The 144,179-nt window shown below is 38.0% G+C and overlaps 11 protein-coding genes across 18 annotated transcripts in view; 5 read left to right on the top strand and 6 right to left on the bottom strand.

Annotated features, from left to right (window-relative positions):
* Positions 1-16,908, bottom strand: part of wnt9a (wingless-type MMTV integration site family, member 9A) — a gene marked incomplete at both ends in the record, with an annotated part of 23,350 nt that extends 6,442 nt beyond the window's left edge. The window contains 3 exon segments of the mRNA XM_079451636.1: positions 16,704-16,852; positions 16,856-16,882; positions 16,885-16,908. Coding sequence (XP_079307762.1) covers positions 16,704-16,852; positions 16,856-16,882; positions 16,885-16,908 — 200 coding nt within the window.
* A 15,332-nt stretch (positions 16,909-32,240) lies between these two features.
* On the top strand, positions 32,241-46,144 carry wnt3a (wingless-type MMTV integration site family, member 3A; the record flags this gene model as incomplete). The annotated part of the gene is made up of 4 exons (XM_079453738.1): positions 32,241-32,314; positions 38,334-38,575; positions 45,313-45,578; positions 45,665-46,144. 4 exons carry the CDS (start codon positions 32,241-32,243, stop codon positions 46,142-46,144), a joined length of 1,062 nt encoding a protein of 353 aa, XP_079309864.1.
* A 16,075-nt stretch (positions 46,145-62,219) lies between these two features.
* On the top strand, positions 62,220-65,772 carry arf1 (ADP-ribosylation factor 1). Its single transcript, XM_079452391.1, has 5 exons — positions 62,220-62,379; positions 63,655-63,826; positions 63,898-64,008; positions 64,335-64,459; positions 64,544-65,772. Exons 2-5 carry the CDS (start codon positions 63,682-63,684, stop codon positions 64,703-64,705), a joined length of 543 nt encoding a protein of 180 aa, XP_079308517.1. The 5' UTR covers positions 62,220-62,379; positions 63,655-63,681; the 3' UTR covers positions 64,706-65,772.
* A 572-nt stretch (positions 65,773-66,344) lies between these two features.
* cUnh1orf35 (chromosome Un C1orf35 homolog) lies at positions 66,345-71,938 on the bottom strand. Of its 5 annotated transcripts, none has more exons than XM_079452925.1 (9): positions 71,497-71,938; positions 71,237-71,373; positions 70,017-70,167; positions 69,886-69,931; positions 69,711-69,790; positions 69,512-69,584; positions 69,323-69,396; positions 69,057-69,179; positions 66,345-68,066 (listed from the first exon to the last, which is right to left on the bottom strand). In XM_079452925.1, exons 2-9 carry the CDS (start codon positions 71,331-71,333, stop codon positions 67,823-67,825), a joined length of 888 nt encoding a protein of 295 aa, XP_079309051.1. In that variant the 5' UTR covers positions 71,334-71,373; positions 71,497-71,938; the 3' UTR covers positions 66,345-67,822. The 5 variants fall into 5 exon arrangements, with proteins under 5 accessions (XP_079309051.1, XP_079309054.1, XP_079309050.1 ...); XM_079452928.1 differs by having other exon boundaries at positions 66,346-68,066; positions 71,237-71,364; XM_079452924.1 differs by having other exon boundaries at positions 66,346-68,066; positions 71,237-71,450; positions 71,529-71,938.
* On the top strand, positions 70,546-77,636 carry guk1a (guanylate kinase 1a). 3 transcript variants are annotated; one of them, XM_079452930.1, is made up of 8 exons: positions 70,546-70,809; positions 74,504-74,617; positions 74,859-74,900; positions 75,238-75,334; positions 75,454-75,592; positions 76,196-76,280; positions 76,380-76,465; positions 76,549-77,636. In XM_079452930.1, the coding sequence occupies exons 1-8, from the start codon at positions 70,788-70,790 to the stop codon at positions 76,582-76,584; spliced, it is 621 nt and encodes a 206-aa protein (XP_079309056.1). In that variant the 5' UTR covers positions 70,546-70,787; the 3' UTR covers positions 76,585-77,636. The 3 variants fall into 3 exon arrangements, with proteins under 3 accessions (XP_079309056.1, XP_079309055.1, XP_079309057.1); XM_079452929.1 differs by lacking the exon at positions 70,546-70,809 and adding an exon at positions 71,696-71,853; XM_079452931.1 differs by lacking the exon at positions 70,546-70,809 and adding an exon at positions 73,747-73,812.
* A 1,352-nt stretch (positions 77,637-78,988) lies between these two features.
* On the bottom strand, positions 78,989-83,552 carry ipp (intracisternal A particle-promoted polypeptide). The gene is made up of 10 exons (XM_079451917.1): positions 83,443-83,552; positions 82,549-82,928; positions 82,164-82,375; positions 81,829-82,048; positions 81,171-81,326; positions 80,918-81,085; positions 80,708-80,845; positions 80,513-80,635; positions 80,015-80,235; positions 78,989-79,922 (listed from the first exon to the last, which is right to left on the bottom strand). The coding sequence occupies exons 2-10, from the start codon at positions 82,883-82,885 to the stop codon at positions 79,698-79,700; spliced, it is 1,800 nt and encodes a 599-aa protein (XP_079308043.1). The 5' UTR covers positions 82,886-82,928; positions 83,443-83,552; the 3' UTR covers positions 78,989-79,697.
* Positions 83,553-83,984: 432 nt separating this feature from the next.
* LOC306891897 (NACHT, LRR and PYD domains-containing protein 12-like) lies at positions 83,985-89,041 on the bottom strand. The gene is made up of 5 exons (XM_079452519.1): positions 87,291-89,041; positions 86,909-87,082; positions 85,148-85,321; positions 84,988-85,034; positions 83,985-84,912 (listed from the first exon to the last, which is right to left on the bottom strand). The coding sequence occupies exons 1-5, from the start codon at positions 89,021-89,023 to the stop codon at positions 84,620-84,622; spliced, it is 2,421 nt and encodes an 806-aa protein (XP_079308645.1). The 5' UTR covers positions 89,024-89,041; the 3' UTR covers positions 83,985-84,619.
* A 5,719-nt stretch (positions 89,042-94,760) lies between these two features.
* On the bottom strand, positions 94,761-99,951 carry pik3r3a (phosphoinositide-3-kinase, regulatory subunit 3a (gamma)). Of its 2 annotated transcripts, XR_013786436.1 has the most exons (9): positions 99,539-99,951; positions 98,275-98,377; positions 98,002-98,100; positions 97,718-97,898; positions 97,509-97,631; positions 97,301-97,422; positions 96,395-96,571; positions 95,148-95,940; positions 94,837-95,052 (listed from the first exon to the last, which is right to left on the bottom strand). XR_013786436.1 is itself a non-coding variant. In XM_079452989.1 (8 exons), the coding sequence occupies exons 1-8, from the start codon at positions 99,600-99,602 to the stop codon at positions 95,739-95,741; spliced, it is 1,071 nt and encodes a 356-aa protein (XP_079309115.1). In that variant the 5' UTR covers positions 99,603-99,951; the 3' UTR covers positions 94,761-95,738. The 2 variants fall into 2 exon arrangements, 1 of the variants encoding a protein (XP_079309115.1); XM_079452989.1 differs by having other exon boundaries at positions 94,761-95,940.
* An 8,152-nt stretch (positions 99,952-108,103) lies between these two features.
* On the bottom strand, positions 108,104-117,017 carry prmt5 (protein arginine methyltransferase 5). Its single transcript, XM_079453838.1, has 16 exons — positions 116,696-117,017; positions 115,975-116,093; positions 115,405-115,490; positions 113,678-113,812; positions 113,202-113,314; positions 112,965-113,014; positions 112,390-112,553; positions 111,752-111,913; positions 111,581-111,658; positions 111,408-111,466; positions 110,652-110,774; positions 110,385-110,560; positions 110,101-110,304; positions 109,325-109,435; positions 109,156-109,220; positions 108,104-108,887 (listed from the first exon to the last, which is right to left on the bottom strand). Exons 1-16 carry the CDS (start codon positions 116,791-116,793, stop codon positions 108,735-108,737), a joined length of 1,896 nt encoding a protein of 631 aa, XP_079309964.1. The 5' UTR covers positions 116,794-117,017; the 3' UTR covers positions 108,104-108,734.
* A 1,187-nt stretch (positions 117,018-118,204) lies between these two features.
* psmb11a (proteasome 20S subunit beta 11a) lies at positions 118,205-119,367 on the top strand (the record flags this gene model as incomplete). The annotated part of the gene is given in 2 exon segments (XM_079453675.1): positions 118,205-119,242; positions 119,245-119,367. Coding segments are annotated over 2 exon segments (1,161 nt in total).
* Positions 119,368-120,042: 675 nt separating this feature from the next.
* Positions 120,043-130,929, top strand: psmb5 (proteasome 20S subunit beta 5). Its single transcript, XM_079451915.1, has 3 exons — positions 120,043-120,314; positions 124,594-124,900; positions 129,782-130,929. The coding sequence occupies exons 1-3, from the start codon at positions 120,099-120,101 to the stop codon at positions 130,066-130,068; spliced, it is 810 nt and encodes a 269-aa protein (XP_079308041.1). The 5' UTR covers positions 120,043-120,098; the 3' UTR covers positions 130,069-130,929.
* The last annotated feature ends 13,250 nt before the right edge of the window (positions 130,930-144,179 follow it).

Raw genomic sequence — 144,179 nt, 5'->3', positions numbered from 1 at the left:
GTCTGCCACATAGCTGGCGTACATCTAACCAGCATTCTGTGGGTTGTGATGAGGAGGGACGAGTGTTACATTCATAGCATGTACAGAGGACGGGACTGTCAGCTAATGACCATATTGGTCACACCAATTGACAGGATTGGCAGGGTAGTAGCTCATTATGGGTAATTTCTGGGTTCCTTTTACACGTCCAATGAGAGGCAAAGGAATAAATGGATTTATAAAACTCACAAACTCACAGATCCTACACCGCGTGTGTTATTACAGCAAAGTTTGTGCCTTTAAATCTGCCACTTTTGTCTTCGAATATAGGTGCTGGATATTATTAACTACAACCTCGGGGTTTCCCAGACAACATATATCAACAGAGCAGCAGATGTCGACATTAATGACAGCTCTAGAGGTTTCCAGAAGTATTCTGCACTGATCACTGTAATATAATTTTACCATACCGAGAGTATTTGGCACTGGATGTTGAATCTTGTCACGCTGCTACATTTCCAAACGTTCATGCAATATATCCAGAGGTTGAAAAAGAGCCACCTCATAAGGAAATCATGACACATGAAAATCTGATGTTTATTCAGTTGCTCGTGCAAAAACATAAAGGGGTCCACTTGTGCTTTGCCTCAGTTCTCCCTGTGAGATCTGCTTGACAAAATAGGGGATTTCTGGAAAAGGAGAAGGTTCGGGTTTTATTCCTGCTAATGAATTCTTCGAGTGAATCAGTTCTTTAGAATGACCCCAAGGTTCCCAACAGGTCAGAAGGAACGGTCATTGTAGCTTACTAACACAGCACACTTATGTGGTCACATTCCACCGGACAAGTCACCCAATATAACTTAAACATTTTAATTGCTAAAGTTAATTGTTACTTCAGAGGCACATGCCTAAACGCTGTCATTCTTCGTCATCTCCTGAAAAACCAAAGGGTTCTGGTTGTTTGAATAATTTGTTGTCAAGAGGCCATACGTGCATAATCCAATTACGACATTAGACACGCGTGTGGCTACACTGTGATCCTGTGATATCTTGGCACGCAGAAAGACCTTTCTCAAAATGTACCACAGTCTGGGGTTCTCTGGAAATGGCAAAAGGAATGCACAATTCCTCAGTGAAGTTTATCTTTCCATTCTACCTACATCTGTATTTTACTTCCAATTTATTTTACAAGTTATGGATACAACCAGGGGTGATTCTAAGATTTCAGTCTTGGAGTGGGAAGGGTGCACAGACCACAAATATGACCTAATGTGACTCAGAGGAATATTTCTTACCTTAACAAATGAAAATCACATTCGTTTGGCTGTATATAAATTATTAGGTAGTATATAATAGTTTTGTGCTTTTCAAGTCATAATATCATAATATGGTCATGAAAATACAGCTTTTATTATAATAATGTTGAAAATCCTTAATCTCTATTGGTAAAGACTGTTTAAAAATAATTATTAATATATTTAATATAAGTATTAAAAAGTATCCTTCTATATCGTTGCTGTTCTACTGACACGGTTCTCCATATTTCAAGATTTTTTTGCCATAAATCATTGTTATTAATCACCCTATATGTTTGTCATTGGGTTCTGCAAATATTTTACCAGCAAAAAAGTATTTAAAAGTGTTTGTCAACTTCGACAACAAAGATTCTAATCTTTTAAAACGTACAGGGTTTTTGCATTTCCTGAAAATCAGCAAATTTGGACATCCGAGGATTCGGAAGGACAGCAATGATATGGATATTTCTAAGAGATCTTGATTCATTCCTCACTGAATGTCTCCATATTTAGCATTGCAATGCCTTTATCGAAAAAGAGTCTGTGACTACAACACTCCATTTGTATTTCTTACTTCTCTCATATTTCTCATATTTCTCTGCAAACGTGAAGACAGATCACATAACAGATTTAAAGGGATAATTCGCCCTGAAATCACAATTCTGCTTATGGATACAGCGCTGAGTGAAAATAAAACCTGAGTGAAGCTAACGAGTGTTCCGACACTTTCTTGACTAAATAAAACCGGATGACGCAAATGGCTAAAAATACCGTCAGCAAGTTTCATTCCATGTTCTAAATGGGAATTCTGAAGACATAACATAGATTTAAACAGGTGGCTGTGAATGTCTGCGAGACATTTCCCCGGGGAGCCCCCACAAGGCATGAGTTCATGCGACTAGTCAGCATGTTTAAAAGAACAAAAGCAAAATCTTTGTAAGCCGATGCTATGTGTAAAGAATCTGTTTGCTGCAGTAATTTGACATCTATTGACAAACTGTGAAACAGAAACTAGGCAAGCAAAGACTTGTAGGAACGTCTTTACAACGCCCATGTCTAGAGCTTATTTTATTTTGAGAGTTTAATCCTCTGCAACACAGCCGTGTTTAACAACACAAATTCAGTTAATAAGGAATTTTGCTTAAACAACCGTAGATTAAATACATGATTGAAACGTCATGCAACCACAAGTCACATTCTGGAATTGACCTAAACATAAAAACAACACAACAACAGAGACACAAAGTTAACAAGATATTTTTCAACTGTATATCCTGAACACTCTACACCTCCTAGAAGAAAGGAATGAAATGCATTGTACACACCTGCACATTAAAATGCAAATTGCAATCACCGCATTCCAAAGTGTGTCAAAACGGCATTCGTGCAACCCTAGCACAAATTTTACCCTAAACAATCCACTAGGAGCAAATATTACTGTAAACTGTCTTATTCTACTATGTTCAATTAACTAACAAAGAATTAAGTATGTTTCTGAACAAAACATTTTGCCAAGTTGTCTTGTTTCTCGCTTCCAAACCCTTAGCAAAAAATAAACAGCATTCACTCCTCGATCCCTAAAACCCTCAAGAATCATTATCAGCCTATAACATCCAGACCAGAGACATGTTGGGCTGTAAAAACTTGAGGCACCAAAGACAAACACACAGGTCTCACAGAAACAAAAGAAATTTCATGCCATGCCTCTGAGAAGACTTTGAGACGCGCTTCTATCTGCTACACAAAAGCTACTATGGAATTGGAGAGCTGCCAGAGACATTGAGCTCCACTAATCCCTGGGCTACTGGTGATGGCTTACAGCCCAGTATTTTAGCCTTTTACCCAGAGTGCTCGAGGCCAAGCCTGAATGTGTGAGAATGGAGAGCAGTCAGAAATTCTGGCTTTTGAGAGGTGAAGTCACCACGGCATGTGTGAGCTTATGTGAGCCCTTTTTCCCAAACTGTATAGATTTGACAGACAACCCTATCACTTAAGAGTGTATACATCAATGGAGACAAGCAATAAGTCTTCCAGTCACGTTTCTTTATCTGGAAACACCTTTTTTCACAAAAAGAAAAAAATCCCTGCTATCTTGTCTGTTTTATAAACATCACTACATTGACCCAGCCCAGGTTTACTTGTGCACTGTTGAACGCGATTACATTTGTAAAGCCATTTTGCATCTTCATATGATGTATTTCCAGAATGGGAAAATTTACAATGGGATGTTTTATTCATCAGAAATGAACTGGATAGGAAATAATTAGATTTTATTCCAAAATGTGAACTGATGGATTGGGCATAGTAAAGGCACTTTCACACCAAACATGAGAACTATAAAGATAAACTGCCCAAAAGTGCACAAACCAACAGATTATAACATTATCCTGTTAAGTTTTATTGGATTTTGATCAGTTGTTAATGTTTCATCATTGATCAGCAATACAATGAAGTTAAACAAAATGTATTAAAAGTCCAGTGTATGAAATTTAGTTTCATCTAGCGATGAGCTTGCGAATTGCAACCAACGGCTCACTGCCCCCTCCCTTTGAAGCACTACATCAACTGAGACAGTACAAACATGTCGTCAGGTTGTCACTTCTTTGCCAAAGGAGATAACGTATTAACAAAACGTGCTTAGTAGAGCAATTTGTCCGTTTAGGGCTACTGTACTGTATGTAGATAGAAATAGCTCATTCTAACATAACGCTTTATTCTGTAAGGTCTTTATACACCTCTGAAGAGCGATATGCATATTATATTGCATTTCTGTCTATAGATCCTCCAAAAAATTACACATTAAACCATTAAGTCAAATCCCTAAAGTCCATCATTGCTGTCAAAGCTGATTTCACTCAACATTACTTGTGCTCAGGGGTTGCATTAGGGACTTGTCATCAGAATAGGTGAAGTATATCTAAGAGCTGAGGCACTGAAAGATGAGCTGGCAGTACATTTTTAGTATGACAACAATAGGAAGGCTCTCATGTTCTTTCAAATCAGCAGTGCTCAATACCGCTATCGGTGATATACCTTTGCTCGCAGTTGAGTTCCAACACAACATTGATTGATTGGTGTTGGAACTGAACACTGCAGGAAAGTAAGGTTGTGTCCAGAGAGTTAACCTTGTTCTGCAAAACTCGATTCGACAATGCCAAGGTAAGGATTACAGGTGGATTTTAGATAAATAAACACTATATATATATATATATATATATAACTGAACAAACTATATGACCCTGCAACACAAAACCAGCCATAGGTAGCCATATTTGTAGCAATAACCAACAATACACTGTGTGGGTCAAAATTATTGATTTTTCTTTTATACCCAAATCATTAGGATATTAGGTAAAGATCATGTTCCATGAAGATATTTTCTAAATTTCCTACCGCAAATGTGTCAAAACGTTATTCTTGTGACTTTGTGAGTAGATTTAGCAAAATCAACAAACAAAAATGGCCAGAAGCACAGCTACAATCTTCGCTCACTGCTGCCTGCTCTTTAGGAACCACCCACTCAAGTTTGGTATCTATGTAAAGCTTAGAATTTCAGCTTTCGGGTTCATCTCCTCTCCGCAATGTCATTACAGCGGTAAGCCAGCAGAGAGCATTAAAAAAACGTATTTCTTCTTAGCGACGGCCTGCTATAGCGCCTCTGATGGACAACTTTAAAGGTGAATTTCACAATATTTTCATTTTTTTGCACCCTCAGATTCCCGGTTTTCAAATAGTTGTACCTCGGCTAAATATTGATCAATCAAAACAACACATACATCAATGGAAAGCTTATTTGTTTAGCTTTCATATGATAAATCTTAATTTAATAAATTTACCCTTATCACTGGTTTTGTGGTCCAGGGTCATACATGTCAAAGACAGATTTCATTTAAAAGTAAGTATTAGGATGTCATACAGTGTCCTACAGACTTAGATATACTTAAGGATGTCATACAGTGTCCTCTAGACTTAAATTGCCAATTAACCTGATATATAAACAATTCTGGTTTTCCTACTCTTTCATCCTGGACGCATACAGTATAACTATCATACAGTATAATATCTATTATACTATAACAATATAACCATTTATAGAATCAAAACTATTTTAATTGTCTGGTTTTTATGGGAAGACAAGGACAAGCCTTGCTCTTTGTGAACAGTCACAAATCTCATTTCTGACCAGAAGACCCTGGCAAATCCCACAAATCCCACCTTAAAAGATCTCAACAACATCTCAAACTGTGCTCGGGTTTTTCCAAAATAACAAAGTCTATAGTCTTTGATAAATGAGAAACTGTCAAGCAGTGCATTTCACCTCATGAGCAAACAAAGAACAAAAACACGTTTTATCTGTATATATTTGTTATTCTACCAGTCCGGCATCATTCACAGTTTTTGTTTCAGGTGTTCACATGCAGCAGGAGATTTTTACAGTATTGTTGTGTAATCTGTTGGGTTGTGTGGTTCCTACCACGTTTTCCATCACACTTTCTTTGCAAGTATCCTCACAAGAGTCTTTATACAGCGCTCTAACTCTGCGCTCTGGTGCTTGTTTGCCCCTTTTTTATTACTGTCAGCACTTCATATTACCCGTGACATTACCATCATATGCATTTTCCGTGGTGAGGGCTGAACTAAAATGGTCCATTACACACTCTGGAGGTTCCCGCCAGGTTCCTTATAGTTGTTGTTTATTCAAAAGTCTGTTGTCTGTCCCTGCCTGCAGCTTATATGGGTAGCTTAGTTTTGGCCTCATGGTAAATTGCTAATTACTTTTGAAATGTCATTAGAGCATATGATGTTATAGATGAGCAACCACACTAGACTGAATATGAAAGCCAAAAACACATAAATGTACTTCTTTTTGATGATGAACTTGTGACAAATGTGTCACATTCACAGGCTCAAGGTCATGACCTTTCTGTCAAACGATTTTTTACATGCACCGTGACGGCAAGTGTTGCATTCAAGAACTGAAATTGTTTGGCTCGTGAACAATATGAAGTCAGAAGAGGAGAGATCACTTGGAAAAATAATGATCCTGTAGAAGAGGAAAGGTCAGAGGATAACATTTAAACCTGATGTTGCTCTCAGTTTGGGAGAGAGATTATAGAAAGCAGATGTGAAGAGATACAGGATCACGAATCACACTCCAATACTCCCACTTTTACACAACATCATCTACAGCACTAGACACTTAAAGTTAGGGGTTGCACGCTATACATTCACAATGATTTTGTAGGCGATATAGATGAAAGCAACATCATGATGAATTTATCGTCTTTTCTTGGCCATAACGTTGATTATTTCTTGTAATAAGTGACTGAAAGGTCCAGTGTATGACATTTAGTGGCTCCTCTCCCTTCCCGTCCGTACAGCAGTTTGTTTGTTTACTGTAGAAACAACGCTGTGAATTTACAGTATATGAATAGATGGATTAAATTAGACATTTTAAAGCAAAAACATACAGATAAATGAAGATCTAAAATAAAAAGTGATATATATTGAATATCATCAAATGGGTTTTTTCCTTTTAAATATATAATCTATACCTACATAAATTGTTCATTGTTAAATATTTATTTATTTTTGTGAGGCTTTTGTAAAGGCTAAACAATGGCACACAATACTGTACATCACTGCTCCGGTCACATCACAAAAACAAGCAATTCTCTGTAAGCGACACATACACGTGCTGAGCTAAAGTATCGAACGCGGTTAACACTTCTGAACCCAGACTAAGTGATGTCGCATCCAATACATTTGGGCTTGCTGGTTGTGTGGTCTGTCGGCTGGCAGGTCAGGGTCCCCAACAGGGCAATTACTCCAAACGCATGCCAATCATTCCCCCCAGCTGTTGACCCCAAACAAAGCCTTTTCTCAGACAAAAACCCCCAGCTGTCTACCGAAGTAACCCAAAACAAAGACAGATGTGGGGGAACGTGTGAGTTACTCGCGCCGGCCAAACAAAAACCATTGAGGAGCCTATTCGTGTTTCTGTCTTGGCTTGGAATGCACCTCTTCAATTCTCTGGACAAAAACATGGCAATCGAAGTCAATTCGCAGCAGATGTATCAGCAACACGGATTTAACAATGATAGTTCCAAGATGCTTCACTGACATTTCGCACACCAGAATGAATTTGACCCACGTATGTTAAAGATATTGTTAAAGATAGCAAGCTAATCTTGAACGTTCAAGGCCTGCACAGTGTCAGCCTAACATACGGGCTGCTCTGACCCTGACCCGAGCATACCGCTCCTCTAACTGCTCAGTTTAAAACATTCCCTTCAAGGGGCAGAACTCCTTGGGGGGAACACCTCCATTAGAGCAGAAAAAACCTGTTTCCGAAAGAACACTTCTTCTTCCATGGATCTGGATGAACTTCAGGAGTCCCCTCTAAGGTTTGGCGGTCCTGGCCCAGCTGCAATGCAGGAGCGGTAAACCCAGCTAAGCATCACTGGCAGGCTGTTTTACATATTTCCGCCTCCATCGCCAAATAATCCTAATGGCGCCCTTCATAATAATCACGAGCTAATGTTTACCTGTGGGTCGGGTGCGGTTAGAATGGCAGGTTAGTGATTACAGCTTATAGAGTTAAGACTTGCTGGATGTATTTATTTGTTTACGAGTTTGCGAATTGACAGTGGTTGTGAAGGAGCCACTATTAAACGGGTAATTGTGTGAGCGTAACTTATTAGGTCAAGAGAGCGGTGACCACTTTATGTGTCTATATAGCAAAATGCCAAACGTAAATTGTAATTTATTTTTGGGCCATTTAGGAGAGCATTTATCTACTTTATGTGCTGCAGTTATAAAATTTGTGAAACTCAAAGTCTTTGGTCACCCAAAAGTTCCCACAAGTATCTCCTAATGCCTTCACTTCAGTAAAACTACAACAATGAAACTGTCAAAGAATATGCCGTAGAATGGATAGTAAATATTCTGTCATCATTTATTCACCTTCATTTCATTTAAAACTTGAAACTCTTTCATCTGTGTAAAACAAACTAAGATTTTTTGAGAAAGGCATCAGTGGTTGTGTGTCCAGACAAAGGAAGTCTATGAAGGTCAGTGTTGTTTGGTTACTGTATGGCAACATTCTGCAAAACCATCAGTTTAACCAACATTTTTCTGTCTCTGGAGGTCTAAAACACATGGAAAACTGATTATGGGTTAAAATAAGTCAACTTTAAAATACTTTAAGATCAGCTAGACACATCTGAGAAAGCTTTAGTACCACCAAATCACTCATGACCTCCATCCATTCAACTTTCGCAAACATGCCTGACACAAATGTAACAAAAATAGACATTGAATGAAATCCCAGAAATGATTCTTTTCAAATCTGTCATGACATGGCAATGCAACATTGTTCCATATGCTGAATACTGGCAAATGACGGACAGTATCCACCCTGCACACAGTTTTGCAAACCCCCTACAGTTTTGCCCAAACCTCTAAAACAATCTGCGAGTTCACCAGCAAACGGTCTGTCTGCCTCAAATGAACAAAGCACTCCCAAATAGCAAGATGATGACGGATTGTCTGCCATTGACAAACTCTTACACAGCTCGGAAGGGAAGAATCACATGACGGCAACGGTTGAGTGACACACACAGGATGTGAACGAGTTGCTGTGACCTATAGAGTCACGATGGACTGTGGCTCTGTCTAATGGGACGTGTTCTCTGGATAACATCAGTCAACTGGCTCAGTGACAGGGAGGTTGAGAAATATCACGTTGAAAATTGACTGGTCCGTTCACGTCCTGTCCAGGCAAACCTGGACTGAGAAACTGAAGTCACACAGGACAGATAAAATCAATCGGCTACAGATAGACATTCCAGAATGTAAAAAAAACATTTCACAGTTAAAAGCGTCATTCATGCCAGATGTATTGATCATTCACTTGGCACTAATATTTTGTTTGGCAAGGTCACATGGGACTCTGCCTAAAATCATTAACAGAGTAGGTGAGCCATATGTCTGTCTGCAGTACCCAGTCCACTAAAGCTGTTACCACATGTAATATCCAGAGAAACAGTTAATGAACAACACCCATTAGGTCCTAAAAGGAAACAGTATTGTTATACTCATAAATACATTTTAAATCAACTTGTAAATCAATATGTTACTGGCCCACAGATGATATACTGGTCCTATTTTCTATGGCACAAATGGCTCAAATGAGGTAATCTGTGTGTAGTATTTAGAGTGGGCTTTGTCTAAATCATTAACCATAACTATAATCAAAAGTAAAGGGCTTCTTCACACAAAGACAATAACTATAACGTTAAATACAGCTATCTAAGCGTCCACAGCAATGGACGATACCAATAATGTTAGGTTAATTCGATAAGCTCGCACACTGTTGTGGTGCAGTCATGTAGATGGATGTAGATGACCTGCCATTGCCGTTCCCAAAGAAACAAAAAGAAGAACAGTCACTTTTGGCTACATGAAATTAAGTAACATGAAATTGGTTACAATTAGGGAATGGAAAATCAGAAAGAGTTAAAGAACATTCCGGTACTGCTTCAGCACCAGAGAACTGTATGGAAGTATGTTTTATAGTTCATGTTAGAAGTATAGCAGTACTTTGCTATTGTACTGCATTTCGAATGATTTTTAGAAGCTTTACATTTATTGTCAATAGTGTCAACACCCCTGAAGACTGAACACTGATGCTTGGCTGATGCTCACAATAATATAGTTGACACAAAACTGCATGAGTTATATATGGCTAAAATTTTAAACATTAACTAAAAAACCCTGAAAAAAGGAAACTTCAAGTGTTAATGTATTTTCATTGTAATCATAAGAAGCAACTGAGATACAAGACATCTCGCACTGTATGTCACTTTTTGCTCGTGGACCGGTTTTATAATACCTCAGAAAGAAATAGCATAACTATGTAGTGCGAGTAGTTCTCATAGAGGACACACACTCATAGAGGTTGGTGCGTACAGTACCGTCTGTGTGTGGTTAGCGTTAATAAGAGGTTTAACCGCAGGGCTCGGTGTGGGTCAGCTGCTCAGGGATGGTGACTGTGTGACTGGCACAGCGTGGGTGCACCATGGAAATCCACATGACTCTACCTATCGACCTCACACCATGGCACTGAGAACCCCAGCAGCCAGTGACAGGTACGAGAGCCGTGTGCTCAACTCTCCTCCAGGCTGCAAGTCAAAGCCCTTATGAAAAACATGCAAACATAGACCTTAATGATGTGTTTGTCCTGACCATACAGGCATAAAAATGGGCCGGAGAAGATGGAAGTTCTCTAACACGTTTTGATTGCAGGGGTCAGTAACATAGCATTTATGGTTTGCATGCTAGCAGCATGACAACATAATGACATAGCATCCATGAGTCTGATTCTATGGGTATGCTGATACATCGATCGTTTTCATCTCAATTTTGGCAACTCACAAGAAAATAAATTGAAAGGCAACGCGCCTTTACGCAATTTCAAAAGACAAGCAGCTACGTCAGGCAGTTGGTGCTGAAGGAAATAACAATTTTCCTGCAGGTTCATATGTTCTTTCACAGCACTATAAGGCGATTTGTTGAATCTCATATGTGCTTTTCAGTCCTTGAAAGGAAAATAAAGCTAGTAAAGCAGTCACAAACTTTACAAAGGACAAAAGCTGAATGAATGGATATTAACAAGAAAACAAAACATTGCTCCATTTTTCATAAAAGCAAGGTAAGTTACCTAAAAATGTATTTAACTGAAACACAAAATGACACACTGACCAAACATCAGCCTCTAAGAACAGTCAAATCTTTGCTGTGCCTTAAAGTTTGTTTAAAAAAAGAGCAGCTGTTTGGTGGCCACATTATTTTCTCACAACAACCGTTGAGCACTCACCCAGTTCAGTTTTAAAGACTGGTGAGTGAGTAGATCAATGCACGTAATCCACCCAAATCAAAACCAGGCATTGAGACATTCAATTCTTCAAGCATTAATAATAACAAGATTTTCAGACAAAAGGGTCCACATCTTTGTTACAGAAACTTTTTGCTGCATGACTGATGACAGACACCTCTCAAAGTACGGCAGGATCTGTGTGTGTGCTTGTGTATTAATGTATGCAGTCCAGACCTCACATCTTCAATTAATTTCTAAAAATGGGGGAATTAACTCATATCAAAAGTCCTGAGAGGGAACCTTGTTTCTAAAACATTGGTTATTTGTCTTACAGGCTACAATATGTCATATAAATAAAGGCCAGTAATAATATACAACATGTATGATGAGTTTGTAAATACTCTATTTGCATACACGTGCAGTGAGTGAAAGTACCTGTTTATCCCAGGGATGCAGATGGGCACTAAATGCGTTAATGCACTATCATTTAAACGCGCACTTGCTTTCGTGGTATCAGATGCAACGGTCTTGTACTCCGAGTGAGTTTGCTTTAAACTGTGCACTTCATTGTAGGTTTTCACCTCAAGCAAAGTGGGGCGAGCATTATCCATTCATGTTTTGGAAGTCCAGCTCTGCGTCACGCTCTCGAGCTGGTATGCGGGGATTGACCGCTGTTTTTGAGGTCATGAGCGGCATCGGGCCATTTTCTGTAATGAAGTACTGTCATTGATTTTGAACGCGAATAGAGGCTCGCTTACACAACACAACAGAACAGACGCGACGTGAAGTTATTTGTGTGTTAAAATAACATCTTTAAAACGTCCACAACCTTTAACATCGTCACGCAGCAGTTCAAGCTTATGCGAGAAAATGTAAAGTGCATTGAAACGAATGCATTCTATTAAAGTCCTGCTAGGTTTGCTGTTTCTGTAATAAGGGCTACTGTTTGAGATTTGTTATGCTTCAACGCACATGAACAACTCCCAGTCCATGTAATAAATGCACATGCATGGTTCATAGCTCAGGGTACAGTCGTCTTGTGCTTTTTCTGTCATCTAATCTTGGCTGTAGCCACTGATAATTTGGTACCACAGTCCACCCAAAGCCCTTTGTAGAGGAAAACAGCCTGTGGTGGGAAACGGAAAGCACAGAACATGGTAATGCCACTAATTAAGATCATCTCATCAATCCTTGACCACCAAAAAACATCCAGATTCCATATTGGCTTTCCGGTTTGCCTGGTTCCATCTGCGTTGCCCATCAGGGCTTTCCCAACAACGACCTGCATATCTATGAAACGCACAGCTGATTGGGTCGTTCTAGAAGCAGAGCCGCCTTGTCTTAAAAAATCCAGGCATACCTCCAAACTGTGGTTAAAGCCATGCTACCAGAATATTGAGCCCTCTGGATGCTAGTGTGCCAAACACATTTAAAGACATTCCCCAGAGCAATAATACCATATAATCAGGACGGGGTTGGGATGAGTCCTGCGGGAGAAATCATTCTTACAGCTTGTCGAGAAAGCCATTGAGGAAAAACAATCCGGTTCAAATGAAGAGCCGTAGATCTCGTTTTTTTTAAGCGGTAACTTAAAATCTTAGTAAAGCCATAGGCATGTCCATAATCTTAAAGCTTCACATAAAAATAAAATAACTTACTCACCATCACGTCATTCAAAACCCGACCTTCTTCTGCGGAACATAAAAGGAGATCATTTAATGAATATCCAGATGAGAGATTCAATACAATGGCAGTAAAAAACAACAGTATGGGATGCTTTTTTACCAAAACTAATCACAGCACTTATGTGGATGTAGTCATAAGGTGCTGCCATTGTATTGAATTCACCCAGCTGGATATCTCTCTATAGAAGAAAGTCATAGGCTTAAATGGACATTATAGTGAGTACACGATGAACTGCTCAACTAATCCTTTACGTGTGTTTACAGAAGAAAGGCTAAGCTGTCAAATTTTTTGTTTACTGTTATCCATTTACAAATGACTTTAGTGTCCTTCATGAAATGTTAACTTGCATTTATAGTTTAATGTCCAGAATGATGCGGTGTGGACGCACTGAGCCGCTGACGAAAGGGGTGGAATGCTGAAATGGATGGAAATCTTCAGTAGACACTGCTATTCTCTGACACTGAAAGGCGATCCACCACAGCTCAGACAGCAGCTCTCATCAACATTCCCAAGCATAAGTCTAGTCCAGAGATTAAATCTGAACGTCCCCAACAGCAATCTGCTTCTGTACAGGGGTTTTCCTGCAATCTGCAGCCAAAAATGCTGCCAGATCAAACAAAGACCACAACTACCTTTGAATAAAACTGCTGCTCTTTTATCTTCACCACACTGCTTTCTGATCTGTTTTTGCCACTAAATTCCCACTGTCCTAAGGTTTCATAAAACAGCAAAGTCTGATTGACCAGCAGAAAATTTTGAAGTAGTGTCTACACCCCCTGGTGGAGGCATTGGGCACTGCAGCAATGAAAATCAGGGAAGGTGATCAGTGACTTGCATTTTGTGTAAAAACCCAGGGAAGTGGTCTCATTTTTATAACAGCTTAAACACATTAATGCAAATATGTATGTACAATGTTTTACCCAACAGTTTCTATACTATGGCGGTTTTAGGAGGGGTTGACACACCTGTTTTGTTGAACTTTATCTTTACAATATAAGCTGCTTGTGTTAGAGACACTGCTAAGCCATCATTTACTGGCAACATGTCTGACACTTTAATCTTATTAACTGAAAGATGAATTCAACAGTCCCTTGTTAACAGATGTTTGTAAATATAAATCATATAGGAAAGAAGCCAACAAGGTGTGAGACAAAAACGGCAAAACATTTTTCTTTTCACTTACAAATGAAACATTGCAGAAAGGATTTACAGTTATACTGAGAAGTTATGTGGAAATAACCAAAATCTCTCACAAAATTCATAAATCTCTACTCCATTTTCTAATTCAGGTCTACTCTTAGGGGAGTAATGCAGAGCAGATCCCCAGGTTTGACCCCAGGCTGGCCTCCACAGGAGATCTGCATGAACTTGTCAGAGCCAGGCACAAAAGAATCTCATTCCGTGGATATTCGGGACTTATTTTCCCCATGTTTTCCCAGCATGTTCCTTCTTCCCCTTCAGGCTGTTTGAGGTAAGCCGAACACCTAGTCAAGAAACGTGCAACCCCCGCATTTATTCCCCGGAACATTTCAGTGGTCCACCAACACTTTTCTCCGCCCATCCTGCAGCTCAGTTGTTGGTTCAATTACCATATATTTACTAATAACAAATGTAAACCTTCAATGCACTCCTGGGAAAAATGCACTAATGTCGATTTAAACCAAATGAACATGGGACACCTGCCACAATGGGCTGGAGGCGACAGGGTGGTAAAATATGAGGGCTTGCATTCTTGTGGCCAGGATGACAGAGGCTCAGCTAAGCAAGGAATCCCACCCAACCCTCAGAGACGTGGGCAAACGGAGACTGTGTTTAGGTTTCACATATGCTCCAGCACACTGGGGAAATTGAGTATGCAACATTGACCCTCTATTTTAAGTAAATCAGTACCCAGAGGATGCGGCATGAGCCTCATGGAAGGTATTTATTTGCACATGCAAGTTTGACAACATGTCAGAGGGCAACGGTTTCATATTGTCTCTGGTTGGTATGATTTGTGATTGTGTCTGACCAGGTATGAACCGTGACTCATATTTTCCATGTCCACATCGAAACACGCTATCCCCCCAGAACAAGCACTTCACCTTCACAATTAAAGAGCTGACCACCTCATTGACTAAAGATCAACAGACATGTTCAAGCTATCTGGAAAATGACAACTCAGATTAGCTTGACAAAATGAACGCTCATTGTGAGAGATAAGAAAAACCACACATGATGCCAAAATGAAATATATCACTAATGAGTTTCCTATAGTTTATTTCATGACCCGATAACATGGAAGTACAAGCAATTTCCGTCGGAAAAGACAGAGTGCTGAAACTGGCAAACATTGCATACTTGAAACAATAGCTAGTTGCTGTAACGTAAGAATGACAAATTGAATGTAAAAACTATCAAGACATTAATTACGCGCAGTCTCTAGACGCAGTAAATTTACTCATGATCACACATTGCAGTTGATCTTTTTCCACTGAATGTGCCAGACACAAAAGGAAAACTATTCTTAAGAGGCTATTGCATCTGATAGCGATCTTTGAGATCAAATATCGGAGACTATAAATCTTCATAAAACGTGTTCTCCCACCCATGACAATGCAGGCCAGCATTTCTGAAATTTATTGACTTCCTAAGAGGGGGGTAAAAGAAAAAGTGTAAGCCCTAATCTACAAGCACCCAGGCCCAACAAACCGGTTTACTGCTTCATAATGTTCAATGGGGCCTTAGGGAGCCACTCCTACCTTGTCCCTTGATTTGCCTTAACAATATCCTCTCCTTACAGAACCTTTCTAGATATAATCTTCAATCAAAGCTTATCACCAGACAAAATAAATAATGTTACAGTGTCATGAAGTATGTTTTGTACCTTAAATCAATGAACGGGAATATCTAATGTCTACCCGTGCACTTATTGTGTCCAAGAATGATATGTATTTGCTCATATATGCCACTTATACGTTTGCAAGTTTACAAAGCTCAGTCTGCTTGTTGAAACAAGTGACAATGTGTTGTCACTTGTTTATTATGATAATGTTAAGGTGAAGGTTAACAGGCGCAAAATGGCAAAATATCAACGCGTCACTGAGGAATGAAATCCCAAGGCGTTCCCGCGGTATCACATCTCTAGTGTCCACAATTACCTCAATTAAAATGATGAGAGTGTTTACAGGGGGAGTCAGGGAAACTGTAAATTCAACACACATTCTTGAAGACGCGCTTATTAACCTAGGCAGAGAGCGCGAGCGAAGCCAAAACGAGTGTTTATGCTGGATGAAGAAATATTATCTGCGATCTGAACCAGGTTAGAGATCTTCGCGGATTTATTGTAACCAGCTGTTGAGAGCGGCTCATGTTTATTCCCAATCCTGTACGAGCGTACTGTATATAAAAGGCCGGCGTGTGTCATTCAAAACACACGGTTATGCGTGAGATAATTGTAACATTTCTTATTTATAAAAATATGCAAATATCCCGACATCAACATCTCCGTATTTTTAATGACCCAATGCTCACCTGTTCGCGCTAAATGCGCTTACTTTTCAACGTTATGCATTTTTAGTGAAGAACAGGTAAAGAAAAAGCAGGTGGCACCTTTGTCTAAGTTACTTAACCAAAGATCATTAATAGCCTAGTGCGACCATCACTCACATTAGCGCCGGATCGCAACTCCACAGGTTGTTACAGAGAGGCGTACTGTAGCGCCTACAGGTTACGTGAGGTTCCGCGTACATTTAATATTATTAATCCGCCGATTTTTTTATTTATGATATAAACACATTTAACCATTCACCTCACTCTTTGTCTCACACAAAAAAAACGATTCATCATGAAAGTCCCATATAGAGAACTGTTCTTCTACATACCCAAAGTAAGCAGTGCTTGGTCCAGGCAAGCAGATTAGATGCACTATTATAGTGAATGATAACCATCCCAGGAGTAGGTGTCCATCCAGCATTTTGTAGCGGCTCTGGGGCAGCTCATTTCGTTCGTCCTGAGTTGGTTTGTAAAATCCCTAGTTGTGAAAACGGCACTTCTTATACACCCCGAGGATTTCTGTGCCCCTCCCATTGACTTAGAGAAGGAGAGTGAGTGAGAGCGAGAGAGAGAGAGAGACTGCCAACTGACTGAGCAGCTGGATTTTTAAAAGCTTGACTGCTTAATTATTTACGTTTGCTAAAATAGGCAGGCAAGGAATTATTATGTCATATATGAATACAGCAATATATAACTTAAAGATTCCCAAGAGGCTTAATACATTGCACTCATTAACATCACACTGTGCCTTTTTATGTAGCCTGCCAGTGAATAGTTTGAATTTGTTATGAATGTATAATAGTCAGGCTCATGTTGATAAACAAAAACAAGTGGCAATATAATTTACATTTTTATGTGGACGAGTTGGAATATAGGAAGGAAATAGAGTCTGCGCGGGAACTAGTGGTGTAGACTTTCTCTTAATTATGAATATAATTAAATCATGAAAACACGGTAATTTGTTTGAACAAATAAAGAGCAATTGTTTATTTCTAGCATTATAAAATAAGATTAAAAAAATAGTTTTACCCTGAATGTTAATAGCTGTTCTATCATTTCACTACACAACGATTAGTCAGGCTTTCATTAACCAGCATCACATATTATTTTAATATTGTATACGACAATGCAAAGCATTTCCCGAAGAAAATGGTTTTGTCTGTGCAAAATTTGCTGACACAATGTTAAGCTGTTGATTATTTATTGGCCCACCTTCAAGTTTCAATAACAGTGTCTATGGGGATTTTGCCCAGTTCATCTTCCACCAAGTGAAACTTATTGTGTGATGCAGTACTAATGCATCTCTCTCCCATCTTTCCTCTTTGAGGTATCACTTGTAGCACAAACCGTGATATTCTGCACCAAAAACCATCACCCCACAGAATAAGCAATAGGAATGGTGCCTGTCTCAGCAAGCATCATCTATTTGACTACAGAAATTGAAATATTGAACCATCCGCAACACTCACCCCAAAATCCTCAATCGCATCTGGGTAATGGCAATAATAATCCTATTCAAATCCACTCTGATGGGACTCAAACCAACAAGCACGATAAAAGCCACAGCCTTTAGCATCTGTCGCCATGCAGAGCACCTCTCAAGATCGGGGACTGAGGTTACGCACTGCACTACTTTTTCTTTACTAGCTGGCTTTCATTACACATGTTTGTACAGCATATGCATATTTTTCCCATTATTCATGTTCTTTCCGGTTAACGATTGCCTAGTAGGGTGAAAGATCGACTCATTTCTTTCTTACCTTTCTGAGAGGTCATAGTGACAGTTAAGGGTGAGTGAACAATTACAGGCCATTATTTTCTTCAATCGTTATATGTCGCAAGATATGTGAAACATTTTAATTAGCAACCAAATGGATTTATCAGAAGTCATGATGAGAGATTTGTTTTGGCAAGAACAGAGAAACTGTCTATTCTTGTCTGTATATTTTTTTTTTATGAAAAAAGAAGACTACAGTACATAGAAGAGCTAATCTCTGCATTCCAGGAGATGGCAGTTATAGGCACAAGGAATTATACAGTACGTAATTAGCATAATGTAGGCATACATGTATACAGCAACAGAAATAACCCCAAACTCACAAGTCAAGCACAAATCACAACATCGTTGTTATCCGCTACTTACACATCTTTGTTTTGGCAGCAAATGGTTAGAGAGATTGGGATCTTGGGCCAGTTCCAGCTCACTCTCGGGTACACCTGGAAGGAGCCTATGCCAGGATCAGGGATGAAGTCTATTCATTCCCTCCAGAACGTCGCAACAATATGGACCTTTTCATCGCAAGGATCACAGTAGCAACAACAGGTGGGCTAATGAAAGCCTTTGCCAAGTTTCTGTTTGCTAAGCAACCTGTTCTGTTCCAAGGTAAAACTGCATTACGGAGGGTCTACCTGAGCAGCCGTGAAGCGATGACGTTTGCTTTGTTGACACCAGGTGATGAAGTAAAGAGAAGGATTTAAGGCCATTGGTTTTCATGATTCCATGATTTTTTCAAGTTTGAAGGCCTTAAAGTCAATATGAAATCTGGCTGTGTTTGTTTTCTTAATGCACATTCCTGGTCTTATTGTGCACAATTCATCTGTGAACATTACTGCAAATACAGAAAATGTTTATAGTCTTGCTCCATCTCTGAAACAACTTTCCGGCTGTCTTATCAACCCGTCAACTCCAACCACCTGCTATTTAATAGCAATGCTCATAATAAATCGGTAATGCTTTAGATTACGGCCCGCAATGTACCGCATAATTAAACAGAATTTACAGCTTAACTAATTGTAACAATAATATACCTCTACGGTACATATTTGTAAATAAGGGGAAAAGTATATGCAAAGTTTGGGGAATGTGAAAAAAATTATACTGTAAGTATTTTAAAACTAAGGGGGAACTATTTATTATAACGTGGTATGAATGACCTGCAGTATGCTATACAACAATCTTAGCGTGAGCATGCACTACATTTTTGTGTACACAATGTACCCATAAATATATCCGGATATTAATTAAGTACAGGGTTCTTATTTTATTATTATAGCAAACATGAAATAAGGGAAAATCAATCAATGTTGATCTTTGAGACTAAATAATAAGTATTTCAAGAGCAGTTTGAGTTTGTTTCTATGGCATGCAGCACCCTCGTAAATATATATTTTTAATTGTCCTTACCCCTTTATTCCCCAAACTTAAAATATTGTTCCTGTGTATGTACTGTAAAACGTACATTATTAATACAATAAGTTACACTGTTAATTCTGTTTAATTGTGCGTTAAATTGCGGGTCCATAATCTAAAGCATTACCAATAAGTCTTTAAAGGGACAGTTCACCCCCAAAACAATTCTGTTATAATTTAGTACAAAATCTGTATGAATCTCTTGGAAGAGATATTTGAAAGAATGCTTGTAGCCAAAGAGTTCTTGGTCACCATTGACTACCAAAGTAGGAAAAATTACAAAGGTGTTCAAAAGTGGCCCAGAACTGTTCGCTTTCCTATATTCTTTAAAATATCTTCTTTTGTGTTCAACAGAACAAGGACATTTATACAGGGTTAACTTGAGGGTGAGTACATTTTTATAAAACAAAAAAGATTTTTTTTTTGGGTGAACTGTGCCTTTAATAATACATTTGAATAAAGTTCAAAGACATACATATTCCAAAGTTCACGTCACCTTTGGCCACTTCTGTATACCTGCATAAAAGAATAACTTGTGTGTTTGATTTGATACAAGTAGGTCAGTAGTTTTAAACTAAAATGCCTGGGGGTTTAATCATACGTTGTTTCATTCGGTGAAACATTCTCCACTTTCTCCGAAAATTCTCAGATCTTCCACAGCTGGAACACAGGTGGAATTACAATTGGATGCAAGGCATTTCACTTCTGCTAGCTATTTTGAAGAAGTTTGGCTCCAAATTTGGATTTCACAGTTGAAGTGCTTGTAAGCGAAGTAACACATTTGTCAATGTTTTTGGAAATCAGGCATCAGTGATTTGTAAGAGCATCGCTGTAGGCATGGCCTGTTGCAAAATGACGAATGAAGCAAGGTAATGGCAACAGCTGTCACTGTTTTTTATATAATTTATTTGACAGCACATGGCACAGGGAATACACTGGTTCCATCACCTTTAAAGAATGTGGGTATATGACTAAATAAAGTGAAAAACAAAAACGATAAAAACATTCTATAGAGGACATTTTTAGGGACTGTCCTAAAATGAGACAGTAGTACCTTATTTATCATTTTGAATGCAGTATTTTAATTATGTATCTTATTATCTTCATTCTAAAATTATCAACAGATTGACAAGTCACAAATACACAAACAAAATTTTTTTGACTCTTAGGTCATAAAAACAGTGTTTGTGTATTTGTGACTTGTTTTTAATGTAAAGCCATTTGAGAATAAAGGCCTTTTATCTTTTACTACATTTTTGAGTTCATCGGTATTATGAGTTTTTAGATGTCATAAAAACATAAATATCTGTTTGGCTTTGACTGTGATTAAAATAATCAAACAGGAATTGGAGTTACAAAAAGGTTCATATGGCATTTAAATTTGAATAACTTCGTAACAAAGACTATTTTTATGAACTGGCACATGGTCTTACCCTCCCTTAGACCAAAATGTCTAGTTTGTTGTTTATAAGGTGTTTGGGTTTTGGTCATTTCCCTCGACAGTGTGTGGATTTAAATGACTTACTGTAATTAATGCCAGAAATGTGGGGCGTTTTCAGGTACTTGGCTTCACTTCTGCCTAATTATTTTGTAAATAGCTTTTAAAACATTCAAAAACATTCTTCTCATCATAAATACCAGGTTTTTTTCCAAACAAGTCTATCTGGTTGCGTCTTTTCAGAGTTCAAACTTGCTTATGTTGTTTTAGTGAGCACGCATTTGAGGATATTCATCAAACAGCCATCTTTGATTATGCACAATGTAACCGTTGACATACATTGCACAACGCATGTCAAAAGCACTGGATTGACACATACATTAATTCTTTTTCGATCAGTTTATGCACCTTGTTCTTGAATTCCACCTGTTTTAATATTCGGTACAGATTAAAAAATATTAATTATTATCTCAAACAAGCCATCTCTGAAAAATCTTATCCTCAAAGTCATCAGGGAAATGCACACAACAAGTACAAACAATATACAGAATTCATATACAGTAAATGCAAACTAGTCTTTAAATGTATATGAGGTCATAAAAGCTGCATGCATTATAGGTCTAGATAGAACATCACAATGCAAATGATTTACTTTGTGACATCTATGAAATATTTTCACAAGTCATGACATCATTTCAAATGACCAGTGTAGAAGTGGTATGCAATGAAAAGAATCAGCACAGGTACCCTCGTGCATGTTTATGCTTCTGTTATGTATGCATGGAGATTTTCAGAACGTTGACAGATGAAGATGATTTACAGGCCATTTGCACTGATGTAAAGCTATGTCATGGTTGACGCCAAATCGTGGTTGTTGCCTTATAGGCCTTTATAGTTAGGTGTGTAAGACAAACTCAGGCCCACGCACACATTATGTCTATTGATTTATACTTTGTGTGTTATTCCAGACATGCCCAAACACAAACCTGTAAATTATCTGAAAGGCCGCTGTTGTGGGCATGATCACGAGAGTTACAAATGTATTAAATGCCATTTATTTCTTTCTGCTGATGTAACAATCACTGCAATATGAGCAATATTCTACAATGAGATTTTTTTTATAAATGTATGCATTAGGGAGATGCTTTGATCTAAAGCAATTTACAATGCATAGATGACGTAACGTTTCTGGTGTGTGTGTTCTGTGGGATTGAACCCATGACCGAATGGAGCGACAGGAACATGTTACAATGTGTTTTTTAGTTGTCTAGCTACCTAAGTTACAAAACCATCCATATAAAGGCAAAGGCTCTTAAAGGTCTAATCTACTGCCCCCCTGAGAAATTACTGTAGTTCATAGCTTTTTAGACTATTGTAGCTTCTTGCTAGAAAACACTCAAAAATTAAGTGCTAAATTCATGCAGTGACCAGGTTTTGGGTCCGTGTGAACAACATACACGTCCCATCCGTTCAATCCTAACACGTCACAGCCGGGCTCTCCTGCCCACCTTTTCTTGGGGCGCTGTGGTATTTTCAGGATGCTTAGGCATCATTAGTGGTTTGGGATGTGGAGGCTGACGCTGCATCTGTGGAGCAGTGCTGTCTCAGTTCTCGCACCTCAGACGACTGCGGAGTCACTCTCTGGTGTTCAGTGCTGATTCTCTCTGAATCATCTTAATCACAAACAGCCCTCAGGCTTGCATTAGTCAAGTACAACGTAATGACTTCCAACCATGTGCTTTAAGTAAATATGCAAATTGCCTTTCTTGCATGTTAGCACACGTTTATCTTTGAGAATGATTCAATTCCATTCCAAAAATCTTTAACAAAAAAACATCCAACTCTATTCCTTAAGCAGCCACGACCACTTACTTTCCCTTTAAGATTTGGCAAAATCTCTTGTTAGGCTACCCAGGTGACAAAAATGCATTATAATACACTTAATGTGCATGAAGTGCGGTATTTTGATGCAGTAGTTTTGTACTTATTTTACAAAATAAAACCTTAAAGGAATTGTTCACTTTCAACATACACTGTTGTCATCACAAGATGTTCATGCATTTTTTTTCTTTAGTCGAAAAGAAATTAAGGTTTTTGATGAAAACATTCCAGGATTCATCTCCATATGGTGGACTTCAATGGTTGAATGTCAAAACTACAGTTTCAGTGCAGCTTCAAAGGGCTTTAAACGATACCAGATGATGAATAAGGGTCTTATCTAGTGAAACGATCGGTCATTTTCTAAAAAAGAAATCTAAATGTATATGCTTTATAAACACAAATGATCGTCTTGCTCTGTTCTGTGAAGTGCGATCAAAACTTCACGTATTACGAAATTATGTAGAAAAGGTCAAGCTTAGACAAAAGTATACTTAGACAAAAGTAATTATCTTACAAAAGTGAACAATTCCTTTCAGACACATTTAAAGAGGTCTAAGTGTACTTAACTTACTTTTTTATTCTATAGCACTATGTGCTTTGAGACCATGTATAGAAAATACAAAAAACTGTACTTTTTTAATATTATGTACAAAATTAATTAATACATTAAATACATTATGGAAGTGTGCTTAAATAAAGTGTACTTAGTTTTGCCTGGGAAACTATTACATTTAAGTCCCCGCAGAATTCGCTGATGACTCTTAAAGGTCCAATGAGTAATTTGTGGAGGAACTATTGACAGAAATGCAATATAATATACAAGCATGATGTTTTTCTTACCTGAGAATGAGTTATTTCTATCTACATACAGCACCGCCTGCTTGCATGGAATCTTGTTGCCATGTCGCCATGTTGTTTCTACATTATCCCTAACCTGACAAACTGCTCTACAGAATGAATTTTGTACATACGTTTTTCATTTGGGAAAGAAGCAAAGATGTGACAACATCTTTGTCCTCACTCACAATATATACAACTAGTATCTGAGTTAAACATTATAAAGGAAAAATATTCAAGAGGCCTCCTGGCCTGAGGGAAACACAATACCCACATGCAACCCCAACATCATGAGAAAAGAACCTGATTGCTCTCATTGTAACAGTGTTGAAGAGTGTTATATGAAAAGGTCAAGTTCTATGAAAATAGGAGTAGTAGTATATTGAAATATTTAAACCCTAAAAACCATGTAAATAACATGTTTCTATTGTAAATCAATTAAAAAGAGTCTTATATTTTAGGACTGTTAGGACTAGTTTTGACATTGCGATTTCTTTCTTCCTTTTTTTGCAGAGCTGCAATCTCTCCCTCAACAAGTTCGCTTAAAGAAACTGTTAAAATATTTTTCTTTGTGGCCACTAAGGGCTCAGTCTTTGTAAATAATAAGCTCATGTCTCATTCATTTTTATCCAAAAAAGTCACGACTAGCACAACAGAACAACTAATGCTTTCTGCCAAATCCCCCCAACTGTTTTGACAACTTCATGCATATACAGTACTTTATCATTTCAATTAAGAAAACTTATATACTAGAATAAAATTTTTTGCTCAAATGTTGTTCACTTTTACCTCAATATAGAGAACAATATTTCACTGAATACAGATAGCAGTAAATACGTGAATAGTCAGAGCGACTGGTTTTCATCGAGGTTCTGTCTTGCCATGAACCTTAGTAAAAATGATTCTAAGTGCTCTGACTTACTTTTTTCAAGCCTGATAGCTTGATAAACCATTTAAATAAGGCAAATGCCCTTTCCTTCCCTACACTGACACACTATAGCAGTGACTCTTCCAAGTTCTTTATCTCTTTAGACTCAGGGACTGACAATATGACAGTAGTGGGCAGAGTTTCCAGGGGAGAGTCCAGTTGTCAAAGGCCGGGGTAAGATAAGCAGGTCAACAATGGGAGGAATGAGGTGTCCAACATGACCCGACTGACTTACGATCACTGTAGAATGATGGGAGGGTATAGGGGAGAGAGCCATGGGATGTATTGATACTGATGGTAGTGAGACACAATCGGATAGAGCCATGTTTCACCTCCCGTTTCAAAAGGTGTCAATGAACAAACACCTGACACAAGATAATTTACCAATGCCCGCCCTGAAGAACAACAAGATGAATGGGAACACTGAGATGATAGACACATGCTTAGGAAAGATGTAACAACAAAACAATTATTATTCCTACAGGTAACAAAACTTGGCATTATCCTGGCATTTCTGGGATTTAGCCTACTTTGAACTATTTTCCATGGACTTTCTGTTTCATGAAATATCTCTGCTGTTGTTTCACATCAGAATTTAGATAGATCAATTGGACAGATTGACAGGAGGATTGTCTCAGGCCAGTGCAGATGCTCTGGAATATACAACATGTATTTTTTCATGTTTTTAAAATCAAGTAGAATATATGAGAGGAAATAACTCACATGTCCAACAAATCCCATGGAGATCCAGGTGGAAACTGTGTCTGCAGAAAGATTAGTACCACAAGTCATATTGTACTACGAGTTCACAAGTTCACATAAACTATGCATGCAAGTGATAGAAGAAAACAATGTTGACTGTATAGTTTTTCTTCATGGAGATCTGGTCGATTAGTGGTTTTATTCACTGCAAGCATCACAGTTGCACTCTTGTGTCTAAATCCATGACACCAAGTCTTAAACCTCACCAAAGTTGATACTTTAGACAGCAATGATATCTTGAAGAAATGGGTGCTATTATTTTTTAAGCAACAGCACACCAGAAGGAGAATAAGAGGGACCAATAAGAGAGACCAATTCCTTAGAATCCACTCAGAAGTTTACGCCGGTAAGATTTTGTGTTGCACGAGCAAACACCACTGTTGTCTTAAATATGTGTTTTGAGCATTGGTCAATGTATTTAACTTTAAACAGAGTCACTGTTAAAAGTACAAAAACAGTCTTCTCCAGCCTGTTGTATTTCTTCTTTCGCATTTTTCCAACAGTAACATGCACTGTTTTTATACTAGCTTGAGATCTGTGACAGGGGAGTGGCAAAGGAGACCTAGATCAAACATCTGAGAGAGACTGTTACAGGTATTTCATTGTTTTCTATTCTGACATTCTCATCTGGCATTGGAAAGCTCTCATAGATTTAGTTCAACAATAGATGACGAAGGTGCCTGTCAGTAAGTCGAGATAAATAGAGATTTGAAAACTTGTTTGCAAAAGTACGCTTTTTAATACTGCACAAGTACACGGGACAACTAAATACACAAACTTTCAGTTTCAGAAAAAAAATCAAAACTATGTGGGGAATCTCGTCTTCCAAGAATTGGAAAAAATGTTTACAGAATCTTTTAAATGTCAATGTGGCTTTATGCTGCTGGTACGCTGGAAAATGATTTATTACTTGTTTGTGTTTAGAAATATAGAATCCATTAGATTGGGTGCATACATATAACAAATAGCTAAAGTTTGTAATGCCTATGCCACTATTGTTACTCATGAGTTTCAAAAATAATTATATATTCAATATATCATATCGATATATAGTATTCAACGTTGCCGCCAAGAAGGCCAAGTCAACCTTATAAACACATACAATTCTTTAAAGATTAAAAGCACTGTAACTGAATTACATGTTTCACAAGCATGAATCTTTATGAAGTTACTGGAGACTGGATGTTTTTGTAGTCTGTGTATATCATAAACTATTGAAAATCTGTAAAAATGTAAATGCTCTTGTGCTTTCAATCCCGAAAAAAGCAGCTTCTTCGTTTACTTGGCTTGGCCTCCCAATATGGCAAAGCCATTAAAACATGGTTGGGTTGTGTTTAGGGTATCAACCAACAAATGGTACTAATAGCTGTTTTTACATTTTGAGCTTGAAAGAATACAGTATCTTAGGTACTAAGTCACAATAAAGCTTTCAGATGATTAAAACATTATAAAACAGAATTCAATGGTATTCTTTCAAACAATACTGACATCTAGTGGTTCTGAATAACTTTCCTAAGAAATAACCTTACTGCTCAAAAAACTAGTCTGCATGGACACACACTGACCTGTTCTGAAGCCACATATTTTAAAGGAAAACTGCTAAACCGTACAACAAAATTCTTCCACCGCTATAACCTTGAGCAGCTAAATCATTTTCTTAATGCCTTTGCCTGCTTGCAACATTTCATTTCTTCATGTACACTATACCACAGACACGGCCCCTTGAGATGGATCCAAACTGATGTGTTTTCTCTCAAGCCACACAGATGTTCCAGGTGGTGAGTCAGCACCTTATGAAACGGGTATATGAAATATACTGCACAGCCATCCGCCTGCTGTGAGGGAGAGAAAGACTGAGTGGATTGATGGACCGCCCGTCTGAGAGGTGGGTGAAATAAGACAGGAAGAGTCCATCTTTCTGCATTTAAGTCCTTTCAGACTTGGACCTCTGGCTCTTGCTCATCTGCCCTTGGAAAGGAAAGGAATTTTATACCTGCTGTTTATGAAGCGACAACACTAAAATGTATTCATGTATTTAGCTATGGGAAATTATTAGTTCAACATTGTGAGTCATGCATGGAATACAGGTATCTACACATTTTGGGGTCTACCACAACCATTATACAATACTTAGAAGTCATTAGACAGTTTTGTATCAGTATCAGTTATGTCTGGCAAACATGTCAATGTTAAATATTTAGGGTTATGTATAAAAGGATACCTTTTTCCATAGAAGCAGAATTTTGAGAAGGTGGTGAAATGCTACTTGGCTAGAGTTGAATGGACGGCGAAATGACGTGCAGCTGATGTGGAGGTCTGGCCCACCCAGTACACTTACTCTACTGGATACCACCTAAATTTTGCATTTCTTTAAGTGACATCATGGTCTCAGTGAGGTCAGAATAAGCGCATGGAAGCAACAGGATGTTGATACAAGGTCCCTCTATTGCCCACGAAGGGAAAATTTTAAAGATGTGCAGAAAAAGGTCCAATGGTGAAAGATGGTGTTATTAAAAGCCTTGAAAATGAGAGGAATTATTATATTCCTAATTTAGTGCTGCTCACAGGTCCTAATGTATATTTAACTATTCGAATTTTTGCCTTTTAAACTTTTAGAAATTACACTTGTCACCTTCCCTCTGGTTTATGTCATTAACAACGTCCAACTCGTAAAGCTCATAAATATAATTATCCAGCACAACTAAATGAATACCTCATTTTGGATCATATCAATAAAATTTGCAAATACAGCCGCAGAAGAAATTAAGAGACCGCCCCCCAACTTTACATTTCAAATCAGCATTTCTAGGTATATATTATGGCCATTCGGGTTCAGTGTTTGTTTAATTTTAACAAAATTACATAGTAATTACAAAGTCAACCAAAACCAAATATAAAAGACTGACAGAAGGACAAGACACGTGACACTGTGGTAATAATCGTGGTCATCAAACAAATGTTTCATTTTATTTGTCCCAAATAAATGTAGAAATATGATTGTTGTATTGCTTAAAAGTGAATCAGGAATTAGTTTTCTTTGCAGTATTTAAGGTCTGAATAAACACAGAGTATCTTTTCTGTGTTTTAACTTGTTTTCCAAATGGAAATAGAAACCATATTTTTATTTGGAATTCGGGAGAAATATTGTTAGTAGTTCATAGAATTAAAAAATTTAACCTAAACATATACCTATAAATATTACATTTTAAAATCTGAAAAGCGGTCTTTTATATTTTCCTGGGCTGAATGTACTCAACAAACCTCACACTGTATTCTCCCAGCACTTTGGCGATTCCACGTGGCCAAGCAATGAACTGCACAGATTTTCCCATTGTGTCCCCATGCAACGAATTAATCACTCCGAAGGAATCATTAAATAATGATTTTTTCCTACAGGATATAACACTATAGCTAGCTGAAGAGCAAATGAACCAGCACAAGTCTTTGCAACGGGTGGCTATGAACTGAAAGAATTCAAGGCTACTGGGGGTAATAAACTACACGTTTAAACATCAACCATTTGTAAATGCACTTAAAAATGAATTATTCCGTAACAAAATGTGTAGGCCTTTTATTTGATGTGACGTTTACATTATCACACTGGCATTCTGTTCTGTGCGGGTGCATTTTACTATACAATTCCTCTTGGCGTCGCCATAATCACAACATGGAGTTCTCACTAATCGGTGTCCTGTAAAAAAGGTCTAAAATAAAGAGGGCATTTGTTTTTCAATAACATTGTTATTAGTTTCTCAAACATTTGTTTATTTGTTTTCCCCGGTGTACCCATTTTAAATCTTCTTACTAAAGACCACTAACTGAGCTTTGCTTAAAAAGTATGTAGGCCTATACAACAAGTGCAAATTGTTTGGAAGAACAGTAACACCCGCTGTCTTGACACGAATATGGTGGATTGAATGTGATTTACTAATAGGGTTAGTAAGCAATTCTACCACACTAGTCTTATGGTGGCACATATTTTCTTAAGCTTGAAGCTTGAGTGTTGAATAAAAGTGTCCATAGTGGAGGTAGCTCTCAGGTAGGCCTGTTTCTCTGTTAATATTCGCCTTACACCATGTTACATTGTGGTTTAACATTAACTCAGGTAATGTGCTGAAGTATGTTTCGGTAGCTAAATAGCAAAGAATTCCTGTTTAACTGCAGCTTATGTAAATGACCCAAATGTCAAGAAAAGGGGAAGTTTAAGAGAAACTTTGTCAGCATCATCTGCTAGTCACGCTGGATAACGAGGAAAAAGTGTGAAGGTTCATTGAGTTCTTACACACCTGGGGGCAACATTAATCATATTGCATTCTCATGGATGGAATAATACTGTTGACAATCTCCCCGTGTACCAAAACCCGTGGCTAAATAGCATCTCACCCTCTTCAAGCTCTGTTAACTGGACTCTGAAGCAGAACATCAATATTTTTTTCAATGACATTGTTCATGTCATTTGAGGATGTTTGGAGTGCTTCTTGTCTATGATGTCACGATTACAACGAGTGGAAAAAATGCCTGGGCTCACACCTCTACTTTCTCTTCTCCAGCTAAATAAAAACCCCGGAATCAAACCCTTATACTGTGCACAGATGTTATTTTCATCTGGCACAACACCTCCCGTCAACCCATTATAAATAGCCTTTCTGCAGTTGAATCGAGTATGTTTTAAGTATGACAAAAATACAGCTTGTCAAGGCGCATTCATAGTGTAGGCCCACAGTTGTATGAAACGCAGCTTTCAGTTAAACTGTAATCGGTTTTCTCAACATAAAGAATCTAAGAGGAAATTTACTTATATGGCACTGAAAGGGTGAATTATACCTAGCTGTATTTAAATAAACTGTTTAAAATAAATCGCTTTCTTCATTCAAGAAATTCCCACATCAAGTCAAACACGTTTGGTTTGTGGTGATGTTTGTCTGTGGTAATGTTGGCTTGCCACTAGAGGGCAGCACTAAATAGTTGCAAGTCAAGTCGCTGCTAACGAGAAATGAACAGCTCAAAGCTTTCTAGCTTTCTAGCTTTGAGCCTATAGACCCGTTCACTGAATAACTAGCAGGCCTGTAGAACGTTTTTGTTTTTCATTTTTGTCTAATTATCTCGAAATTGTCTGGACCTTTTGGGAGCTGTGGAGCAGCTGTCACTTGGTTAATTTATCGATATTTTAAATAAAATGACATTTTAAAAATGCACTAGCAAGTCTGCTTGTATAAAGTGAGATTGTGTTTGCCGTACTTTGCTCAGAGCCACTAGATGGCGAAATACGCAACGAAAATGTGTTATTTTCAAACACTGACTCTTGTATACAGTTATTCTTTAGAGAGAAAATAAATGCATTAGCGAGCGAGCGAGATAATTAATGCAAATATTATTCATCAAGCAATATTATAGCTTTATCTGTTCATAAATTATAACATACAATTATGTATGATGATACGTAGTAACTGTAGATTAAGATTTATTGTGCAAATGTAACAAATATGCATATATTAAACAATGTCATGGTGGAGTTTGACGCCGCATTTCTGTCAATTCAAGTTTATGGCCTTTTTTAAAATACATGTATGGATTGTATTTGCTTCGTTATTTTACGAAAAGTATGCCGTCTTAACATGTTCAGTTTTATGTAATGTTTGGTCAGTAATTATTTATTAGTTAATAGTCGGAAAGAATTCTCCGATATGATCTCAAGTTAGCCATTGAATATTAGATCTTTATTATGCAACTACATAAAATACTCTCTAAGTGTATTACTCGACTTAATAACCTCTGCTTGTCTCTGTGAAGCACCTGTTCCACAACCCGCTTCTGATCAGGTGTTTGTCGAAGATCAATGAATATCAATGCACAGGCTGAATACACTTTCAATCGGAAACACAGCACGTGCTTTGATGGAATTTACTCTGAAACTGGCAGAAATGTTGCAACAGTTTTTCATTGGGAATTTTGACTTAAACGCAGAACAGTTATATATTATTTCTTCTTATTGTTAGTTTTCTTCTTATTCACATTAGTATTATTCATAGAAAAACACGATTAAATTTTTCATGATCTTTGCATGGGGCGAATTTAAATGTGAATTATTTGTGCTTTGATAATAAGTAGATCTACATTATTGCAGTGAATATTACCATTTTAAATATATATATATATATGTATATGTTTTTATTTTGTTTTAAGATTAAAAAAATATTTGGACATTTATGTTTAGCTAATAGTAGTAAACGTAACATGATAAACGAAACGCGTTTTAAATGTTTCTAATGTTTATTTGCTTTTTTTGTTTAATTCTACGTGTTAAACAAAGTGCCTATTAAGCCAGCGAAACGAGAATTAGTAAAGAAAAACTAACACAAGGCAAGCAAGCAATTCACACGTTTTCATTTTTGCATATGAGGGGCTTCAAACCGGGGGGTGAAATCCGGACAGGTTGTTATAGCTACCCAATCCACAGGGGTCCCCCCCACCCAGCCTCAAACAACCTTATATATATAACACACACAACCCTTGCATGTCCCAAATAACTATTAAAACAGTGTCTTGAGCATTGCCGTTCAGCCTGACTGACTGACTGACTGGGTGACTGTATCATCAGAATTTCCCCCGTGGCAAAAGCCTCTGATTGGGTCCGAATGCAAAGGTGCTCTGAACTTTAATATTTGCCTCATGAACGCGCACAGGAGACGGCAGTAGGATTATCGGAGAGTAATATCGCTCATCATCACTTTGTTTTTTCTCATTGACAAACGCGGGCGAGTATGTGTGCGTGAGTGTATGTGTGTGTGTGCGTGCGAGTGTGTGTCTGTTTAAGCCAAACTTTTTTAAGGATGATATATCTTGGATATTTCCTGTTTCTTTTTTGTGGGCTCACGCGTGTCATGGCAAGTTACCCGATATGGTGGTAAGTTTTGTGTCTTTTTTAACCTTTCTCTGTGAAATATAACGTGTAAAGTAGGCTTGAAAACGAACATGAAAAGTTTGCGAACTTGAGGATTTTTTATGTCTATGACGTCAGCTGTCACTAATACCGGTAGGCTATTGATTATATTATCAGTGACGCGTTTGAGGATAAATTTGATTGTAATCATCAGGGTCATAACGCAGAACTTGACGTAAACATGCACCTGTTAATTCGTGTAGCCCCTTAATAATATATGATTAATCTTAACATTTTTAGAAACATGTTTTGTATAACACCTACGGCCAATTTATTTTAACATATTCTATAAATAGTGCTAAAACATTCAGATTCATTGTTAGTTTGTGGTACGGTTGAGCCTGTAATACGGATTTATCTTTAAAATAATTAATAAAACCATGATATATATATATATATATATATATATATATATATATATATTAACAATGTCATTTATCAGCCTGGTTCAAAAACGACTTTTATCTTAACTCGTTTAAAGTATTGCATAAAAATAGAAGAATAGGCCTACTTGTATAATGGTATTTTCATTCACATTACTATTAATTGTATTTTAAATAAAACAATTGTAAAATACAATATGCAACTTTAGTATAAAGAAATAACAAATGTATGTTAAATAGGTTGACCAATTATATTGTGATTTCAGACAAAGAAATGACTGGCGTATTACAAAGTGTATTTTATTACAATTAAAATATTAGGCTTTTCCAAGGTACAGTGCTGGTCTGAAAAACAATCAAGAAGTTCTCAGGCACTTCTTCACTAATTTCACTCACATACTTTAAAGATCATTGTTTCGGGGAGCCAAGACAATAAAGCAGAGTTTTCTCAGTGGTTGTAAAAGCTGTAATTGAGTAGGTCATTAGTCACAGTCCAGGCCACTCTTTTTTGTTAATTGTTGTCTGTCTGACCCTCTTGAGATTTCAAAAGCTGTGCTTTTCTTCTCCTTCACAAGGCCAGTTTAGTTGAAACTAAGAAGAGCATCCGGAAGTTTCTTTTGCCTGTTCTGGTATTGCCAACTCAGGTGTATGCGTGGCGAGCAGGACACAAATGCTAGAGAAAAGTGATTAAATAAAATTCCATTTAGCTTTTGATATTCATTTCCCATAGTATATGATTATGGTTTCCAGCTGGGATAATTTGTCTGGGTTGCAGCAGATAAATAAAGCGAGGCGCTAGAGCATATCATGGGGAACTGGCAAAATGTTTACTTTGAATACACATTCCATTGCTTTGGATTAAACCTGTATGTCAGATATGTGATATGAAACATTTATTGAAGATAAACAAATCATTTTGGATATTCCCAAAAGCCAGAAGTATTAGTTTCCCATTACAGAGATGACACGCGTCACAACATATTAACATCACAGGGCAATTTAACTCACAAGGGGTGGGCTGGGGTTCTCCGGCTGGGAGAGTTACGTGATAAGTGCACAGTCACCACAGCTCCAGCACAGCTGCGGGTTATCATAAGGGTGATAGAGGCCATGAAAAAGAAAGCCCTAAGAGCTGTTTTGCTGTAACAGAAACTATGAGTCAAATAGTATGTGTGTACATGATGTGACTGAACACATGCTTACCCACAATCTAATGTTGCATTATTCTTTGTGTAAGACCATAGTGGATAGATGTGATGGGCATTGGGCAGGTATAGAGTGCAGGTTCATGGCTTCCTGGATCTCCTCATGACATGGTGTTGCCTGGCTGCACCCTACAACCCCCTTCCCGCCCCAGCACTCCACCTTAAAAGATAAATACCTGGAGGTGAAAGCTTGCCACACATTCCTTCTCCCAAACACTTCTTTCTTGATGTCAAAGTCGGCTCTGTGGCCCCGGGGCCTACAAGTAAAGTGGTAATTCAGAGGCGCGCTTGCTTGGGCTTGCTTAAATATGCATTAAAACCTAGACTGGATACACTTCAGATGAGAAGTGAGCAAATATATATAGCTGAGACTTCTGAGCAAAGGGATTGTTCATTTTGGTCCTTTTGTCTTTTAATTACCCGGGTTTAAGAGATTTGAGGGAAGTAAAGACGGTACTGTTCTGCCAGGGTGGAGGGTGGATGTCAAATTGGCCATCCGTTTAGTTGGGATATCACAAAATATGACAACTTGGCACAGGAGTAGAGTTCAAAGATGAGGAATTACGTAAGTTCAACATGCCCGATGCAAATGAAAAACCTTCGATGTTATTACATGTCTGAGAAGCACTGTTCTATCCAACCTGATCGCATTTTAGTGATACTGTAACATCAGCGACAGTAGTGTGACTTTTGTTTGTTTTGATCCAACATGTTGGGTTCAACTTGTCAGATATCCGCTGTGTTGTTTTTGGAAGGCCTGGTTTCTCTTTTCTTATTAAATGATGAGCTCAATTTCATGAGCGGGCCAGACACACGCCCAAGACAGCTGAGCATGAGGACTGTCATTGAACCACCTGTTCACCTCACTCAGCGCTGGTGACGTCTCAAATTCATCAGCTTCTGGCAGAGCACAATACCAAAGTATGAGGTGGTGATTTTAGCCGTCAGCAGAGCCTATTAATTATCACTTTACTGTGACTGCAGTGTACCTGAGAGCTGTCCACGCTTGAAGAAAGTTTCACCCACAAACCGTTTGCCGACTATGAAAACAGTGAAACGGATAGTTTAACTCGTAAAATGTCATTGGATGAGCCAAAATGAAAGCTGTCACACGTGTAAACCACACAACTGAATACTACATCAATGAAAGTTATAATGATTAACTTTATAACACTTTATATTTTACCACCCTTTATATGGTTGTACCCATAAGAATGAAAAAAAATATTTAATTATTAATCATTTCAGATTGAATGAAACCTTGGCTTAAAGGGATAGTTCACCCAAACAGAAAAAAATTCTATCATCGTTTACTCCCCCTCCGAGTTGTTCCAAATCTTTATAAATGTCTTTGTTTCTGATGACAACAGAGGAAGATATTAAGAAAAATTATTGTAACCAAAGAGTTCTTGGCCCCCATTGACTACCATAGTAAGAAAAATTACAATGGTAAAGCACCCCAACTGTTGGCTTTCCAACATTTTTCAAAATATCTTATTTTGTATTCAACGGAACAAGAAAGAAATCTACAAGTCAATGGTGGCAAAGAACTGTTTGGTTACAAGCATTCTTACATTTACTGTGTGTTCATCAGAACAAATACATTTTTGACCGATTTGGAACAACTTAAAGTGAAGGAAATGAAAACCGAATTTCATTTTGGGGTAAACTGGACCTTTAAGTCACCTTTGTCTCACATATTTCTTCTGAAAAACACCCATAGGTCTAACAAATGTCTCCATTGGTTTCAGAAGAGATTTAAATAATTAATTTTTCCTGAGCCATTTAGGAGAAATATCTGAGACTAAGTTGATAAGTAAATGGAACACAACAGAGAACTCTTCTGAGCTATGAAATCGCAATTTATTTTATTTTTTATGTATTTATTTTTTGTAATTCTGGATGAATCATTTCATTGGATTCCCCCCCCCGATTCATGTGAAATCAGGATGTGTTTGAGTGTGTGTATTTGCACGCATTCAAGTGTGTGAGACAGACGGCGTGGGCGAGGGGGACGTAAACGTCCTGTTCCATTGGTTTGAGAGGCTACTCAGGCCCTGAGGCGAAAGACTGACAAAGGCTAAGAAAAGGTCAAATTGTAATAGGAGTTACTTAGTGAACAAATCCTCATAGTTTTGCTACACCCTGCTAGAGGGTTTGGAGCTCCTCTCGGGCCAGTATCATTCAAGTTCCCTCTTGTTGCTTTCTCTCTCACAGTCCTTAAAGTGAAATTCAGATTAGGTTCATCACAGAGAAAAATGTAAAGGGCTGACTCGTGGCTAAATTACGTCGGTCGAGATCAACTTTATGTGTGTGCTTCATAACATGTTGATGTCAGTTTAGACAAGAGCGCGGTCATACAACTGATATCAAAGTGTATGCAGCCAAGGATGTTTTTAGCTACCTAGAAAGTGACAAGTTTGCACTCGTTCTCACTGTTTGTAAATGAATATGTTCTCTTTCAATTGATATACCACATTGAAACCCAGTCAAATGATGATTGGCTTTCTCTAGGCCAACAAGATTGATCTGTGGCATCCTCCATTTCCTTTACAACCAGAGATCCATAGCTTTCATACCATAACAATGGCAGAGAGGAAGTGTGGTGGAATGTAGCAGGTAGAGGAGATCAGCTGATGAGGGAGTGTCATAGTCTTTGTTATTGAGAAGGCCCTTCAGGTCTAATCACTGGTCAGGGGTCAGCCAGAGGCCTGCATGTTGTGATTACTAATCAGTCCATAACACAGGTCAACACAACCGCTGCTAATTGAGACTGTTTACACCTTGATAGACACTTCTCTGCGAGCTGTAACGCAGCAATAACCTGAAAAAAAGCTTTATGAGATTTTATTTTATGCACAATCTTTACATAAGCATTTTTTGAAGATGAATTCCCATAGAATGTTTTCAAAGCAACAACATAAACATTACAGCGCACTTTTTGTGGTCCAAACGTACACATCTGCACAGAATATAATCCCTGTAGAATATTTCTGAAAACAAGCAAAATAAATAACAAGTAAATTACATTAGCTAGCAGTTACATTATGTCTAGCCAGTATTATTTCGGGTTACCAGTGAAAGAACCGTTACTTGGCTAAACTTAACTGCGACATTTAATACAAATAGTATACAAAACAATATGAATATGCAATAATTTAATATGAATATAAATTAAATAAAATATAAATTGTTGTATTTTTAGCCACTAGCCAGACCGATCAGAAAACAGATCGGAATTTCGGAACATTTCTAGATTAATTGAAATCATCAGGTGTTCAAATAAATCTCTTGTTAGTGCCCAATCAAAAGTTACAGAATATGAAAAAGCTAAAGTCTGGTGTTAAATTCACATAGTTATGTTTGCAGTCTTTATTTGTTAGCCAGAATGTTTTCTTTTAATTCATTCAAGTTTACCAATATAGTCATATAGAATATAAGCAGCTGATAAAAAATGTGCTTATAGTTATCCGAATGCTAACATTGGTGACATAACAGTCTGAAAAACAGTAGTGCCAACTTGCTACCGACAGTTTACAAACTTTCCACAACTTACCAACAGAAACTCCAAATTATAAGTGAGGAGCGTGTCGACACACGCAACATCTAAACCTTGTGTCATCAAAGCACAGCCGAGTTCAAACCAACGTTAGCCAAGCATCCTCTGATGCTCAGCCAGACCGGCACACTGTGTCATTACGTGAAGCCACAGACCTATTTCACTTTTGGACAGTTTAAGGATGTCGGTGGCCTTTAATGACAAGGTAGCTGTCCCGCACCGTGAACCCTTGATCTGTGCACTGCTCCGTCTCACCTGGGTCTTTCATGTTTGTTTACCACTTAGCAACATGTGTTATGACTTTATCTGAGCTCCTCCCACAAGGCAAAAGATCTTCAATGCCTACGACAGGTTCTGACAACAAACAAAAGCACAGCAGTCCTTACTGGTGTGTACAGGTTTTGATTTGGTGTGGTACAACTGTTGGATTGATCTCTTTATTTTGGGACCTTGAGTCAATCTGATGAGGAGTTTACATGGTACACTTTGATCCTATAATTGTTCAAATTATACCATTGTGGCTGTTTCGGTAATCACTTCAGATGAACCAGCTGCTTTAATACTCTCCGTATGAACATTTAGTCAAGGGAAATCTATTTTGAGCTCATCTGAAATGTACATTTTTAATTTACATATTTAAATGGTCATTCAGCACAACACTTTTATCCAAAGCTACTTACAAAATGTGAAATGTATCTATTAAAAATGAATAGTTCATTTGAAAAGATTTGTTGGTTATAGATAAGTATATTGACTAACACATTGTTTACAGGACAGTAAACTGAAAATAAATAATGTGCATCTATCTTCCCTCACCTCCATGTTTTTCACGGCAGGTCTCTAGCAGTGGGCCACCAGTATTCCTCACTGGCTTCCCAGCCCATCCTCTGCAGCTCCATCCCTGGCCTGGTCCCCAAACAGCTCCGCTTCTGCCGCAACTACGTGGAAATAATGCCCAGTGTGGCGGAGGGGGTGAAAATCGGCATCCAGGAGTGCCAGCACCAGTTCCGTGGTCGCAGATGGAACTGCACTACTATCAATGATAACCTGGCCATCTTCGGACCAGTGCTGGACAAAGGTAGGACTTCTTGTACAGTGAGAGACTAAATGGGAATGAACAGGAATTCGTAATAGAGAGAACGGAGAGTAGAGCATTCAGAACAGAAAATGTCACTGGTGTGTACCATAATCTATTATATTCAGGAAATTACAATAGTGATCAACCAGTTAGTTTTTTGTGTTGAAACTAATGTGGATGTTTATTGGCCATTCACTACTTGGTGATATTATTATGTATGGCTCTGATCCTGGATGCTGATTCAACATTCCAGCCGTGCTAAAATACATGAAATACCTGTTCATCCAGCTACTGTGTATAATTTTTGTCATCATTTATTCACTCTCATGTTGTTCAAAACCTGTATATGACTCGTTCCTCTGTGGAACCTAAAAGAAGATATTTTAAGAAATGTCTCAGTGGTTTGGTGTCCATACAATGAAAGGCAACGGGGGCCGGTGTTGTTTGGTTACTAACCTTCTTCAAATATATTCTTTTGAGTACTGTAGAAGAAAGGAAGTCATACAGGTTTGGAATGACACGAGGAAGAGTAAATGATGACAGAATGGAAATTTTGAGTGAACGTGACTTTAAATGTGACTGATTTTCTAATATAACTATTTAAAATACACATTTATAGATCAAATATTTAACAAATATTCTTATGGGTATTATAATCGATCCCATTTTTGGAAGTAAAAAAGCAGGAGACGTGCCTTTTCTGCCTGCACTTTGACGAGGAGTGAACACTACTTCACTCCAGTGCATCTTTGTATTCAGTGGCAGTGTAACCTTACGGTTTCTTAATGACAACAAAACTCCCTGTTTGCTGAGATTACGCTGTTGTTCAGCGCACGTTATTTATTCGCTGTTCTCAAATCCCGCTCTCAATGGGCATTAGTCAGGAGCACTGGACTATGACAGTTCGTGCTCATGTAGCGAATGCGCGCGTGCAAAGTGGGTGGGGCGCGTTTTGTTTGTTTCCAGCAAAGGGAATCCCCACATTTCTCAATGTTTGTGACTGAAAAGCTAATGCATCTCACAGCAGAAACCCACCGACGTCCCTTTAAGGCATTTAAGGAATATCTCTCTATGTGCACAGCAGACATACTTCACACACTCGAACGGATTACTTTGCCCACTGGTGTGTTTATATAAGGTGAAGTTATGAATGTGTTGTTTTCGTCTGTAATCAGCTTGGATTCTTGTCTAAAGTACAAGTCGGTACATAAGACAGCAGAGTTTAGGGTGATGTTGATTTAAACAGCATTCTGAATAAAAACACGGCTTAATTTGACTGTAGTAGATTGCTTCAGTATAGACGTCTTGAGTTTGCTTAAGCAAGCATCAGTTTGACTGTTTGACAATCGATTAACTCTAAAATTTAACTTCATCACATACTTCATGTACTACATGAATGGGTCAAATAAGTATGCCTTGTTTGGATTGCTTTGATACCATTTAAATTGAAGTCATGTTAATTAGTAAATCCTATGGACAAACATTTTTATGGACCAGAATATGGTAAATATTATGGGGGTACTTTACACAATAGGCAACTTCCTTAAATCCGCCTAGCAACGTAGCAATTGTGTGAAAAAGGATCACCTTGATATAGTATTTTTCAATTAGATTTGACCTTTATTAATTATAAAGTCTCTGGTGATACAAGCCCTGCTGGAAAATCCAGATAGAACCAGATCCGTAGCTAGGTTTATCACTGGCACAGGCTGGTCCACGATCTAAGTGGATGCTGGTGGGGACTAAAAGGAATGAGAGTTGGTGAGAGTTGTTAGATAACCTTGGAAAAGCAACAAAACAGCTCTTATTAAAAAAAAACAATTGACCACCTTAAACTAGTATGATATTTTTAAATTGGGAGTAGTATGCCAGTATGTAGGCTGTTCTAAAATACGACTTTTTAGTAATTAGCTACTTTTCCAACCATTAGCTTTTAAAAGTGTGATTCATAGTGAATTGGCTATATTATATAATATATAATTATGTAGTGCAAAAGTTACAAACATCACTGCATGGCCATTTTGAACTTTTTTTTAATACGAAAGTGGGGGAAAAAATTATTAGTATTGTACTACAAAATGTTGACACACTAATTTAATACAATTTTAAACATTGCATAGTTATAATGTTATCTTTTTATTGCTAAATGTTTGGTGTGGTAATGCTTTCCACAAGACGGGGAAAAGGGTGTAGGATTCAAATTTTTTGTGTAAACTTCCAAAAACATTGGGTTTAATATTGACCCTCATTGCTTTCCTGCCAAAATTATTATTATTTTATTATAGTAAAAAATAGAAATGATATCAAATGATATCATTAGTTATATAACATATTTAGAAGACTCATAAACTGTATTAAAATCTTTAATCTGTTGAACACAAAAGAAGATATTCTGAAGAATTAGTGTGAAAGTAAACAGTTCTGTGGCACAACTAACTACCATAGAAGTTTTGCCCCCCACTAGGGAAGTTAATAGTGCCTAGGCATGTGCCGAATACCGGTTCCAAGGTATACCGAGGTTTAAAAGTTTAAAAACCACGAAATTGTTTGTGATACCATTTCTAAGGTATGAGCTGTGTTTACAGAAAAATAAATAACTCAATCATGTAATTAATATATATGACAAAAAGAATGCTTTTGAAAGAATATAGTAATTTTAAGGCTTTATTTTTACCTGACACACCTGTTATATGTTGGTTCAAAATGTAATGTATTGTTTCCAGTTGAAAAGTAGTTTTTTGTACACACAGACATTTGGAAAAAACACTTTTTAGTGTTGTAATAGCAAAACTGCCATACCGTGAAACCGTGGTATTTTTATTAGGGTTATTAAACCGTTATATAAAACTCATACCGGCCCATGCAGACCGGTTCGTTTACAAACATTCTTCCAAATAACATTCTTCGTGTTCAGCAGAATAACAAAATGAACATAGGTTTGGAACTTGACGGTAAGTAAATGATCACATGCTTTTTATTTTTGGGTGAACTGTCCCTTTAAGTACCTTTGAATGTAAATGGATGCTTTTTGTAGGTAGCATGTACCGTAGGAAGCTACTTTTTCAAAAGGGTGTTTGTGTTAGTTCCCTCAGAGATGCTAAAAATCTGATCCACCTTCAAAATGTATTATTTATAAAAATTGTAAACATGCAGAAAGGTTTCTGTGAGAGATTGGTTCAGAAGTCTGTCTAGGCATAAGGGGTAAAATATACAGTTTGTACAGTATAAAACTCATAATGTCTATGGAAAGACGCAGTGTTGTATAAAAACAGAGCTTGTGACAGTCGTAGACTTAAGTGTACTTCAACACTGATTAGTCTGGTGTAACCGTGCTATAAAGAATGTCATCAGATACTACCTATTGCTCCGGTTTGTTCTGGTTTTAAGTAGATATGTTTTTAAAAAGCTTTTGGCTTTGTGTTGCTGCTTTTATTCCAGTGTCATATTGTAAAAATGCACCATCAGAGCTGTTGTATCAGTTCAGTTCCCCCACAGTGTCCGGGCTTTGTAACCACATCAGGAAGGATAGGAGGCTGAGGAGAAATGAGGGGTCATGCTACGAGGGGCCGGAGACCGCCAAGGGTGGAGTGAATACCGATAGCCAGCTACGGCGGGAGGCGGTGCGAGTCGAGCCAATTGCTTTTAATAAACTCTCGAGCAATTGTTACATTGATGGAGAGGGCTTGAGCCCAAGCGGGCCACTGATTATGGGAGGACTCGTCAGTTCTTCTCCATTGTAGTGTAAATAGCCCCTCTATATCCCCTGCAGTTCCCCTCCTCCAGTCTAAATTGAAGGGGAGATTGGTCAGGACAGGGGTGATGGGGGGTTTCAACCAGGTCAGTCTTCGGGGTCCAGGGGTGGCTTTAGTAAATCATTTTGATTGGATTAAAGCTTCTGAAGCTCTTAATAATGTGAGAGGTCAAAGCGGGCAGATTAAGTGCTTTGTCGGAGGCGGTTTAAGGGCCGCGTCGAAGCTCAGAAGCTTTTCATATAGCACCTCTCACTTTCACTCCTTTGTGAGCGACGCCGTCACTTTTGAGGAGCCGGTGTCGGTGTCTGCCGTGCAGACGGATGCATGTCGGTTTCCTCTTCTGCTTTGTGCTGGACTGAATGGAACGGCAGACTTTAGTAGCTCTTCAGTGGCTTGTTAATGACAATCAAACAGCGTAGATCTCCTCCAGCTCTGTCAGCAGATCTGGATGATGCAACCACACTTATAAATGACACACTTAACATTTCAAGATCTTTGTTTTTTAAATGATGCCTATTGCTTTGTCATACGTGTGTGGTGTGTATGTGGTAGACCGCCTCCAGTATCGCATTGTTTTGCGAAGGCAAACTGCCTCCACATTCTATTTCACAGGGCCGCCTCAGGGTACATCTGCGTCAGTACTCATTAATTTACATTAACCAAAGTGTCAAAACACAGCCTGGTGGAATCCGCTCGCGATGAAAGGAGAGTCGGCACAGGTGTTCGCTAAACACACCTTTAGCGGATAACGTTGCTGGTCGCATGCGAGCTGTAATAGGACACCAGAATTAACTTGTTCCTACTGTCACTCATGCTTTTTGTTGGTATTTGAATCAGACGATTAAACTGAAAAGCAGCGACTTACGTCTTGACAGATGAGACTTAAGTAACTTCTGGTCTAGTGACGGATGTTTATCACATTGTTGTTATGGAAATGGAAAGCACTTTATAAGAATGGGCCTGTCAGGGATTTATTCATGGGAACATTTATTGTGGATATATTTAGATAAATAAATAAAACATAGCCTTTCCTCGCAATTTCCTCAGACGTTTAACAAGCAATAAAATTACATTTTGGTGTCAATAAAAGCTATCCTCTCTGTTCATTGGCATTCCTCAGGGGCAGCAACCGCATTCGCCAGCGCCACAAAATGAGGTAAAGGAATCCCATGACTCTTACCGCTAACACCCTCATCTAAACCAACTTTGCATGAGGTCAGGCTACCCGGGTTACGACCTCTGCCCTCAGGAGGAGAAACTGTTACAATTTAGGATGTACCGAGAGCTCCGTGCCTTTCATCAAATGCATGTTTAACTGTGCCGGGGGAGGTCTGCTCATCGGTATATCATTAACTCTGGCCAGGAAAAAAGAATGGGGCGTGTCCAACAGAGTTGATGGTGGGACCTTAGCCCCGCCTCCTGCTGAGCCCAACTCACCACACAATATCTGGGCGACCATAAGATTAACCCAGAGAGAAAGCTCCTTTCACAATTCACACGCCCTTTAGATTGTTTTATTAAACCATTTCAATGGGGATTTCCCCGTCTGCCGACAAGTGGGGTCCAGCCAATGCATAGTTCTCTGTTGCTATGACTTAACTTTGTCCCCACTAATCACTGGCAAGGGCAAATTTCATATAAAATATCGGCGGCCTTTTGTGCAAGTAATGCACCGTGACAGTGGCAGCACAATGGGGGATTCAGGGTCCCAGCAGGTAACAGGGACCACTTGCCATGTGAGGGTCCGGCAAAGTTAGCCAGAAGGTGGGCAGCGGGGGGCAACCATTGTCACAAATGATCCGTCTGATCAAGCTTCACCTGTCTTGCTTTCTCACAGGTAAAAAGACCCCCTACCACTACAAAGCCTCCGTATATGTCTTTCATAAATTTTCTGTCATTTTTAGCCATTCATGCTCTGGATATTATTCTCTTCCGCTACTCTCCGTCCTGCTTCTTTATTCTTCTGACTAGACCGCCGGTTCATTGTCGGCCTTCGTTGACTTTATTGGCTTCCTGATCATAAAACATGGGCCACTCACAGTGGGTTTTAAATTGTAATTGAATGGCCCATTCAAACCAGACAATTCATACCTTAAACCACCACGCGATTGAGTTCACGGGTAGAAAACAGAAGTTTGACCCAGACAAAGCAAAGACCAGCTATTGTTCCAATGACCAAAACCAAATTAATTTTTATGGTTGTTTTGGAAATTGTTAAAACAAAGAGGCATTATAGCTGATGTTTAAAAGGCGCTTTTAGGCACCAAATCTCTTTGTCATATGAATTGGCATTGTGGCGGCCAATTTTGCAACATCATTATCCCCACCTTGATTTTTCTAACCAGTTGAAACGTGCAACAAAGGAAGACTTGATTCATATTGTCTCCGCAGCAGTTTCCTCTCTCCTCCAAGTGCAAGACAGCACAAGACCACAGAGTATTTATCAAAATGTACCGACCTCATTTGTTGCCTGTTGAATGTGCTTCTAAGTTCACACTTGGCCCTCGGGAGCACGGATCGCCACAAAATCCCCGGTTAGACAGAAAGTTGGAACATCTGAGGTTACAATCAACTGATATGTGTATTATTCATTTTTTAAATGCGTTCTAGTAGCACGTTGGGTCTTGCAAAGACCATTCGACAGAGAGTCTTAGCCATGAATAATATAGGTCTGTTTTCCCACCTCAGAGTTGCTTAATTGAGTCTTTTCTAATTATAGACCTGTCATCCTTGTACTTATCTCTTATCTGGAAGGATATGCCTGGTCTTCCCTGACTCATGCCTCAGTAATGCCACATCATATTCACAATGAGACCTGGGTGAACTGCCTTTATCTACAAAGTCAACCCTGTACTTTTTAATATGTTAATCTGTATGATGATGTACTCGTACAAAAGGACAAAATGAAATATTAATGTCAATATCAATGTTATATTGTTATATTAAATTCTCAATTTTATAACACGATCATCTGTTTTTTCACAGCTACTAGAGAATCAGCATTTGTCCATGCAATTGCCTCAGCGGGAGTGGCGTTCGCTGTCACGCGTGCCTGCGCCGAGGGCTCAGCCACCATCTGTGGCTGTGACACACGGAGAAAAGGACCGCCGGGCGAGGGCTGGAAGTGGGGCGGCTGCAGTGAGGACGTGGAGTTTGGAAGCATGGTGTCACGTGAGTTCGCAGATGCTCGTGAGAACCGGCCAGACGCCCGCTCCGCTATGAACCGCCACAACAACGAAGCTGGACGAGGGGTGAGCTTGTTTTCTTTGTAACTACAGTTATAATTTATGTGCCATTTATGCTAACATTAATATTCTGTTTTTCATTTTCCCCTCAGTCAATCACTGACCACATGTACCTGAAATGTAAGTGTCACGGCCTCTCAGGCAGCTGTGAGGTGAAAACCTGCTGGTGGTCACAACCTGACTTTCGTGTGATAGGTGACTACATGAAGGACAAGTACGACAGTGCATCGGAAATGGTGGTGGAGAAACATCGAGAGTCAAGAGGCTGGGTCGAGACCTTACGACCAAAGTACACCTTTTTTAAGCCCCCGACCGAAACTGATCTTGTTTACTACGAAAGCTCACCCAACTTCTGCGAACCCAATCCGGAGACTGGCTCATTTGGTACCCGCGATCGCGCCTGCAACCTGACGTCACACGGTATCGACGGATGCGACCTACTGTGCTGTGGTCGAGGCCACAACACCCGAACTGAGAAGCGCAAGGAGAAATGTCACTGCATTTTCCACTGGTGCTGCTACGTCAGCTGCCAGGAGTGTACACGAATTTATGACGTCCACACCTGCAAGTAAGTTTCTGCGGACACCCATACCAAAACGAAACCGGACGTTTGGGGATGTGAACACCCGAGAGCCTTGAAAAGAGTTTGTGGTTTTCAAAAGAAGAAACCCTCAGAAATGAGATGTGGACAGTGAAGTGATCCTAGAAAGTTATTTTCAGACAAAAAGAACCCCATAACGGCTCGGTCCTCAACGTGACCATTGTTGGGACCCGACGTGCTGCGCCAGGACACTCTAGCTCAGATCTGAGGATGTCTGAAGTTGGAGAGGGATAAAGGGGTGGATCAGATTCTTGGAGTCTCAGGCCCTTGGGACCAATTGTTAATCCAAGAATAAAACAAAAAAACTTTGAAAGGGAAAGGTGTTGTCGGCATGTGGCAGTAAGCTGTTCTCAGACAACAAATGTGACAGGTGCCCGGGGTTTGCCCACAAGTCCCTTTGAAATATGGTAATTATAACATTATTAGCAATAGCCTTATTACTAACACCATTAAAGAAGCTATGTGTACCATGCAAAGTGCATTCCAGCAAACCTGAATACCAGCAAAACGACTGCTTAACAACTTCCTTTACATCACATATTACCCTTCCTGTTGTTTCTGTATGTACGACCAAACATACCGTATGAACTAATGTATTAGGTTGAGTTTATTGTTACTAACACTGGGTTATGAATGCACTTGATGCTCTTGAGTGAATGTCCATACGTTGGATACCTGTATAGGTTAGTGTTTTCCTCCTTAGATTTTTTCGACACTTTCGAACCTGAATGAATGAACCGGAATATAAAGTAAATAGATAAACTCCGAACACATCAGGTATTTAGAATACGATTGAGAACAATTATCTATTTATGCTAAAACGAACAAGCATTAGACAGTTGTTACGAAACTAAAGATGTCAGCACTTCTGTCTTGAAATGGCGCATGAAATTAATATGCGTTATTTGTGTGTGGCAGTATTATTCATATTTTTGAGACATTGAAGTCTGTGACATTTCAACATGAACATACAGGTATGTTTTGCTGTATTCAGTATCTGAAACACTTCACACAGGATCCAAAATGAACATTAACAATTGGCTTTTTTAATAAACAAAACATGATGTTGACTGCAACATTTTAACATTTTTAGTTGAAAATCCAATGTAAGAATGCTGACTCCAACTGTTACCTAGAAAACGTTTATTTTTTGTAATAACTTGTAATAACTTTACATAGTGACATGGGTTGTGCAGGCTACGCTGTTTACTACATGTATAGCTACAAATGAAAAAGAGGTACAGATATATAAATATCTTCATTGTGTTCATGTGTTTTATTTTTAAGTTTTTTTAAATCTATCACCCATCCCACCCATTATCTGTGAATCCATGACCAAAATTAATGTCTTTATTTTAACTTTTCTTTCTCGGTTGTACATGAAAGTCAGCAGCAAGTAATGACACTGAACTACCCTCATTTATATGCTGCTAACTAATAACACGTTTGTCGTTATATTTATGTGTGATTGTATGCTTGTGCATTTGTGTTACCCTATTCGTCCTCTACATATGTCTCAATGTTTGTATATAGTGTGTCTATATATGTGCTCTTTGTTTTCTTCTTTCTGTGAAAGACACTGTGTAAACATAGCTAAGAACTAAAATGTGAAGTTTTCTACTAATGGACTTTTGATAGAGTTTGTATTCTTTAACCAAATAGAGATATTGTAACACTTTTGTGAATCCTGTTCAATGATGGCTTATAAATGCATTTGTGTGAAATGTATGAAAATGGATCTTGAGATATATTGAATGTGGCTTTATTAAATGCCACACTGTATTTGGAAAAATCGTTCTGCATTGAAATATGCACCAACTTTCTGATGGATAAGTAGGGGAAAATGACTACAATGACTAGCTGACTATGCATTATCCTGTTACATGCCTAATAAGTCAATAGACATTGAATATCCATTCAAGTCATTCATATATCATAGGAAAAATGACCAAGGAGATCCAGCTATTCTAGAGAGGCATGTTTGATAATAGTAAAACCCAAACGGTACGGAACAGCTATTATGATCTCAAACACATTTGTATCTAGCTAACATTAGCAAAAAGTAAAATAAGTCAGTGTAATATCTCATCCCAAGGAGAAAGGCCAGCTTGTAAAATTCTTTGGCAGACGTTCTTTTTGTAGATATTTCCATCAAAGAAATGAATTCAAGTTTTCTCTTGCCCTGAGAATCTCACACTGATTTAATCTCTCATCAATCAGGGATCATTTCAAAGCACATGCCCCATTGAGCATTCCACAAAGCCCTGTTTATTTAACATAATGATCCTCCGCTAACTACAGAACCAATACCTTTTGTTTTTCGACATACTTCAGTGCATCTACGCAACAAACTTTCAGCCGTTTTCTTCCACAGCACGGTTCGATCTTAAATTCCAAAGTTTTGTACAGACTAGTTCAGCGTGTTTATGGATTTCTAAAGTCTGAGGATTTTTCTATGATTATTTATTTTACTGTAATGTATATATTAGTAAGAGTATATATTTGCTGACAAAAGATTATTACTCGTGAGGAAAATGTTGATGTTTTGTAACAGTTTTACCTCTGTGTCTGTTGTTGCTGTTTTTTCACTGACCACACGGGATGCACTGTATGTCCTGCTTTCTGTTCATAGGATGCTAGCTGTTAATTTTTTATAACCGAATTAAAGAAAATACAAACACTCGTTCTCGTTTCTGACGTTTTACTTTTGATTGTAACTTGGGTTTTTAGTATTTAGCATGCTTTAAGTGTATGTGTTATAGTCAAAAAGCAGTGTGAGGTGAAAGTGTGTCAAATCTGCATTTTTCAATCACACCAGTCTTACCCAAAACTCAATGTTTGACCTGACACATCAGTTGAACCTTCATTTATTTTAAATGGCTGGAATAAAAAAGCTTGATTTGGGACAGTGTTAAAACAACCTTTTAAACAAGACTCCAGTTATAGTTGAAGTGTTTCATACCTGATCACCAGTGTTGATAAGTTTTTTAGGTTTAATGTATTCAGGATATGACCCTACTGTAACCCTGCTTTATATATAGCACACAGAATAAGTGGCAATTTGCCCATGATATATGCAGTGTTTATTCAGACATTGAAGTCAGTTTAAATTTATGACAGCTATCAAAACAGTGTATTATGGCACATCTGCCAACATGTTGACACTCATAAGCAGTTTCATCTTTGTCTTCAGGTTTCTCCAAAAAACAACACATGCTTACTGATTTAGGATGCCAAATATACACAGAATCATAGCATTCCTCAGATATTTGCTTGAGGTATGTTAGCACTAAATTGCTTGTTGAGCAGGTTGTTTTATGTTTTATATTTATTTGTTCAAATCTTTAACCACTTACTAATAGTAAAAAAATGCATGCTACTAAGTCATATGCTGGTGCACCGTCCATTAACCTTTAGTTTAAACATTCAAAATTTACTGGGAACCAAATATTTTGATGACTCATCTTACATGCTGTGATATATCCAAAAGTTTTCCTATGGAATTCTTTCTAGAAAGAGAACCTAATGTCTTATCACATCTGGCATGCTGTCAATTACCACAGACAATAATTTTGACTCGTTCCTTCATGTGTAAAAACAAACAGGACGTGTTTACAGTAAACACACTTATACGTCTACCAGGCAGACAGTCAGCACCTCAAATAATGTTTAAAATATGCAATTATATCTTTCAGATTTTTTATACAATAGCTTTCCAGGAATGTTGGGGAGTGGTTGCGTAGAAAATGTTCACCTTACGTTTACAGAGATTTCTGATCGCCAAACAACAACTGACATTACTTTGGTTTAGTATCCACGTATACTAGTGTTTTGACAAAAATATGAGCTCCGCATTTTTTCCTTAAATGCTTGCCGGCTACGCTTTCATTATAGGTGCATTTCCTTTAAACATATACCTACCCCATTCGCTTACACACGTGTCAAAATTGTTATGTTTGGTAATCGACAACATGCCACACATACATCCTTTGCGCAACTGCATCTCATATTGCATATTTTATTTTGAAACCAAAGACCCTAAAATACTAGGAATGTCCTCTCAAACTGTGATGTTAAGAAGCGCTTGGATTACCTGTGAACAAATCACAGTGAAAGGCAATAGCATTATTGTCACAGCAGGCTATCTTTAACTAACATTGAATATATTAAGACCATGTACAGGCCTTTAAAGAGCTTAGAGGTCATTATAGCATCAGAATCTGTCCCCTAGTGATTCAGCATCTCACAAAGAAAAGCAAACCATCCAATAAATAGACCAGATTAAAACTTGGGCTAGTTGTCAGTCTTGTCTTCAATTAAAAGCTGGGAATGATCCACACGGAACACAATAGCATCATTCTTTCTTGATTTGGGTGCGAGCAAAAAGGAAAGGAGAAAAAAATCCTTAATAATAATTTGATTCTTTTGAGATCGCTCAGGAGCCAGCTTAGTTCTTCCGGAGACAATAAGGGCCAAAATTCTCTGTGGTAATAAAACTGCAGCACTGATCGGCCCCTAGTGCAGATTATAGGCCAAAGTGAATAGGGCCCACCAATACCAGGGGCTAAGCAAGGACCCCTGATAACTCATTCTTCCTGTCACAATGTCCCTGCCAGAAGCTAGGTCTCATTATCGCCTTTCCCCACCATTCGAAAAAATATTGACACACGGCCCCCTCGTGAGCAAATGGTGGGTAGCGGTCATTCAGGGTCTTGTCATTGAGGTCTCATAAACATCCCATCCTATTCCCTCGCTTGTCAATCAAATGACCTCCTTACCTACAAAAGTATATTAATCCAAAGACCCTGAGTCATTAAGTCCTAATGTTCTTAAAATCACCAAGGAGACTGTATGCCAATCACAGAGGGTTATCATTCCTAGAAAATATCACTGAGTCTCCCAGGTGACTAAATTTCGACACCTCTTTCGCTAAAATCAGTATAATTTCTGATATCTGGCATGGGTTCAGAAGGAATGCATAGGCCTATACTTTGCAATATATGCTTTACTGCCCAGATAGTGTGTAAAACACATTGCAACATTATAGTCACATAACAAAGATAGACCAGGATATACAGCTGTGGAAAAACTTAAGAGACCATTTCATATGTTCATTTAATCAGCATTTCTAAATGTATTGTGGCCATTCCAGTCAAGTGAATTTTAACAAAATCAAACCCCAGGAGTGACAGTCCAACTGCAATGCAAAGAACTTAAAGCATGACAAGACGCATGAACAAATCTCAATGATCAATATTGAGGCTGAAAGGAGCGGTCCCTTTTACGGAAATGAAGCAAACTCTCTTTTTAAAACCGGCATCAGCTTTTAATTAATTCAAGGTTACTCCAAAAAAATCTGTTTAAATATCTTGAAAATGTCTGTTTCAAAATAATTGTAGAATTTCTGTAAAAATGTCTTTTCAGTTGATTGGACTCAGTTAACCCATGTATGTGCCGTTTGTTAGCCAATGGTTCGTGGGACTAAATAATTTTACAGATGAATTTATATAAAAATGCTTTACAGGAAAATTACAAACAACACAGACAACATAGGGTTAGAGTGTGTTTGGTAAATCAGCTTTTTTTAATGTGATGAAAAAAATCTAGGAAGGTTGGAGGAAAACAAATAGACTAATGACATATTTTTTGTAAACACTGAAAACAGGTCCGACAGACTCAAGCCACAAACAAGGGTTAAGAAAGAGAAATTCATAGCTGATGTTACTTCTGCTTCATTTATCACACTAGACATTGATGGTCAAATAAGTGATTTGCATCATGGTATCAATGTGCTTTGATGTTGTACGCCATGTTTTAAAATATACCAGTGTATTTCTACAGTCTAGCATGGTTGTTTATGTCAGAATAATAGGTAGTATTCATTCACAAACACACATAAAATATTCTGAAGAACATAATGATATTAATAAAAGTAGGAATGTGTGGATGGTTTATGCATTTACTTCCTTACGTCTTGCTAGGCCTTTGTTTCCGTCTCCCACCACAGACAGAAAGAAACCAGAAAAAGGGGCAGATTCGCGAACGAGCCGGAAATGCCGGTAGCCAAGCGGCTCACCCTCAGGCGTAGGGAAATTGTCTGCTTTCACAGAGCAAAAACCCACCTAACAAGCTTGTCACCAAGGTGAGAGCAACCTAGTTAGCAGGTAATTGCCTGTAGAAGACTTGTCAGCTCTACTCGAAGAGTGTGAGAACTTTGACACAGTTGAAAAGGTACCGCCCAATAACCATATAAATAGGAGACAATGGACCTAATTGCAATCAGTGACCTCCACCTCTACTGTCTTTATGCTCCTACTTTTCGTTCTGAAGACCCGAGCTTCGGCAGACTTTTACAACTCAATCTCAATGCATCTGAATGCAGGGGATCTTGTCTGCATCAGAGGAGGCACACAAGGTGGACGGACAGACACCCTCTTGGGCGAACGTTAAGAGATAGAGTTAGGTGGAGCTGGAGGAGATACAAAAGTCACACCTCTGTTCAAACAGTCCTTGTTTTCGCACGTGACTGTCTTTTGATGTCTGAAGATTCCAGAGGTATACGGGGTAATACTGCAGTTAACAGCGTGATGGGTTTCAGCTGGACTCTTGAAGGACAACAAAATGTGCACAAGGAGGTGCCAGTGATATGTGAGAGGTCAATAATGTGGTACAGTTAAAGGGAGTGTAGTTTAGCGCCTCCCTGGGTAGCATTTTAATGATATTAAATAAATGTAGTAACATTTTGTATAGTACAAAAATTTATATTAAGAAACATCTATTCATTAATGGATCGAATTCACAAAATCTGTCAAGAATAATGAATCCCTGATGATATTCATACTTAAATATAAAAGCCCTTAGTTTTGCAGCATTAAAGGGATACTCATCTCACCTTGGAGTTGTTCCAAATCTGTATAAATGTCTTTGTTCTGATAACACAAAGAAAGATATTTGGAAATAGGCTTATAACCAAAGAGATGGCCCCCATTGACTCGCATAGTAGGGAAAATTACGTATAATTTTTTTGTATAATCATCCAATAACAAACCATAAACAGAATCATAATGTAAATAAGCAAGAAAACAGAACATAGAAAGAAACAAGGCCACACAATGGACTAAATAAATCAGGCACAAACAATCGAGAAGAGACACAAAAATAGAAATACAAAAGAGTTAACATACGCAAACGACTAAAAGTTTTCATTAGATTCACCTTTCTTATGACAATATTTGGCCGAGATACAATTTAGATTCTGTTTATTTAATGTACTGAATATAAATAAATAAAATGCATTATTTGAGGTATCTTAAAGTTATCTTTAATTTTCACCAAAGCAATTTTCCTCAAAGGGATGGGGGGAACATTCTATGTTCTAAGCCTTGAACCAAATCAATGAGTTTTGGAATTAATCAGAATATGATCACAGAATTGTTTAAAAGAAAAGGTTTTTCATGACCAATGTTATATTTGTCCCGGAAAGCATTAAGAATGATAATACAATTTAAAATACTGTATAAAACTAAGCACAATATGTAAAAGTCTAAATTATTGAAGACTTTTTTTTCAAATTTTCATTCTTAATAAGTGATATTTTAGGGGTGTTGTGGGAGGTTTCAGCTACTGTGGTGTTGGATGAATGACTATGAACAGCATCTCATGATTATGTTGGACGCAAACAAGTTTTTTTCAATAACGTGTCATGTTTTGACTGCCTGATCCATTTGGAATTAGTCTAAAGAAGCTTGAGGTTCAAACCTCTGAATGTATCATCATTAACAATAGTTGTCTGCTTTGTGCATTGTTGTTATTGCACTTCTTACTGTGGCCACTAGAGATGCGTGTGAAAAAAACTGCAGAGGTTCTGATCAGCTCCAACAGAATCTTTGTAACACACCACATTTTTATTTGAAATATTGCCACTAATAGAGATAAACAACAAATGATACATGACATTTTAGGATGAATGCCTGCATGAATCTAAAAATGTGATCTCAATATTTAGTATTTACAAGTTTACAAGAAGACTTGTAAACAAATTGTACAAGTTTAAACTGTATATACGATTATTATAAGTTACATGACTCAGTTCTGATGAATATAGATTGGGATTCATGAGCACATTCATAGAAGTGATGTTATTTCATTCACTTTTCAGCACAAATCCATTGCATGGAGCCCTACAGTGAAGTGTGCTTATATCAGCATAAGTATATCAATGACAAGGTGACCGCAGGGAGGGAGGGATAGGGTGGAGGAGAGGGGTTATCATTAGTGAAGCCCGCTGCTGCTGTCCACGGCTAGTTCCAGTAATTAACGCACAAAGGCCGCTGCTCGCCGTCCCACTGTTTTTCCCACACAGGGCAAGCACAGAATTCCAAGTGGCCTCAGACTTGCAATCTCCTTGCTTTAACCCGGGCAAATTGCTAAGCTTGGCCATTTTTCAGAGCACTGTAATTGCATTTTAGTGCTGTTTTTATTGGTGCCGGCTTGCCCAGCACCCCCTCAACCCCCCACGCTGACCACCGAGCACTAAAGAGCTGCCATGGAGCGCAGGGTAAATAGACAGTAAATAATTTGTGTATTGGGAGGTCCAAATTAGGGGTTAAATTGGGATTAATAAAGAATAAAATTGCATATTTGTTCTTATTGCACAATCATGTTTCAACGAGTTTAATTTAATAAATCCATTTTTGTACAATAACATAATTAAGACCACAATTTTTTCTGGGGGTTGAGTTACAACATCTCATATTATTATTATTTTATACCACTCACATGCAACATCCTGAAGAGTTTTGTTGCTCCATCCAAATGTGAATGCTTAATTCCAATTCATTAAAAGACTCAAAGAGATCTAATTTTGTTTTTGGCTCCGTCAGCTGTTCTTCTTTCTTAAGTGTCTGTGCTTCTCATGGACGGCACAGATACATTCCAGAGCTGGACTACCAAACAAGTGCTGTTTGCATTGAATAGAAACAACAGCAGAAAACTGAAATGGCCGCAGGATTAAAGGATCTGAACAGGATAAAAGGATAAAAGATTCTTGGTGTTATCCATTTTAGCTTAAAAAATGGAGAGTCTTAACCAGGATTTGAGACCTCACAATGCTTTGAGTCTTTACTTCAGCCAGACAGCTTTCTTTAGAACATGGCCGCGCAATTTGTAATGATCTAAAAATGTTGTGTTATGTTCTGTCAATGGGTAAATGAAGTAGAAGAATAAAAAGTGCAAATGTCAGTTTTTAAATGTGTAATCTATGGGATTTACTCTTGTTTCAAACTTGAACTGTATTTTCCCTTGGAGAACAACTAAGTTAAATTCAGTTCTTGTGTTCGACAAAGCTTTGTCTGCAATTCTGCAAAGTTCAACAGTCAGTTAGGACAGATAGGTTAAAAGTATAGTGTATAGTTGTTGCCTGAAGTTCAGGACTTTAAGATTTTGATCTTGAGTATTTTTGTTGTTAGTTTGCTTAAAAAAATCTTACATGCAGTATGCAACAAAATTGAGATTAAAAAAGAAACTAGTTTGTCGGAGATCCAGCCCCAGATGCGGCAGTGTATTCCAGAGGAACAAGTTAAAACTGAGGATTAATTTCAGGTTACCGTGTGCAAAGACACAATTTTGAATCCGTTGCGGCATGCATAAAAATTCCTGTGAACCTCCAAATGATTTTGCTGCTTCCTAACATCACTGATGGTGCATTTCATGCAGATTTGAGTGCATATATATACAGTATATATCTTTAAACCACTGCCTGGACTTACATTCCACCAGTTCAAACACACACACACACACACACACACACATATAAGAAGTCCCTCAAAAGGCCTTTAATGGTGGAAGCAGCCCTTGTAATTATGTTGCTCAGTCTCTGCTGTAATCTGTGCGCTCAATAGTATAGCACTTCTCATTCATACTGGTCTGACACCTTTGACCCCACACACAGTGTGTCAAATTGCCTTTTAGAGGGGCTTAATAAAGCGAAATGACGAGTCTCCTGAGACGTTACCGCACTGCCGTGTCAGACGGCAATGAGGGGTTGTTGCCGCCTGCCAGGTACTGAGGTATTTTATTTAGCCCTGAGGAGGACAGGTGCGCTCTGCAGCAGCACGAGAGAGAGAATGCCAAAGGTCTTCTGCTTGGAAGCTACCACAGGTGTTGGCGTGCAGACAAGACATCGCATTAACACAAATATGAATCGTTCCATTATCACAGAGCATTTTCACACGTCCTCATTCATTTGCGCTCTGTTTTGATTTAGATAAAAACAACAGGAGGCTTTACAGTAAGACTCTTTGTGGGACAGGCGAAACTCGTACGATTGCGTTACCATGTTCCTGAGCTGTCAAAAGTGACGCATGCTTCACAATCAATAGGCTAACTCTGCCACAAACCTAGGATTAAATATAATTAAAGAAATTATGCCCATCAAGGAGAAAATCCTCTCTCTAGGGATTTGATCATATCAAAAGAGACACTGGTGTAATGTGAAATGCAATGAGGAGACACGCCTGGACCACCTTAGAGCGATCTGACGCTTTGAGAGGTTCTTTAGATGGTTAAACTCCCTTTAACCCCATTAGGGGAATTCGGCTGCCGTGTCTGAGTCTTCGTTCTGAGCGGACGCAAACCTGTGAGGCAATAGTGACTTACAGTTCAGTACAATGAGAGATATGAGAGATGGGCATGATGGCACTGATTCATATATTTGACTCTTCACCTACTACTATTAAATAAGGTAAAGTAACCGCAGTGTTTCTTAAAAATACATCCTTTCACGATAAGATACAATAGACAATATTTAAATGGTATCATAAACTTTTTTCATTAGTTACTATATAGTTACCCCTAAAGTCAAACATTTTTTGTACACACACATTTTTTTTAAATGTACATGGTTTTGGCTACTGTAGACTCTTAATAATAATAATACAAAACCTTTTTTGCTACAAGAACCTTGTATGCAATGAAAAGTTTCTGTGCATGGTAAAGTTTCTTTTTAGAGCCATACAGGTTTCTATAGTTTTAAGGTTATATGTGACCCAACACAAGAAACCCAATCACAAGGGTAAATTTTTTTAATTGAGATTTATACATCATCTGAAAGCTATTAATAATTGAATATGCTTTCCATTGATGTTTGGCTTGTTAGGATAAGACAATATTTTGCCGACATACAACTATTTGGAAATCTGGAATCTGGGGTGCAAAAAATTCAAATAGAGAAAATCTTTAGGGTTGTCCATCAAGAAAGAGGTTTGTTTTAACTCTCTTCTATTCGCTTACCACTGTAATGATGTTGTGGAGAGTAGAAGAACCAGAAAGAAGAAATTCAAACTTTACATAGACACCAAACATGACAACATCCACTCACAAAAAGAAAGTTTTTATATATTTACAGTAGGAAATTTACAATATATCTTCATGGAGCATGATCTTTTTCTAATATTCTAATAATTTTAGGTATAAAACATAAAGGAATCGACAATTTGGACCCATGTATTGTTAACTATTGCTACAAATATTCCTGCAACTTTTTGTTTTGTGGTCCAGGGTCATAGACGTAAATTTTGAAATGATTAGAAACACTGGTTGAGGGTTTGCTGTTGGGCCTGATATAGCAGAATTTATGTACATGACATCATAACCATTGAAGGGAAAGTTCTCCCACAAGTGACTTTAATTCTTCTACATAACACAAAAGATGTTTTGAAGTATGTAGGAAACCAAACAACACTGGCACCCATTGACTTCCATTTTATGGACACAAAACCTCAAAATATATTTCTCAAAATATCACCTTTTGTGTTTCCCAGGAGACAGAGGTACATACAGGTTTAAAATGACATAAGGGTAAAAAAATTATGACATAATTGTAATCTATTAGAACTGAGGTATCCATCTTGCTTCTCACCAAGGTACTACCTTAGTTTCAAGAAATTTAATTTTTTATTGATTTTACACTTATTTCAAAATATTGAGCTGATATTAGTTTTTTTTCCCACCTTACGTTTCAAAAACCACGACTTGTTATGCAGTACACCCGTAAAGGTTTGGAGTCGTGAGAGAAACCTCAGCATCCGTTGACATGGAAGAAACATTACGAAGGCCGCGCACGTTTCCTGACTGCGGAAGTGGCGCAAAATGTGATGTAAATCCCCTTAACGACCTTTCAGGCTATCAGTAATCACCACACAAAGGTGATTGGCAGGCGACACTAAAAGGCGCATTTATACTCGCCATACCCAGCCCCTCTCTCAACGTTGACCCCTACTGTGCGAGGCGTGGGGTAGAGTGCCCATCGACTCCTGCTGCCAACACGGGAAGCCAGCGAGGCGAGTGGGGGCGTGGTCATCACGTTGTTTGTTTCCTAACCTGCGGCCCTTAAAAATCTTTTGGAGCACCAACTCTGAAACCAGAGGGGGGCTTGCTTGTCTGGGGTTGTTTGTCGGAAAGCTACACGCTAATACTCTGCCCATTATGCGATTAGGCGATTTTCGCCGTTCCTGCCCCTCGTCAGTGCTTTACAATGGAAACAAACGCTGATGTACGTTTGCTATTGTCATCATTCACATTATTATTATGACAGAGCGCACCAGGCGGTGAGTTGCTGCACCAAGGTTTTCAATTAACAAAGCCAGCGAGGCTCGCATTCTGCACCCAGAGCTGGTGTCAATACATACAAATTCTCCCACAATCCTGGCGAAGCACAGACTGTTCTCACACTGTGCAATATTCTGCTCTTCAGGCCTCGTCTCAGAGGGGAACGTGGTTGTATCCTACTGAGCTGCAAGCCCCATTTCCTACTGAGAGGCCCGTTTTGTCCCTTGGCGGTCTTCCTCCATTGAGGCAGCGCTCTATGCTACCGACACACAAATCTAAGGGGATTATCTTCTTTTTTTGTGGTGAATGACCCTATAAATAAAACCTGCGGCACAGATTTATGAGCCTGTCCAGAACTGTTTGCCATTCTACATATTTATCCTTTATCTTTAGTCATTGTTGGTCCCTAACACTAATTAATCTATTCAAATGAAATGGCAAATGGGATTGTGTTATGTATTCATCTCGCCAAAAAGTGGCTCGAATTTTCTGAATTCAGTGAACTCTTTCAATAAATTTCCTAAAGAGGAAGATAATCACAAGACATTTATGAGATTAAATGGGAGCAAATCTCATGTGTCTTAATCTGAGGAGCAATATGCAGTAGGGTGATATTTTGTGCTGTGATTATAAAAAAGTATGAAACCTCTGTCAATAAAATATGACAGTTGATACCAGTACTGACAAGATTGTTTTATGTTTATTTTGCAACAATTTTGTAGATGTTTTTTTGTGTTCACTTTGATTGCAAAGTTATGTTTGGTACCTGCGAAGGTTCTTTGTGGATAATACACAAATGTGCTTCAACACACAATTATGACGACACGTAAATGTCTTACATACTGTTACCATAACAGTGAATACTGTGGCTTTAGTTTTCTTTGTTGCTAAAGAAGCAGCAATGCGACTTCAGTGTGGATTTGACACATCGCCATGAAGGTGTTTTGCTGAAAGTAAACCTGTCAAGATCTCACCTCATCTGCTGCTGTTGAAGTGTGGGAGGTGGATGCAGATCCTATTGTCACTTATTCCAGTCCGTTCCATTCCTCTTTCACAGGACTTTGTTGCTGTTGGATCCGGTTCGCTTGATCCTGTTAAGTGCTTTTATTAATATGGCTCCAGGATATTGGCTTGGTTTAACTACACCGTCTGTTTTCATGACATTACATCACAAATATTTGTCTAGTAAAATGGATCTAATTTTACCACTGAAGGGTCCTGACATTATTTATTGTTTTATTGATGGTTTACTTATTACACTTTCTAGAAAGGCAATATTTTTGTACATGTTGTTATTATCAATACATATATAAAGCTATGCGTCTTTTGCATTTTAATATTTAAAGATCGGGTTTATTCTATATCATGCATTCTGACTTCTTTACACTGTTAAACGTGCTGGCTTCTCATGCTTAACATGGTCAATTTGCTAAAAAACGAGTTGGACGTAGTGTTTCTGTACTTGATAAACTCCCCCAGCACTCCAACTTGTTTCGGAAATCTTTTTACAATTCTGGATTCCTGTGTCGTCACAGGGATCCTATTACTTCTTTTGATAACTCTCCCGGAAAAGCACAGCAAGCGAAAGAAAGAGCCCGCCCACGAGCCAACCGACAAGCAGACCCGCTTACCCTCAGGATTATCTGCGCTGCGTCAAGATGTGCTTCGCTGCAGCTCGTAACTCTTGCGATAGTTAAGTTTAGGTGTGTCTGTTTGTTCATCGCATTTCAGTGATGGATGTTATATAAACAGTGGATATAACGCTGGATTTGGAGATCGTTTGAAACTGATAGATGGCGCGGTCCCAGTGCTAAAAGATGTCGGACATAAAACTAAGTCATGCGTCTTGGTTTAGTTGGCAATCGGCATGTACGGGCATAATAATAAAAAACACCAAGGGATTAATGTGATGGTGTTGCTTGCTCGTGCTGTAGTTCCATCCCACTCTCCCCAGTAGTCCCACCTCCAGCAGTTCGTGTTTTTCCGGAAATAATAGTACAGCTGTATCTCTTTTTTATAAATTACTCTACGATGATACAACATAAACAAAACTACTGTATAGGCACTCAAGATTAATATGAGATTGGCCTGTGATAGGCAATCTTTAAAATACCTGACATGCACAAACTTGATCTTGAAAAAGCATTTATTCGGTGCATGAACGCAAAATTGTACTCTTAACTTAATAATTTTAGTGGAAACCCAATTGTTTAAGATGCACTCAAACTCATGTCAAAATTTAGGTAAATAACTACAATTACATAATTTAAAATGAAGATGAATGTTGGCCATGTTAAGTTTTAAAGAATAATTTAAAAACGGTCAAATACATAAATGTTATATATGAAAACCATACACTTTTAAAACCTTGAATGGGGCTACTCACTGTACTTACTATTGCAGATGTCACCTCCTTATGTTCATTTCTGCATTATTTTCATCCAGCACCTGTCGTGATCTCGCTATGCTGCCCCCTCTGGTGGACTGATTCATTTACTGCTCCATACACACCCCCTCCAACACAGATGCATTTGGTTGAAATGATCTTGAAATAAGTAAGACGACAAAAATGCCTTTTTTAGAAATAGACATGAGGTACTCGTGTACTAACTTTCACCATAATTATATGTTTACATTGTTGCATTGTTTAAAAACAATAAGCTAATTCAATTCATTTTGTATACTCTTTAATTATGCCCTTTTGTGACAGCAAAATGTATATATTGGGCTTAAATTTGTCATTATTAAAAACTGCCACAAAAACTAAGAATAACGACTTTATATTTGCATTGGGAGACTCTTTCTGGACTTATCTAAACAAGGCAATCATTCTTAAAGAAATGTATAGGTTGCATTTTCAACATCAGTCAAGAGCTAATGACCCAGAACTAGAAGGTTTGATCTAAAGTTCTAGTTCCATGTTCTTGCAGCAGTCTTCAGCATCTGCGTGCACCTGCCATCAGCACATACACAGGATGCATTGTGCTTCTTCATTGCAGTGTTAATATTTCCGTGCCAGCCTGGAGGAGAGTAAAAGCTGAGGTCTCAAACCTCCACCCCCAGAGGTGTAACAGCTGCTAACCCGGCTCTGAGAAACACCTCATGAAAAGACAAGTGTCTGCTTTTAACATACTCTGATGCTACTCTAAGCAAATGAATATGTGTCTTTGTGTCCATAAGATGCAAGGAGTGAAATATCATGTGCTTGCTTACAACATCTGGTGGACAAGAATTTATTTGAGCTAATGATGAGTTGAAACACCCACCCTGATAATACCACGCAAGGTGTTTAAGATGGCAGGATACGTCTAAACCTTGATGACTGTATTCTTTTTCCAACTGTATGCTCGGAATTGCCGGCATAAACACAATTGTGTCATTTAATCAAAAAGAAAAACGTGCGCACACTGATATAAATTCCGTAGTCAAAATACAGTTAAGGCATTCAAACCGTGTAATACCGAACCTGACATACAGAGTCATCTACTACCTTTCGCGCTATCTGGCGGAAGTGACGCGATACGCACTGACGTGGCCGCCCGGAAATCCGCCATCTTGAGGAAGGAGACGCCTTGTAGTTGAAGAGGAAACTTATAGACTGTAAGTATATAAAAAACTTGTTTAACTTCTACATGAATGTATGTCTTTTAAGTGTTATCGCAAGTATGACAAGCGTTTATACACTCGTTAATAACACGTCCCTCGAGATAAAGATTCGCCCGAGATTGTCGGAGTGAAGTTAAATTTAAGCTCTTAAGCTAACGTTATTTGTGTCTGTGTGACAAAGGAAACAGCAGCAATTTAGTGGCTTCAATCAACTTTATCGTTTGTTATCTTTCTACATTATTTACGTTTCAATGCTGGTTATTTTTTAATAAGGGCTTTATCTATTTAAATAGTGCCAGTGTGTAATTCACATGGAGAATTTGGCCAATATATTGACTCATTAGTTAAAGGGATTGTTCACCCAAAACATTAAATCCTGTCATCTTTTACTCACCACCTTGTCGTTTTAAACCTATATGACTTTCTTCCGCAGAACACAAAATAAGACATTTTTAATAAAGTTGGTAAACAAACAGCGCTGGCACCAATTCACTTCTATTGTATGGACCCCAAACCAATGCAAGTGAACTGTTTGTGCTGTGCTTTATTTTATTTATTTTCTATTCTAAACTATAAATCTTATTTTATTTTCTTAACTGGTTAAATTTTATTTTTCTAATTTCATCACTGTTTTATCAAATGGATATTTTTAATTTCTTCTATGTAAAGCACTTTGAATTACCATTGTGTATGAAATGTGCTATATAAATAAACTTGCCTTGCCTTGAATGGGTGCCAGTTAACAACAGTCTTCAAAATATTTTTATTTCTGTTCTGCGGAAAAAAGAAAGGCATACAGGTTACATTTTTGGGTGAACTGTCACTTTAAAGCAACACTGTAGAACTTTTGCTGACGTCTCCCCCGTGTGGTTGATAAGCGCAATTGTCTCTTACAAGTGTCCTGAATAATGTCGCTATATAAGCTTCCCTGTGGGCAGCGCAACACACATTAATTTTTAGTCTTATCTGATGAAACCTGCGAATGCGGAAACATGGTTTGGAAACCGTTTCACACTCTTCCGCAGGGAAGGGGATGGGCTGTGTGTACCAGCCCGAACACAGAGCTTTCAGAGTGGGGTTGTAGCTGCTTTGAGACTGCTCAGGTAGTAGTGGGAATAGAATTCTTGCAGTTAAGAGTTGTTCTACCACTGAAATAATTTTAGAGACAATACATCGAGGTCAAAAACTACAAAGTGTTGCTTTAACTAGTTTGCGCTTTTAAGTGTTTAGTAGAAAATGGCTTTTGATTTCTGTATTTTTACTGGTCAGTTTCAGCAGTGAGAACATCCGTCAAACATGGGCAATATATTTTCAAACCTCTTCAAAGTCTTTGGGAAGAAAGAGATGAGAATTCTCATGGTGGGTCTTGATGCTGCTGGAAAGACGACGATTCTTTACAAGCTGAAGTTGGGGGAAATAGTAACCACAATCCCAACCATCGGTAGGTGATTAAAAATATTTTTGTTGAAAGAGGAATGCAAGTGAATATTTAATCATATTTTTCTTTTTAAGGATTCAATGTTGAAACTGTGGAGTACAAGAACATCAGTTTCACTGTTTGGGATGTTGGCGGTCAAGATAAAATTAGACCATTGTGGCGTCATTACTTCCAGAACACGCAAGGTAAGATTTTACTAAATTTACAGTAAGATAATTCCAAGCGGATAGCTTGTTTTAGTGCAAAGTGTTGCCAGAAGGCTCGGGATAAACCTTTTTAACATAAATTTAAGTTATATTGCTGTTATTACGGTTTCTCATAAGATGTATAAATGAGAGTATGCTTTAGTTCCATGTTGAAGAACCGTCACTATAATGATTTTAAAAATCAATAGCCTAGATCAGTTATCAACCATTAACCATAAGATCAGATTAAACAGTTTATAGTATAATTTAAATTCAATGGTAAACAATTTTTAATACTTATTCTGGTCCATTATATCTCGTTCTAGGTCTGATCTTTGTGGTTGACAGCAATGACAGAGAGCGTGTGAATGAGGGACGAGAGGAACTCATGAGAATGTTGGCCGAAGATGAGCTCAGGGAAGCAGTCCTGCTAGTGTTTGCCAACAAACAGGTAACGGCAGCTTTTACACGGTCGTCCTTAGACATCATTTTAGTTGAATGTTCTTCCAGATTTTACAAAAATTGTATCCAACAGGATCTCCCGAATGCCATGAATGCCGCAGAAATCACGGATAAGCTGGGACTGCACTCACTCCGGCACAGGAACTGGTACATTCAAGCCACGTGTGCCACCAGCGGCGATGGCCTCTATGAAGGACTTGACTGGTTGTCCAACCAACTGAAAAACCAGAAATAATCGCCTCACTGTACTTGCTTAGATCTTCTCAACACTTGCTTTAATCTTACGTTTTTAAACAGACGTTGCTGGAAGCTGCACTCGTTTCTGATGTATACATCTGATATATGCAGAAGCCCTTTGGGGGAACACCGACAAGACAGACACGTCACTCGTGTTTTTTGTACATAGTTGTGTTCTTGCTATGAGGCAGCTGTCTGAGCACCATTATGCAATGTAGATTTAGACTTTTGTCTCTTTTCGTTTCTTTTTTCTTATTGTTTGAGTCATTGGCCTAGGGAAGTTTAAGAAAACCGGTCAGATCTCATTTGAATCTTGCACATGTATTATGTTATTGTGCTTATATCATATCTTACTTGTACTGTAAACAAAACTATTTTGTTTTGTCTCAAACTGTTTCAATGTACAGGAAATCAAACTGTATGGACACTACCTGTAACATTATTGTACCATTTAGGGGAAGAGAAGCCAAAAACAATACACTGTTTTTACTTCGACAAACGTTGACATGAACCATTAATCTAACCACCACAAATAAACAACAACAACCTCGTTTAAGCAGCTAATAACTTGATGTCTAACAAAATCAGTTGTGAATTTTGATGGAATCTTTTTATTACCTCTGAAAATGTAAACTCCTGTTATTCATAAGTGTTTGTGCTTCTGAACAACTTTGAGTGTCTCATGAGACTGTAGCATGTTAAGAAAAATATGAGATTTCTGTTTCTGGTTCATCTGATTTGCCCCTGGTGCCTTTATGGTCTACAGAGACATCCGTTTAAGTTCTTGTAAACAACTGTCATATCCACTCACATGGTCATTATTGAAGCAATGTTAGAGTTGATGTACTATTATTTATCTTTATTTTCTCTTTATTCTGATTAACCTCTAATTTGAAAGACACTGATTGCTTGGGGTCAAAAACTGTATGTGAATCTCTTAGCGAAATATGTCTGATAGTGTGATTCTTAACATAAATGTATTTTTTAATTTGACAGAAATGCACTGTAATTAAAGATATTAGTGTACAACTAATGCTAGTAGTGGACTTTCAATTATTGTTTTTTAACAAATCATTCTTGACAGTGAAAGGTATTTAGAATTGAGGTGTGATTCATGGATTTATATATTAAGAATAACGGTGTCATTGATACATTTTTTGATGGAGAAATAAGCCAGTGGATCATTAGAAAATAGGTAAATTAAATATTCTGTATTTCAGAATGTTTGTAAAAACACATCAGTATGCACTTTCTTTTTATAGGGGATTTTTATAGATACTTGGATCATTTCTTTTTTAGTAGTGATACATTTTTATGTTATTTAAAGCATCTGAAATGTACACAATTTTTAGAAATGTATATTTATTGAAAACTTAATATGAACAATTACCAGTTCTGTCTTAAAACGGATAAAATGGTGTTTCTGTAAAGATGCCAATCTGCTTATACAATCTCTAAATTGCTAAAAATAAGGTTGATTTATCAGTGTGTCACTAGGTATAAATACTAGTTTTTATCGATTGCTCTCAAAACTCAAAAGTTTTTCAAACACCCATACTTGACAATGTAAAACTAGTTTATTTTAAAGTTTATATGCATGTTATAAACTATGTTATAAAGCGCCATGCAACATCAGTTCTCAATATGAAAATATTTTTTTATTTGAGTTTAAAAAAAAGTTTAAAAGCATGTACATTTTAAGGAAAACTAGTTAGATCACAATTCCGGGCGAACTGCATACTTTTCTCGAACAGTTCCATTTTGTAATCTAAACCTTTTTATAAAAATAATGCACACCAATAGCCTGGGTTCATGTAAAATAAAGAATTCAACTCTTGGGTGCAGATGAGTGAACTTCAATATAAAACATGGACAAACTGAAAGCCTCTTTGATAGATGATGTTTAGCTGAGAGGTGGGCAGACTGTAAGTGTGCCTGGTGTAAGTGTGTTCTCTACTGTCTCGCTGTCATTAATCTCCACCGAAACGCCCTCCGGCTCTCCAAACACCTCCTACGCCTTCTCAGCAGAAGCACTTTAATAAGTGACAAATAGGATCTGCCGGGCCTGTGCGGTCAGCGGGCTGGAATCAGGCACCGGGGCGATCTGGCCAATGAGGGGGAGGGAAAGCAATCTAGGACAACGTTCCTTTGGCCCGATTAGGCTGCCATGGATAATGCAGCCAAGCCATAATACATGGTAGGGAAGGCATGATGGTGGGAAAAGGAGGGGTGCCGCTCTCCAATGCTCCATCTCATTGGCTCTCTTACAGGGTGGCTTTTGTTCAGCCCACTCCTGCTGCTCCAGCGGCTTGGGGTTTGTGTGTGGCACTCGGGCCATCCCCAGGCCTGGATTTTTGCACTTGTCTTTTGTCTGCGCCTTGCTCTTTTCTCGCACGGCCCCAGGTGCCAACCAACAGAATGCCGCCTTTCACTGCAACTCAATGCAAATACAAACACTCGGCTCTATTATAGCGGCAGGAGCACATTCCAGCAGTCAGGAAGCAGAGCTCAAAATAAGGACAAAATAGATTGAGGAGTTTAGAGTTGAGTGTAGCCGCAGCGACATGCCAGGCCAGGTCGCCTTGCTCTACGTGAAATCAAGCCATGTATGTGTTGTAAAAACGGTTTATTTTACATAAATATACATAGTACTGTCTGGAATAACCTGCGGTTGCACCTGCTCATTAAAATCATCCTCCCAGAATCAATTTTATTATTATATTTTATTTCTATTAATGCAACATTTGGGAATTTTCATTGGCTCAACACTAATTCTACGCCATTTTTTCACTAAACCGCAATACAAATTTAATTTTTTCAGACAGTAATCAAAATGTTGAAAATAATGACAAATGTCTTATTCTGTTTTGATTTTAGGGTAGACAACATGTTTTGCTACTGTATATAGTATCCAAGCGAAATGCAGTCAAATTGTCCAAAATCATGATGATATACACGCTACAAGCCACAAGACACAACACGTCTTTGAAGTTACCCAAAAACACAGAGTGCTACATTTATAACTGTGCTCTGCCAGGCCTTGTTGCCTTAGTTGACCTGAGTTTCACAAAGGGGCTGCCCATATCCTTAAAGGGGAAAAGGGGGCTCAAGGGCATCAGTCGTCTGAGTCGCTGTCGTGGCGCCGCCGGTGGCTTTGTGCTATGGATCCTTGTCCGGCACGGTGGCCACCAGCGGACGAGTCCATGTCGTGCCGATGGCGGCGATGCTGGCGGGTGGGGGTCGGTGTCCTGCGGGCGGCCTTTGGCCCCCCTCCTGAATGGCTGTCATGGACTCCGGCTCCACTCTGACTGCTTCTTGATGGATTAGGACCGCGGTGGTCTCTGGGATCTTTTCTCCGCCTGGGGAGGACAAAACACACCTAGACAATCATTTATTCTAGGGCGAGTCTGGGAAGTTTGGTTGTGCTATAGAGGACGATAACCCATATACAATATGAGGAAAATACATTCTCCGTCTAATGTCACAACTGCAGATCTATATGCATATTTTGTATGTATTTTACTTAAACCCAATTAGTTATCTTAAGTCTTAGTTTATCTTTAAAAAGTCAACTATTACTTTTACCATTAAAAATGCTCATTTTGAAATTGTGCTCACTAAACTAGCAAACTTCAGTTCTGTAGCTGATAACTAATGCTGCTATGTAAGTAGCATTCATAGGCATCATTTCTGGGGCACTCCATTGCACTGAAGGTAATGCTAAAATGAAACAGGACAATAAGGAGTTTTAAATGATTGCGACTTATTTACATAAAAAATGCTGGCCAATTATTCACTATTTTGAACAATATTTGTAACTATTTTATACAATAATATTCAAGTAAGCAATGTATGGCATGCAACATTAGACTATTGCAGCATTAGCCTTTTAAGTGTGCCAAGTTATAAATACATCACTTATAAGTTTGCATTGTAGTTCAGATGCTAAAGACAGCGGCTTATAAGACTAACTATACAAGTAGTAGACAAAAGGCCAGCTCACTACATTTACATTACATTTAGGCATTTGGCAGACGCTTTTATCCAAAGCAACATACATTGCATTATCCTATACATTTTAGATAGGTCTCTGCAACCCACAACCTTGCATTGTTAACCACTGAACTACAGGAAAGCACTAGATTCTGAAAAAGTTATATTATTTACTTCAAACCCAACAAGGTTTTAACATGACACTGACTTGAGAACATTGGCCTTTTTCATCTGTTGCCCACAACAAGAAAAAACGGAGATGTCATTGAGAGAAGTGCGTTACAACATCAATGATTATTTGGCGCCCTCTTGTGATTCGAGCGTGCCATTTTCCTATAACAAAAAAGGCCAAATACCTTTTACTATCGCTTTCAGAGTCTGAGGACGAGTCCCTTCTGTGATGCTTCTTCTTCTCTTTTTTCATCTTTTTCTCCTTCTTACTCTTCTTTTCCTTTTTGCTTTTCTTGCTGCTCTCAGATCTATAATTAATGTCAGGATTGGAAAGAAATTCAAATGTCACTGTTCCTGTAATAGTTTTTTTATTAAACGTTGTTTGAAAAATAGCTTCTTAGTTTCATTAAGAATTTTCTAACAAAGTCAAGAATATCTGTATGTATTATACCTCTTATCTCCATCACGTCTGGTCTCATCTGGCATCTTACTCGCAGATTCTGGCAGTCCAGCAGCTTTGTGATGCTGAAAAAACAATTTACTCATTTACTGTAATTAAATGAGTTTCGAGATATCATTATAATGACACATTAACATTATAAAAACTATATTATCTGTAAACTGCCTAATGCCTACATACCGTAAAAACTGGTAAACCCAATTTTTGAGCTTCCTTTTCTTGCTTGGATAGCAGCATCCCTTTTTGCCCGAAGCTAATGAACATCAACAACGAGGTCTCATCATTAAACTGTGTAACCTCCAAAGCAATGTAATGTTACAGAATATTGCTGTTTCCTAAACTGTCACAGTAAACATAACATACAGCGCTGAGGGTTTACCTGGAGCTGCCGAGTCCAGATACCCTGTCCACGTCACGCTCTTCTCCTTCACCTTCTCTCCTGCACACATCTGCTAGATCCTGCCGACAATCACATCAGGAAAAACATACATCACAGTATGTTATAAGCTACAAATGATTGAAATGCCAATGCTTGGATGATAATAAACACAAACCTCCTTTGTAAGACCAGTTGGCTGTCGTTTGATTGTTTTATGGCCCCTAAAACAGAGAAGACAGGAATATTAAGAAATGTCTAATTATCTTACTTTACAATCCACTGATCAGTCGATCAAACACCACTTACAGTGCTGCCATCATGGCCTCGTGTTCGGCATCCCGTACCGCTGCCATCTCTTGCTCTTTAGTCAAGGATGTCCCACCTTTTTTATCCCTGGAATACCATGACAGATCTTTCCCTTTCTGCCAGCGACCAACGGGTGCCATGAGGGAATTTCCTTTAAAAAAAGAACACGAGACATTGAACCGAAAATATCACATTTTTTCTATATTATTGATGGCAAGGTAAGTTAGGATTTTGTCATGTGTTAGTATTGCTCTTGTAGCATCAACATTTATATTTGAACTTATGTTTTACACATATGTACAAACTTCCACACACAACGATGAGTGTATGGAAAAAGATGAGCAAGCAACATTGTAGGTGAACCAAAGGGAAGTAAGATGTCCTGCTACCGTAAGTGAGCTTTTTAATCATCATACTATTGCAAAGGCCGATCCAAAAATATTCAACTGATGTCACGTTTGTCCCGCTTAATAAACACTTCTGGAACAACGGTCCTCTAGTATAAATAATATTACCAATATTAGTTACCACGTGACGCCACGCATGCGCCGTAGCATGCCACCTGTTGGCCGCTAGAACGAAAGTTGCCAGGCAACGTCAGAACGACCTGCTTAATATTCACGAGGAAGACCTTTGCCATAGTAGGAAATAATCGACGAGCTGCGTGGGTGTCCCGTGCGAGTCTTCCCTGATACTTTAACTGGAAAGTTCATCACGCCACACAAAAATCACAGCTGTGTTCAAAAATTCAAAGCCTTAACAGCCGATGCAATGAGAGATTACACAAAAGACGGTAAGAAGACTTTTCGAATGTTATAAAACAGGATTTATAATAACGAAACGTGGTGGAAAGGTCAATCTGACATGGCACATAGAATAGTAAACAAACTATAGCAATACTAGCATTGCACATGAGTTTGCAATAACCTTAAGAAATGCATTCACACACTCTTTATAATTTTGCTTGAATAGCCAAAGGGTTATTTTGTCTATATGCTTTCAAAACATGTTGCCAAGTCTGTTAGCCTGTATGAAGCTAACGTTACACGACGGACAAGGCAGTAAACTGATCACTAATCAGCAAGTGTTAACTAATGCAAGAATAAAAAGGGCAAATAAGATCGCCTCCATAACTAAAACAAAACAGAATTTGCAGCAACAGAGTTGACTCGGTGCCTAGAAAAGGCTAACGTTACAGCCGATGCTAGTCGGGAACTCACCCAAATAATTTTCCCGGTGTTTGTCCACTTTAACATCGTCCCAGTTGAATTGGTCCTGGCCGCCTCTCACCCCTCCAGACCTCGATGAGCCGAACATAATTGTTGCTCACTGAGACACACACCGTGCCCTAAAAGTGCTAAGATGTATTTACACGTGTGTTGTAACTTAGAAGAGTCAGGCCTGGGTGCACTTTAACATCCGGGCAACTGCCTGCTTTAAAACTGAAAGTTAGTTTAATTTGGAAACAAATCATACATACCTTATCAACGTTGAAAAATATCAACAGCCAACCTTTTTCAGTACGCGACGACAAACAATTGTTCTTTTCGACATTTGTGTGGTGGTTTCGTTAAGAATATAGATTTCCAAATCATTTGCATTGTATTGTTTTGCGCTTTCGCATTACAGCGGAAACCCGGATGTTCTAAAGATATGTACTACGCGCGCCTGTAATTCGCGTCGCCGTCTGATGACGCCACATAGGCGTTGGTAATGGCTCTCATGCGAAAACAATTTACCTTAGATAGTTAGTTAAGGGGAAGGGAGAGAGATATCATCCCATTTTACTCTACTCGGTTTCCGATGTATGTGAGGTTTATGTCCAGACTTTTTTCAGGTGAGTTTGAATGAGCCGACGCTTAAAATAATAGAAGATGTTCGCGTAGCATGTCGCGGCTGTCGTCACTTCAGTCACTTGCATCATTTGCGTCATCCTAATTTAGTCATTTAAATGTGTTAGTAGTTAAAATGTAAAAAGCGATTGCTTTTCATGATGTTCATGTTAGCTATTTATTTATTACATGCTTTTTCTGCTAGACGGCGAGCCTGCAGATTTTTGACAATAAATGGGATGCATGTAATGCACGTATATAAGTGTGTTATGTATTACATTTAAAATAATAATGTTTTAGGGAATGCATTTCTGGATTTTATAAAACATTTAGCGTGTGTGGATGTTCAGTGGGTTACAAATCTGAGATCAGAATTGGAAAAAATGCTTTTATGGTACAGTCTTCTGATCTAGTGTTAGATTACATTTACGTTACAGAAAGAGAGAAAATAATACGGTTTTTATAATGATTATGAATTTAACGTGTTCCTGTTAAGTAGGGTGCACGATAATCATTTCGATGGTATCTGTTTCCTCCAATATAAAAATGTATACTGGAAAAATGTAGTATGTAGATTCACATTTTAGTAGATTTTATGAAAATTAATTATTAAAATAAACGTAATATAATTATGTTCCTGTTTTTAACGAAAACATTTAGCAAAAATAACTAAAGATTGAAATCTGCTAATTTGGGTTAAGATTTTAATAATGTTTCAAATTATTAAGTAAATCCAATTCAATTTTATTATGTTTAACCCATTTAAATTGGTCAAATTAGGTTCAATTATTTATTTTGTGTTGGGACTACTTGTTGTACTTGAATTATAGCAGCAAATATTACTTAAAAAATGTTTGTGCAAATTGTTACAAGTAAATTCTACAAGTATTTATTTTCATTGTAAGCCGATTCAATAAAAATTCCACTGATAAGTGTTCACAGAGTTTGTGAGATCGATAATTCGATAACCCTTGTATGCTCTTGAAGTTATTGCATTGGCCTAATTAGACCTTGTGAAGTCAATAGGGAACGTAACAGGAATATTAGACACTCATAGTAGTGATCGTATGTCAATAGGAAGCACTGTATGACTTGCCTAAAAATGTCACAGACTACATGTGATGCATCGCGATTTAATGTGGTGATTCAATTACATACATGTCTTGTGACAGTAAACTGTTTCAAAACACTGACTCTTGATACACGTGATTTGATAAGCAGATGAGAAACCTGTTCTTGGAAACTGTTTCATATTCATAAGTCTCCAGGAATTTCATCACGTGGAAAGGAAGTCGTTTAACCCGAGTGATCAACATGTAGAAGAACTGGCTTGAATTCTGTTTGTGTGTTATTTTATGAAGCACAGAGAGTTGTGTTTTTTTACACTCAGAAGCCTCCAGAATTCCCAATGCCATTACCTTCAAGAGCCTTATGCCGTTGACAGCTGTGTTCGCTTGGAAACATCACTTTAGTTCTAGTTCTAGAATAGCTATTTTCAAATCGTAAATACTATTTGAGGATCTTTTCCAGTGTTGTCATTGGATGTCCTGCATTGTGATGTCATTTTTAAAGGTACATGCTAAGTACAGAGATCCAGTGTGTAACTGTACATTTTCATTCGATTTTGACACAAATTCCCTTATTGTCGATAACATTATTTAGCATAGATTTTAAAATTAAATATATAAAATAAATCTTTAATTGGAAATGGCATAAATGGCTCTTTTTGGGTCATCGCATGCATTTTTTTTAATGCTGAGTTTGTATGTTTGTCTCTATGTTTTTATGTCATGGCAGTGACTTGTACAAAGAGGGCGGGGTTGTTGAACCTGTTCGGTGAAGCTGATTGGTGCAGCATATTATCAACACAATACACACACACACATTTAGATCAGACCGAACCCTGCGCTTGTTTATAGCTTTCTCTGGTGCACACCCAAGTGACACATTAATACTTGAGCAAGGTAAGCAACACACCAATTGTGTGCTTTTAGAATTTATTAGAATTACATTTGAAATATTGTGTAAGTCTGCAGGCTAATATTTGATATCAAAGAAGCTTCAGCATCAATCTTCCAAAGGACTGTAACATGTTGTCGGCTTTAATGCTTAATTGAAACCAGTGACAGGGTTATATTTCGGTTATTTGACATGTATTATATGGCTTGTTTAAATGTTGTGATGGTGGCAGTGCTGCAGGATGCGGCTATTTCCGCACATTCGTGGGTTGTTGTATTAAACAACCCTCAGGGAATTTTCTTTAACTGGAGCATGAATCAGTAGTTGGAGCGAACAAACTATACTGCTGTTAAAGTCTTGTTGACACATGGCAAGATTATCTCACTACTTTAATGCTTAGGTCCTGTTTCTATATTAATATGATGAACTTATTGGAGAACATCCTTGGTATCAGGAGGACATGCAAAGGAAGCAAACAAATACTGTGTTTTGCGTGTTACATATTTGTTCTTATCTGAAATGTAAACAAGTTAGATGTTTCTACAGAGATTTACATCACCTTAAAAACAGATGATTGAGTTGTACTTCAATTGACTGTATTATTGAATTCAGCTTCAATGTGAAAGTAAAAGTGAGTGCTATCAATAAACTGTCTAACGCACACTTTCTGTTTCTGTCTGTCTCTTGTGACCGCAGCGATGGCTGGACCGAGGCCTGTGGTGATGACCGGGCCCTCTGGGGCCGGGAAAAGCACTCTGCTTAAAAAACTTCTCAAGGAGTTCGATGGCGTGTTTGGCTTCAGCGTTTCTCGTAAGTCACATTTGTGATATTGCACAGCAACACCTCTGTGCTGGAAGCTGTTTGGGAATACATTTTAGTACAGAATATGAGCAGTGTAGTATCGCAAACCGAACATTGTCATTTTTAGTCCAGTTAAAATCTTGAGTCTTATCAAGAGTAAGATTGTATTAGTCAATGAAAACAAGAGAAAAACTGAAAACCTTAACCTAAGGTAATAGTATATGGAAACCTAGATCTGTCTTTTTACCAGATACAACACGAAACCCCCGTCCAGGAGAGGAGAATGGGAAAGGTACGGTTTCGATTTTTTGTTGAAAATGATTTAAATTGCTTTCCTGGGTTGGATCCCAGGGGATAGCATATACCTATGTATGAATGTGTAGGATAATGCTATGTAAGTCGCTTTGGATAAACGCGTCTGCCAAATTCCTAAATGTAAATTGTATGTTTTTAATTAATAAATATAAACAGCCTTGTGGCTAGTCGAACTCAAATGCAATTTACAACACATTCAATTTTATTTATTTATGGTGGCTAATGATATTGTAATGAATTAATGGTTATTTTATGTAGATCTGTTTAGATACTAGCACTTACATACTTTATATTCGGAAATCTGATATTTACAGATTACCATTACGTAACCAGGGCAGAAATGCAGAAGAGCATAGCAAATGGCGAGTTTATTGAAAGTGCAGAATTTTCAGGGAACATGTATGGAACAAGGTACATTCAACCTCTTCAGTGAATCATAGTACTAATATTGTGTTTTTATAGGATTTTGTTGTCATTGAAACTGAAAATTTCAGTGTTTTACTGTAATATCATCTTTGTTTCTGTTATAGTAAAGCAGCTGTTCAAGCTGTTCAGGGTCGAAATTTGATTTGCGTTTTGGACGTAGATATGCAGGGTGTGAAGAGCATCAAGCGAACTGATCTCAATCCCTTATATGTGTCTGTACAGCCCCCGTCAATGGATGTCCTGGTAAGAAATGCTTTGAAGCAGCCTTAAAGTGATAGTTTACCCAAAAATGTGAATAAAAAACTTTTGGCTTGAAACCTGTATAACTTTCTTCCTTACGCAGAACACACAAAAGAAGATAGTTTGAAGAAAGTTGGTAACCGAACAGCACTGGCCCTATTCAACTCTATTGTATGATCACAAAACCAATGCAAGTGAATGGGGGCCAGTTAACAGCATTCTTCAAAATATAATTTTTGTGTGTTCTGCGGAAGAATGGAAGTCATACAGGTTTGAATTGCCAAGAGGCTCAATAAATTATGAAAGAATTTTTATTTTTGGGTGAAGTTATGCCTATTCTTTATTCATATAATTAAATTCATTAAATAAATTAATGGTAAAATATGGTGTGGAAGAACGTCAAATGGAAATATGGGAATTACGTAGTTTTCCAAACATTTATTTGTACTGTCTACAAAACTGAATTTAATCTTATAAACCCTTAGAGAAATGATTTTTAAAATTGTAATGTAAATTCAGTTTCTGGTATCCCTTAGCTACTATTATGTTTACATGTTTTCATGTCATTTGATGATTAATGAACTTTGTTGTATTTTTTTTCCTCAGGAAAAACGATTAAGGGACAGAAAAACTGAATCTGAGGAGAGTCTACAAAAACGTTTACATGCAGCAAAGGTTGACATGGAGAAAAGTAAGTATTAATTGCCATTCCAATCTTTTTTAATTAAATGCTCTTATAAAGTTTTTTCTGTCTCTTGTACTAGCAGTAACAGCTCTATCCATATTTCAGGCAAAGAGCCGGGATTATTTCATGTGGTCATCATCAATGACGATGTTGATGTAGCATATGAGAAATTAAAAGATGCTCTTCTTCCGGTAATTTGTTTTCAGTTTTAATGTTTTTACTTTGTTTATTTCTGTTTATTTATTTAAATTCCACCTGGTTTCTTTTCAAACAGGAAATCCAAAAGGTCAATGTGTCGAACAAGGCTTAAATGAGAACACGACGGGTAGCCACGGTGCCCTGTATTTATGACCTTACTCCCATCATAAGGATAGTTTTCAGATCAGAACATTCCATTCAAGATTATTTTTTGGGACGTTTATTTAATACTCTAACAGCAGCTGAACATAAACGACATTCACATATTAAAAGGTGCAGATTATTATTTAATATTAAGTAGATGGTGAAACTACTATGTTATTTAGAGACTTTATTTCCTATGTAAAAAACGTCAAAGATTCAACCAGGATACACTCAGAACAATCAAGTCCTTTGTTTTTTAAAAATTTGTTTTGATATGCTTCATATTTTTTAATAAAGGAAAACAAAACACAATGCAATGTTGAAATGGCAGACTTGACATGTATGTTCACATGTTTGTTTTTTATGCTGATGATCTCTTATGATAACTCCTGTAAAAACGTCTACACACAGGTACAGATGAGCAGTTGTCATTTCTAATGTTTTTCAAAATGACTGCAGATACACGGTGTTGTCATCTGGACATAGTGTGTTACAATGTAAATCTGAACAAACGTTGTTTTTTACTAATGTAGAAGAGGCATTCTGCTAGTTTTCTCAATTCCATAATCGTGTACAGGTGTATATTACCTGAAAATTGTAATGTTTACCAGCTCTGAAAGTTTTACGAGGGTGTTAAAGCCAATGTTGGCATATTCTAAACACAGCCATCAGTCGTATCACATCATAATAGTGAATTTGCTTCATTGTTCATCCATTGAAAAAGCCTTTAGTCTTACAGCTTTCTTAGGAGAACCATGTTGATACCTGTTGTTTTTTAATGTGTTTATAATTTCTTATATTTTTATAAAGTCTTATTTGCTTGTTTTTGTTTTTCTTTATTGCAGTTATTTTCATTGATTATTCTCACAGTTCATCAAAGGCACTATAACACATAAAAAATTACTTTAACTTTCATTTTTTAGAACTTAAGTTTGTTTTACGATAATACGAATATTTGAGGGTGAAATGTTATGTTCCCGACGGGTGTTTTGTTTCAGTTTAATAAAAAAGTAAAATAGAGTCATATGGACAGATTCATTTTATGTACTTTTTTTTGTTTACACACTTGTTTTTATTCGCAAATAAATGTATTGTCTAATAGTGCCTCGTACCAAAAAACATGTGTCTAATTGGTGTTTGGTTAATGTAATGTGAGGATGTAATAGCTCAGTTTTAAAATGTCTTCTGTTTGTGTCTTTCTATTGAGCACATACACTTGCTGTTGAGCAGAAGTGTGTCCGGGCCCTATGAACTGAACTGTAGTGAAGTACTGTATGTTGTCTCTCTATTGCATTAGAGGTAACAATTGAACAAAGATTTTCATAAAATAGCACACTTATTTTAAAAAACGATTAAACCCGTTTTTAATTTCCACAATAAGCAGATCATATGTAATGGAACAGCTTGCAATAATTTTGAAAATAAATGTATAGGTGTCCACAGAAACAATCGTCTGTCTTTTCTAGAGTTTATGTGTACCTCTGAGCTTCATTCCTTTTAGCATCATTTAATTCTTTCAAATATTTATGTGATTTATGTAAAATCTGTCTGAGAAATTCATTTACTGTCTACATTTATAAACCAAATGTCTCTTATTCTAAAACAATTTACAAGTGTTAAAATACTACACCCCTACAACAAAGTTTGATATGGTCTGATTATTCCTCAGTGGGATTTACATTGTTACATATTTTGTTGATGCAACAATTACAGCAGGATGGGAAAGATGTTGAACATGTGTGCTAAAGAATGCTTTAAAAGCTAACTGAAATAAAAAATAAGATTTTGGTCAGAATTTAATATTTCAAATCATTCAGATAAACTTGCATAAAGACAAAAAAGATTACAAATGTATGTCTACAGTCTTTGGTATTCAGTCCATTAAAAAATTATTAATTTCAATCTTAGCATTTATGGTGTAATGTTGATCGACACAAAATCCATCACAAGAAATATTAAAATACATGATTTAGTGTGATTACATTCTTTAACCAAAATTATTTGTCTACGTTTAAATTCAATATTAAGCTGCATTACTTTGTCATGGCAATAAAGTTCCTATTTTACACGTACTGTATAAGCTATTTCGTCTCTGTCAAAAATGCATAACCTTAGAGTGATTTAAAGATTCATTTTTGGCAAAGGTTATTTTTGTCAAATGTTTTCTGAATATGTATTCAAAACATGTTCATTGATTAAAATGATTTAAAATCAATTTCCCCTGGTGCAAAATTTTGCCTCAAATTGAACAAAATCCTTATTTTGTTGTACAGCAAATCCTCAAGACTTAATCCAAAGTATTAAAGAGAGCATTTACAAGTATGTCAGTCTGCTACTTCAAATAAAATATTGGATTAAATACACATTTCAGCTGCTAGAATTTCCATTTATTAAAATATTTTACAAACAGCTTTACACAATTTTTAGATTATGAAAAACCAAAGACAAAAAAGTTATAATACAAAGAAGTGCAACATGTAACAAATGAACATTTTTTAAATGAGAGGCAAATGTGAAACTGCATATCTATTTAGGGCAAACTATTTTCAAAGTACAGAATAAGCGGAAATGTATTGCTAGATTATTTGCACATCGTAAACGTTTTCCTTGACAACAGTACAGAAATGAGATGATAACACCACAAACAAACACACACAAACATTTTGACATAACAGAGCACCGTGGTACTGCGTGACCTTTCAAATCAACTAGAGCACCTGTACGGAGGATCCTTATATTTCAGAATCATTTACAACATTTCAGATCCTTTACAGGTCGTACATTTAAGTTAAACTTTAAGCGTTACGAAGAGCTGGTATATTAAAGTGTGGTTTGCCAGTGGCCTTGCAGTGACAAATAAAGACATACTGTAGAAGTGGTGTTAAAAAGTCTCTTGATAAAAAAAGTCTCAAACTCCACCCTTTGTCTCAGTTTATCACATCTGATTTTACCCGGTGTCTGTATTCACTTACACTAAAAGTGATAAATTAGACACTGTATTATGTGATATACGAGATGAGTTGAGCAGTAAGTGCCGGGTCAGAGAGTTTACATTAAATGTCATCGGCCAGAAGCAGCCAATCAGAGCACAGCCGCGCCCCCATCACAACGACTGGTGATCATGTTACCGATCTCCGTCCAAGTGTCCAGGTGAGGGTCGTAGATTTCGACCGAGTCCACGGTTACTGGTGCCGAAAAGTCTCGACTGGAAGTCCGACCGCCCACCGCGTACAACAAGCCGTTGACTGCCGTGACTGTGACGCCAGCCCGGGGGACCGCCATTGATGCCACCTCCACCCACTTCTCCTGTAACATCATACAGTCATAAGCCACACTTTAATCAAAGCATTTGCATTGAATGCATTTGCTAATATGCATAAAACTAAATCTAGTCTTACCTCCTCCAGACAGTATTTTTCCACAGTGTCCAGTGACCCCAGAGCTTCATTCCAGCCTCCTACAGCATAGATGCAGTTATTTAGACTAGCCACACCCACATAAGCCCGTCGAGTCACCATGACAGGAAGGGCACTCCAGCGGCAGGATATAGGGTCATAGACCTCAGCCGAACGCAACTCTGTACCCTCATCACTGATGCCGCCAATCACATAGATGAAACCTGAAACGTTCACACACACAACATCTCAATTCACACACTTATGATGTCTATTTAGAGTACAGTTCATTATAAAGCATCTTATGATGTCTATTTAGAGTACAGTTCATTATATAGCATCTTGATTTAAAATTCCAAAATTAAACATTTTAAATGAAGTTATGACTCAAACCGTTTGGCTTTGTATACCCATTAATAAACCTTGTAAAATGTGGGTTTGATAAACTTTTTCAAGTCATTGACAGTAAATGTTTAACATTACTTATTTGCATGGTTGTACCTTGCAGTTCACAGCAACCAAAGTAATATCGAGGTACGGCCATGCTTCCAATAACCTCCCACTTATTATCAGTTGGGTCATATCGCTCCATGGTCTTCCCAATCTCTGAGCCAATCCAGCCCCCTGAAACAGTACACAATATGATAATACAACATAACAATCCTGAATCAACACAAAGTATCTGAATTTTCTTACCAAGTGCATACAGAGCTCCATGACACGAACAAACCCCCACCCCACAGCGAGGGTAGTTCAGAGATGCCACTGCTGCCCACTGTTTAGTCACTGGATCATATCGCTCCGTACAGTCGAAGATCATGGAGTCTTTTTCTCCTTTTGAAACAAAAAGATATGATTCCAAAATCAACGTACATAGTAATGGATGATGTTACAAAAAACCCTCACCCCCAACCACATAGATCATGCCCTCCAGAACTGCAACCCCGAGACCACTGCGGGCCTGATGCAGTGAAGACACGGTGGTCCAGTACTGACTGAACGAATCGAAGCGTTCCACACAGCTCAGAGCCCGACTGTCACTCCAGCGGCCACCCTGAAGACGAGTGTAACCACCTAATGACAAAAAACTTATTTGAGACCAAAGCAGAATTAAAGCCAGCTTTTAATTTTCACATCTGACCGAATGTAGTTCACGCACCAATGGCGTAGAGGTACTTGCGGGCTTTTCTCCTGGGCCGGGTTTTAGTCATTTGCAAGATATTGAGTGATTTGCTCTCTTTAGGGGACTTGTTGACTTCCGTGTACTCTCTCAGCAGCGTCTGTAACGCCACTCGCAAACTGAAGTCAGAAATACCTGTCAGGGAAGTTTTTACGTCACCACCATGAAGTGAATACAACAGATATAGACTAGACCAGAGCTTCCCAAAAAAAACATACCGAAAGCCCCCATAGGTTTGTCTTGGTAGTAAAACAAAATAAATATACAGAGAATACAGATATTCATTAATTACCAGTTCATAAGGGTTTCTGGTTTTAATTTTGTGATTTTAAACTTGTGATGCAAAAATTTGTAAATCATATTCTGGTGAAGGTAAGTAATATATTTTAAAACCACAAATGCTAGTCAGTTCATGAGTCTATTACAATAAAATTCATTTTAAGTGAATGTTTTATGATTTGAATTGGCTGTATTACACAACTCCATCATGCAATATCTCCATGCCCCACTAGGGGGCACTAGCCCAAGTTTGGGAAGCACTGAACCAGACCTCTACATTCTTACATTTTGTCTGATCAGACAATTTGAATACATGAATCCGTGTTTGTTCTCAGTTGCTGAGAACGCAGTCACTCACCCTCTATGAACTTGTAGAGTCTCTGTGGAGACAGCAGAGGGAAGCGCACAGGTTCCAGGACCTCCACCACGTGCTTCTTCCTGTGTGGGACATCATGGAGGAGCCAGTCCATAGCAGCGGTCAACACCTGATACTCGTCTTCAATCCTGAGCTCCTCGCTACGCAGCAGCTTCACCAGCTGATCTTTAGACAAGCTGGAGAACTCCTCTGAAGAGCGAACCTGATGAAACGTAGATCATATCCGAATAAAGTCACCACTGTTATGAATCAGAATGCTTTGCTAACTGAGCTACAGGAACGAAGAGGGATGAACATTAACGTGAGTCTAAACTGACCTCTAGAAAATGAACGTGGATGTAGTCTTCAGTGAACTGTAACAGCTCCATACAGCCGATCTGCTCCAGGAACCGATAGACCCCCACACAGTTGGAGGGGTCCATGTGAGCCCGGAGGAAATCTCCACATATATCCACCACATCACTCAACTGCAGCATGTCTGCGGCCACCATCACCTCCTGTACAATGTCTACTGTCACATGAATACAGCCTGTGAGAAAGAAATGAATTGTTGTGTTTACTTTTAGTAGTTTAACGCTTACAGTAAACTAATACTAGTTCTTGCGTCACACTTTTGAACCAACAAAGCCCACATCTTTACCTACTTTAAATTTCAAGTTCTTAAAGTGACAGACAAACACATACAGTGTAACATCAGCATACCAGTGTAAATAAATTCCAGGAGCATTTCAAAGACATCCGCTTCCACTCCCGCGATTCGAACCTCCTCCTCACGGGCTTCGCTCATGGCACCTGAGAACAGAGCAGTGAAGTAAGGGCCGCTGGCAGCCAGCACCAGCCTGTGGACCCCGAAAACTCTGTCCCCCACCAGCAACTTCACGTCGCAGAAGTCAGAGCGTAGACGCATCTTGTTCATATGAGCGAGCATGAGACCAGCGTGTCTCTCTGAGGAGTGAATCCCACGTTCACACGCCACCCTGGCTTCATCTCCTGCCGCAGGATGTAGTGGGGAAAAGAGTGATGGACCCGTATAGGACATGATGTTTCCAAATGGACAGATCAAATGGACACTGGTCTTTTACCTAACAACACACAAACACATATAATGGAGAATCTTTCAGCTGACACTTATACAAAGTGATAGTGTTGGGTTTCCAATTGAACAGTTATCATTAATTGTCTCAACTTATTTTCCTGCGGAATGAATGATGTTATGGATCAGAATCAAGGATTGTCGTGTTATAACAAACAATGTAGTTGAAATGTTGGGGTTTTGCATGAAATGACACTATAGGCTATTTATGTTACCAGAACTCTATATCATCCATTCACAACAGCTTGACAGTCACTCCAAGACGAAACTATGAAGCATATCTGTGAGAATGAAGGGATCAGGCACCGCACCAGACAACAGAAATATAATTAAAGTTTTTGTGGACACCTATTTTCATCTGGTTATAATAGAATTGCGACAATATATTGGACATCATTGATATCACTTAAGCTCAAACTGAAACGCGACGATCATCGAGTTCATCATGCAAAATAGTGAGGTGGGCAACAGACATCTTCTCCGGTCAACAGAATTAGACTTACATATTTTTCGATTATTTTCTCCCCCGCATTTTTTCGTATGAAAAAAAGACAGGACACACTTCCGCGAACTCATCGACTTTTCCGCCATCGTCATTTCCACCTGTCAGACCAAACTAATCGACGTCGGATTATTGGAGCTTTGTGCAACAATTGGTGTGCAACGTTACATGTGAATACATTTTTGCTCGAGGAAACACTTATGCTAAAAAAAATTGTTGTTTTGTGTAGAATTGTGTAGTTTTTTTAATCATGTCATGTGTTTATCGTCATATGTTACAAAATCAATTAAACCTGTTGTAAATATTTCGGTTAACATTCTGATAGATTAAAATCTTGTTAGGATATATAGATGTCTTCAAACATGCCACATTTCCAACTACACACAACAGCAATCACTTAAGACATAGCATTATCGTCGTCATAATAATAATACATCTCATAAGCAGGTGTCAAGAATAGGACCTGTTCCATATTCATACAAAGCACTTGAGAAGCTTGAGAACAAGTTATGAGACAAAATTTACGACAGAAAAAAGCTACTAAATGTAACAGTCTTTTTTTAATCAGTTGAATCAAATTGTTAAATTGCAGATCAATTATTAAGTTCTTTATTACTCATAATTTTCCCAGTATATGACATCCATTTTCATCAGTAAGGATCACATACCACGTGGTTATGATCTTCCGTCTTTCTTGTATCTTAAATCATCATACTTACATAATTCATGTTTCATGTGAACTCACCGATTATTGTGACTTTGTATGTACTCAATGCAGTATATATGCTTACTGCGTGAAAGCGGGGCTAAAAAAGAATTACTGTAACTGCATTGCTTAATAGAACCACACAGATTTAAATGCGTCATGATGATTAGAAGGAGATCCAAAAATCAACCCCTTCAGCCCTTCGGGCTTATTCTTTCAGTAAGTTGTGCGTGTGCTTTCTTCTCACAAATGACACAGAGATACTTCGGATTCAAAAATACTAAATCCAGCATAGAGGGGTTCGGTGAAGGTAGAGTAATATGTGTGTAAGTGAGTGACCGTGTGTGTGTCAGAAACGTTGTAGAAGGACAAAGTCCCGGCCGGCCTGTCCAGATACACTCCGATTGTGTTGGAGTGAGCTTCAGGGCCAGGTATTTCTGTGGGAGTGCTATTGTGCCAAGCAGTTAGTATCTTACCCGTACAGAAAAGACTCCACGACTTTTCCCAAACTACAGTGGCTCTCTCCTTTCCTGCTGATTCCTTTATATGTCACTGATATATGAACAAACTTCCCACTCCATTCAGCCTCCCAGTAATGACGGCCAGTCAGACTCTCTTTACACAAAACCTGCTCAAAGTGCTCAAATCTATCTGGATGATTAGGATACGACTGTCTCTCATTTACATGTGTGACTTTTTTGTTCTCATTAGACTGAATGAGATGACTGTGTGTTGTGTTTAGATCCAGCGTGAGATCACAGGCATCTGTACACAAGAACACAGAACATGTATAAGTCAACAACACATCAATAATGGCTAAAGGTTTGTCTGTAGACCTACATTTACGCAGTGTTTGTCTGATCCTGGCGGGTCCTCCCTGATCCACACTACAAGACACAAAAATATTAAAACTAGCAACAAATGCTATTCGTTGAGCTTAATTCGTTTTGAGCCCAGAACATGTCTTTCCCCTATCACAAATTAGGTCTACCCCTCGTACTTGAGTTTCTCCAGTTTACAGCAAGGATCCTTCAGGAAATCAGACAGCAGCTTTACTCCCCAATCTCCTGGATGATTGTAGCTCAGATCCAGTTCTGTCAGGTGTGAAAGATTTGATTTCAAAGCTGAAGCCAGATCGTAACAGCCTTGTTTTGTCACCATACAGCCTGATAACCTATAGTTTAAGGAAAGCAAACAAAATCTAAACTAAAAGAGATGGGGTAGATAAGGCTCAGTCTACATTATAATGAGACCTTTTCAATCAAATCACCACCATAAATGTTAAAGGGATCGTTCACTCAAAAATATAATTTCTGTCATCATTTACTCACCCTCAGATTGTTTCAAATGATGTTTAAATGTCATGAGATCTGAGATCTGTTTGGTTACTGACATTCTTCCAAATATCGTCCTTTCTGTTAAGCAGAACAAATACATTTATACAGGTTTGGAACAACCTCAGTGGGTGTAAATGGTGACAGAATTAAAATTTTGGGGAAAGCTGGGCTGCAAAAGGGAGCCTTCAACTGAATATTGACCGGGGGTTCACCTCCCGGTTCAACGATATAGCAGTGTAGGGTTCACTTGATAAATGTAGTAGGTTGTAGTTCTTAAGTGACTAAGTTTCACCAAATGCCAAATAGGGAAAAGTGAGAGCCCCCTATTAAGCCACTATGTTCTGCTGCCACTGCAGTAAACAAACCTTGCCTGTGGATGGAAAACCACCTTTCGAACATCTAAAAGTGATTGTTCACCCGAAAATGAAAATGCTGTCATCATTTAGAAATTAAATGGTAGTCAAAAGGCACCCAGAACTGTTTGTTTTCTTAAATTCTTCAAAATATCTCATATACAATATTATTTTCTTACTATGGAAGTAGATTATGTTTCAGAACTGAAAATTGCTAACCTTCTTTAAAAATATCTTTCTGTTCAACCGAGGAAAAGACATTAATTTAGATTTGAACCTAAGGTGAGTAAATGATGACAGAATTTTAATTTTTGAGTAAACTGTCCCTTTAAAAGTAGAGATGCACCGATTGACCGGCTGGTAATCGGAATCGGCCGGTTTTTCTCATGATCGGTCTGACCGGTGACCGTCACAGCCAAGCGCACACTCAATGTAGACGACGCAAAGCTCGCAATTTGTAATGTCTGTCCAAAATACTAAGGTGTAACCACCACAAAAACCTTCGGCACAACAAACCCAATAAGAAACTTAAAATCGCATCACACAGCTGAATATGCGCAGTTTGAACAAGTGAAAGCGGCTAACGCTAATGCTAACTCTATGCCAACCACAAGTCAGCAGCCTCTTCTTTCATTGGTATGAGCAGTGAAAAGACTAAAGATATTACGAAGACAATTATGGAATTCATGGCCCTTGATGACCAGCTATTATATACAGGAATTTATTTTCAGATGTTCAACTGTTATTTCTACCTTTTTCAAGTCACACAGCCCTTTATTTTGTTAAGGTGAAAAAATCCTGTTATTTAAATATTTAATTTTTTTCATTAAAGTAAAGTACATTTTTGTTTGCATGTGCTTTCAATTATAGTTCTTAAAATGGAATCGGCAAAAATCGGAATCAGCAGGTCACATTTAAAACAAAAACTGAATCGGTCAAGAAAAATGCAATCGGTGCATCTCCACCTAAAAATTATTTCTTTTTGCAGTGTGCAATTCTCAAAATATGGAATCCTGTAAAATGTAATGCAACAATAAAACCATCTTGTCAAACTGGCCTGTTGTTACACACCTTAGTATCTCCAGTTTACAGTTTGGATTCTTCAGTCCAGCCGAGAGCAGTTTCACTCCTGAATCCTGTAGGTCATTGTTACTGATATCCAGCTCTATCAGGGCAGAAACGGGTGATTGAAGAGCTGAGGCTAGAATTTCACAACACTGATCAGTAAGTGTGCAGCAGTTAAGCCTGAAAGAAAGTTTCACACACAGTATGTTCAGCATTTATAAGCATTTACAAATTAAACACACGAAACACAATTTCAGTAATCAATAACTAATTAATAATCAATACTGTCATTTGACTACAATGTTGAACATGATTTTGGGCGACTGCACCATGAACAGTGATGTGTAGAAAAAGACATTGAATTGATATGAAAGTTGAAAATACACACAGAGCTCTTCTGTAGTTTATCACAGTCGGTAACAGTCTCCTTCTGCCCTCCCATGATGTGTTGTATTTCTTTAGGTCGAGCACATCCATCGCCTTCTCTGACATCTGAAGCATGTAGGCCGTTGCTGAGCAGTGAGAAGGAGAGAGTTCGTTCTCTGAGTGTTTCTCTGACGTCAGAAACTCTTGAATCTCTCTACTGAGGGTCTGATCGTTCAATTCAAGCAGACAGAGGAACAGATTGATGGATCTGCCAACACTAAGACCTTTATCGTCTTTAATCTTGTCTTTAATGCAAGTGATCGTTTTCTTTATGCTTTCTGCACTTTTCTCTGTGTTCGTCAGCAGATCCTGTAGGAGTCTCTGATTGTTCTCCAGCGAGATTCCCAGCAGGAACCGGAGGAAAAGATCCAGGTGGCCATTCTCACTGTCAAGAGCTTCGTCCACGACTCTTTTATGCAAATTATGCAGCGAATCGAAAGCTTCTTCAGTGCGTATCAAGTGACAATAAAACACATAGAAAGCTGCCAGAAACTCCTGAAAGCTCAGATGTATGAAGCTGTAGATCTTCCTTTGATGATTCACAGATTCCTCCTTAAATACTTCTGTGCAAACGCCAAAATACACAGAGGCTTCGTTAACATTTATGCCACACTCTCTCAAATCCTCTTTATAGAACATCACATTGCCTTTCATCAGCTGTTTGAAAGCCAGTTTAGTAAGTTTCAAGATCACTTCTCTATTTTTCTGCTGGAGTTTTTCAACATCAACCTTGTCATACTTCTGATTCCTCACATTAATGTGAATGAGCAGAAAGTGTGCGTACATTTCAGTCAGGGTTTCAGGAATTTCTGCACTGTGATCTTGCTTCAGGATGTTTTGAAGAACAGTGGCTGAGATCCAGCAGAAGACTGGTATGTGGCACATGATGTAAAGGCTTCTGGATTTTTTAATGTGTGAGATGATTGTGCTTGCCTGTCCGTCATCACGGATTCTCTTCCTGAAAAATTCCTCCTGAGGGTCAGAGAATCCCTGGATTTCTGTCACACGGTTGATGTATTCAGTTGGGATCTGACTGGCTGCCGCCGGTCTGGAGGTTATCCAGATGAGAGCAGAGGGAAGCAGTTCTCCTTTGATGAGGTTTGACAATAACAAACCCACTGATGATGTCTCGGTCACATCAGAAACTTTCTGGCTGCTCGGCAACATCATTTTAATTCTGCTTTCATCCAGACCATCAAAGATGAACACAACTTTACATTCATCATAAATCTGTGAGTCCAGATCTTTCAGTTCAGGATGCAGGTCAAGTAGAAGTTGGTGAAGACTGCAATGGTCATCTTTAATCAAGTTCAGCTCTCGAAATGAAAGCACGAACATGAAATCTACATCTTGATTGGCTTTTCTTTCAGCCCAATCCAAAATGAACTTCTGCACAGAGAGTGTTTTTCCAATTCCAGCAATGCCTTTAGTAAGAACAGTCTTTAATATTTTCTTTCTTTTCTTTTCCCTCCCCTCATATCCTGGTTCAATTAATGGATAAAAAATGTCATTGCAATTGATTGGAGTGTGTTGAAAGGTCTTGTAAATGTTCTCCATCTGTACAACCTCATGTTCTTCATTCACACCTTTGCTCTCACCCTCTAGAATGTATAGTTGTGTATAAACCTGCCTCAGGAGGGTTTGATTCTCTTCTAATATGATGACCTCAAATATGCTCTCATACTTGTTTTTCATGCTGGTTTTGAATCTCTCTTTGACCAAATCAACAATACCGGCAGAACCAGACCCTGCTGTAACTTTACGTAGGCTTAGAACAGGACTTGGTCTAGATTTCTTCTTGTAATAGGCACAGTCAAAGTCTCCTGAATGACCTGATTGGCAAAACAAGCTATTGCACATTGTGTGTCCACAGCTGACAGAGACCAGGGGCCTCATTTATAAAGCTTGCGTACGCACAAAACGGGGCTGAAAACATGCGTACGCCAGTTCCTGCGCAAAAGGTGGGATTTATAAAGAAAAACTTGACGTGAAAATATACGCACATCCACGCAAACTGTGACCCATGCGTACGCACATTTTGAAGACTAAGCAGTTTGGCGACACTGATGGTGAGCTGAGGGATTGACGGTAGATTAATGAAATTAAACACATTGAACTTGAAAAGTTGCGCATATAGACCTATCCATATAACCATAAACATACTAATCACTTTCAACCCTCATTATGCGTCCTAATCATAAAACATGCATGTCCACAATACCAATTTATATAAATAAATGGTAATAATCTATCAAATAAAAGTGCATCAATTTAATTTATTTTACTTTCATTTGCTAATGATCTAAGGGTGGGCGTATGGGTTTACCACTCATTGTCTGATTGCTATGACAGGTGTAAAGGCTTGAATGTGATCGCTGTAAACATAAATACTACGGTGAAACCCCATCTACGACATGATGGATGCGCTGGCATTGCTGGAGGACTATGCCAATGGCAGATTTAGGAGGGAAAGGGTGTTTAGAGACCGCGAAGATTTTCCAGCCCACGATGATGACTGACTAATAAGCCGATTTAGATTCCCTAGAGCCATGCTTTTGAATCTGTGTGCTGAATTGGGGCCAACATTACAAAGGCAAACTACACGAAACCGCGCCATCCCGGTACCATCACAAGTCCTGTCAGTTTTAGGATTTTTGGCAACCGGGATTTTTTTCATGCGCAAAGCTTGATTTGGAAATTTATAATTCTGTTAATTTGACATAAGTCTGGGATTTCACAGCCATCACTGAGCTCCTTATGCCTGCTGTTTTGAAAGGGATTATTAAAATGACAAATCGATACATAAAGTTTCCTTACACTATTCGGGAACAGGCCAATATCAAAAGGCCATTTGCAGCAATGTCCGGATTCCCAAATGTAATCGGTGCAATTGACTGCACTCATATTGCTATAAGATCTCCACATGAGAACGAGTACATTTATGTGAATCGAAACGTGCATTACATAAATGTGCAAGTTGTTCGTGACGCCAATACTATGGCTACCAAACAAAATAAATTTCCTTTCCTCCACCTCAGTCACAAGAACCTCTCTGTTTCTGTGTCTGTGAAATTTCTCTTTTTCCCCTTAGTTTCCATTGCTGCTATTATCACGCATACAGAACCTCTTGCTCATTAAGATGCACGGCCATTCATGAGGTGATTTGCATGTGCTATATATGGTTGAAAAGGGGCGGGTTGAGGGCGGGATGTCGATTTTTTTCACGTGCGCAAATTATCAGGTAGGCTGTGATTTATAAAGTGAAAATTGCGTGCAGGTGTGCGTACGGACGGTTTTATAAATCTGATTTGTTTTTTGCGTACGCCATTTTTGGCTTTTGTGCGTACGTACACTTTTAGGAAGGTTCCTACGCACAGTTTTATAAATGAGGCCCCTGACGCAAAAAAAATCATTTACCGCCCTTTCTCCGCCCACATTCAACCATATATAGACAATGCAAATTACCTCATTAGCCATGCATATATTAAAGGAGCAAGGAAATTTGTGTTTTTAAAAAAAAATCATGGCAGCAATGGAGAGCAAGGGCAAGAAGCGAAATTATATATACATATAATTTGCACATTTATTGAATGCACATGTTTGCGATTCACATAAATGAATTCATCTACATATGGAGCCCTTTACATATGGAGCAATATGAGTGCAGTCGATTGCGCCGATTACATTTGGGAAACCGGACATTGCTGCAAATTGCCTTTTGATATTGGCCTGTCCTCCAACAGTGTAAGGAAACTTTATGTATCGATTGGTCATTTGAATAATCCCTTTCAAAACTGCAGGCATTAATGAGTTTAGGGATGGCTGTGAAATCCCAGACCTATGACAAAGTAATAGGAATGGTAAAATCAATAAGGTTTTGCTTAAAAAAAGGTACACTTAGTTACCTGTCGCCTATTTCCTGCTGATATGTCCCGGTTGCCAAAAATCCTAAAACTGAAAGTACTTGGGTTGGTACCGGGATGGCGCGGTTCCGTGTTGTTGGTCTTTGTAATGCTGGGCCAAGTTCAGCACACAGATCCAAGATCATGGCTCTAGGAAATCTAAAGCGGCTTATTAGCCACTCATCATCATGGGCTAGGAAATCCTCACGGCCCCTGAATACTCTTTCCCTCCGAAGTCTGCCATTGGCATAGTCTTCCAGCAGTGCCAGCGCATCCATCATACAATATGCACTTAAATGTTGCTGCAGTAGGCAATTTATGTTTTCAGCGATCAGATTTAATCATTTACACATTATCACATTAATCACATAATGAGTGATGAGGCCTACATCCATTTAAGAATGGAAGTGAAAGAAATAAAATTTACGTACTTTTAGCATATAGTTCCTTTTATGTCTTTAAACTAAACATACATGTATGTATCTTTAGGACCCATAATGGTGATTTAATGTTATTAAGTTGGCTTGAGAAAGCCAACTTACTGAAATCCTATGTAAACTTCTTCTTCTTCTTCTTTTTCTTATTCTTCTGACCCAAAATTTTTCAACTGTAACTCCTCCTAGAGCTTTAACTCTACAAACTCCGAACTCGGGTCAGACCTTCAGACTGTTCTGACTTGGTGTGCTATATCTTTTCAAACTGATTTGATTAAAAATTAATATTAAAAATCATAAAAATCCCATAGACTTACATTGCAGAGTGCTCAAATTGAGCCAAAACTACGGTGGGCCATTAGTGTACAAGCCAAAAACTAAAATCTAAAAACTCCCTGAAGCCCTAGACTCAATTAAACTACCATTCTAAATATCTATCTATCTATCTATCTATCTATCTATCTATCTATCTATCTATCTATCTATCTATCTATCTATCTATCTATCTATCTATCTATCTATCTATCTATCTATCTATCTATCTATCTATCTATCTATCTATCTATCTATCTATCTATCTATCTATCTATCTATCTATCTATCTATCTATCTATCTATCTATCTATCTATCTATCTATCTATCTATCTATCTATCTATCTATCTATCTATCTATCTATCATCTTTCAAACTAACTTATCTTTCTTTCTTACTAATCTATCTATCTTTCTATCTTTCTATCTTTCTAACTAACTAACTAACTAACTAACTAACTAATCTATCTTTCTTTCTTTCTTACTAATCCATCTATCTATCAAACTTTAACCTACTTTAAACATCAAACTACTTTAAACTTCTTCAAACTCTCTTGTCCGGCTTTCTCAAGCCAACTTAAAGTTTGTCTCAACAAACTTTTTTTCTAGTTTGTATTTTCTGTTGTAACCGGGACCTATGAGCAACTTGTAAATATTGTAAATATAGAAATATGTCAAACTTAATTTTGCCATTTTGCAAAGGGTTAATTCCCTTTATCCACAGTCAGTTCCTCAACTCACCATCAGTGTCGCCAAACTGCTTTGTCTTCAAAAAGTGCGTACGCATGGGTCAGAGTTTGCGTGGAGGTGCGCATATTTTCACGTCAAGTTTTTCTTTATAAATCCCACCTTTTGCGCAGGAACAGGCGTACGCATGTTTTCAGCCCCGTTTTGTGCGTACGCAAGCTTTATAAATGAGGCCCCAGATCTTTCAGAACTTGCTTACAAACTCCACATTTGGAGTGAACCTGGATCAGGTCATCCCTCTTCACACTGTAGAGACAAATTAGAAACAAATAATAAGAATATAATAATTCTGTATAATAAGAAACAAAAGATGCAAATGATAAAATTTAAAAATGTAAAAAACAAAAATATAACATAAAATGAGCATAGTAGCTTATACTGCCAAGTCTAGCAGAATGTCCTTATTGACCTGGATTCTGGGATCACTGTTCCATTATTAAACCATAGAGGGGTCCACATGGAGTTATTTGACTTCATAGACACACAGCTGAGTTCTCGAAATTTTGCTCTCTCTGTGAAATCCTCAGCACTCTCCTTCTGTCCTTCCATGGCTTTTTAGAAGCTGTGGCATTCACATACAAATGAGTCAATGTCCAATTCAATGTCATGTACAAGCTCAGAACAATTATCATTGTTGGTTTTACCACAAGGTCTCATCTTTAAAGATACAAGTACAACTATCTCAGCCTCAGATGTCATGCCCACAGACCGTTTGATGCATAAGGCACTTTTCTGGAAACACTTCAGCATGTTCAAAGTCATCAACTGATTGGTTAGATTTTACAGGATTTCAAGGAGACACGCATGTCTCATTCTTTAACGGTATGCCTGAAAACAACACTGATCGAAGAAGGAGGCTGTCGTGTTTACGTCGGTTGCAAAGAACAATTATGTAATTTTAGGCATTATTAATGGTGTCATTTTAAACTGTTTCATAGTGTGGAACACAAAAGTTTGGAAATCTTTATACAGCTCTATTTCATAAAATGCTTATAGTGACTTGCTATTTGTGTTTAGATTTGATTGTTTAATTAAATATCTGTATGTGTAAAATGTAGCACAAAACATCCTCTAAAAGTCATTGTCTCAACACACTTCACACCACAATATTCCGTTATACTTTCAAGCGTACATAATAACAAAGTCCAGTTATCAAAATTTAAAATATTACCTCTTAAAATGAAATTTTGTACTTTCTTCCTTTGCCTTTCTGTCCTTTTAGCCCATCATTTTTACCTGTGTTCGTTTTGTCTTCTGTCCGTTGGCCTGTGGCACTTGATCTTGTGATCAGTAGCCTTTCTAGTGCCTTGATTTTGCTTTCTCTTCCCCTTTTTTACACATCATTTCAGTTTGTTTACCCTTGTGTTTGGCAATATAGAATTTGGTCATATCAGAATATTTGGGGGACTTGTCCCCATCTGTGTATCTGGTAGTTACGGCATGAAATTATAGCCATATGGTAGATAGTTTGCTTTTTGCTTTTGGTCAGTTACGGTTACGGTATATCGTGTATTTTGGCAAAACGTACTTCGTTAAATAAATAGCTGGCAGGCAGTACAAACAGCTTTCACAACACCATACAGTAAGGACTATCAAATTTTTTCAATAAAAGGAATTGTATCATACTAAATGATTATGTATTTAAATAAAATGAAATACCGTGTATATGGTGTTGATTAAACCGGTCTAAAATGTACTAGTTATGTGATTTAGTCTATATTTGCTATATATATATATATGTATATATATATATATATATATATATATGTATGTGTGTGTGTGTGTGACCTAGGACCACAAAACCAGTCTTAAGTAGCACGGGAACATTTTTAGTAAAAGCCAAAAATTTGAACAATTATGCATCAAGTAGATGTTCTCACAGCAACACTGTAATTACAGTGAATTAAAATTGGTTTTATAATAATATCCGTGTAATGCCATATTTTTTTAAAGCATGTCATTTTAAATTTAAGTTGTAATAGTTAAAACTGTCTCATACTCAAACAACAGAATGCACAATTGAACTAAATGATTTTCCATTTTTAAATTTCAGATTACAGTTTCATGAGAACTTTAAAAATGTACAAAATCAATTAAGCACAGGCTCTTAACTGGTTTTCAAACATTTTTATTTTCTTAAAGCATGCAAGGTTAAACTTTGTAGCAAAAAATAAAAATCATTTAAAAGTGTTTTTGCTCATTTTAAGGATGAGCGGTTTGGCATCGTGTCATTAACCATAGACTCACTTGTTTGTTAAACTCAAAGCATTCATGAAGTCTATAAAGTAGGCTGTTCAGCCCATAAGGCAACTCAACTGTCCTGGCTTTCCTAAAAAGCATAGTAAAAATAGTAAACATTACAAATATGCCACAAAATTAAATTCAACAAGTATGTCTTGTGATGGTTTTTTAACAGATGCTTACTGGGCTTCAAATATTCAAGTTTCTTCTTTCAAGCTGCACTGTTAAAAACAGTTTTTGAAAACAGTAACTGGAACAAATATATACCTGCGTCAACTTAAAATCCCTACATGGGTGCGTATTCATAGAAAACTGAACTGCACATACTGCATCTTGCATCAGAAATAAAGCAAGATTTAAAGGTTGCCTTTCAATAAATGCAATGCAATAACTGCAACCTCAATATGCTACATTCACATAATACATTTTAAATGTTTTCAATAATGATTGAATCTTAGAATAGTTAAATGCATTCCTCCCCGTGAAAACTGGCACTTACAAATCCTGTCTTTTATATTGTTAGTGTTGTAAACATGTCTACGGGCTCATCAAATATTGTTCAAGTACTGGTGTATCATTATGACCTTGTGGAATGCTTTTTCCTTTAGAAAGTGCAATATATATATATATTCAACAGCCTTCACAGCTGGTTCCATCCTTCGCACATTGTACGTTGTTCACATTGTAATGCAAACCCACGTGCCAACTACAGCGAAGTCTTAGTGCACTTAGTGATCTTCATCGAGAAGTCCTCTGCGGTCAGGGCGAGCGGGCTCAGCTGTGAACGGCAGGAGCAGAAGAATTGTGGACTGGATACACAAGCCGTACATCCAGCGCCTGGTTGTGCTGTGCCAATGACGTGTGATGATAGTGCATAACTAAGTCCGTCAAAGACTTGTGCAGATTGAACGGTTCAACAAACCCGTAGCCGTGCTCGGTCTGGCGAATAACACAGTGCCTCACTTGGTTGCCGACCCTGTGGATAAAGAGATTATGAGCATGGTTTGGACATTTCAAACACATTGCTAGTACCAATAAAAAATACTAAGACAACGTTTTTTTCTAATGGGATAATTTCACAATGCCACCATGAAAGCTACAAAGCTATTTGGTACGCCTCATTCTGCTGAAAATGTTTGTCTAAGGAGATTACGAAACTGTAAGCTTGAGCTTATGCACCTGTTAATAAGAAATACAGCTGAAAAGGCCAAACCCGATAATTAGAAGGGGTGGCCACATACTTTGGCCATGTAGTGTATGTCAGTCACAGTGGCTCTTTTGTTCTTAAAATATCGATCAGACTTTGTGAACCACAATATTAGCTACAACATGCGTATATTAGGTTTTAAGAAATATTTTCATCATAAGCTGTTAGGAACCGCATAAGTGTATATTCCAACTTGTAGTGGAATTATCATAAATGTACTTACATTACAGAGCAGGCATAGCAATCCTTCGAGCTGCTGTTGCGGATAAGGAAAGCACCAGACGGTTTGCCGTAAAGCAGCTCCTCTGCCTCACTTCGACTTAGATCTCCCACAAACCAGCTGGCTTCTTCCAACAGTTCTGCACTCCTTTCTTGATCCTCTTTCGCCTCACATAGACACCTGAGAAAGCAGAGACTCTTTAATTCAAAAGCTTACATCATCTGTTTATAAAACTCTTGGTTGGATCTATCCATGATAATTCTGTTACACATCAGCATCATAATGTGACCATTAGGAGGTCAGTATCCCAGCTGTTCCTCTAAATGACCAGCCATTGTCCCTTTGTCTCAGACAGACCTTACAGAGCTATTGCATCAGACAAAGCAGTCAGACGCATCCACACTTGCTGCCTTTGAGTTGGCTATCAGTAAGAAATTCAATTGTTTTGGGTTGCTGTTTTAAGATTGGGTTTACAATAACTATTTACCATTCTATGTTAAATATACCATAATAAAATGTGCCTTCATACTGGAGAATAGGTTGAAGGAGGAAACCTCAGCTATATCTAGGGGTTCGAATATCATACAGGCTCATGTTCTTTTAAATTGGACAAGAAATCAATCAGAACACCATAGAAACCAAGCAGAGCACAACAGCAACCATCTAGCAACTGGAAGGAAGCATGCTAAAAATGTTCAGGACACCCTAGCAACCACATAGCAATGCCTTCACAATAACCCCTAGCATCCAAGCAAAGAATTTCTTCAGGAAACAAAGATCTCCTTTTTATAATACTATATATTTAATACAGTGTCTATTAATAGTGCTTATGCTTTCAAATACGAAGTGTATTCTATTCCTATGTATGTAGAAAAAACATTCAGGAACTGCAGCAGATCTAAAACTCACTCATTTGAATCACCGTAGATTCCCTCTTCAAAGTTCTTGCATGTGTCTTCTCCCAAATGACACTGTTCTTCTGACACGTCTGATATATTAAGGGTCTCAACAGCATTTCTCCTTTGCATTTCCTGTGTAGCAACAGGAAAAGTCTTTAAAGAATTTGTACCAAAAACATTTCTCTTTTGAGTTCTTTGTCCAATATTTCATGGCTTACCTGTAACAGTGTGGCGTAGGCATCGTACAGATGATCATACTCTGTCGCTTTTTGAAATAGCCTTAAATATTCCTGTAGTTTTTCTCTGGAAGCACCTGAACACTCATCCTTCACAGGTTTGTCCTAAAAACAAAGAAGTTTAATGAATAAAAATGTCCATGGGAAAAAAAACATATTTTAACCATTGCAGTCATTGAGGAGATACTAACCGGACTATGGTGGCACACTGGATAAGCCAACATGACATCCAGGGCAGTGTTATAGTGGGCTAAGGTTCTGTGCCTGTAGTAAGATATCAGCTCTGGCACTGAGGTGAAGGTAAGAGGCTCAGAGAATCCATACTTCCCATCCCGATGATAGATCCTAATGAGTTTGTTGGATGAATTTTTCCTATGGAGATTTTGAAATGATTAGTCGGTCACTTGTTAATACAGTACACATGACGGTTCGGTTTTCAATAAAACAAGACTCTTAAAACTGCTACTGTCCTTACCTTACTGTTAACGTATATTCTCCCTGAACCTTGGAGGAGGCATTTCGGACCAGGAAAGCACCATCCGGCATGCCGTAGAGTATTTCATTCACTTGCTCTCTAATAGTCAAACACCAGAAGTTGCAAGTTATATAAATGTTTATATTTTTTTAAAACCTTCTCGAAACCAAATGTAGTAAGTCATCCAAAATAGGAAGACTTTAATCTGTTTGAGATTGCAAATATACAAAATGATATAGAAGTTAAAAGATTAAATGGTTGTAATATTCTTACCGTGATATGTCACCCCAGTACCACTCTGCCTCCTGTAATAAAGTGTTTGGTTCCATCTCCTCCAGCAGATGCTCATCCAGCAGATGATCCTCATTACTGATGTCTGATTGAAGAAACACATAACACAAGTTATTATTACGCTAAAATCCCATTTGACACATATTTCAGCATATGGAAGTGGTTGCAAATGATGTCATATGATACATATATCGTGTATCAGTCAAACTAGATCAGCTTAAATGTTTGTCTAAATAGTAAAAAATGAATTTTATAAATCTACCAATTACAATTAAATAAATATGAAATATAATTAACATTTAAAATTCATAACATAACATTTTAGGTAGTGATATTCTATAACATACACCCATTCACCTAAGACTAATTGTATGTCTCATTCATAATCTCAAAACACTTGTTTGTTTGATAAAAATCAAATACAGCTAAAAGAACCCATACATCAAGCGAATATTAGTATTTTAGTAATCTTCTTGAGGAAAAAAGTATATAAACGCGTATGTAACATTAGAAGGAAATGAATGGAGCGCGAGTCGCCGCCATTCCTGTAACGAAAAGCAGATGGCCAAGCAGCAACAGAAACTTCAATTCCCAACATTTCAACTATTCACTTCACAAGCCAACATTGGTGCTGAACATGATATGTTTCTATAAAGACGTCTGTCTAGAGCTATTAGCAGACGGTCTAAAGTGACAGCTGTAGACTGAAGAACGCTCAGGATTTCCCCGGTATTCCCGCTTGCGCTTTTGCGAATCCTACTATAGAAAAGACCTCGCTCATAAATAATACTCCTGTACCATGACGTTCCGACAGCAGTTACAGCTGATTGGCCGGAAGGCAGACGTTGCGTAGACAATGCATACTAATGCGGTTGCGCGACTGGACGCTGAACGACTGTTACCAAGCGACGTCACGATTTCCTATTTAATATTCATGAACCCTGTCTCCCCATAGTAGGATCGACTATTTTGTGGCCCGCACTGCTGACCCCAGTGAACTCGGCGATGACATGTTGAGACATGCTGAACTCAACGAATAAAAAAAAGTCCCAGACTGTGTCAGCTAACTTTCGCAAATGATACCGTCACCGAATGTTGAATTAATGTCGATTCGTAACCCAGTTTAACTGGAAGTGTGACACAAACACAGGTTTCGAAGCAGAACAAAGACAGAGCGACTAAAACCGAAGACAAGCCTAACGTAAATGTCAAAGGAGGAGAGCTTTACGAAATAAAGTTACGTTACCTGTGCCGGTCGTGCTGACCCGACTCATTTCGATGTAGGAAAATGGTTCTGCGGACGATGTCATCCTTTCTTCAACAATGGATTGTGTTGCAGAAGTGAATTAAGCCCTTTAAGTGCTGTAGATCTAAACGTAAAACAACGATAGACGAACCCACGAAATATTTCCGTAAGGAACGCGCAAAACAATGGCAGGACGACGTTCAAAACGTAAAATCTCCTTGTGTTTCGTCTTAACGCAAATGTCCAGTATTAAAAAAATCGTAAGACAGTCGCTAAAAATACAACTTGGAGCTAAAGTTAAAGATCGGGCGTAAGAAGAACATACATGTTCACTTGTTGATAGTTCAACCTCCTTAAACTGCGTTGCGTTAATCTACACGTCCATATTGAACAATGTTGTGATGAATGTATCAAACTCTTACAAGGCTTGGGACGTTATAAGTGTCTTTGGACGATACCATAAACATATGTAGGGGATACTCTAAAAGCTGGAAATTCGGTTGTTGTTGTTTTTAGAAAACTCTACAATTATTGTAGTTTTTATATAGGTTTTTGGCCTTGCCTTTATTCTCATGTATATCGAAAACGTTTCAGAGCTTTGTATTAATCACATGCAGTTTATATAAAGGACTTTGGAGCGTTGCTGTAAATAATGTCACCCTCTCTCCCCCCGAAATGATGGTACGGTCTATTTCTTGTCCTGCACTAATGCGTTGTGCTATTTCTTAGATTACTTTAACATCATGTAAGTTGTATGCCCAAAACTCGCATTTAACATGCACAACGAATGGTGTATTTTTATATGTATGTAATTGAATAAAAAGGGAATAAAATCTCGTGGTGCATGTCGTGCTAGCTGCACAAAGGGGGTGTTCCTCCAGTCAGGGAACATTGTGTACTGATACCATTGTCTACCTTTTGACATAGTGAAAATTCTACTTTTTAATACTGTTCAACTGCCTGATGGGTTGGGCTTGGAAATCAGCATGCTTTTTTTAATACTTAAATAAGTAGCAATAAAGAACGGATGAGTTTATGACACTTTAAATTGTTTTACATTGACATTTATTCATTTAGCAGAAAGCATTGGATCAAGCCATTTAGGAATTTTACACCCCATAACCGTATATTGCTCTACACCTCTTACCTTATTAAAACTTACATATAGAAACTGCGTTATGTCTTTCACTTTCCACTCAATAAAACATTTGGAAGAAAGATATAAATTGTAGTACGGCATCTGGACTTGTTTCAACTTTTTACCCAAGGAATACAGCCTTGATCAGCCTATGATAAGAATAATAGAAGCAGACATGATTTTTCATGCTGTAGTGTAGCCAGTTTCAGAGTACCTGAATAAGAAGAGTGCTAGGTTACAAGTGTAAGTGCAGAAAAAAGAAAAACAATTCTTAAGTTTTTTATTCTTCCTTAACTAAGGCTAAATAAAGATAAATTAAATAAGCCTATCAAACAGTACTAGATGTTTTAAATATTCATAAATTAATTATGTTAAGTAAAAAAATCAAGCCTTCACTCACTTTTCATTAGTAATTGATTTACTTACTACCCAATATAATAAAGATTTGCCATGGTTGCCGAAAATATGAGGCACATCTGGATGTAGCTTCCTTAAGCAGAATTTATAAACTCCAAAACTATGAATTAATTTAATGGGGCAAAAGTTTAATTGTACAGCAGAAAATAACAATTTAGAAAAAGCAGAATCAATATTCTTTAAAGATCGGCCTGCTGTATTCCATGGAGGAGAAATCCCTTTATCCAAAGTTAAATAAACCAGCACCAGTCACGATAACTTTAATGAAAAGCATATGGCTGGCTGACTTTCCACAGTTCGCCTATTCCCTTGTGAAACGTCATTAGTGCTTAACATGATGATACAATATGTTTGAAATTCAGTTTCTTTATTTAAAGAATCCACTTGTTTTACATATTGAAAATTAAATCTGACAATCTCCGTTTATGAAACTACAAGAAATCCAGGCACTAGTGGTACTGTACATTGTATAAAAAAGTGATTTCTCAAACTCTCACCTTTTTGTATGTTTTAATAGTGACAAACAATGTTTTGATGTATTTGGGAAATGTATATTAGATTTGCTTGTATACTTGATTTTTTACATTCTACATAATCTGGTCTACATATCACCATTTCTCATATTACTTTCCAAAATATGCAAGCGTGTTGAAATTTCCATTGCAAACCGTGAAATCTCATGATCTATAACACAAAACATCCACTTATAATGGAACAAAATATCATTTAATGTCATTTGTTTTGGCCAGGTTCTCATCGCAATGCACTTTTCCAAAAACACAAAAGTGATACAGTGTCTATTTTTGGTACTTGACATCAGAAAACCTATGCCACGCTGAAAGACGTGCGTATACAAAGCCATGGCCATAGTGTTTCTGCCTCTCTTCACTGTTACCAGACAAATGAAGATTAGAAAATTTGAAAAGTGTTTATGAGGTAACCTTTGGTTTACACCATGTTTTGACTATTTTACCATACACAGAGTTAGACAGTGAAGTTCAGTGAAGATCATACAAATTGTTATTTAAGAATTTTTTTATTATTTAGTCTTGCGCATACATATTTACATAGAAAAGTGTTTCTTGTACATGTTCCTGTGAAAAGATGACGCTTTCAGCATTATGAGAGCCAGATTAGTTAAAATTTTCTGGAACTAACCAAATTCAAAATTTGCTCCCTGGAAAGCAATAATGCCTTCTCTTCTCTTTTTTTCAGTTGAAGCAATCTTTCTCTGACAAACCAGGAGTAACCTGTAGAACAAGTATAATCAAAACCAGCTGTGCCACTTTTGATGATTCACTTCAGTACATCTGCAATAGATTTATATTGTTGTGGTTACAACACTGAGAATCGGTATGCTTCATTTTAAATATAAGAAAATCTACACGATGAGCTTCACTGTTTGCTAACACCATTCCAAGCAAGTTTTTGTTACAAAAACATGCCACAACAGAATACATATTTTATAAAGCCTTATGTTTTATATGAGTGCATACAGAAAGAACGCCCTCAACTGGACAGGTAATGTTATTAAGCTCAGCTATCTGGTTGTGGTCTGATAGGATATAAACTGCTTTTGTACTTCGGTTTATGGTAATGTTATAAGAAACAACTTTATTTTTCCAGTTATTTTGACCATATCAACTATTTTTAACTCTTTAATTTACATACTGTTTACTTACAGATCAAAATGTCGTTAATATTTACAGAGGAAGGTACTGTGAAAACTTTGAAATGGAAAATAGACTTATAAAATGACAGAGACTGATCACTTCACTTTTTGGACAAATGCTAATTGTTCTGCCAGTCCAAGTGGATTAAGTAAACTGTGTAAAACTTTGATTACAATTAATTGAAAGTAATTAATACAATTGCAATGAAATAAAGTAGCCAGAATAAAATGTTTTATATTATATAAACACATACATCTGGCTTACGTTTATTTGACGTTTGCATTTACATCTGCAAGACATCTACAATACATCGTTTGCTCATCTGCAATACGTCTCGGAGATGTCTGCTGTCAGACCTCATATTGACATCCATAAGATGTCTGTAAGATGTGTATGATTTAGAATGGATGTAAAGCTGCTCTTTCTAAGATGTTTAGCAGATGTTTTCACGTAGCAGATGTTTTCTAGATCGCCAGATCTTTAGCAGACGTATTACAGACGTTCTGATGTCACCGAGAAGTTTTGCAGATGAGCAAACTGTATTGCAAATGTCTTGCAGCTGTAAATGCAGATGTCAAATAGACGTAAACCAGATGGATTGTGCTATCTGGGTTCCTTTGTAAATAATAAAATAAACATGATCTTTAAAAGAAATTTAAATTTGATCCATACGTCAGTAAACAGTAAGTAAAACATTTTGTTTGGAATACGTAATTTCATTGCATGACATTGCAATCATTTCATTATTTATTTTCAATTAATTTTATTTAAACTTTTTACACAGCTTACTTTATCCATTTGAACTGGCACAAAAAATGTCATTTATCGAAAAGGAAACAACATGTTAAAAATGCAAGCAAGTCTCCTCATGTTTGTGCTTCACACTTAAAGTTCACACAAAATTATTGTCATTTATAAAACAAGTGTTATGAAGAATCAAATTAATTCTATAGTAGAGTTGCATTCTGTTGATCAATTTTCTTTTCATGCTTTACTGACATTACATTTTTGTGTGTCAAGAGGTCAGGGTTTCCCAAAACTTCACAGATATTTGCACAATGGAAAGGCTTGCGTTTTTGTAGGCTAACCCAGAAGTAAGATCGCTGGTTTCCTCGACCGAAAAGCCTATGCATTTTCCCCATAGACTTTTGGAAGATCGCAAAAAAAGGAAGATCTCTGATTAACAAAACCAAGTAAATTTTTACAGATTAACGCAATATTTGCTATTTTTGAAGCCTTAATTCGATTGGCAGAAGTAAAAAGCTCACGCGATGCTATAAACTGACTATACACATGGTCGGGTTGATATCAACGTCACAATCTCTGACAACTTTCTCAAACTTTATTAAAAATGTGTTCCCCGGTAAATATGACTAAATGTAAATAATTACTCCGTGAATGAAACCCCATCAATGATTTTAGACATTTGTGCCCATGTTGCATTCTTTTTTTATTTATTCTCCTGAAAGAGCTCTTTTTTTGGCCTTTTTGCACCTTATATGGACAGGACAGTGGAGAGTGAGACAGGAAATAATGGGATGAGAGAGAGGAAATCTGAAGCCGGGAAAGGACTAAAAGAAAGTAGTCACTTTAAGCAAATGGTTAGCAACCAACGTTTTAAAGAGATAATAAAGGTTTAAAAAAATCACAAGTCGGTTAAAACTGACGTGTTTTATGTCATAGATTAAAACGTGAAAATATTTACAGGTTTTTTTTTTAGACAGACCCATTAAAAAAACTCATAGACTTTGGTGCGATGGAACTTAATATGCTAACATATGCCCCATTAGCTATAGAAAACTGTAATACTACAATCTGAGATGGAATATGACATTGTGGTGGTATTCTGCAGCAAAGAAACATATCTCGCACATACCAAGTAGTCTGAAAATGAGAACATGGTATTCCAATACAAACAATGTTCATATAATAACTGTATGGAAGACTTATGTTTGTTTGTGGTTCTTACTGACGCAAGTTGAGACTTCTGAGGTCTTTTGTTAGGAAACCATGTGACTGTCTCACTGCTGATAATTACTCAAGGATCTTAAACACACCTTGAACTGAGCTCTCAGACTGTACCAAAATATATTCGTAAACTCAAGACAAACTTATTTTGGCAGCATTTAAGCACTTCAAGCACTGCTGCGTTTGATTGATCAATTGTGGTTCTGAAATTTTATACACAGTATTTGCCCCACACAATTTTATTTTGGTGTGGAAGAGGTTTATAGCATTTTCATTTTGGAAGTCTTTAAGCTACGCAGAGTCAGTTATTTCGCCACTTTTACGGTCCCTCTGTGAAACCAGAAACAAAGTACTGTTTGTGAGCATTACTTTAATCAATATAGAAACAAAAGATGACTGGTTAGAAATAGCAGCATTCATAATCAATGCCATGCATCAACATATAGCTCTAATTATTCATTCAAAATAACTACATATATGATATAAGTAACAGGTAAACTTTGCTAAGGGTCAAAACAATACAAATTCAAATTACATTCATAAGATTCGTGATAACCATTGAAATTCTCCCCCTCTTTTATGAAAGCTTGGCCCAGTCTGAATTGTATCTCAATGATGTACTACACCTAAAATGCACTCCATATTCAGCTCTAAACATACTATTTCTAAAAAATTAAGCAAATATTTAGCTGCTTAAATGTGCACTACACACATTTAACTCTTGCTTAAATGCCATGTCATTGTGTAAACACAATGTGTTGTGTTGCGTTGGTGATGATGGAGTGCTATCAACAGCTAACTGGCAAAACAGGTCCATTAATGGGCCTACCCGTCACATGCATAATTGTATTTCTTTATCATCCTTATTTTCTTGAGGATGATTGCCAGAAGGCTTTAACCTTTCAGTGAAAAACTTCAAGTACATACACAAAACTGTAGCCCATAACACAATATAACACTTCCTAAAAGGTCACTGTTTTGCGTCATACTAAATTTTTGTATACAAGCCAGGGGCGTCGCTAGACCCCTTTAATGGGGCACGTGACCCAGTTTAAATCTGCTGTACCCCAGTATATATTTCAAGTTTAAGCTTGAACAATTTACTTTAATTGTCAGTGTAATAATTTATATGTATAACAGCGGCAAAATGGATCTATATACAACGTAGTAGCCTAATAGACTCAGTCGCGTGCGTTTCCTCGCAAGTCGCAACAACTGCAGCAGCACGCATGCGCGCAAAGGTGACGACACGCGACTGATGAAGGTTATGAAAACATTACGAAACTAAAGTAAGTTTCTTAATAATATCCATAATCTTATTATGACTCGATCATTAATGGCCCCTATAGATGGACATCAGAATTTGTTTGTGCAAACAAGGAGATGATGAGTTTGAGGGACTTGATAAACACACTACTGCACATCCCCAGCCAGTCTAGTCTCAGACATTAGAGGAAAATGTCTCAGAAAAACCTTTGTCAAATCTGTAGAATAGCATTGTTGCCTAGAAAAACATTTTGTGTCCTGTACTTGCAGAAAGGAAATTAATATGTAATTTACTATAGTTTAGGACATTACATAAAAAGTTGCCAGTAAATATGGCTGAGATAACTGTGCTATTATAGGCAGTACAGTTTAATGCAATACAGTTGGTTAAAAAAAGAACCAACTTTGTTTGGACTTGGCTGTGAAACCAGAAAATGTTGTGGTTTTTATTAGATCAAATACGATCTTTGGAGCCATAAAATGACAGTTTTTTTAAATACTGTAAATTCTTGCAAAGATGTAATAATCGATTGTTATCATTTTGTAATGAATGCAGATTATTTATTGATAGGATGTTAAAGATACTTTAAAAATGTTAAATACATAATGTTAACCTTCCACGGTATTGTTGCACTGGATGAATAGTGGTTTAAGCAAGAGAAGTTTGTATAGTGCATTGTGTTGCATACTTCTTGAAAAAGGTGATGGTGGCCTGTGCCCCAGTAGAGCTTTAGGTCGAGCAACGCCCCTGTATACAGCCTAGTATTAAGAACTAAAATCAAGTCAATAGAACACACAGTCAGAGTCTCCTCTTCACATGTCTACTCAAATAGAAAATAAAAAGTCAAAACGTGTAAAAAAGTTCAAATCTTCTTGTTCACATCATAAGAGCAATAAACAAATCCTTGGTTAGGTTGACATTCACACATGATAAAAACTCATTAATTAATTATATTAATTAAATGGATTATGCCTTTGGGTAGTTTTTATTTCTAAATGTTGACTTTATAGCATTGTTTTTCATGTCTGTTCTGAATCACACCTCAGCACACTTCCTCGCCCAACACACATGGGGGCGCTCCCGGACAGGACTGAGAACATTACACTTATAGAAAAGAAAATATTGGTACTTTGAGAATGTGAATTCTTAAATTCTTCTAAACCAAGCACCAAATATCGCCTGTCTTATTGTATTTGTCCAATAGGCTTATACAGCAGAATAACGAGTTCCGACCACCTCACCAGACCTGACTTCCCTCCAGATAAGAGAGGCGCGCATGTGTTTGTTTACGGTATACACTTTTCGTTACGTAACGTGCTTTCTCCTCCAGAAATGTATTAAATGATCAAACAAAAGTAGCAAGATGCTTGGTTTTAGCTAGGTTCAGTTCTTGGCTGGTAAGGCCAGCTTCAACAACACAGACCAACTGAGTATTAACTGACGCAATGTGGGTAAACATGTAGGCTACATACACGAGTCTTTTTCAATCGTTGTAAAGACTTTTAATGAAATTGCGTCAAATACCATACCTAAATAAATTTCCAGGATGTTTGTAGACTTAAAATGATAGTTCACCAAAACATAAGAACCATACACCCCTCCCACTTTTAACCTGTATGGTTTTCTTTCTTCTACAAAAAAATCGATGTTTTAAAATGTCAACTGGCCCCAGTTCACTTGCACCATAAAATTAAACAATTAACTTTTGTAGGAGCATTGATCGTTTTCTCCGCTTAAAATGCCTTCGCTTTAAATGAGCTCTGTGTCTTTTTAATGCATTCGACCATGTAACGGTTTCAAAAAGTTGCTTTGAAATCTGGTGGCATAGTAGCGCCACCTACAAGTCGAATAGACGTTCGAGAGGAAAATAAATCAGTTTTTAAAGTTAACTTTGTATATATGACTGCTGCATATGTTGAATAAATCTAATTTCAAAAGCCTAAGCATCTTGTCAAAAGTAGATGCATTTGATAAAATATAAAACACATTTCCAACTGATCTTATAGGCATGCTGAAAATTAAATCTCATCCCATTATGTTTTACTCCTGCCATTTTCGTTCTTTGTTACTTTCCAGCATTGTTACATTTTATTCTATTGATACGCATTAAACACAGTTTGTTTACGAAACAACTTCAATTAAAGACAACAAAACATACATCAGTCAAAAATGTCTTTCTAAAAATAACCACCTCAAACTTTATTTAAACTTTATTTTTATTCAGGTTATGACAATACACAATCAGGAAACCGTACAAAAGTATGGAACGTGTTTCTAAACCAGGCCTTTGGAAATCATACTACATATAGCTGATCTAACCGTGTTGCATTTCAGGATACTGGTGGGCAATAGGGAAGTACATGCATGTCTCATCTCACTTAATAGGTTCTATGAAATCAGAGTCTTCAAGAACTCACAGCTTTAGCATTATTATAGGCCAAAATAAAAACAGGCTTTATGGTTTTGAAAAACGTTTCGGAACAGAGAAAGTGCACCAGGACATCTCACGCTGCTTTAAAGGGGTACCTTGTATGTGAGCTTTTAATTGATCCTTCTGACCATGATACAAAATGTACACATTTGTAAAGTAACCAAAGATCTCTGAAACAAAGCATGACATATTTTAACATAGCTCTGAGATCAATAAAGGATTGGCCATGGAAACAGGGTTATTAAGCCTGCTGCTCGACTGGAGAAAGAAAAAGCATAGACCTATATTCTATACGAGTATCCCTACAGGCCAATGGTGTATGAGCGTCCGGCCGGGTTGTGAATAGCAGAGCATATAGGTTCAGTCACCGCCCATTCATACCAGACCTTCTTGCCATTGTTACACCTCCAGAACCTCACGCTCACATTATCGCCGGACGACAGCGGAATCGGCTGCTGCGAGGAGGGAAGAGATAGGGGGCGTGTTAAGACGCTCCTGATGTGAGTGCATGCTTCAATGCTTAAATTCCAACACTTTGAGAGTGCTTAGCTGCTTTCTTTTGTGCCAAAGGGGCTAACATCAAAGCAGCGTTACACTAGAATATTCATTTATTTTTATAGCTGGAAACGAGTCAAACAATTTTCCTATTATTTTGAGAACATACAATATTCCCTATTTTAAGATTTGCCTGTGTACTGATGACAATTAACAACGTTGACTTACTTTCAAAGGGAATAAGATGGGGAACCAGGAGAACATTCCAGGAGAGTGTGTTTCTGGTTTTATACCTACAAACATGCATAGAAATGTAATCAGTGGTCCTTATGGACCATTAGGTTGCCATGGCATTATTACACATACACCACAATCACTGCCATCTTAAGAAACCTACTGAGCATGACGTCTTTATAGAGTGTAGCCTCGAAGTATCCAGCGAAGCCATGAAGCACAGAATTACAGCCCACGGAGAAGCGTAAACACTGATACCTGTTATTATTCATATCTGTACAGGATATAGAATATATAAATGACTTCATCGACAGGTGTATATGTGAAACTGAAGTATATTGAATTTAAAGTAATATTTCACAACCAAATAAAAATGTCCCCATGTTTTAACTCGCCCGCAGGGTATCCTAACGGAATATGCTTTTCTTCTGGAAAAATAAACTAGTCGGCGTTAGAATAGTCGGCGTTAGAATACCAGCTATCATTTTGCTTATGATAAGGATTGTTCACGAACGCTTCATTTTTCACCAATAGGAAAGCTACTCTGGCGGGAGATGTCGTCACCATCATTTGCCGGAAGAACAAGCCTCTGGTTCACGCACATTCAAAAGATGACTGAAGCTAGACATCAATGTTAATAGCACTGTCAATATGGATATTTCTCTTAAACAGACGCTTCAGAAGACCTTTTTTAAGATCACAGAGACCTGTCGAGCAATTCTTTGTCCATGGATGCACCTTTTGGAGCTTCGAAAAATCAACACCCGTTCACTCCCATTCTACCGCTCGGAAGCAAAATGATACATGGTATTATAACTCTGACTGGATTATTCTTTCAGAAGAAAAACATATTCAGTTTGGATACCTTGAGGGCGAGTAAAACATGGGGAAATTTTGATTTGGTAGCGAAATATCCCTGCATATGTGCCATCATTTTACCTGTAGTTGGGTGCACAAAAGTAAAGCAGGGCTTGGGGTCTGCAAGTTGGTGGAAGTTGTGTAATCTGACAACATAGGGTGTCTCAAAATGGGCCTCGGGGTCTTTGTCCCGTTCTCGACAGCCTCTGACTTCATTATATAATTTAGAAGACGACAATGGAGCCAGAAAAGATGTGTAGGAGCAAGGAATGCTCACTCCGTCATCTGAAATAAAAGAAGAGGTCTCTAAGCTTATCAAGCTATACCTCACTGAATTTCAAATAAAATCCAAAGCTGATACAAACCTTTGAGAAAGTGCTGCGCTCCATCAAGGCACTCCGGCGAAAGCTCATTGTCTCCAAATGAGCCCAAGAGCTCGCTCACGAGGATGTCTGCCTTCTCTGGGGCCGCCCATTCCCTCATGTCACATGACACAACAGTCACTTGATCCCCCCACTCCTCAAACTTCCAGTTCTCCAGGCTGTGAATGGAATTTGATTATCAAAACACTGGTGATTCCTATAGAGATGTCATGAAATCTATTTTGACCAGTTTTGTGTTAAGATACATACGTAACCACAGCATTGGGGTTCTTCTCCACGGCATACACGCGCAGCTTCCTCTTCGCCTGTTTAGCTGCACGAAGCGAGGCGTTTACTAGCGGACCGCGACCTGCCCCTAGTACCATTAGTACCCTGAAAAATAACTGTGTTAGCGTAGTCTAGCAAGCAAACAGCAGACAACTGTCATTCACAACATTTCATAAATGGGTCATTTTCACGGTTCGGTGCCACTTGAGTCCACAAGACTTAATATGTAATATTTTATTTAAAAATGGGATTATAATAATTTCGTAAAGCTTGTTTTATATAAACCGTTTAGCATAAAATGTCACTCCTGTTATTGTCAACCATGTTCACGGTGTAGTTTTTTTATATTAATATGCAAAAAAATAAAATTTGCAAGGAATTAATTGGTAAAACGAGGTCACTTAAAAATAGGTCTAAATTATGCCTCTTATTACACTGAATGAAATGCATTAAAATTACAATGTGGCATAAACATAACATGGCTTTCTATACATAATACTCGTTTAGCAATACTTTATTGAAACACATTTACATGAACTATTAATTCAAAACACTTATGTGTCCTTCTGTGACATGTGGCTTGTGTCACACAGTAAAAAGAAAACTGGTAAAAATTACACAACCATAATATCCTTAGCTACTCCAGTAAATGTTTCTTACAGTTTAATAAGCCCCATTCAACTGAAATTATAAAATCTTGGTTACTACTCTGTAACCGTAAGTAGTGAGGAAACTTACTGTACATTGGTTTCCATCTGTTCTTCGGGAACTCTGTCTAACAGACATCTGTACACGGCCTGTTGAGAAATATAATGCAAAATTAACTTAATAAATACAACAGGGTGGTAACCACAGCACTAAAACTAGATTTTAGATCATTTATATTCCATTAATATGTTCAATTCACTCACCTGCTGGTACTGAGAATATTTAATAGGATCTTTTTCAAACACTTCATACGTCTGTGACTCCAAATTGTCCATTAAAGGCTGATTTAAAAAAAAAAGCATGACTTCACATTGGCATCACCAAAATACGATAATAATGCAAAACAATTACTTATGTGACATGTTCTAACACACCTGTAGTGGTGACTGTAGGTAATCTTCATAGCCTCTGGCAAACATCTCATAGGCATTAGGTGCTGGACGATTTTGGTTGAGGTACTCGAGATACTGCAGGTAGGAGCGTAGGTCTTTCTCAGTGTGACGGTTTGCCCCTGTGAAAATGAACTGAGCCTCCAGCTGTGGAGGTGGCAGCAGGTCAGATAACCACATCGGCTCGAATAAAAGTGACTTAAAGGGATCATATGACATGGCTAAAATGAATATTCTAGTTCGTTTTAGTTGTAATTCAATGTGTATACACGATTTAAGGTTCAAAAACACTATTTTCCACTCACCGTGCATTTTTGTATCTCCCCTTGCCCCACCTCTCTGAAACGCGCAGATTTCTTACAAAGCTATCGCTCTGAAAAGTGATGTGTGCTATGATTGGCCAGTTAACCAGTGCGTAGTGATTGGTCGAATACTGCAAGCGTGTGACGGGAAATGTTTCAGGTCTGATGAGCATTTTGATAGAATGCATCTTTTGTTCCGAAACACAGAACTTTTACGTGTCTAATACATGCATGGGCCCCTTATAACACACCAAAGATAAAGAAAAACACATTCGCGCCAAATGACCCCTTTAACACTATAAACTTATCTGGAACATTTACCTTGAAGAGGCGGAAGATGATTCGCTGATGGGCTTTTGCAAGGACAGGAAATCCTTTTTTATTGGTTAGAAATATGCTGGTGGGGAGAATGGCTGCTTTGATTGGCTCTCCGAGCCACTTGTCGATCACTGTGTCGGACGGCAGGTCAGCACCGATCTCGACAGCTTCACACAGAAAGTTCATTTTATTAGAATACGCTGTTTCATTTAACTAATTTCAAGGGCTCATTATATCATGAGCAATCAAACTGTCCTTGAGATAAGAGTTTAATGTACTATGAAAACATACTGTTGAGTTTGTGATCCTGTTAGAATGTAATGAACGCTTTGCAATGAGGTTTTTATAGGACGGGGCATTAAAAACAATGCAGAAACTTGCAAGCACTTGGCACACTGCTCATTGCAGTATGTTGTTTTAACACATTCTTTAAAGACGTAGAAGCAAATCTATTTATTTTTAAGCTAATTTGTCATGAAAAAACAATAAGGTACATTAAGAATCGAACTTCTGGGACATTGATTTCTAGATGCATATGATCCAGTTAACCACCGGGCTTTTGGGTATTCAAGTCTTACCGAGGCAAATCCTCTTGTTATAATCACAGAGTGTTCTGAATGAGTGCCACCTGAAGAGAAAAAAGGAAATTAAATGACGACAGCCCATAGATCACTTAGGTCTCAATGAACTTAAAAGGTTTAATCAGACAAAAACTGACAATACAAACTTGGAAAGCTCATGAACGAAATTGCTCATTTTGATGAGATAACTTAATATCTGTATTTAATGAAAGCGCTTTGTTATACATCTCTTACCATGCCCAGGTTTGCTCATCATTGCGGTCATCATCCACTTGTTTAGCCGGCTCGTTCTCAATGACATCCTCACGCAGGTCATCTGGAGCCACCAGTGGAACTCGTATCCAAAACTGTCATTGAAAACAAAGTTACTTTTTTGCTTATACATTAAGACATGAACACTGTAACTGAAACTTAAGCAATTAAGAATCAAGGCTAACCCGATCATCATTCTGAATCATAAACATTACATTCCAATAACATCTGATCGCTTGATCTTTATGGATGACGCATCCACAATCTTATTTTCAAGCGCAGATGGATAGTACTAAAAATGATAAACTGTCTCCTCTCATCAACTGATTAAATATACATCAGCAAAGCAGCCGGAATGAATATTGTGTGTAAATGATACGCCCAGGGTGTATATGCAAATGAATAATGGTGTGTTCTGAGCGTATTTGTTATCATTCTACGCTACAGATTGCCATTACCATGCAAGAGTGGTGTCCTGTGTTGATGTGGTTGAGCAGGATTCGAGCCAGGTTGGCACAGTGCGGACCCCTCAGGGGTATCATGAAAGCTGGCAGTCCCAGATAAGCACAGAAATTCAGCTCCTGTACCAGTGCCTGTAGCAAGGGCGCAAAAGAGGTTAGGAGTGATTGTATCAAAACAACAACAAACCTGATCTGCTGCTTCTTTGGTGGGAAGATCGCCAAAAAAAGTCCCAGAAACTTGATTAAAAGTAGGCTATAGTCACAGTTGGCTCTGTGAAAATCGCTAAATGGACTTATGACTTGACTAAACAAAAACCAAACAGTCAAGATATTGTGAACTGGTAATAAACAGTAGTTGTATATGAGGAATACTGAATTTTGATCAGAAAAGACACATTCTAAGTCACTGCAAAATGATTTTACTTACACATGCCATGTCGCATTATGTTTAAGGTGTCAAGCTCCTGTAATTTAGGGCTGCTTGATTATGATAAAATTATAATCAAGTTTATTTTCCCCAATGTTGAGATCACAATTATTTAACACGATTACTAACTAAATGTGGAAAAAGTCAATAAAGAAATCATTAATAAATAACCAATTTAAAACTGAATTCAATTTAACAAAAATGTATGTAAATAAAATAGATGAAGTATGAATGCACATATTCAATACACAGAATTAAAACAATACAAAATGAAACAATCCTTGCGAAACAGAATGGATTGTTTTTCCTGGATTATTTTATTCTCGCAATATTTGGATGCCAATTTTGAAATTGAAAATCAATTATGATTAATGGGCTTCATGCATGTGTCATGGAAGATTTTGAAAATAGTTACATTTAACAGATGCTGTACATTGCGGCACACAGCAGTGGTAAATAGAAGTGCTGTTTCACCGTATTTTGAAGTTATAACGAAATGTTAATTTATGAAAGTATAATTTCAAATAGGGTAGAACAGCACTTCTATATACCACTGCTGTGTGACGCAATGTACAGCATCTGTTAAATGTAACCATTTTCTAATTTTTCCATTTCTCTCTGCTCTAAGTCCCCCCCACCGAAAACTTCAGAGGTTTCTGAATTTCACAGCTCTAGAAAAATTAATCTGTTGTAAAAAAGTTCCTTGCAGTCATAACACGAAATAACATAAAACGAGGGTTAATTAAAGAAAAAAAATCATATTTTAGGGACACCGGAGAGATTTCTGTCTCCTCATAGACATCATGGTTATAGTTGTTGTCAAGGTCCAGAGAAGTACCAAGACATCGTTAAATTGGTCCATCCGCTCAAAGTGGCTCAATTTCTATTTTTAGAAGCGACGACAATACTTAACAAAAAAACCCAAAATAACAACTTAAATCAATAATTTCTCCTGTGTCTTGTCAGTCTATGGTGCGTGTTCACAAGAGCACATCGACACATGTGCATTCGGTTTGTGTGCCGTACGGTGCATGACAGATTTAAGTAATTATTTTGGTTCAGGAATCAATTTAGCCACTATGAGCGGATGGACTGATTTAACAATGTCTTTAGTCAACTATAACCATGATACTACGAGAAGGTCTGGAAATCTCTCTCAGATGTCCCCAAGATATCATTGTTTGTGTTCCTAAGACTCCGGGAGGTCTTTGTCATTTTTGTTAAACTGACGTTTAACATGTTTAGTTTTGATGTGAACTTTTCCATTAAAAACTTGAGAAAAAGAATGAGTACATACTGCCTCTGAATTTCTGCGCTCTGTGGTCAACTCGGAGTCCGTCTCAATCCAGGGTGATAACTTTCCCACAACAAGTGTGTTCCAGTCTAGAGAGAAATGATGGACTTACCTTATTAAAATTATATAGCAGAATATTAACACCCATATGTAGGTCAATGACGTGAAACGACCACTTGTGTGGTGCGAACAACAATAATATCAATAATCGTATTAAATAATAAATAAAATAAAGCTAATTTTTGTGGCTCAAATGTGAATCTCTGATACAGTACGCTTAAATGAATGAAATGTTTAAGAAATATTTTTATCATACGTTTGTGATTTTCCATTAAAATAAGTTTGTCAATAATGTTAATTTAAGAAGATAAAATTATAATCAGATGATAACTCACCAAACTAAAAAAGTGCAAAGTAAAAAAATGCAAAGAAAACTTTGTTTCTAAACATTTTATAAGGCTATGGCAAATTCATAGATGAAAAACTAACATTTATCTGCCTTCTTAATTTTTGAATAACAATCTATGTTTATTTACACGTAATCATCGACACATATCAGAGAGCTTCTCTCACCTCTGCCACACAACAGCAGGTCAGAGCGAGTTTGGGCTCCAGGTCGTGACTTCGCGGGGCCAAGTTCATTTTCCCTTCTAAACCGTGGATGGAACAACGGCATGCACAGGAAATCAAAGCTGTGGAGTACAACGGCACAGGAATTTACACAGATTTTCAGCAAACAAAATGTTACTTTGTAATAAAAAGAAAAAAGCTCACGATTAATACTTTTTTGTTACAATTTTATACGATGCCTCCGTTGACTACCGTTATTTAGATTTTAATCAGAAATGTCAGTATGAAGTTTGAGTTTCAGTAAGGTCACGTAATACATTATAACACAAAAACGCCAGAACATGATTCTGTTCTTTAACAATCTCATCAGTCAATGAGGGCAGAACTTTACATATGCATCAACAGATGCAAATTCTCCATCGAGTAAAAATACAATGATTGAATGAGTTAATTTAAAAACACATCTGAAAATCGAATAATTAAGAATGAAAGGCTACCCTGCCAATAAATTAATACACATTCTGACACTTTTACGCAGGATTTGCACTTTAACCAAAAGATGCGTGCGCGTGTGAAATGCAAGCAAGCCGCTAGCACAGCTAGCAAACGCTCATGTGCATCACGTGCAACGACCTAGCCGATCAAGCTTCCAACTAGACACATTTCACTATTCACAATGGTGAAATAACCCATCTCAGTTACAGTAGACACTCCGGCTGCTTACCCTAATTTGGCTACCGCGGCGAGAGTATCCGCTACTTCGGGAACACAACTTAAATCTCTCCCGCAGGAGACCCTGCTACCTGCGCTGCCGGACGCCATCGTTAGGAGACAAGACGGGAGGGAAAATTATACCGATACAAGGCTATTGAGAAACTGAAGCCATTTTGGCTCAAATCAACAGCGTCCCCAATTTTCTACAAAACAGGTGACAGATCCAAAATGGCGATAATGTGAAATGCAGATTCTTTCTCGCGCAAGGTTCTCGCGTTATCTCAGAACGAGACCAGACAGTGTGTAAGTATCAGACGCGATGCGGTGACTGGAGAGAGTCGGCGAGCTCTCTTCTGTTAATATGCCTCTCTAATTTTTAACAAATATAAATTATTTTTTCAAAGGACGATGTAGTTTATGTTAAAATCAACTTGTTTTATATACATAATGATTATACAATATATATAAATTATTATATGAGTATACAAACAAACCAGTAGAAATAAAACGAGCATCACAACAAATGATGGTCTATTAGAATGGAATTTGTATTGGTATTAACCAAAACTTTAATGCCACCTGAGGGTCTGTACTAATATGTTGGATTCTATTGATGGGATGTTAAAATAAGAACCAACAAAACCTTAAGGCCCAAACTGCACTAATAAACATAACATACATTTTACATTAAACAGCTTATGGTTCATAATGTATATGTTATGGAAACCATAAAATATCTCAAAAGATCTCAATTAAACTGAGTAAACATCTTTTCATAAGAAAATAATGTGATTAAACAGAATATGTGCGTTGTGCTGCATAATAAAACTTCTCAAACAAAATAATAAATGATGTTTTTAATATTACCTGTATCGGCCCACTAACCATCGCACGGTACTGTAATAGTTTTTGGGATATGCACTATACAGGCACCATATGAATACAGTATTCATTATAACGGTTGGCAAAAAGCCTATTTGTGAATCATGTAAAACAGAAATGTTATAGAGAAAACCGTATCTTCAATATTGAGCAATAGAAGCAATCAAAACCAATTGAAGTGTTAAATTGCTTCTTTCTATAATACTTTGTCCAACGCACACACACACTACATGGGTTATTAGGCATCTACCAAGCTCACTTTCCTTATTCAGAACAGTTTTTTTAACTATTCCTAAAACTTTTATAAGAATATTTTGTGGGGTTTCCTTTTAAGTATATTACAACTAATTTAACAGATAGAAGAGCTTGTATCTAAGTAAATATGCATGTGTGTATGCATATATGCGTGTGAGTGAACTAAGCTTATAATAAAATATGCGTGTGAGTGAACTAAGCTTATAATAAAACACAACCTCTGCACTTTTTAAAGTTATGAGATATGTTTGAAGAGTGGCTTCACTGTTGTGCCTCAATGGAGATCAAACAAGCGTAGAATCAGAAGTCGCTACACCTTCAATCTACACCTTGTATATAAATCGATGCTTTCAGAGAGGACTTTTTCACCTCAAAAGATGAAATGGCCCTTCAGGATGTGTGTGGTTTTATGGACTACCTTGATGACATCCACCCATGCCAACACCTACCAAATGAGATGGGATCTCTTTGCAAGACACCATCTGAGTTTGAAACAGACAGTCCTTTCCATTTTCTCTGCCCCCCGCATCAGAACAGCAGAAAATATGGAGCACCATCTCTTCTCTCTCCGACCTTTTCCTGTCTGTCTCCGCATCAACGCCCTTTTCAGTTATCACATGGAACCACCACTTTAGGCTTTACGTTTCAAGGCGGGGTGATAGCTGCTGCGGACACACGTGCCAGCTGCAAAGGACTAATCTGCTGTCCAATAAGTCAGAAGATTATGCCCATCCATTCTCACCTGGTGGTCACTACCTCAGGCAGTGGCGCAGACTGCATGCTGTGGGAGCGAATCCTCACCCGTGAAATGAGGCTCTACCAGCTTCGCCACCGGAGGAGATTAACTGTCAACGGAGCTGCAAAGCTTCTTTCCATGATGCTTCATCCATTCAAAGGCACTGAGGTGTGCGTGGCAGTTACCCTTTGTGGATGGGACGGAGAAAATGCCCAGATGGCCTTTCAGACAGGCATGAAAATGGGGGCAAAAGTTGAGAAAACAATGAAACAGGATATGCATGATTCCGCTAAGAACAATGCAGTGTCATCTGCCGACAGTGAGATGATGTCCTCAACAAATAAGCAGTCTGATCAAAATACTCTTTCTGCTATTGGGGAACAGTGCGGTCCCAGGGTGTGCTATGTGTGCAGTGATGGCTTGCAACTGAGAGGAGAGGTCATCTCTGTTGGCTCTGGGTCACCATATGCATATGCTGTGCTTGATGATGGTTGGAGATGGGAAATGACCGTGGATGAAGCCATGGCGCTGGCCCGGCAGGCTGTTTTCAGAGCCACACACTGGGATGCTTACTCTGGGAATAATGTGGATCTTTTCCACATCACTGCCCTTGGCCTCAGGCGCAGGGAAAGAGAGGATCTGAAGGAGGAGTATTATAGAGGAAAAGAGAGAGAGCAAAGAAGATGATCAAGGAGAGGGAGAAAGAAAGGCAGAAAAAAGAAAAGGCTGAGCTGGCAGAAGAGGCAGAGGACATAAAATCTGTATATGGAAAATATAAAGACAAGAGGAAGAGAACTGAATGCGCATGAATTATTAGACAGAAATAACAGTAGAACAAAAAATATTGTTTGATGTCAAAATACATCTAAATAAAACATGTTATTGTTATTATTATTTTAATAATAAGTATTATGTTATATTTTGTATACGGTTCCACTCAAATTCTATGTAGGCCTAACTCACAGGCATTTTATCTGAAAACATGCCATGATAAAAAATATTTTGTAATTTATTTTTGTATGAATTATACAAAGGGCATGTATACATTACACCTAAACGATTAATATTCTTCAACAAATTAATTAATATGATACATTTAGGTCATGCACCTGTGCAAATACCTTGTTGTCATGGGTGTTTCTGTACCAGTAACAATCTAAGTAGGCTATGCTGCGTTCAAGACACCTCTGAGTTGGAATATTTCCCACCACATTTCCGTAAGTAACGTCTAAATGTAATAATATTAAAAATATTTAATTAAAACATGAATGATACTAATTATTTAGCATTAAAACATAAAAGGTATCTACAAACATTCAAAAAGCCCCGTTTGATGAGATAGGAAATATGTCTCAAACACGAGGTTTCTTAAATGCAGCAAATCGCGTATAAGCGCAAGAAACATTTCTCATCAAGATAATTTCGCCACGCGTCCTTTGCTACGGTTTGCTAAATGGTCATCCTAGACAGTAGGGGGTGCTGTCGCTTTGTCATTCTACTAAAGGAAGCAGAGCGCCTCAGCTGCATTATTACTCTAAACATGGCGCTGTCTAGTCTGTTGAGGAGTGAGTCTGCGAATTTCTATGATCAGTTTGATCGTTCTTTCGTTCACGGCTGCGGCCTCAACCAGACGGATCTGGGCTTCGGAGCGGCGCTTGGAGAGAGCGCGAATTTCGCCGTGAAACCGCTGGGTGATGCGGACGAATCGGAGAGAAAAATCGAATTTCTACACGGAACGACCACCTTAGCGTTCAAAGTGAGTCCATTATCCTACAGTGCAGAGTATCGGTCTGGCTGATAGACTGGATCAACCTATATACTAACCTTTAAGATTAATAACACTACTTTTATTGTCTGCTCAAAGCGAGTGTTTTTATTAAATCAACTTGATCACGTGGCTTGCAATTATTAGACAAAAGGGTTGCGAAGCAGGAGTGTGAATCCCTCATTATCACTGTGAATCCTTATGTAACTGTTTCGTTGGCTTGCTTATTACTGTCCGCCGGGTTCTTTCAAAGCAAGAAAAGTGATGCGTGCACTCGGTGACAAATGAAGAGGTTGCGTAGAGTTGGGGTCTATGCAATTTCACAGTGACAGTGCCCCCTGTCGTTTCACCCACGATAACAGCATTTATTTGCCTCTCAAAACAACTTTGTAATTATTTGGTCGATATGAAAGTTAAAAGTTTGATCCGAGTACGGTACGAAAACACCGACTGTAGCTCAGCTTCATTATGTCGATATACAAATTGTCACGAGGCGTAATAAGACGTATAATCACGCAGCATCTTATGGGTTTTTTATCGTAGCATACACAGTGCCCACAGAAACAGCAAACATACAATTTTTGTTTGCCATAATTTCAGTTTAGAACATTAAACTTGGCAGAACTTAACTAATGACCTACGACAAGTGTCTGTTAATTTCTTTCTGTAATATTGTTATATAATCTGTATTTTTTGTCATTAATGCAAAAAAAAAGACATGTTTTATATTTTATAAGCCTTATGAATAGCTAAATGATAACCCTCATCGCTGCAAATGTTTAATATTAAAGGGATACTTCACCCAAAAATGAAAATTCTGTTATTTACTCACCTTCGAGTTGTTCCAAATCTGGATACACATGTTCTGATGAACAGAGAGAAATATATTTGGATGAATGCTTATAACCAGACAGATTTTGCCCTTCATTGACTACCATAATAGGAAAAAATACGTTATTTTTTCTGTCGAACACAAAAGAAGAGATTTTAAATAATGAAGGACAGCTAACAGTTCTGGGGCGCCAGAATTTGAGTAAATTATTGGAATTTTTATTTTGGGGTGAAGTATCCCTTTAAGCCTGCTATGAGGGTTGATTATTTTGTTCTTAATGGCCTTATTGATATTTATTAGTTACACTTAACTGATAAAAATAAGTAAATAAAATATATTTGAGTCTATTATTGTTATATTATATACTATAGTTGTCACGACACTGGAATTTCGAACTTCGATACCATTTTCGATACCGCAGGGAAATAACTCTCATAACAACAAGGCCGTAAATTTTTTGGGTTTATTAAGTTAAATTGAACAAGATTAGATAATGAGTTATAATTTTTTCATCATTTATTAATTGTTAATATAATGTTAATTTTACTAATACATTTACTATTTAAAAATTAATCAAAGTTATATTTGTCAGTATTAATGGTCCAGGGTTTACATAAATAGTTGTTTTTTATTTAAGAGATTAATAAATACTTGAAAAAATGTATTTCTCATTCATTGTTCGTTAATGTTAGTTAATACATTTGAATGATTAACACATTTTAATTTAGCTTTTATTCACATATAATCATTGATCATTGATTTAACTGCCTCAAATGAGTTGAGACTGTTAGAGAAGGCGAGGCTCTGTTTACACTGCGTTCACGTGAAGTTTGTGTCAATTCACTGGTTGAATCCGAAATAGCAGACTTACTTGATATATAGTAGGCAAGAAGCAGTGAACGAACGTATAGTATGTCCGAATCGTCAGTATTCACAAAATAGTAGGCGAGAAATACCTGGGTGGTGGACTATTTTCGTTGAGACTTGGATGTGCGGATACTAATGTTGCATCCAAAAACGCCTGCTTATCTACTATATAGTAGGAGAAACAGTACTTGAACAGAGTAGTATGTCCGAATCGTCAGTATTCATAACAGGTCATAAAAATTTCCCAGATTCTGAAGCACTCAGCGACAGATACTTGATATACTTCTATCTCATGGAGCAGAATACCACACACAGCCTGCAAAATCAGTTGACTCATGTACAATTAAACACGTTAATTATTGTAAAGATAATTTAACATTAACCTTGCTTTGTTCTTAAATCGAGCATTAATATTTAGCTTATTTTCAGCAGTTTATTTATTTGTTTTATATGTATATTTGCCCTTTACAATATTATATATTGCTTAAAAGATGTTTTAACTCACAGAATATAACAAAATATTATTATTCACTAGATCAGTTTAATCAGGTGGTTTTACCCGGTACACTTTGGTGCAATTCAACTTTCTAATCACCTTTCATAAACAAATAATAACAAAACTCGAATAAGCCCGAAATCAATTAATTACTAAAATTAAATTACTTATTTATCCAAATGAAACATTACGTTGGAATGGCCTCTCTATGTTGCCATCTCAGTTTGTAACTGCCACTGCAGGTGATGTGCGGAGGTGTTTTCTTTACGCGAGTTGTGATCCGGCACTGCTCAACTACACGGAATAGTCTGATGTTTTGAGTCGTGGCCTGTGACAGTGCACCGGTGAGAATCTTCACTGTACATCAGTAGCACATAATAAACGCAGATGATATCACACAAAACAAATAAGAACATAAACAGACCCAAAAAGCGCAAATGAAGGCTGTGTTGAAGTGTTTTGATATTATTTGGGGTGCTGTGTCATTTCCGTACCAGCCAACACTACCGTTTTGGCCGGGATTCTCTAGTTCTCACAGAAGATCCCGAATACGGGTCTTAAATGCAGACGGTAGTACGGTCATAAACTATATATACTATATGGAAAGCCTTGCCACCATATCCGGGATATAAGTCTGTAAATTTGAGTAAGTCAAAGTGACCTATGTTTCAATTATGGTGACCCTAAATGTGTCCTCTGGATTTAACCCATCATGAGAGTAGTGAACACACGCACAGCCATCATGAGAGTAGTGAACACACGCACAGCCATCATGAGAGTAGTGAACACACGCACAGCAAGTCGATAACACACGTACACCCGGAGCAGTGGGCAGCTATCACTGCAGCGCCCAGGGAGCAAGTAGGGGTAAGGTGCCTTGCTCAAGTGCACCTCAGTCGTTTCCCGCCGGCCCTGAGGATGGAATCGACAACTTTCTGTTCACAAGTCCACTCTCTAACCATTAGGCCATGACTTTATATTAGAGCAATGTATCTACGTGAGAAACATCAACCAATATGCAGAATACAGCCAAAAGAATAAAAAGCAGCAGCTTGCATTCAATAAGCATTTTTCTGTTAAAAAAAGAACTTTCCATTGGTATAATCATTCTTCACAATGGGAAGTGTGTATGGGCCTGTTATTGCTGAAATTTAACTGCGAAAACACATCGCAGAATCACAAGGGTGCTGTATTCCTTGTTTACTTTTATCAAAAGCATATAGCCCTACAAGGTAAAAATGAAAATACATGAAAAGAAAAAGCTCTGTATGCGCGGATCTTGTGTTGTTTACTTGTACAAATCCCATGTTACGGTGTTAATGCAACCTGTTGCTCATAACTTCGGTTGCTGCGCTTGTCATTACATCACATGGCTAATCTCTGGCCCACACTCCAGTACAGTAGGTGGGGGATATTCACCTCAAACGTAAATTGCCACCCGCCATTGAAAAGTAACAGATGAAGAATTGTCAAATGATCACGTCAATATTGCGTACGGTGGCTGGATCGCATTCATACTACACCCATTCAGGAAAAACAGAACGTACCCATTTAGCCCCCATTAAGTACTTACTGAAATTAAGTACCTACTCATTGAGTGTGCCATTTTGGATTCAGCCACTGTCGGAAAAAAGAGAGAGAGCGGGAGTGTGACGCTGGTATCAATACGTGGGACTTGTGTATTGGAACCGTTTCAGATTTTTCAGTATCGATACGTATCGAAATATCTATATTTATCGACACTATTATATAGTTCAACTGTAAAAATCAACATTATCATTCTACAGTAGTTTTAAATGTTTAAAACGGGTATATTTTTCATAAGTGATGGTATTCATATGAAAGTTAACATTTGTTTATTAGGCCAGTACAAATTTCCATACATTGCTCTTCTTTACATATTTTGAAACAGAGTTTAAAATTTCTATATGGTAAATATCTACTTGTTTAATTATCTTTCATATTTTCCAAGTTGATATACATTGGCATTTAACTTTTTCTGTAGTAGCATCTGTCCAAAGTAAATAAGCCTTAAATGTTTTTCAAAAACCTAACATCACTTTCACATCTCTCAGTTTCAGCATGGCGTCATTGTGGCTGTTGATTCCAGAGCGACCGCTGGTTCCTACATTGCTTCTCAGACGGTAAAGAAGGTTATTGAGATCAACCCGTACCTGCTCGGCACAATGGCTGGAGGAGCCGCAGACTGCAGCTTCTGGGAGCGTCTGCTGGCCAGGCAGTGCCGCATCTACGAGCTGCGCAACAAGGAGCGCATTTCAGTGGCAGCTGCATCCAAGCTGTTGGCCAACATGGTGTATCAGTACAAAGGAATGGGTCTCAGTATGGGGACAATGGTGTGTGGCTGGGACAAGAGAGGGCCAGGTAAATAGATCTTTGTCTAATTGTGATGTAATGTGGGTTACAATGTGTTCTAGTTGTTTGTAAACAATTAATACACACGAGTATATTAAAGCTTTGACTTGGGTTTCAAAAATGTGTAATGTAAGATGCAGAGTAGTAAGTGTTGGTCTGATTCTACAAATTTTACATGCAGTAATGTTTGTTTTATTTGAAAAGTACAACCATGATGGTTGAATGATTAAGATTTTTTTTAGATAGTCTTCGTGGAAACGCTTTACTGACTTTGACAGCGTTTTCCCAAAATAATCTTTCATATTTTTCCATATCCATATGTGTGAGATAGATGTCTTTGGACGTTGTGTCTCGCCCTGTGTTTAAGTATTCATGTGAAGTTAAAAATAGTCTCAAGTAGGGATGGGTACCGAAACCCGGTACTTAATCGGTTCCGGGGCTAAATTATGAAAGACCGAAGTATCAAAAAGCTCTGACGTAAACGGTTCTGCTGTCGGTACTGGAGAAATGAAGAAAAACATTTCCTATTTATTATTGCTTAATAAACGTTACCTAGCATATTTTAACTGATTTTTTTTATAATTTGCGATAATAATAAAGACATTTACCTGCATTATCGTTATTCGCAATCTCGCACTCGAAATGTCCGTCTGTCCCAAACTACACAGAGCTCGCGCGCACCCAACACAAGATCGTGCAAGCAGATAATACGAAAGCTCGTGCTTAATAAGAGTGACGATGGCGGAGAGAATCAAACGGTCTAAAGTCTGGTTACATTTCACTCGAGTGGATGCAGACAATGTGTGTTGCAACAAGATTTTTTGCAAAACATCTTTCTTATGTGCAGACAGAAAATTGCTAAGTTTTCGACTACCTAGCTAATAGTTAATCATCCACGTCCTCGGGTACGTATGCTAGCCTAGCAGTCTTCCTAAATAAGGTTTGCATAAGGTTTCTTTAAATTGTTATGTAATCATTAAAAAACACATCAGATAAAAAATAGCCTAAATATAAATCAGCAGTAGCCTAAATAAATCTTAAACATTAAAAGTGCTTTCACGGTACTGCATTTAAAATGGATGAATAATAATAAATTATGCCTAAGAAATTATGAAGCAGAGCTTACCTAAAAATGTATTTGTAGTGATGAAATAAGATATGTTAGGTCAGTAAAGAATTTTTTAAATAGTGAAAACAACTCAAGCTTTAGTTTTGTCTTTCATAAAAAAAACACAAAAAGTACAGATAAGAGTACCGTTAAAGTACCGGATCGATAAGTGGTATCGATAAAAGTAGTAATACCGTTAAAAACCTTAAATCTCAAGACTATCAAGTGATTTATATAGATAATATATAATTTATAAATCTGTATGTTTAGATCATTATGTTCAGATAACATCTGATTTTTGGAAAATCTGTATTTATATATGGTTGGATAATTGACCATTCTCTAATATTTATTATCATTAATTGTGTATAATATTGTTGCTTTTGAAATGTAAAAATGGAGGAATGTGATCAATCACATGTTTTCTTATTTCAGTTTGCAATGTATTTTTCTGCTGTCAGTTTGTTTCGGCTTACACCAAAGGTGTTGGACTGAAACGTAACAGCTGTCATCTATTTCAATCGGGAATAGCTTTGCAATGTTAAAGACTGTCTGAAGGGTCCAGAATTTTGCCATTTATGTTTTGAATGATTGCTGCAGTTAGCATGGGGAAATTAGTTGATTATTTGCTGTGGTGATTCGACCCTGCCGTTCTGCTGAAATAGCTTTGTAAAAATAGCTCTATCACCATAATTTCCTGCCAATCTCCAACATTAGTCGGAATGTTATTTTAATATGCAGTACCATGACTTTGTCTTCGAGATGAACCACGAAGGGCACGTTAATGGACTTTCAAGACCTTTGCTTTGCTACTCCGTGATTGATGTCCGTTTTTGTTAATTGGGATATGCATTCTAAGAGGCTTTTTAATGGAATGGCCTTAATGGCAAACTTTGCCCATTTTCACTTCATTTTGTATCTTCCTAACAAGAGCGCAATCTTAAACGAAGTACAGTTCAAGCCTCTCGAAGAGGAAAAGAAAAATTGCTGCTGCAAAATTGGGTTTGTTAATGAGAGCGTGGAAAATCTCAGGGTGTTATTTTGCCCATAACCACCAGATGGCGACAGGGCTATGACTCTTTGTGAGCACTGCATAGCTCAATTGCAGACACCAAGGTGCTGTAACGGCCTCTACATCACCGCCGATGTGTTTAAAGAGGTCCTGTGCAGTGACACAGTAATGGAAAATCAATATGCTGGTGACTGGAGAGAGCAACACTATGATGGACGCCGCACTCGGCCAGAGCATGCAAAATCCCATCAGCTCGATATTTTGGGGTTTACACAGGGAGCGACACAAGCTAGCGTGCCCCCCCAAAAAAATGTGCCTTTGCCAAAGACAACTACACTGTAAATCGTATAAAATATTTTTGAGTAATGATTGCCGTTAGAGATCGGGTAGAGGCGCAGGCTTGTTACAATGTGTGTAATTCACAGTGAGGTAAATGTTGTGCAAATAAATTTCAATCTTGATTAGAAGAGAGCATATTTACAGTCTGAGCAATATCTGGCAAATTTATATCTGGGATTTAGTGTCTGTTCCCTGTGAAAAATATATTTAATAAAGGACTATAAGAAGGTTCACACAAAGATGCCGGTGATAAAATTTATGCAGTGCAACTGCTGTTAAGTAGACCGCAGAAGCCTTAAAGCTTTGGTCTTTTTGCAGGATTATTATTATTTGGTTTTGAATGCATTGCTGCCATGTCTTGTTCAGACTACCCGAATAATGTATTAATGTGAACCATTCAAGAAGTGTTTCAGTGACAGCCGGTTTTCTCAAAAGGAAACTCAAGTTTTTAATGTCCATTTTGTGCCTGTTAGTTCTTATATTTGTTCGGTTGAACACAAAAGATGATATTTTGAAGAATGTAGAATAGCAAACGGCTACCATTGTAATTTTTCCTACTATGGTAGTCAATGGTGGCCAAAAACTGTGTGGTTACAAGCATTCTTACAAATATCTTTCTCTGTGTTCATCAGAACAAAGAAGGTTATACAGGTTTGGGAGAGCTGACCCTTTAAAATTGTATTCTCAAAACTATAAAAACTTCTCTTACTTTCACTTTGTTTATTTGTAAGACGATTATGTATCATTGTAGCCAGTTACATCATCTTCAGTGGTTGGTGAGAATTAAAATGTTTTAACTTATTGTACCATTTTAATAAATCGCAAGAAGTTAAACCGTCTGACTGTGAACTTGCTGTGAAAGCGTAGACAACTTCTGCACTGTCAGGAACTGCAAATGTCTGCCGCACAGTTGGGCTACTAACTTTACAACATATGATGCTGTTTTTTCCACTGCTGTCTTATGTTCGTGGTCATACATGCATGGAAGACTCAGACACAAGTCTGTACACAAAGATGCTTTGCTTTCCAAGCAGCGGCTCTCATCAGCGGCACTCTTAACCAAGCATGGCTGCATGACAATCAAAAGAGCAGTCAGCCAATCACAGGTGTATATTTCTTACCGTTCATATGTGCAGTTTCACTTTCAGTCTGCCATGTCTAACTGCTTGTCTGCTTTGTGATGGAACGCAAGAAGCCTGGCTGTCGTACCGTTTCAAGACCGCTCCTGCTCCATCGCCTCGGCTTTAGGAGGTCTCACAAATTCTAATTGCTTCATTTGTTTCTCTTTTGGTTTTTGGTGTCTCGTCACTTCCTCTGCTTTTTTATTCATGTCTTTTTATTCATGTCTAGTCGTGGCTAGTGTGCCGCAGAATCCAGGTGTTATGTGGTAAAAAAGCTGAAGTACCTTTGCTCTCCGCTCTGGGTGAAAGTCAAGTGACGTCTGGTTGCATTTTTACCTGTTTTTAATCTCTGCAAAATGTCAAAAGATCCTGTGTATTCAGAAAGCAGTAGCAATTATCAGATCGAGCTAACATTGCATACCGAAAGCAATTGTGAGTTCTTGCCATAGTCTCTTATAGACTGTCCTTAAAATGTCTCTGCGACTCAATTTAGGGTCCTTGAATTTTTGCTTGAAAGTTATTCAAAGCAGTCTGACAGCGAAAGGATTAAAAGTGTTTCAGATTATCACTTTGTAGTGGAAGCTGGGAGTGATGTTCTCCGTGAATTGGGATCAGACTGACCCGCTTGCTCATTAATGTTCCATCTGCAGCCTGGTTCTGCCGGAGCACAGATGGGACTAGTCACCATTACTCTGCTGTGCTCATGGTAGGAGTGTTTCGTCATACCCCAGCCTGTGGCACAAACTTGCTTCGGGGCTGCAAAAGTGATCCATTGCTGGAACAGACAGTGACCCTGCTGTCGGCCTTATGTGATCTACGTCATCCATCACGTTTGGGTGAGAGGTCAGGATTTCAGGTGTAGATCAATAATTAATTTGGATGTTTTTGGAGCAATCGATAACACCTCGGGCACAGTCTCGAGGTTGGTGCTACGTTCGCTCGTGCGTGGTCAGCAGCTTGTGTTTAGCTTACTTAATATGAACAAGATGTTACTCAGTTTTTTCCCTTTTTGAAAATGTTATGCCAAAGCCTTCAGGTGACCCCAGATCAAGCTTCATCTATCGAGCATCCAGAGAAAAAAGTCAAACAACAATTCCCATGATCCCTTCTCACACATGTATCCTCACAGAAGGATTTGACCTTGTATTGTTCAGAACATTATTTATAACCTTGTGTTCATAACATCGATTGACTGAATGCTCTAAGTTTTTTTTAAATGCTTTCATCTTTTTTGGCGGCCCCTGTTTTTATCACACAGCAGGACATGAAGCATTGCTGATGGTTATTTCCTTCTGTTTCTTTCTTCACAGGACTCTACTACGTGGATTCAGAGGGCAACCGTGTGTGCGGAGACCTCTTCGCAGTGGGGTCAGGCTCCATGTACGCCTATGGTGTGGTTGACAGCGGCCTTCGCCAAGATCTGACTGTGGAGGAAGCTTGCGACCTGGGTCGCCGCGCCATCTACCAAGCCACCTATCGTGATGCCTACAGCGGAGGCCAAGTTAATCTCTACCACGTCCATAGCGAAGGATGGGAGAGGGTTTCTCAGGACGACGTACTTCAGCTGCACCATAAATATCAGAGCGAGAAAGCATAGTGGAGGGGCAGGGTTTGGTAAGAGTAGAGAGGGATTAAAAGCACTTCTCAAACTTTAATGGAATATATTTGGTAGAATAACACTCTTCAAAGGAAGTTAATGCCAGCTTTGTTGAAGCTGCTTCATGTATACATGAGTATGTGAGCAAAGCTCTCTCGCTCTCTTTCTACTTGCTCCTTCAGTAACAGAACCGAAGTAAAATCCTTTTCCGTTATATTATTTTCTCACAAATGTTATTTGTTAGTTATCAACGACAGTTTCAGTAGTATTACAGTCTCACCCATAGGTATGAAATAACACTCATTGTTTGTGAAAGTAAGGGGTCGCTGTATCCCAGTGGACTCGTGACAAGCCAAAACTGTTGGCCGGCTCTCATTGAGTGGGAGTGGGCTTCTGCTCTTATCACACATGTATCTGCAGTTTCCACACTTACTAAACCTACTCTCAATAAATCTTAGATTTTTGCTAAGTGGTTTGTTTATTTTTTCAATCTTATGTATTGGTCGGTAAGTTCTCATTTCAGAGAACAACCCCCACCCCCGCTAAGAAACTTAAAGGTATAGTGTACCCAAAAATAAAGGATTCACCCCCATGTTAATCAAAACCTGTGTATGAATCTTTCTTCTGTAGAGAAAAAAGAAGATATTTTGAGATGTTTTTTGTCCCCAATGTTGGCACAAACATTTTTTAATATCTGCTTGGAGAAGAAAGTCAGTCATACAGGTTTAATTTTACAGACATTATTTTAAGGTCGAAAAGCTATAAATTGTTGCTTTAAATACATTTTAAATTGCTTTGAATAAAATAATCTGCAAATGCATTCATGTAAAATAAATGTAAAAATAAATGTTTTGCTGATATTTAAAATAATCGTTTTTTCAGTGGGATGAGGTGAATTCCTGTGAGATTTTGCGTAGTGGTGGGTCATCATTTATGGACATTCACAAAGTCTGAATGCGAGAATATTTTTGAAAACTTAAAAGCTAACATCTTTTTGTAAAAAGTTTATCTTGAAAAGTTTTACCAAAACCATTAATGTCACATTGGTTGAAATTATCCTATGCATTTACATTCACACAGTGTGTTTCCAGATACTTTTTGGGGGCACTGTATGAATGCTTTCTTTTTGTATTCCTACTATTCTCAATGGGATTTTACTTTTGCCATCTTGTCCATTTTTCTCCATTAGCACAAAAACTCTTAATATTTTCCTTTTTAGATTTGCCCCAGGCTTTGAATTTATTTCCTTTTTTACCTTTCCTCTTGCCCTTACTGCTTCATTATAGTCCTTTAGAGATGCAAATAGTGCATAGTATCTTTGTCTGCATTGGTCTCACCAGCTATTAGTGCCCGTGCTTGCTGGACCGAACTAAACGGCGATGTCTAACACCTTAAAGCTGACAAGGAAAATTGTAATAGTATTTTGTGTTGTTCTGCAGCTGTCCTCGGGCTTCCTCGCTTCAAAGACTCGGTCCTTCTGTGTTTTTTTTTAATTAGAGGGGGAATTTATTTCTTATTTTTATTACAGAACACCTTAGTTTCCAACACCAAAAGTGATGCCCTGCACCATCACCTTGTTTTACTGTGAGGATCCGCTGTGGTTCCCTCAGTGGTTTTACTGCAGAGTATAAACAGTACTAAAGTCTTTGGGCTGATGTGGCGGCCCTGGGCCCCAGTGATTGTTAAAAACTAGTTTCACAGGTGGCTAGTTAGCAGATGGAAAGCTAATGGGATTTCAATAAATGTAAATGAGGGGTTCTTCTTCATTACTTTGCTTGGATAAAATGAAGAGATGAGAGTTGCTTACAACATCACCACAAATCAAATTTGCTAATCAGTTTCTTAAGTAATTTGGTTTCTAGGAACCTGCAGCATCTACTAAGTGTTTAAGTGGTGAAAGGGTCACTCCCGAAAGCACTTTGAAAACTCATTAACTATACCTTAATGATATGTAATGTTCTACTCTTAGAAATGCAATTCGTGACATTATTCCAAAGAGAACTATTGTTGTTGGGTAACCTTGACAACCCACTTTTCTCTCTCTCGTGAGTAATTTGTACAAACCAACGTTTAATGTCTAAATAATATAGGGAGGGCTACTTCAAATTTCCAAACCAACATGCTTGCCCATGATATTTTTGGATCATCTTGGCACTATTTGTTTTGTGATTAAAAACCATTGTAATAGAATTCACGTACGTCTGTAGTAATTTGGATGGTGAAACTGTATCTTATCCAAAGCCAAACCGAAGAATAGCATTGTGAGAGAGACCAGCTGGTTCGTTTGTTAGATGCCAGTGAGATGATTTTCACCATGTCAAAAAATAACCCGTACCCACGTGCTACCATCTGTCAGGTGGCCACAGCACACACTCCTGCTTTACTTTGGTCTTCTCTGATTTGAATTTAAATTTCACTTTATAGTCAGGCTGGCGCAAAATGATTTGTTTCGAGTCCCTCTTCAAGGTTAAGTCCTTCTAGACGATGTAAGCACAGATCAAAGAATAAGAAGAAGAAGAAATAAAATTTCCCCACCTTTCTAGTGCTTTCTCTTTTTTACTCCATAATAATTTGTTTTCGTACCCAGACTTGTTCCTAGTTCCCAAAACAAAGGCACGCAAAAAAAAAACGTTCCTTGCGGCTTGTCCACACCGGGACGAAAATCCCACACGTTTATCGGCGTTCATACCCAAATGATTTTCACTGGCGATGAGCCGAGTGAATGTGCAAATTCACTCCTTCACATAGATGGCGCTTAATGAAAAACAGAAATACCCCAGTACACAAGGTGGCGTTGCGCAACTTTATGCTTCTGACACTCGCTTGTCAAACAGAAGAATAATTTATGTCAAAACAGACACTTACGCATGGCGTTTTGTGGCTCTGTTTGCACACTCACGTTGGTGCCCTTTGTTTAGTCACGAAGCGTTAAACGTCGACGATAAACGCGCACACTTATCGTCCCGGTGTGGACAAGCCTTTATTACATGTATTGCTAAAATAGGCCTTTTGAAATGTCACACCTGTCCATGTCCCAATCCTCATCTGTCTGTACTCCAAAGAAAATCAGATTTTTGTTTAGCCAAACAGAATGCATGGATGCTGAGTGACTCGCCTATCCACCATATTTTTGGTGTAAATGCCAAAAAATTCCCCGGGCATCTTGGAGCTGTTTGTGTTTAAACTTCCCATGAGCCACTTAAGCTAATGCCAGTGGTATTGCAAGGGAGACGAGTGTTCTGTTTTGACTGGCTAGTTTATATTTATTATGAAACCCGAAGGTACAAGTGTAAAGTGTGCTGTTAGAGGTTGCCATAATAGCTGGTACAAACGCTAAAAATCTATACAAAACATTTGCTTTGACCATAATACACGCACCAGAGCTGAATCTGGATGATGCACACCCTATGATCTGCATCGGCAGGAGTTAACGGGGAGAGTGACGCTAAATAAATTATCACATTACACATTTTTAGCACAACTAAAACAGTATGCAAATACAGGTATAATAATATTAGCAGGTGTTATAATTAAGCAAGGGAGAGAATGAACAACACGATATATTGTCTTTATTTAATAGACATAAAAACAGACAGCTGTTGGTTAGGATGTTTTGGGCTGCTTTTAGAAAGTTGTGATGCTGCAGATTGGTGGAGACCTGCAATACAAGAGCAACCAGCCATCTCTGTTCTTCAGGTGTAAGGATCCAGAAAGGTTTTCACATCTGCTTTTAAAAACACTAATTTGTGTTCTGTCATGTATACTTTTCAACTGACTTTCCCACTAATCCCGCGGCGACACACTTCCATTGTTTTCCATCGGCCGGCTAATAACATGGATCACTTCACACAAAAAGGAAGTCACACAGTTTACTTCTGCATTCAAAAACAAGATGAACAGAGGACACCAATGAAACTGATATCTTCTGAAAAGTAACCGGATTGTATTTTTAAACCATGAGTCCTAAAATGAAGAGTTTATTTGCAAAAACTGTTTTTTAAATGGTTTAAAAGCCCTTGGATGCAATTCGAAACATCCCTAAATGCCGCTAATCTTCATACGCTGGGCCTTTAAAATACTAGGAAGGTAATGTGTGATTAAAAAACTAATAAATGTAATTTATTTTAATTGATCATATGTATTAGAAAATGTTGCCATTAATAACCTCACATTAAAATATTTCTTTTAGTTACCTATAGACCAGCAATATTGTAAAGCACGACTTTGTGCACCTGTGGTATAGCACCATGCACCTTAACGGACATTGCTAGACACCATTGGGGTTGATGTCCGAGCTTAATGCCTGTAAAATTGTTTTAAATAGTTTTGTTGGTTTTAAAGCATGATGACAATGATGATAAAGGTGAGCAAAACATCCATCTAGTATCACCTGTCTTCTGGGGTGCTGCAGTGACAAAGCTAGTTTAATCTCATCTTTACAATCCACTGTAGGTGATGCATGTCTGTTAGGTTTATTGGCAGCGTGTCTGTATTTAAAATGTGTCGAGGGGACACGGTGCCGGGCAGCGCTGTTGTCAAAGAAGCAGCATTTCAGATTGATGTTTGCGACACTTTGCTTTTGTGTGTGGTTGTGCCTTTGCACTCTGTGTCCTTTTGAGCATGCCCCACGGATACTCCTGGCAAAATGGCCTTTATTGCTTTTCACAGCAGGATGTTGAGAATGTGTTGCTGTGTATCAAGTTAAATAGTATAAGCCGGTTGGTGGGTTTGGTGTACTGTTATCATCCATAATAGGTGACCTTCTGTGCCAGAACTGTGCAAAACACAGCTACCTCATAGCCGACATACCTGACTAGATAGTGCACACTGGGTCTTATTGTTTAGAATACATAAGGTAGCTGGAATAATTTGACTTTATATTTTGAAACCGATCAACCTTATAGTCACAATGCAATAAAACAGGACTATTATAAGTGTTTTGCGGTGTTGCAGTGATCATTTTGAATAATTTTTTCATTAATTTGCACTTGTAATCTTTAATCAAACTATCATTAAGCTCCGTTCCCCCTCTGAACAACAAGTCTTCACCACACAACATCAGCAACGAAAAAAAAGAGAAAGAGGTATGACTGACTGTCCAATGGCCAGACATTTTTAGCCCTTCTCTGCAGGTCCAACTTACAACAAACCAATCAAAAAGGGAGGGGCAAAATAAAGCCACGTCCTACATTTTTTTTCCAATTTCAGAAGCGGTTTCACTCAGATACATGTCAAGATATGGAAGAAAAGTCAATTGCAACTTCCGTTTCATGGTGACTTTAACCTAGTTTTTTGTAAAACAATAAATTTTTGTGTTAAGTGTTTTGTTCCTCCTCTCTCTCTCTCTCTCTCTCTCTCTCTCTCTCTCTCTCCATACATAGGCCTACTGTACACCCTGAACACAAATGCTTGTAGCTAAATAAGCTTGATTTCACATTTCGCAGTCACGTTCTGAAATGTGTCATGCTGAGATTCATGATGTAACATGGACAACATTCTCTGAATATTGCCGCGAGGAAGTCTATAGCAGGCATTAGCGTAAACAGACTTCTTCTGTCACTATTCTGCTTCAGGTCTCATGGCAGAGAAACAGTTTAAAGAGAATCTCGCTGTATCAGCAGGTATTGCAGATAGAAGCTTTGATGGTTTCGTTGTTTTGTAAAAATACAGCATATGCCTCAACGTAAAATATTGATGGCTATAACAGCACATAGTTAACCATAATTTACCCTCATCTCATTCTAAACCTGTATGACTTCTGCGGAAGATATTTTGGAAATTGCAAACTTGGTTGTTGTCTTCAAATTTTGTATTGTAACAGTGTTTTAAAGAAAGGTAAACAGAGAAATTAGCAATTAATCGACAAGCTGAAATCCAAAATAAATTGTATGTACACAGTGAGCTATTCTAGTAGGATTTACTTAATTTGTTTGTTTATTCTGCAAGTAAATTTTACCTAATTGGTTCTGTACAATTTACTTACATAAAAACATGTGTGCAAAAACTTGCACAAATAACACACAAAAATAAATAAATGCTACTAGATGTTTTTTATAGTGTAAATTTTCGGAAAGATGTATTTTTAGAGTTTTGATGGCAGAATGATCCTCATTTGAGAATAATCGTGACAGCAGGCTTAACAAAGTAATGTATGGATGCAAATATATTTTTATGTTGTACAGAACAACCACTTCAGAAGATGTAAACAACGCTGTTAAGGTTTCATCAGACGTACACGCTGACCTCAATCAACTTCCTGTCTGTGTTTGGTTAATATACCAATTTATTTTATATTAATATTACTTTAATATTTATATTTTATTGTATGTTAATTTAATTAAATTGAGTTAAAATACATAAGTTATTGATTCTTTGCTGAGGTCTACCAGAACTTAAGTTTTGGCCACATATCGTTTGTTTATGTTGTTGCTGCGGAAACCGTCTATAGGTTGTGAATGGCATGAGGGTGCACAAAGGATGACAGATTTTTATATTGTTTAGTGAACTGTCCCTTTAAGTATATCTAGAGAACATACAGCTTTCCTGTAGCTCAGTGGTAAGAGCATGGTGTTAACAATGCCAAGGTCGTGGGTTCGATCCTAGAGGATTGCACATACGTAGAAGCAAATGTATAGGATAATGCAATGTAAGTTGCTTTGGATAAAAGCGTCTGCTAAATGTAAATGTAGAACAGGTCTTTAAGGCTTTGGCGGCAAGTATTCACCTTGTATTCATTAAAGTATGTTTCCCCCTCCTAGTAAGAACTTTCTAGCTGCTGTGAGAGGGATTTTATTTATGCTGACCCAAACTCTTGCTCACCTAGGGCTAGAATCTCAAAGGTGTGAAGTCTTTTCCTTTCCTGTTATTTCCTGTATAATCTCCCACAAGCGCCCTGTATCACTGCCCATCTCTCTTGCGCTCGTGTTCAGGCTAATCAATGCCTGTACCCTCCTCACGGCCCTGGAGAACCAGCCTTAATTAAAGCCCTCCAGCTCGTTACTCAACCCATTTTCCCCGCTGCCGGCACCTCCACCTTCACTACACTTGCAATTCTCCTGGGTGGCGACGTGAGGGTAATGGGAAGGGAAGCATTTGCCCTGCCACCGCTGATGGATCATCGGGTGGGCTGGACGTCAGGGCGGTGATTGACACCCGGTGGACAGCATTGGGCATAATTGACAGATCTAGTAGAGGCTGTAGAGAGTTGTAATGGACAGCAGTGATGGGATAGGTGGAGGGTTTGTAAAGATTGACAGACAAATGAAAAAATCTAAAAGCACACTAACCCTTTTCTCTCAACAGGTTGTGGTCTAGCTTTTGTTGAAACTAGTAACTTTGTATTAGCACCTATTGTACTATTGTTATTTTATGACATATCGCTTATTGCTCTCCGAACTCTTTGTAAGTCGCTTTGGATAAAAGCGTCTGCTAAATGACTAAACGTAAATGTGACAAGGTCGGTGGACCATTGGGAAGAAGATTAGATTGTAGTAGATATCACATCATTCATATTCTGCATTGAGAATGATTTGAGTTTGTTATAGAACAATTTACTACTTTGTATGGGACAGAATGAGTCAGATATGACAGGACTGATATGCAAATTTCAGTCTTATTTTTGGCTCGTCCTTTACGTTGGGAGTTCATGTCGTGCTTGTGCGAGCTCATCTGACTCTGTTTACCTGACTGTGCTGCCCATCCCTTCCACTTTAGTTTTCTATTTGCTGTTCCTCTCCTTCATGCGCAGTTAAGAACAAGCTCAAATATCCAGCCGTGTTAAATCCTGCTCACCCCACCGCAGTTACAATCTATCCTCTAATGTTAACTTGTCAACGCTGAAGCACAATCCCTGAATAACTACATATGCTGTTCTTATCTGCTACCTCTTTCAGCCTCTCTCTGTCTTTCTGTCTCTTTTTATTTTGCTTCTGTTTGGTTATTCCCACCAGATCCTCCCCTTTTTTATCGCTTTCCCACTTCTCTCCCTGAGACGGGTGCATGCACACCCCTTCTCACCTCTTGTTATTACCCCCCTCCTGCACACACTCTCTCTCTCTCTCTCTCTGAAAGGACAGATCTCCTCTCATTATGGTGATGGCGATGATTCAGTTCACTGGTGTTCTATATCCCCAGTGCCCCTCCAAGGCCTTTTTCAGCAGTCAGCTCATGAACTGTTTTTCTGTTCAAGGGCACATTGGCTATGTGACGCCTGGTCCTCAAATTCGCTGCCTGCGTGCAAGCATATACTTGCACACACCAACTCTCAGCTAAAGATAACGGTGTTTTATAGAAAAGCTCATATCCAAAATAAATGATGTATGTTCACAGTGAGTTATTCTTGTAGGATTTACTTAATTTGTTTGTGTTTATTCTGAAAGTTTTGCACTCAGTTTTTTCAAAGTAAATTTTACCCTAAATGTTTTGTACAGTTTACGTACTCAAAGAAATGCACACCTACTCTTAGCTTAAGATTTGGATTGTGTGACTAGGTTTGTTTTCCATGACCTAGGTCCTCTAGCACTCTGCTGAACAGTGACTTCTGACTTCGATATCAGGTTTTGGCTTTTAACTCCTCTTTAGTGCAAAGTGGAGCGTTGCTTGTGAGTATAGTTGCCATGGTTATTCAGTATAGCACGAAATTTCTATATGATTGTCACCCTGAAAGTGATTTTTAATAGAGCCACTTTACTGCTTAAACTGCATTTTTGCAAGTTACGCCTGCTATGTCACTATACTATTTCACTGTGGTTTATTTTTACAGCAGTTGGAATATGAGTGACTGATCTATTCATCTCGTGCATCACAGAACAAAGCCTGATAATTAGACATTTGCTTCTACTTTTAAACCAGCTTTGATTCAACTTTGTGAAATAGTCTGGATTTATTGTAAGGACTCTGCTCTTTCATTTTATGTTAACGCATCCACATGGTGGTCAGAGATTATACAATGGCTGTGAAAAGAAATTGTAAAATTAAATAATACTTAAAAATGTATGAATTTCAATGCAACAACTTCAAGTTCAAAAGCTGCCTCAAATTTTTAAGTTAAATTTTTTACAGTGTAGCTCAGTTGGTAGAGCAATGGGTTTGCGATTCAAAGATTGTATGTTTGGGGTACACATACTAAGAAATTGCATTCTTTGACTGCACTGTACGATGCTGTGTTTGCCAAGTGCATATCTGTAAATATCACCAGTTTTATATTACTGTTAATCAATCCCATTTAGAATATGTACCCAAGTTCATCTTAAGTTTATATCATCCTTATCTGCATAATAATGAGGTCAATAACATTGATAAATGCAGCTAACAATCTGCATCTGTGGAAAGGATGTGCTGGCTGATTTATGTTACCTCAGTATTTAAAAAAACAAACTGTAAGTTCATAGGCATTCCAGTTTATGTGTTTTGAGATATTTCACTCACGTTTCGGAATCATTACAAAGCTCATGATTATTTAATGAGGCAAGCATTTAAACAATTTATGATTGGTTGTGCGCAGCAAAAAAGCTGGATTTTACATTCTAACAGAGCACTGATTCACCTTATATTACTTTTGTGCTGCAATTCTGTATTCATAGCCGTGTTAAAGGCGACGCTTACCCCTTTAATATAATTCAAGTCTGAAAAGATGCTTTAGGGGTTACAAAGCATAAAAATTATAACACAAGTGGTATATATTCCTGTCTTTTGCTTGTATCTTTATTAGTATCTGGACTGTTTGTTTTTTATCTAATAATGCTGAAAAAGTGGAATATTTTGCTTCATTTAACACAGATTCTGTCATTTTCAGTAGATGTATGAGGTCAGTTTACCTCCAGGTGCCCAAAAGTGCACTGTGGAGTAACCACAAGTACGGAACACTCTTATGAATAAAGTTTCTAAGAAGGGAAAATTTCTGTTCCCCAAAGAACCTCCCACTTAACGGTTCTTCATTTCTAACCATTTTCATGGTTTGCAGAGCCTTTTTGAAACAAAGAACCTTTGTGCAACAAAGATTCAGTGGATGGTAAAGGTTCATTATGGAACCATATACATGAAGAACATGTTAGGAACCTTTATTTTTAGGAGACTATAGTTCATCACATTCACTATGGAAATGTTCCACTAAGTTCAGAATGTGCCAAAATATTTGTTTGTTCAACTCATTTACAACATTTATTTCTTGAAAAAGAATGCCTGTGTTTTGTCCCATGAAACCGCTTGAGGCAGAATCCTCCAATCAAGTATCTGAGCTAGCTTTACCTTGAGAGGATTTATGTAGCCAAGCTCGGGATCATCCGATTCAGTCAATCAAGGACAGAGTTATTATTGTATCACCCTGAGTGTGTGTCTATAGGGCTCAGTGGAAGCTCTGGACCGCTGCACCCGGTGGGTATGGAGAGAAATCTATGGAGAGGATGTATTCTCCCCTCAACCCTCAAATGTGTTTACCCTATTAGTACATATTAAGTGATTGCCAGTGAATCTGGGCTGTAATTAATTGTAAAACAATACGACATGTTAGATCAGAGTGTGAAGCTCTAAGTGATTTTATGTAATGTCTGCGGTGTTCCTTTCTGAGATATGAGGTTTAATAAAGACGGAATGACTTGTAATCTGCTGTTTACCGCTGCTTGTCAACGTCACTTCTGTCACTGTTCCCATTTGCAGCTTTAATTAGTTTTACGAAGTCTACGTGTTTGCGTAAGACATGCACAGTCATTCTCTCTCACGCGGCCCATGTGCATACATCCACACTTCTCGTCTGCGCCCAGCATTTGCTTAATTTCCAAATTAATGTGATCATTTGTTTGTTTGTATCACCTGACTCTGATAATTCTTCTCTGTGATCGTGCCCATGTAGACTTGGCTTTCATCTTATTAATTGGCAAATCTGTGCTGCGCTAGGAGCTCATGGGAACGCCATAAGGCCTGGGCTGGATACCAAGCTACAAGCTGAATGCCTACGGTTGCCTAACTGATGCGTCAGCGTGGGAAAAGAGATGAAGGGGCAGATGTCCCCTGCCTCATCATAGTCCTCTTCATCCTCCTCCCCCAATATGCTTGACACAGCTGGAGTGTTGCTTATTGTGGCAGGATGGTGGTAAGGTGGTGCACAGGTGGCTCCCGCTCCATACTGAGTACTGTTTGGAAGTAATGCTGAATGCTAATGATATTGTGTCTCCAGGGCATACGAGTGGCCTCTGTCCATCTTGTTGCATTAATGTCACAGGTGTTAAGGGGCCGGATCTGCTTGTGAGTCAATAATTTGTATTACTAACACAAGTATGACATAAGTTTACATGCTCATTCAGATATGATTTCATAGTTCCTGAACATGTATACAGGTCTAGAATAGAAGTTGGCCTATCAGAATCTGTTCAGATTTTCGCTACATGATTAGCAGAGCCAAAAGAGTTCATCTTAAAGCCACAATATGTAAATTTGGACCGCTAGATGGTGCACTTTGGAAACAACAAAAGGCTAAATTATGTTATGTAATTATGGGACGTGATTGTAATAAAGTTCGTTATAAGGGAAGGAAGGAGGTGGGAACCGGCGAACATTCAAACACTAAAACTTTAATTAAATAAACAATAAACACGGAAGTAACCGGCAGCCACCTCACGGTAGACTGCCGGCCATAAAACATACACAAACTAAACATATGTCCGGGCCCAGTCCTCTCTCGTCAACAGTCCTACCGATCGTCCTTTTAAGCTCCCAATCTCCTCCGTGATAAGATGCGGGACCGGTGCGCGCACAGCTGCTTGAACTTATCACTCACGCCACCGCCTTCCTCACCACATACCCCCATCACCCCTTACAGGCCGGGAGGCACCGCCGAGACTGTACCTACCCCCCCCGGGGAGCCAGTCTCGGAGTCGGCGGCGCCTGGGGGTATGCACCGGCGAGACGAAAGAACGGAGACGGGAGCCCCCGGAGCGACAGGGACGAGAGAGGGGAGAAAGGAAAAGAAAAAAAAATTGTCCGGTTCCCTGACACGCTGTCACTCGGTCCTCAGCCCAGCCGAGAGGCTCTTCCTCGCGGTGCAATGCGGTAGTGCTGGACGTCGGGGGGACGGCCCGATCCTCCTCCGCCTCCTGGCGGTTGGCGATGGCCCTCGGCGTGAAGGCAGCCAGCAGCGGGTCCCCCGTTTCCTGTTCCTCACCCTCATGGTTGTTGGACACAGGATTCCGGCCCACGGCCAACGGCGACGACCCCTCCGCTCCCTCCTTAAGGCCGCCATCCCACCTCGGCCCAGGAGCACGGCAGCGGGCTCTCGTCCCGCCTTCCTCACCACAGTGATATTTTCACCATCCAGAGCCGTATGGAAATCGTCCTTCATGTTCACGGATGAGGTAATTCATGAATTTTATGTCATTTTAATGATTTAGGTTGCAAGAAACTTGGAATGTAATGCTATGTTAGCCCGAGAATGATATTGAACTTTGTAAATTGATTTGGTAGCGTAATGCTACACAGTTTTACGTGTTTAAAACAGTCATACAGTCGTGGTAAAACTAAGTTTATGCTTTTTGGGGTTTCCTTTACTCGGCAAAGAGTAATCGTGATCCATCATACAAGAACAACAGATGCTGCGTCCCAGATGCTGTATAACCACTTCGCATTTGCGTGTTGCTGTTGTTTCTCCAACCGGAAACTGAGGATATTACCGTTCACCGGATATTAAGTCACTGATATGCGACAAATACAAGGGAGACAAGGGACGGGTCATTATTTTAAATAGGAATTTCTCTGGATTTGCATATTCTTGGGAACATGTGGGATAATGTAAGTACACAACTGCATGAAATATATCATACTGTGCAAGTGATTTTTAGATATTTCATGACAAAGTTCTTCCATATTGTGGCTTTAATGGTAGGCTATGATAACCATATCTATTCAAATAAAAAAGAAATAAATGATACTATCAGTCAAATCCAACTTCAGTTTTCTTAATTTTGTGTTTTCTCTAATTTGAATATTGAAACGCACTCAAAATAAAGTATGAGTAGGGAGGCAAAGAGAGAGAACCAAAGTTTATGGATAGTTCACCCAAATATGAAAATTCTGTCAGTGTTCACTCATCCTCAAGTTGTTTCCATCTGTATTGTTCTGTGGAACATAGAAGATATTTCAAAGCAAGTGGGAACAGTTTGGGGGCATTATTGACTACAATAGTAGTTTTGTTTCCTACTGTAGTAGTCAAATAGTGACCAGAACTGTTATTTTACAAATATCCTCCCAAATATCGTCATCTGTGTGCAGTGTAACAATAGAATGTTGAAGTTTGAAGCAACTTGAGGCTGAGTAAATAATTACATTATTTTCATTTTTGGGTGAATTGTCCCTTTAAGGCAAATTCTTTCAACAGTTGCTGTGTTGTTTGTGTTTAGTGTGGAAGTAACATAATATCAATAATCATAGTTTTTAACATCCCGGTTGTCATTATGTCATACAAATAGTATAAAGAGTACAATGCCCCCGAAAGTTTCTCAAACCATGTGCTATTTTTGTTGTATCATTTTAAATTTCCCAATGGCTTAACATTTATTTTTAACAAGGTCCTTGGCAATTTTGGTCTCACTTTAACTGTTTATTTTACTCGATTTCGTGCGGATATTTTTTGGAATTCATAAGAATGTAAAAATAGATTTAGCAAAAATAGCAGTTTTTACAGGATGCATCTTTAGGAACTTTATTGGGCCCAAGAGCAAATCCACAGCATGTGTGTTATTAGAACACAGTGCTTTTTCTCATTTCACAATGTGAAAGGAGCATTTAAACATATGACAGAAAGACATTTTGATCAGAGGAATGGTTGGAAATGTTAATTAAAAACTGAACCACTGCTTTTAGTTTTTTGCCCGATAAAAAAAGTGTGCCGCGGGGAGAATATGAAATAATAAAACTTTTTTGAATCGACCTTTGAACATAGCCTGAGACCACTACTTGTGCAGACAGATTATCAGGGCTATGGGGAGAAAAGAGAGATTTTGGCAGAGATGGAAAAATCTTGCTGTGATCGAATCTGTGTATAACCAATCGCGTCGCTTGAAATATACACCATGACCCAGCACGAGGGGAACTTGAGATAAAGCTTGGAGAATGAAAACATAGAT

The sequence above is a fragment of the Barbatula barbatula genome (assembly GCF_947034865.1).
Source record: "Barbatula barbatula genome assembly, chromosome: 3".
Classification (NCBI taxonomy): Eukaryota; Metazoa; Chordata; class Actinopteri; order Cypriniformes; family Nemacheilidae; genus Barbatula; species Barbatula barbatula.
This window is presented reverse-complemented; position numbering and strand designations above follow the sequence as displayed.

Excerpts from the sequence above, each read along its gene's own strand:
- arf1 (XM_079452391.1), top strand. The coding sequence starts at position 63,682 with ATGGGCAATATATTTTCAAACCTCTTCAAAGTCTTTGGGAAGAAAGAG. Across the intron at positions 63,827-63,897 it reads AACCACAATCCCAACCATCG|GATTCAATGTTGAAACTGTG; the intron begins GTAGGTGATTAA and ends TTTCTTTTTAAG. Across the intron at positions 64,009-64,334 it reads TTACTTCCAGAACACGCAAG|GTCTGATCTTTGTGGTTGAC; the intron begins GTAAGATTTTAC and ends ATCTCGTTCTAG.
- cUnh1orf35 (XM_079452925.1), bottom strand. The coding sequence starts at position 71,333 with ATGTTCGGCTCATCGAGGTCTGGAGGGGTGAGAGGCGGCCAGGACCAA. Across the intron at positions 69,585-69,710 it reads TCTGGACTCGGCAGCTCCAG|CTTCGGGCAAAAAGGGATGC; the intron begins GTAAACCCTCAG and ends GATGTTCATTAG. Across the intron at positions 69,180-69,322 it reads AGACGTGATGGAGATAAGAG|ATCTGAGAGCAGCAAGAAAA; the intron begins GTATAATACATA and ends CATTAATTATAG.
- guk1a (XM_079452929.1), top strand. The coding sequence starts at position 71,820 with ATGTATGTGAGGTTTATGTCCAGACTTTTTTCAG. Across the intron at positions 71,854-74,503 it reads TATGTCCAGACTTTTTTCAG|CGATGGCTGGACCGAGGCCT; the intron begins GTGAGTTTGAAT and ends TTGTGACCGCAG. Across the intron at positions 74,618-74,858 it reads GTTTGGCTTCAGCGTTTCTC|ATACAACACGAAACCCCCGT; the intron begins GTAAGTCACATT and ends TCTTTTTACCAG.
- ipp (XM_079451917.1), bottom strand. The coding sequence starts at position 82,885 with ATGTCCTATACGGGTCCATCACTCTTTTCCCCACTACATCCTGCGGCA. Across the intron at positions 80,846-80,917 it reads CATGATCTATGTGGTTGGGG|GAGAAAAAGACTCCATGATC; the intron begins GTGAGGGTTTTT and ends TTGTTTCAAAAG. Across the intron at positions 79,923-80,014 it reads AAAAATACTGTCTGGAGGAG|GAGAAGTGGGTGGAGGTGGC; the intron begins GTAAGACTAGAT and ends ATGATGTTACAG.
- LOC306891897 (XM_079452519.1), bottom strand. The coding sequence starts at position 89,023 with ATGAAAAACAAGTATGAGAGCATATTTGAGGTCATCATATTAGAAGAG. Across the intron at positions 87,083-87,290 it reads ATAAACTACAGAAGAGCTCT|GCTTAACTGCTGCACACTTA; the intron begins GTGTGTATTTTC and ends ACTTTCTTTCAG. Across the intron at positions 85,035-85,147 it reads TGTAAACTGGAGAAACTCAA|TGTGGATCAGGGAGGACCCG; the intron begins GTACGAGGGGTA and ends TGTGTCTTGTAG.
- pik3r3a (XM_079452989.1), bottom strand. The coding sequence starts at position 99,602 with ATGACATCGTCCGCAGAACCATTTTCCTACATCGAAATGAGTCGGGTC. Across the intron at positions 96,572-97,300 it reads ATCTACGGTGATTCAAATGA|GTGTCTATGTGAGGCGAAAG; the intron begins GTGAGTTTTAGA and ends CTGCTTTCTCAG. Across the intron at positions 95,941-96,394 it reads TGCTATGCCTGCTCTGTAAT|GGTCGGCAACCAAGTGAGGC; the intron begins GTAAGTACATTT and ends CTTTATCCACAG.
- prmt5 (XM_079453838.1), bottom strand. The coding sequence starts at position 116,793 with ATGGCGTCCGGCAGCGCAGGTAGCAGGGTCTCCTGCGGGAGAGATTTA. Across the intron at positions 110,775-111,407 it reads CAGATGGAAACCAATGTACA|GGTACTAATGGTACTAGGGG; the intron begins GTAAGTTTCCTC and ends GTTATTTTTCAG. Across the intron at positions 109,221-109,324 it reads CTATAAAGACGTCATGCTCA|GTATAAAACCAGAAACACAC; the intron begins GTAGGTTTCTTA and ends GCATGTTTGTAG.
- psmb5 (XM_079451915.1), top strand. The coding sequence starts at position 120,099 with ATGGCGCTGTCTAGTCTGTTGAGGAGTGAGTCTGCGAATTTCTATGAT. Across the intron at positions 120,315-124,593 it reads CGACCACCTTAGCGTTCAAA|TTTCAGCATGGCGTCATTGT; the intron begins GTGAGTCCATTA and ends CACATCTCTCAG. Across the intron at positions 124,901-129,781 it reads CTGGGACAAGAGAGGGCCAG|GACTCTACTACGTGGATTCA; the intron begins GTAAATAGATCT and ends CTTTCTTCACAG.